Source organism: Procambarus clarkii, chromosome 8 (assembly GCF_040958095.1).
Source record: "Procambarus clarkii isolate CNS0578487 chromosome 8, FALCON_Pclarkii_2.0, whole genome shotgun sequence".
Classification (NCBI taxonomy): Eukaryota; Metazoa; Arthropoda; class Malacostraca; order Decapoda; family Cambaridae; genus Procambarus; species Procambarus clarkii.
This window is the reverse complement of record NC_091157.1, coordinates 50,161,850-50,284,508: the sequence shown is the minus strand read 5'-3', so window position 1 is coordinate 50,284,508 and position 122,659 is coordinate 50,161,850. Positions and strand designations below refer to the sequence as shown.

Sequence of the window (122,659 nt, the reverse complement as noted above, 5' to 3'; positions counted from 1 at the left end):
GTTAAGAGGTGGGACCAAAGAGCGAAAACTCAACCCCCATAAGCACAACTAGGTGAGCACACCAGAAGTGGGAATCGAAAATTACAATTATCGATCAAATTTGATCAACCAGACTATTCTGCTGTCCACGGCGATGGGACGTGAGGAAGGGTTGGTGCCTGGTGATAGCTAATAACTGTAAATCTACCACAGGGGAACATTAGCAGCACAGGAACTATGAGCATTATGTGACTTAAGTACTATAGTATCCCGAGGACAAGTTGCCTCAAGCATATGGCCTCCAACACTGAACAGACATTATCTTACAGTATAGATATGTTTGACTCATCTCTCGTCACCTTTCTAGTGAGCACATTTTGAGAGCCTTGAGATGCTCCCAATAGTTTAGGTGCTTTATCGTGTCTGTGTGCTGTAGAGGTTCTCTGCAGACTGCAGAGTATGCCCTCTTATTTTGGTAATCTTGCCTGCTCTGATAGTGGAAGATTATCCAGCAGTACTCAAGGTCAGACAGCACAAGTGATTTGAGTAATATGAGTATTGTGCTGGGATCCAATTTCGGGTACTGCATGGAAATTATGGGTAATTACAGTACAAACTTGTGTTTGCCAAACTTTGGGAGTGGCACCCCATGTTACAACAATCCCCCTCCCCACAAAAGTTTTACAAATCAAGATTATGGGAAATTACAAAATCTAATTAGTTCCAATACTTACATCTTGCACATAGAAATATAAATTTCTGTAAGGGTGACTCAAGCTGCCCCGCAGGCTCCAGAACCTGCTCTCACGAACGCAATTACTCAAAATGAGTTCCCACCATTCGGTCATTATATTGTAAACTGTTTACAGAAGTTCACTCAGGGAGACCCCATTGTCATATATAATTTTAAATTATCAGTATTAACTTAGAATAAACAGTCACTGTGGCAGGGCAAGATCAGAGCCACTCGCGATTTACAAATCTCTGATGACAGTAAATGACAGTCATTTATTTGCCTAAGCAAACATATGCAGACTATCTACACGAGTACCCAACCACTTTGACTGGACCGTTCAAGTAGTTGGGCACCATTCCTTACCACCGTCCCATCCCAAATCCTTATCTTGACACCTTTCAAGTGCTATATAATCGCAATGGCTTGGCGCTTTCCCTTGATAATTAAAACAAAATCTATCTACATTAGTGTCCCTATTGTATCGGGGCTGGCATGCCAGACACATGGGAAACACCATGATAGTGCTCACTATCATGTGCTTCACAGTTGAAGGTGAACCTTATGTTCACCTTAGGGTAATGAAACAAATAGTAAAGGGTAATTTATGTATTAAATCACAGAAAATTTGTATACACAATTATAATAACGCACTATCTATTAGTATATGTATACAGCTAACCTTTGTAACACGCAATCTATATCCATTTACAAATTACAGTTTTTCAGTTGATCAATTCGTGCAATACATTTTGTAGTGAAAGTTAATTTTACTTGTTGCAGTATTAAAAAAATTTACTTTACACACTACAGTTTTTACCTCAACAGTGAGTAGTGTTGAAGGTTCATCGAAGACCCCGTTGACAGTTTTTCTATCAATGTGTTACTAAAGCAAGTGGAATACTGTACTCCAAATGTATACATTGATCACGTTTAAAACAATGAATTCTGCTAAGTACTCTATTTACTTTGGTTTTATATGAGGCACTATTTTGCAAATGTGTCATACCTAATAGCCAGTGTCCAAGAAATCAATTTTTCTTTAAATGTTAAATTAAAAAAAATACTTATGGAATGATAGTTTTTCATTGAACACACATGATGATTTTGTTTAAAAAAAGTAAAAAATAATTTAGAAACCTGACAACCTTAATATGCCAAGTTTTCTCAATACTAGCACTGTCTAACATTGCTAAAACTAGGCCTAATTTAGAAATTTATGGTCTCCATTAACAAAAATCACGAGCTAGATAAAAAAGGACCCCATAACGTTCTAGACATAGTGCAGTTTTGGCTAATAGGTACAACAGATACGGTATATATATATTATTGTGCATGTGTGTACAGTATATATGTATGTTTTGCTCCATGCACTTATTTTTATCTCTGGTCATGTCATTCATCTAAGTATTGTAGTCTTTCCAGTAGTTTAGCATCAGTCCCAAACATGTACTGTATACAGAAGATCACAGTCTGTATAGATGATCTACCTAAAGGCATACCGAGTTATATGAACATGTTTACAGATGATGTTAAGCTACTAAGAAAAATAAGGGTTCTAGATGACTCAAATTATGTAAACAAAATGAGCACATGCAGCAACACATGGCAAATTAAATTGTGTGGATAAATGCCATGTAATTTAATGCAGGGCAAGTCAGACCAAGCACACTCGGTCTAACAAATCATGTGAAAAGATGCCACAGAACCTGACTTTATATACAGGGTACTACTTAATATGTCCTCATATTAAGTAGTATATAAATAAAATATAAAAGGTACAGAGGCATGCAATGATGTGGGCACAAGAATTGGGTATGCAAGGTGTACCAATAGGAACTGCCTTCAGAAGTCTAAGGAATCATTGAGGACCTTGTATGCCAGATATGTTGGGCTAAACCTGAAATATGCAGTATAAGCATGGAGTCCTTACTAAGTAAAACACTAAGGAAGTTGGAAAAAAAGTCTAGAGGTATGCCTCCAGACTAGTCAGAACTATAAGTTATAAGTTTCAGGAAAGGCTAATTAAATAAAAACTAATGTTAATATAAGACAAGAGCTAGGGAGGACACGAGAGACCACAATTCCACTCTTATAGGAATTGGAGCAGACAAGGACATTATCCTGGGATGGGTGGTACATGAACAAGGAAACACGGCCAGAAACAGAGTACCAAAATGAGCTACAGATGCACTAGAAATTGCTTTTCAGTGTCATTTGTGACCAAATGGAGAGCACATAGAAGTGAAGTGATGGAGGATGCCATACATAGTTCAAATACAAGGTATCATAAGAGTCTAATGGTCAGGAACTTGTACACCAGTTTATTGAAAGTAAAAGTGAGCAGGACTGTAAAGGTAAAGGCTCAACCCTCTCCCTGCACAATTAGGCAAGTACATACACTTGAATGTTCCAGTACCATATTCGTTCATATTTTTGGGGAATACAATATGATTTCTTAGCACTGTTGCTTAAAGGGAGCATGTTTATTACATTTTGCCAATGTTATAAACAAGAAAGTTGCATAATATCTTCACCCATTTAGTACGTTGTATGGAGATATTAAAAAGAATGCTGAAAGAGGAACACAGAAAATATTTAAAAACAGAAATGCTGTATCCACTGAAATTTGTTATACTGTATTCCCTGACATTAAGTTTTGAAAATCTCGAAGATGACAGCTGTATCTCCACGAGTTTGGTAGCCTCTGGGTTGTCTTTCCTTTCATTAGCTTAGGTCACCCAATTGTTTCAGCCAGTATAAGATAAGGATTCTACCAGCCAGTATAAGATAAGGATTCTACCAGCCAGTATAAGATAGCCAGGAGGCTACCAGCCAGTACAAGATAACCAGGAGGCTACCAGCCAGTACAAGATAACCAGGAGGCTAAAGTTTTCAACATTCATGTATCAGCCAGTTAACTAGCCCCCCAGGCATGGCTCCAGGCTTTGCCCCAGGCCAAGCATCCGGGGGGGTAGAAGATATTCATTTGTAACTTTTAACCAATCACCATAAAGTTACTTTCCCCAGTCAATACCATCAGAAACTTTCAAAAGTTGAGCTGTCAGCACAGCATATCAAATTCTGTACTCTTGCCTACTGCATATGTTTTGTTGAAGTTAAATCTGTAATCTGTTCAGAGTCGTCTCATGTGGACCTTAACATCTATAAATGTTACAAACTGGAAGCAGAAGTTTCATAAACACAAATACACCATACTAGTCAAGGTAAATTAAATAGGTAAGGTAAGGTTATTAATCATCTGGAACATGCAAGCGAGCCTGTGCAGCACTGTTGCCTCCATTATTAGAATTAACTGCAATGCCATTAATAGTGACCCTGGTTGGAGAGCTAATAGACAGAATTTCTCTTGAGTTAGCTTCTACTGAAGAACCTCCAGATGTTGATCGATTACGACGTGGTGGTACAGGTGGTGCTCCAATTGGACCAGAAATTGTTATTACTGAATTTCTCTGCTTTGTGGGTGGTGTTGGAGCAGCGTTTTTAGACCACTGTCCTGCTTTCTGTTTCATAAAACCTTTAAGTGCATCACGTGCCCAATAGAAATAAGCAACAAGACCAACAAGTATGAGGAGTATAAGCAAAAAGGACAAAGTAAGTGCCACGATGTGTCCTACGTGGTTGACATGTTCTTCAGCATCTAGAGTAGGCTTTTCTTGATGAGTGTCTACATCTACTTCATTGTAATCATCGTAGTCAGGCACAGTGCTGGGTGTGTTATCAGCGGAACCGTCCTCTTCAGTGATGGTAATATCAGCACAGGAGCGGAATTCTTCCTGTGGGCCGCAGCCTACCATACCTGTTCCATTTTCACACTTGCCCCAGTTGTTGCCAGCTACATAGCGCCATTGTAGTACACACTGAGTGCACGTTACACCTCGAGGAAGACGATATTTGGCATAGAACTTCTTGGCACCAGGTCCTGGGAAGTACCTGGTGAGGAAAATGAAATATTTGTTTCATTGCGACATGTCTGATTTATGCAAGTGGTGTAATTTATATAAATACTGTATCTAATATATTTTATGCCATGTATCTTAAACTTAGGATACTGGCATATCTTTTACATTATTTATTTATTTATTTATACATATACAAGAAGGTACATTGGGATTGTGAGGATACATAGGATAGTAATTACAATCTTGTAAAGCCACTAGTACGCGCAGCGTTTCGGGCAGGGATTATACAATAAGTACTTTAGCTACTAGTTATGTACCCATTGAACTGCCATAATTTTATTACAATTACCTAACCATACCAGTAGCATAAGCAATATATATACTAGCTGAAACCTAACTATCCACCTCTATTCTTCCATATTTTTACATGCAAATTCATGTTATAACAAATTCAATGAAATGGGCTAAATGGTTCATCTTGCAGTGTGGAACAAGACGCCTATTAGTCTTGATGTGAGAAGGTGATTTTTTCCAGCTCAATCTCGTGTTTGATAAGTGCTTGCGATGTGTAACCTCTTTATTCTTGATGTGATTATGTTTGTGTTTAGGTTCATTTGGAATGGCTGCCTTTTCCAGATTTAAGGTATTGTATCATAAAATGCTGATGTATTTGTACTGTGCCATTTATATCGTGCCACAGATGTACTGTGCCATTTATATCGTGCCACAGATGTACTGTGCCATTTATATCGTGCCACAGATGTACTGTGCCATTTCATTGAGCAGGAATCAACAAGATTGGATGACTACAGAGGGTCCTCATGGCTATGCTTGATGGGATGCCTGAAGTAAAATTCTTGGTGGGAATTATTTACCTGAAGGCCATCATCTATATAATAGCCACAATGGGGACAGGAAGCCAGCAGCTTGAAAAGGTTCCCCCCCCCCCATTTTTCCTGACTATTTTTTCAAACTGGATTTTGATCTGTAGTCGTGGCATTTATGGCTTCAGTGGGTAGGCAGTTTCAATGAGACACACAGTTCATCTGCTCGCTCTTTTGTAATTTTGGAATGGATTCCCTCCACATTTATGGCTTTTGAATCCTTAACTTTGTCAATGACCTTCGCGATTGTTTTGGACATTGTGGGGATATTCTTTAATTCATTCTCTTTCCCTGTTTTAAACATTTGTGGGGGTACTGAGATATTGTCCAATTTATCTAGTGGTAATACACTTGCCCGCTTCACGAGCTGCTGCTGCTGTTGTTTCAGATTTAGCTACTCAGGACGAAGTGTCCATGTAGCACGGGCTATGGTGAGCCCGTAAGCTTCACGAGCGATTTGGCCTAGGTTTATATCGTGGCCAGGGAGGATTGACTAGGCGGCAATCCTTGATTGTACACCTCTGCTCACCCTGCAGTGATTGGGCACCTGGTTGTTTATCGATTGGCTGGTTTCCAGGGAAACTAGTGGGTAAGGCTTACCGTGAGCTTTGGGGAAGAAAATGCTCACGCCCTGCTAACAGTCATCTGTTCCTCTACCCGCCAGTGTAAGCAAAATGTAAAGTATTTGTTCGCTGTTACTGCCTTTTTATCTTCAATTAAAACTAGGTTAGTCTCATCTTTTAAGTAGGCAGAAAAAACAACCTTTCTTTTGTGCAAGTTGTGTTTCATAATTCCTTTTGGTTGATCTGATTTCCTAAGTAGCTGAATTTCATGCATTTCTGTAAACAGTATCTCAATCTGTGATGCCTGTGATTTAATATTACTAGAAAGATATAATGACACTTTCTCTTAATAGAGAGAAGCGGAGGTGGGGGGGAAGGGATTTTCTTCCATATAAAGATCCAGTACACACTATTATTCATTGATCTCGGGAAAATTAACAGATTTCCTGTAATTTAAACTATGGCCATAATCCCATAAAACACCTAATATATGTTCTGAACCCCTCTGGGGGGAGGACGAAGGTGGTGGTGGTGGTGGGGGAGGACGAAGGTGGTGGTGGGGGAGAAAGACTAATATTATTGGAGACGTGTTTAACTGAGAACTCACCTCGGTCCAGTACCATCTGACTTCTGGAGGATATATTTGTTGAGACACTCGTCCGTTGCTGGTCTAGCCGGGTTGTTATGAGGGCAGAGATGGAACTCGAAGAAGCCGAAGTGGTTAGCGGTGAGCTCGACGCCCAGCTGGACCGTACTGCTGTGCTTGTACTTCTTCACTATCACCCCGCGCCCGTACTTCCCTCCGCCCTCGTTGTCCCGGGGCTGTCCTCGTCACACGGTCACCAATTATTTAAAATATTTAATGTGAATTATGAAAAATATGTAAGGGCATAATTTGTTATTATATTTAATTACATACAGATGTCAATAACGATTATGGGGCATATTTGTTTAAATTTATAAATATGTTCCTGAGCAGTAACATTTCTGGTTGTAGATTATATATATATATATATATATATATATATATATATATATATATATAAATATATATATATATATATATATATATATATATATATATATATATATATATATATATATATATGAGATACCGATTACGGGCTATTCATGCCCGTGCCACCTCTTGGGTGGCTTAATCTTTATCAATCACTCAATCTATATGAGTGATCAAGTGGGGTTGTAAGTCCACTACGGGCTCACCATAGCCCGTGCTACTTGAAACTTTTGCTTCCGAGTAGCTGAATCTAAAAACAAGAAGATATGAGTGATAATGAGTGCAATCATTCAGAAGACAGATGCGTTACCTGGGGCAGATGCCACGGGTCGCCGCAGGGACCACACTTGCCACCATTGCGCTGCCACTGGGTAGCGTACCCACCACAATATATTTCATGGTCGTTGTAGTTTTGAGGTGTATTGAAACCATACCTGCAACACGAATGCATTGTACACTTAATGTGAAAATATTAATCAAATCTTAAATTTTGTTTACAGATCCTTACAGAATTAGGCCTTATTATTTTCTATATTATTTCCACCCTTCACACAAGTGTGTGTGTGGGGGGGGGGGGGCCTAGTGGAAGATCTGCCAGCAAGGGGCCAGATTCACGAAAGCATTTACGCAAGCACTTACGAACGTGTATATCTTTCCTCAATCTTTGACGGCTTTGGTTACATTTATTAAACAGTTTACAAGCATGAAAACTTGCCAATCAACTGTTGTTATTGTTATAAACAGCCTCCTGGTGCTTCGGAGCTCATTAACTGTTTAATAATTGTAAACAAAGCCGCCAAAGATTGAGAAAAGATGTACAGGTTCGTAAGTGCATGCGTAAGTACTTTCGTGAATCTGGTCGAAGGTGGCGACGCGTAATTCTGGAAGAATATAGTTATAATATGTTGAAGCTGGTCAGTGTATGCGTTATTAGGGCATTATGATTCAAGTAAGATTCAAACAATATAATTCTATAAGGCTAACACTTTCATAATTATATACAGTATGCCAGTTGCTGATAGCAGGCTGGGTGACTGAGAGGCCAGAGGAAGTACCAGGCTGGTGAGTGTCAGGGTAGAGCACCAACCATTACACCCATAAAACATCAATATAGTGTACAATCAAAATATTTAAATCTGAAGTTAACAGTAACACGAGTGAGAGCTGTGACGTCACCCTCACTTCCGGTTAGGGACAAGCATGGCTGCCATGCTGATAGGCAGTGATACATGTCACAAACGTGTTCTGAATCTGTGAAACAGATGATGGTTGTACAAGTTGAGCTTTATGCTGGATTAATATTGCACATAATGCACAAAAAAATCAATTTGAGCCATACGGAGTATTCGAACCTGCACCACGGGCACGACCAAACACATATCTTAAACCACTTTACCACGATATGCTACAAGGAATGAAACCCGGGATTCAACTGAATTCACTAGTGTCTTGAGGCACCTCATACCAAATCAAGGTTTCCTATATGAGCAAGCCTGTGGCAAAAAAATGAGCCTATTGTAATCATACAATCGACTTGAGAATGGTCCAGGACGGACCGAAACGTCGTCGTCCCTTCACCTTCTGGTGTGTGGTCTGGTCAACATCAGTCTAGTGTACATGTGTTGATGCCTAGAGCACAAAGGACGAAACACACACAGTTTTAAATGTAGATATGATAGAGCCCAGTAGGCTCAGGAATCTGTACACCAGTTGATTGACAGTTGAGAGGCGGGACCAAAGAGCCAGAGCTCAACCCCCGCAAGCACAATTAGGTGGGTACACCTAATGCTCTAGCCCGTTCTCATGATTTATCACTAATAATCCAATCTTTAAGCATAACCAAAGTACAAACCCAAGCAACCCACCTTTCCTATCCTCTTACAACCATAACATGAGGCTACCACCACCACACACACCTGGCCATCATCCTCGTGTTGCACCTCCACATTAACTCACCTCCAGGCTGTTGACCTGCCAGGTGGATCGATGAGTCTGCCATGACCTGTGACGCCCACACCCGCCCACGCCAGCACCCCCAGCAGCGTCACGCCCGTCCACACGCCGCCCATCCTCTGCCACACCCCGCCCACTGCTTCAGGGACAGACTATCACACTCAGACACCAGCGGTCAACCTGCAAAAAAAAAAAATACTTCCTTGAATTCAATATTATATATAATATATATATGCAGGCGATGAGTCACAATAACGTGGCTAAAGTATGTTGACCAGACCACACACTAGAAGGTGAAGGGACGACCACGTTTCGGTCCGTCCTGGACCATTCTCAAGTCGATTGTGACTTGAGACAATCAAGTCACAATCGACTTTAGAATGATCCAGGACGGACCGAAACGTGGTCGTCCCTTCACCTTCTAGTGTGTGGTCTGGTCAACTCTCTCCTCCTCTCAGAGAGAGGAGGAGAGAGAAGGAGAAGGAAGGGGGGATGTTTGCCTGCCTGTCTGAGGTTGGAGGCCAAATCCTTGTCAACAGTCATCAAGGCCCTGGCGGGAACTACTCGGCGAGGACAGATTTGTCAGCATTAATTAATTTTGTTGGAGACAAGAAAGGTACCCATTTCCTGCTAGATTAACTGAGGCTGTAGGTGAAAGGCAGCGTGCCCAACCAATTTTGTTCCACACGGGAATCTCTATAAATACTGTCAAACTCCAATATCCAGATGACGCGTCAGATTTGGACCTGGGCAGGTGTGTGTGTGTGTGTGTGTGTGTGTGTGTGTGTGTGTGTGTGTGTGTGTGTGTGTGTGTGTGTCGTAACTGTGTACCAGCCGTCCAAACTGTGGGTACGTCGAGCAAATATCCTGGAATCAGCAGTGAGTATCTTTACTATGTGATACACAGGTGTGTACTGGCGACCAGGTCACACTGGAGGGAGGGAGGGTGTGTCTGTATTTACTATTTGTATCTGCAGTTTATTTTTCCTCTATTATGTCTACTACATATAGTTCTCTCACACACGCACGCGGACACACACACACATACACATACATACATACATACATACATACATACATACACACACACACACACACACACACACACACACACACACACACACACACACACGAAGCAGCCCGTAGCAGCTGTAACTCCCAAGCACCTATTTACTGATAGGTGAACAGGGACACCAGGGTGAAAGAAACTGCGTGTGCGTGTGTAGTGGGGGGGGGGGAGGGTTATCTGGCTGAAGAGGAGTGTGTGAACCTCAGTAATGTTGTGAGAACTGTGTTAACCTCAGAGATCAGTATGTGGTTCCCATCGTGGGGAACACCAAGCTTATCCAGGTCCACTGAGGTCACTATTGACCTTCCCCAGACTGCAACCCACAATAGTCGCCTAACCCCTCAGGTACCTTTGAAATACTAGGTGAACAGAAGCATCAGGTGAAAAGAAATATTATCCAAAAGTTTGAGTTTCTGATGGTGCGGAAGCATAGTGCGGGATGCAGCGAGGGGCAGCATAACGTTGGGTGAAGCTGGAAGATTAGAAGAGAGCGAGGGACATTTTTGGCGAGTAACTGGAACGTGGCCAGCGGGCGGGCAGGCGGGCAGGCAGGCAGGCAGGCAGGCAGGCAGGCAGGCAGGCAGGCAGGCAGGCAGGCAGGCAGGCAGGCAGGCAGGCAGGCAGGCAGGCAGGCAGGCAGGCGGGCAGGCAGGCAGGCAGGCGGGCGGGCAGGCAGCCTCCAGGGAACACTGGATGCAGCAGACTGGAGCAGGTCGAGATCGAGCCTGTTGCTGCTGCTCAACAGCCTAGTGTCTGCTCGTCAGTATAAGATCAAAATATTTGGTCCATATGCTTATCTTAAGATACTAACAAGGTTAGGTAAGGTCGGTGTTTTCTATGAATCTTTTTAAGGGTATCTATTATGTTTAGTATATCACCTATGCACGTAGTTAATAAGTCAATATTGACTTTACGAATTTGCGAGAACGGGTTGGAAAAATATCATGGGAGTGTCATGGAACGTGGGAGTGTACAAAGCACAAGAGCGAGCCAGAAGGTGAGCAGAACCAAGGAAGCAATAATTCAATATTGCAGAAGCAATAAGTTCCCCCCAGTAATGAAGCGGTATACGGCTCCTCGTGACCACCACCCAGATATTAGTAAGCAACGGAGAGTTGGTCACTTTGCCTTGATGTCCAAAGAGCTTGGAGAGGATGAGGGAGGAAGGAGGCTGGGGCGGTGAAATTCTTGGAAGAGGGTCGATGGTGTTGCTGTAGCCACCACCGCAGGAGGGACTCATGGGGGTGACGGGGGTGATCTAGGTGAACCTATTTTAGGTATAGGTTAAGTAATAATTGTAATTACGAAGCAATAAGATGCTTATCTTAACATACTAAGAAGGTTAGGTAAGGTCGGTGTTTTCTATGAAGCTTTTCAAGGTAAACTAAAATATTCACAATAAATTAGTATGTCACATATGCACGTATTTATTAAGTCAATATTGACTGTAAGAAAGTGCGAGAACGGGTTGACCCACCACGGAGCCCAACAAGGGCCGGTATAATCTCTCGGGCGATCCCAGGTGTAACAAGGAGAGTATAAGCAGGCAGCTAGTGAATAATAGCATCCCATGGACCAATAGGTATACCAATGCCCATGTGACCCAAATTCGATTAGGCTTGCTAGCCAGATTGATCGATTGATGCAATCGGTACCTTACCTTGAGGTTACCTTGAGGTGGTTTCGGGGCTTAGCGTCCCCACGTCTCGGTCCTCGACCAGGCCTCTCGCTGAACCTTTCATTTTACCCTTACCCCCTTCACTAAAGAAATGGAGAATATATGGGTCGCCATATCCAACAAACGTTGAGGCAGCTTAGCCATAATGGTGCATTTCGCTTCTGCTCTGCGACAACAGGCAGGAGAGGGAAGCAGACGCCACCTTGGCTCAGACGCCGGAGGGCGGTGCACAAGACCCTCTCATCACGTCACGGTAACACCCAGGAGGAACCTCGAGGAAGTGAGCTGTGAAGGAAAGTTGGAAAGTGGTGCTTGAGGGGCCGAGTGACCACCCTGGAGATAGTGGTGAGAAAAATGGCGAGGCTTTAATTAGACTGGTCGTTAACGTCCCAACGAGGAGAGAAACTGTCAGTTTGCGTGTTACTCGCTTGCGTGATCACATTTCAGGAACAGAACGATGTTCACTTGCGACAGTTAAGCAAGTCCCAGCTGTGTCTGGGTACAAGTGACAGGATGAACAATCCAGGGGGTTTTCTTCCTACTGGGGAGTGTTGAACATTCTGCTATGGCGGTGTGTCCACTCCCAGGATGCCCAATAAACTTACCCCTCGGGGCAAAATTTAAAACTTTTAATTTAAAACGATGCTCGTGGCGTCCATCACGTTGTATAGTTTACCATAAGTAACTGCAAAACTTTGGGAGGTTTTAGCGTACATTACCTTCTCTGGGAGCGAGTGTTCCCACCACCTGTCACTGTGTCAAGAAATACTTCCGTTTCTCAGTTTTACGCCGTTTTTCCGGTCAGAACTGTTCTTATTCTGCTTGTTCCTGGTAGCAACAAGTCTTAAACAAGTGAAACAAGTGTTTGTGGTTCCAAACAGACACATTTGATTTGGTAAAAGACTTCCACCATACAAACAATTGTTTGCTATGATGTAGTACTTAAAACGATTCATTCTGATGGAGGCATACAAATCTATTTCCTTTTTGTCTGGTTCGTTCAGAGTGAATATTTTACCCGAGTTTACTCGAGAGCCACCAACACTAGTTGTCTCGACGAGGACAAGAAGCCAGCGGCTTGTCGAAGGTCCCCCCAAACATTTGCCTTTATGATTTTTTCCACCTGTACTTTAAAACCCAACAGTTTTGGCATTAACGACTTCGGTGGGTAGGCGGTTCCATGGGTTAATAACCCTGTGGGTGAAAAAGCATCTCCTGTTCTCATTTCTAAATTGTGGCTTGTTGAGCTAGAAAGCGTTGCTCCTTGTTTGTGTTACACCTGACCATTTGAAGACATTTTCCGGACCAACATTCTTCAATTTGTTCAGTATTATAAACGTTTCAATGAGATCCACCCTGTCATGCCTGCTTTGTCGTGTTGTTAGCCCTGTGGCCCTCAACTGTTCCTGATACGTGAGTTGACTTAGCTCTGGAATGATTTTTGTTGTCCGGTGTTGCACTTTCTCCAGAGAAGCAATATCCTTTTGAAGATGAGGTCTCCCATGCTTGGATACAGTAACCCAAATGGGGGCGCACCAGAGATTTATACAATATTTTAAAAGAAAATATTGTATAAATTTTCCTTATTTTCTTTGAAATCGAAGGTACGCTTGAATATTCCATCATTTGGTTATTTCATCAAGTCAAATCAAAGGTTTATTCAGGTAAAAGTTTAAAAGTACATACATACAAGTTACAAACATAATGGTGGATTTCTAGAAAAAGCTAGTACATACAATGCCTAGAGCCACTAATAGGCACAGCATTTCGGGCAAGTCTTGCTGGTTCGCCATTACCTCTCGTTCCTGTGGGGCCGCTGGCATGATAGCTTAAATAGTTGCTTTTTGCTGCTTCCAATAGATTACCTTTGCGTGTATCTGATTCCTTGTGAATCTATATTTTTCCCAGTCTTATCTTCTGTGGTTGAAGTCTCTTATGATTAATAGTCAGGAGACGTTCCTACCGACGACACAAAATTATAGTAATCGCTGCCATATTTCTATCACACTCCTGTCTTGTATAGTTTATTGGAGGGTTGTATATCACTTTCCGTTTGAGTGCATCCTCGCACAACACGAGTATTGTTATCTTGAGATCTTGAGGTTATCTTGAGATGATTTCGGGGCTTAAGTGTCCCCGCGGCCCGGTCCTCGACCAGGCCTCCACCCCCAGGAAGCAACCCGTAACAGCTGACTAACTCCCAGGTACCAATTTACTGCTCACGTTATACATTTTATACATACACAAACCATTGTATCGTGGATAGCCACCTACAGCCTCGCCCAAATCTCCTAGACTTGAGTAAGAAAACTTGCCAAGTCATAATGAACCAGACAACCACCACCGCCAGCCTCGCCACACGGGACCACGCCACGAGAGGAGGCGCCCCTGGGCCCGGGGAAACACAAAGGACCGCGAGTAACCGACCCTGTGGAAAGGATGTGGGGGGGGGGGGGGGGGGAGAAAGGGGAGTGAAATACCTAGCCAGGGAGGGTTGGGAACATTGTCCCGATGCTCCAGGACAACAAACCTTCAACTTTCTCCCCCCCCCCCCCCCCCCGTGCCTCCACGCCCGGCCTCCCTGCACACCCACACTCGCTAGTTACCGCAGCTTTAATAGCCATTACTGCTGTTTGTGAACTGAAACGTATTCAATTAGTATATAAGGTGGGGTCCCTCGATTGTTTCAAGCGTGGGTTGGACATGTATATGAGTGGGATTGGGGGGTTATAAATAGGAGCTGCCTCGTATGGGCCAATAGGCCTTCTGCAGTTACCTTTGTTCTTATGTTCTTATGTCTGACAGCTCTCTGTTTAAGCGCCAACCAAAAACTCGTATTCAGCTAGTAAAGTATTTTTTTCGCAAACCAAAGACCCAGTTCTGCCAACAGTACTGTTCCTCCCACCCAATCCTGCCGACACTGTTCAAACTCATAAATAAATCACATTAACGTGAAGTATCAACGATAAAATCACTAGGAGCCCTGAGGAGGATTCGAACCTGAACACTGGGCACTCCAAAGCACATGCCTTACACCACTTCACCACGACATGGTCAAAAGTAATGTAACCTGGGACTCAACTGAATCCTCTACTGTACCTGAGATGTCCTTTGCAGTCCAGGTTGCAGTGTTTTTGCCCATCCTGCCATTTGATAGCACTTATAGGAAGGACGAGGACCATAGTACATATACCGACGTACAATGCAATTAGAAAGTAGAAATCGGTACTATTGAATTTGGACAAACAGGAAAACGATTGACTAAGATGCAAAAACTAAACTAACCTTCCTAGGCCTAATATAAGCTATCTGAGGCCTAATATAGTACATATATGTGCTATACTAGACCTAGGAATATTTAAGTTTGTTAGCTTCATTTTTCGGCCTTGTAAAGTGAATAGTATAAAATTATACTAATTTCTTAGGACGTCAATGTTTGTACTATTGTGCACATAGTTAAGAGAGTACTATCTCAACAGGAGGATGGGTTGTGTTGTGTATGTCGTGGTGAAGCAGCATACAGGCGTGTGCTTGGCAATGTCCAGTGTGCAGGTTCGAATCCTCCCTCATGGCTCCTACTGATTTTCTCACTGATACTTAATGTTACTGTGATTTCTTTGTGCACTGTGAGTGTGTGTGGTGTGTGTGTGGTGGTGGGGGGGGGAGAGTGGTCCGGTAAACATTGGAGAGAAGTAGGTCACTCTGTGGTCGGCCGCCGGCTGTGTGCTCCGTCTTGGTCACTACTGGCGTCTTCCCCGCCGTCTTGGTCACTACTGGCGTCTTCCCCGCCGTCTTGGTCACTACTGGCGTCTTCCCCGCCGTCTTGGTCACTACTGGCGTCTTCCCCCGCCGTCTTGGTCACTACTGGCGTCTTCCCCGCCGTCTTGGTCACTACTGGCGTCTTCCCCCGCCGTCTTGGTCACTACTGGCGTCTTCCCCGCCGTCTTGGTCACTACTGGCGTCTTCCCCGCCGTCTTGGTCACTACTGGCGTCTTCCCCCGCCGTCTTGGTCACTACTGGCGTCTTCCCCCGCCGTCTTGGTCACTACTGGCGTCTTCCCCCGCCGTCTTGGTCACTACTGGCGTCTTCCCCGCCGTCTTGGTCACTACTGGCGTCTTCCCCGCCGTCTTTGTCACCACTGGCGTCTTCCCCGCCGTCTTGGTCACCACTGGCGTCTTCTCCGCCGTCTTGGTCACTACTGGCGTCTTCCCCCGCCGTCTTGGTCACTACTGGCGTCTTCCCCCGCCGTCTTGGTCACTACTGGCGTCTTCCCCCGCCGTCTTGGTCACTACTGGCGTCTTCTCCGCCGTCTTGGTCACTACTGGCGTCTTCCCCCGCCGTCTTGGTCACTACTGGCGTCTTCCCCCGCCGTCTTGGTCACTACTGGCGTCTTCCCCCGCCGTCTTGGCCACTACTGGCGTCTTCCCCCGCCGTCTTGGCCACTACTGGCGTCTTCCCCGCCGTCTTGGCCACTACTGGCGTCTTCCCCGCCGTCTTGGTCACTACTGGCGTCTTCCCCGCCGTCTTGGTCACTACTGGCGTCTTCCCCGCCGTCTTGGTCACTACTGGCGTCTTCCCCGCCGTCTTGGTCACTACTGGCGTCTTCCCCGCCGTCTTGGTCACTACTGGCGTCTTCCCCGCCGTCTTGGTCACTACTGGCGTCTTCCCCGCCGTCTTGGTCACTACTGGCGTCTTCCCCGCCGTCTTGGTCACTACTGGCGTCTTCCCCGCCGTCTTGGTCACTACTGGCGTCTTCCCCGCCGTCTTTGTCACTACTGGCGTCTTCCCCGCCGTCTTGGTCACTACTGGCGTCTTCCCCGCCGTCTTGGTCACTACTGGCGTCTTCCCCCGCCGTCTTGGTCACTACTGGCGTCTTCCCCCGCCGTCTTGGTCACTACTGGCGTCTTCCCCCGCCGTCTTGGTCACTACTGGCGTCTTCCCCCGCCGTCTTGGTCACTACTGGCGTCTTCCCCGCCGTCTTGGTCACTACTGGCGTCTTCCCCGCCGTCTTACCTGGCACAGGAGCGGGGGTGTAACTGTGGAAGGTACGAACGCGACAAACTCAGTACCAGGGGAGGGCGTGTTCCAGTGTGGGGTAGCTGCCCGTGAATGGTGTTCAGCGAGGCGCGTTGACAGGAGAATTGTCCATTACTCCACGTTGACTAGGCCAGGTGGAGCGTGTCACGCAGCTCCGCCTCACGCCTGTGGAAGCCTCCAGTCAGCCCCCCACGCCTGTGGAAGCCTCCAGTCAGCTCACAGGCCAGCGGAAGCCTCCAGTCAGCCCCCCACGCCTGTGGAAGCCTCCAGTCAGCCCCCCACGCCTGTGGAAGCCTCCAGTCAGCTCACACGCCTGTGGAAGCCTCCAGTCAGCCCCCATGAAGAACAATGTTATTTATATTTGTTTTAAGGTGCATCTCTTACGAACCCATCCTGCCTGCCCTTGTGTGGCAGTGCACAATAGAAAGTTGGATTTACATATTCGTACATTGAAACGTGTATACTGTCTAATGTAGTTGATTGTAACCATAATAATATATATTATTCATAATATAATTATATATATATAATATATAATATATTATATAATATATTATATAATATATATATATATATATATATATATATATATATATATATATATATATATATATATATATATATAAATGCCCTTCAAATGCCCTCTTGGGGATTGTAAGCCTCAAAAAACTCAGTATATAGGCAAGACAACAACATCTCTTTCCAGGCGTTTAACGATGCATAAGCAACAGGGCTCCATTAAGGAACATATAGCCTCTTCCCACAACCAAACCATCACCAGAGAAATCTTAGCAAACAACACAGAAATCATCGATAGATACAGTTATAGCAGGCGGCTCGACGTCTGCGAGGCACTACACATCAAGAAGTCAACAGCCAATTAATGCACAACTATATTCTACCCACTTCAAGACTCCGCTCCAATATAGAAGCATCAAGAAATATGGGCCAATAAAAATAGGCTTTCTGCAGTTACCTACTTTTAATACCTGTTTGTATTTCATTGTTTCGTGTTCTGTCTTGTGTTAAAAGTTTATTTTCACCTCATCCAAAACTATTATAACATGTCACTTCACCCAAATGTAGGTATAAAAACTCGAAAGATGTTTAAGCTCTATTCAGTTAAAGTTGTGTGTGTTTGTGTAAACTAAAGTCTTTGAAAATGTAATAAGTTTTATGAAACGCGCTCAAGAGTCGCGTCAGACTAGAAATAAAAATGAATTTTGGAGAATTGATCTTTGAATTGCCATCAACAGTGAAAAGAAACGTAAGAAAGATCGAGAAAATTTGTGTTAGAATTATTAATCTTACTTTTTGTGTCATATCTAATAATTATTATATATATTATATATATATATATATATATATATATATATATATATATATATATATATATATATATATATATATATATATATATATATTCAGCCTACAGTTTAGACCTATTGTCTAGTGTATGACGCTCTGTGACAGTGAATACCAGCATTATCCTCACTTTAATAAGACCTAATTGAATTCCTCAGATTAGGCAAAATTGTAATTATTTTTTGTCAATAAAGATGTTAGCAATAAATAATCCAGTCAGCCCATGACCAGTCATGTGTCTTGACGCCACAGACGATCAATGAGAAGAATGTGTGTTAGCGAGCACTGAAGAGAAGTTTCTGGGCCATCCTTTACATACTCTGTGTCACGAAGAGATGGCATATGGAGGCTTGAAATACACATCACAGTCAAATGTCCAACCAATCCTTGGTCAGTCGGAAACTGATTTAGGCAAGTGCAATAATTAGGCAGTCTTTGACTTGTACCAACCCTGTGATCCTTTTTTGTAGGTGAGCTGTATATATTTCTGCTATGAATCAATGGACCACAAACGGGCCAACACCCCCCCTAACACCACAGATGGTCCAACACCGGCCCTACACCACAAACGGGCCAACACCCCCCCTAACACCACAGATGGGCCAACACCGGCCCTACACCACAAACGGGCCAACACCCCCCCTAACACCACAGATGGGCCAACACCGGCCCTACACCACAAACGGGCCAACACTCCCCCTAACACCACAGATGGGCCAACACCGGCCCTACACCACAAACGGGCCAACACCCCCCCTAACACCACAGATGGTCCAACACCTGCCCACTTAACTATCTCCAGACCTAAAACACTGTAAATTACAAAACCATTATCTTATCCACAAGATCATCAACTTCATTTGTTCACATATTTATCTCAACTAAAAGTATATTGCTCCATAATTAAAGTACCGTTTACTCATAAAACCTAAACTTGAATTACTTCACGTGGCAGCGTGAACTAACGGATCAGATATGTAACATCACCTCGCTTCCCGCTTCGAATCCCACACCAACATCCTTATCCCATAAACCTTTCTCATTCACCTTGAACAAAAATAAGGTGTAGGGTGATATAAGCAGCCATGCGGACATCGTTTATCACCTGTCTGGAGCACACACCCACGCCCAGCAACCCTGACGTGAGCATGTGTGTGTGTGTGCACGGGTAACTGAGCAGTCTGTCCTCCTAAAGTTACCCACCGGCAAGAAACTGTCGTATTAAAGTGCTATTATCCAAACCTTCCTAGAGACAGAACGGGACAGAATGTCAATTTCGCGAGCCGCATTTTCTAGTCGACAATTTTTTGGCCTTGTGTAGAGTGTACGTCAAAATGCGACATTTTAGTAGGAGGACTGGTTGCACTGTGCGCGCTCCAGTACTCGTGGCGGGCGGGTAACTGATAGGCAGGAAAGCTTCCGCGACCGCAGTCAGCCGCTCTCAACCTTCTTTGTTCATTTCTGCTCCATTGAGTCACCGCGGTCCTGCCCTCGCGCACACACCTTACACAGCCAGTCCTCGTGATGCTCCCAAAAACATTTTTTGTGCAGGGAAGAACGTTTTTAACAATTATACACAGGATATCTTGCACAATTCACTAACGTGACGAATCAATGAGAAAATCTGTATCAATCAGAAAATCAGCTTGTGTGAAATCAAAAAACGTCCACCAGACTGTGCGACACAGTGGTTGCCAGGATCAGGTTGGGTTACCGTTACCTGTGGTAGGTGGCTACAGGTGACGGATCTCCCAATCCTGAGCACTCCAGGTGCAAACTCTGATCAGCAACTGGGTCATGATCTAACACACTACATCACTGAATGCCAAGTTAGTAGAGCATTCAGACCAACCGACATGAGATACCTGGAGCTTCGTAATCATTTTATTAACTCTCGCGTTCTTGGGGATGTCCAAAGTTCGCCAGTGCAGGCTACTGGTCGATCACCCGGCCCTGTATGACTAACCATCCTGCGAGATGGAGATTTAGTTAGCTCCTGACACACACTGTAATCCATCATATAGGCTAGTCTAGGCTAGCTGCATAAATGCAGATGTACTTAAATATTCAAATAAAAAACAGAATTTTGATATAGACATTCAAAAAGCATAAATGGCAAAACCGTTTAGGATCGACCCGAGTACCGCCAGATACTCCATCTAGTAAGAATATATCTACGAGGTTGATACCAGGCAAATGTGTGTACAATAATCACACACTAGAAGATTAATTAATCATACGCTCACAGTTCCTGCGACGGCGCTTCAACCAATCGTATTGGCGTTTGCCTTTCCATTAGAGACTTTCGGCCCCTTGGAGAGGGGAGACCTGCTGCTTGGGTAACAGCTTCTCCGTATCAACCTACCCTGGTTTTGCGCCCTGGAGAGGCCACTCCAGACCAACAACCAGAGCGCAACTTCATAGTCTCCTGAAACTGATGGATGCCTACTAGAAGAGCTAATGCCGTGGCGCTACTGGCAAGCAGCTTCTCAGGAGAGTCATTACAACCACTCAACTTTGGCGCCAAGTTTGTCTATCGATAGTGTGGCACAGTGAGACGAGGCGGATATACTGCTAGGAGAGTTGCGAGTTGTAGGAGAGTTACATGAGAGTTAACTCTCATGTAACAACATGAGAGTTAGTCTCATGTTTGTTGTTTAAGATTCGCTACCTGGAACAAAATGTTCCAAGTAGCACGGGCTATGGTGAGCCCGTCACTTAAGTCTCAGTATTGCCGATGAATTAACAGCAGCGTTACTTGGTATTGATCAATTGAGGGACAGGCTGCGTGATATCACCAAGCCGCAAGGTGACATAACTCTGAGGCAGGTGACCAAGTCTGCAACTGACCACGCCTCCTGCTGAAGGTGACAGGTGTCACTCAGGGCCTCAGAGTGATGACAGAGGCGCTGATACTCTGGTGATCGCTCTACACAAGGCCATCATGCAGCACAAGACGGTGACGGAAGTCCCAAGTCACGACTGCTTCAGAAAATGTTGATTCCTTCACATTCCTTAAATATATCCATACGTTTACTGAAGTGCTGGAACTGACAGTCGTCATTAATACTTATAAATCAAAATCAAATTGTCACTTAAATCTTAACTTACAATATTAGTTAATGTTAAAGCAACTTGGTAGAACCGATAACGAAACCAGTGAGGTCAAGGGTTCCTATATTGTTATATTATATATAAAATGATAAACCTGAATAGTACACAGACCTCACTTTAAATACTTGAACATTCCTAACGCCGTTTGTTGGGACTCGAACCTCTGCCCGCGTGATGCAAAGTGCTGTACCACTGTCCCACCACCACTCTACAAAAGCACGGGAGTCTTTATGAACTCATTCAACCGCCATGTCAGAGTGCATTCGGGTTATGTGGGCAACTGCTTCATCTAGACCACGTTTAGGCCATGGAACACCCGCAGGGTGTGTGGGTGTTCTGGGTGTATGTGTGGGTGTTCTGGGTGTATGTTCTGGGTGTATGTGTGGGTGTTCTGGGTGTATGTGTGGGTGTTCTGGGTGTATGTGTGGGTGTTCTGGGTGTATGTGTGGGTGTTCTGGGTGTATGTGTGGGTGTTCTGGGTGTATGTGTGGGTGTTCTGGGTGTATGTTCAGGGTGTGTGTGCAGCAAGACAGGAAAGGGACGCTGACCTTCGCCACCCCTCCCTGCTTGACCGCACCCCGTGGAGGCCCGCCCACACCCAGTGGAGGCCCGCCCACACCCAGTGGAGGCCCGCCCACACCCAGTGGAGGCCCGCCCACCCCTACACCCATCACTGCCGTTTTCTGTGAACGCCGCAACATCCACTGTAGCCTCGGCCTCTGAAATGGTTTTATTGCAACTCGTCCTCTTAAAAATAACGTCGCTTTTCGCTCGTATGCGCGCTATGGTCAAATTTGAAATGAAATCGGCTCAGAAAAGTGAGGTAGTCTCGTTTCTGTTTGAGTCCTCTGGCTTACTCTGAAAGGGTAGAAGAGGAAACATTCAATTAACGTTTTTTCATGACTTTTGAAACTTTAGGAGAATTTCCTGCCTTCCTAACCTACCAGGACCCTTAACTTACTGTTTTTGGGAAAAAAATTCACAAATTTTAATTTTTTTCATTTTCAAATTACGTCCATTGTCGGCCATACTGGCAAACGGCTAAATTCGAAAATGTTGGGTTTAACGACCAGTTGATATGACCTATGAGAAGTTATTCAGCCTACACACCTAAGTTGTGGAGGTGATTTACAAGAAACAATTGTTCTCTGTAAAATTGTACTAGACAAAGAAGTTATAACAAGTTTTTATTATTGTGATTTTTCACACTAACTGGGATATGCATCTACAAGAAGCAGTCGATTCTCTACTGAGCAGACGAGGAGTCACAATAACCTGGCTGAAATATGTTGACCAAACCACACATTAGAAAGTGAAGGGACGACGACGTTTCGGTACGTCCTGGACCATTCTCAAGTCGATTGTGTGAATTCTCAACTCTGTTAAGTGTCTCGCTCAAAATACAGGTTTGTGCAGCGCAAGAGGGTTAATAAAGTCCAGAAAGATACCAGGATAACTCATATCGTTTCTTGTTGACCAGACCACACACTAGAAGGTGAAGGGACGACGACGTTTCGGTCCGTCCTGGACCATTCTCAAGTCGATAGGTAACTCATATCGTTCTTATCTCTCAGTCTAAAAATATTAACAATGTGTGGGGTCTCTTGGCCGTGTGTGTGTGTGTGTTGCAGTGTGCGCCTTAAGGACCAACACGCGATGAGACCAAGGTAGAATGGGACAGGAAATTATTAGAAGAAAGCACTTGGTATCACGATCACTTGGGGGGGGGATAAATGCGGACAGGATATGAGCTGGGATACGAGGGCGGGGGTGAACGAACTCGGCTCAACCACTTTTTTACCGTGTTAACCAGCGTTTTCTAGTGTCCCCCATGTACAGGGTTAGAGACCCGCTGGACAACATGTAGTGTAGTGAGTTATTGAGCACAATTACACGGGATGATTGTGGTGACTGCACAATGCTGCGTGCACACACATACGCACGCACACGGAACCTGCAAGGAGCGAGGTCGCTGGTGGCTGAGTGGACAACACGCTGGATACTTAGTCCTGTACTCACCTATTTGTACTCACTTATTTGTGCTTGTGGGAGTTGAGCTTTGGCTCTTTGGTCCCGCCTCTCAAAAGTCAATCAACTGGTGTACAGGTTTCTGAGCCTACTGGGCTCTGTCATATCTACATTTGAAACTGTGTATGGAGTCAGCCTCTACCACATCACTGCCAAATGCATTCCATTTACTAACTACTCTGACACTGAAAAAGTTCTTTCTAATGTCCCTGTGGCTCATTTGGGTACTCAGTTTCCACCTGTGTCCCCTTGTGCGTGTACCACCCGTGTTAAATAATCCATCCTTGTCTACCCTGAATTAACAGGGTAGACAAGGATGGAGACAAGGTGACAGGTTTGGCGAGATATTAACTCCTAGATCATTCTCTCTGTCCGTTTCGCGACGGACGTCATCTCCTATTCGGTATCCTGTATCTGGCTTCCTATTTCCTCTCCCTGTGGTCCGGGTTCGAATCCCGGCGCAGGCGGAAACAGATGAGCAGAGTTTTTTTCACCCTGATACCCCTGTTACCTAGCAGAAATAGGTACCTGGGCGTTAGACAGCTGTTACGGGCTGTTTCCTGCGTGCGTGCGTGCGTAATATCCCCAGTTTGCTAACTGTAGGTAGTAACTAAGTGATTGTAACCTATCCACCGCTGCCCACTGGATGGGGGGCGGTGTGCAGGACAAACATATCAATTGTGCTCTCCACATATGTCAGTTGCTTAATTTAGAACCTGTACTTGAGGTCGATCTCGAACCCATTGTTGATGTGATGACATATTGAATTTTGTAACTAGCTCATCAAGACTGTAACTTGCTTAGCTAAATGAATTGTGGGGTTCAGTCCCTGAGCCCATTATGTGCCTCTGTAACCCTTTCCACTACCGCCCACAAGATGGGTATGGGGTGCATAATAAATGAACTAAACTAAAACTAACTGAGAGGCGGGCCGAAAGAGCAGAGCTCAACCTCCAAAAGCACAACTAGGTGAATACGGAATCAGAAAGGGCCGAGGTGGTATCACTTGCAGCTACGAAACTAGCGACCCCGTCGCTGTAGGGGACAATAAATGAACCGAGAGCAGCAAGATAAGTCGCTCTACTACTTTCTCACGTTAATCTAGGCTTTCTGGACGTGTTGGGAAGACTTGGATTATTTATAGTTAGTCCCAGGTTACTTAGGATATAAGAAGTCAGTGTAAAGTAAGCAGTACTTACCAGTCGGCAGCGACACTCCTTGCGCGGCTCTTCCAATTGTTGCATATTAATATACAGAAAATTAACGATGCCTTAAGAATCAACTTGAGAACTGTGTGAATTATGAGCCCTTACCATACCCAAGAATTATTTGTTGTTTTGTTTCACCTCCAGAGGGCGAGTGTATTGGGCAGCGTGGCTCATCCTGTGAGTGAACACACTGTGTTGAGTATCTTGAGTTATCTTGAGGTTATCTTCAGATGATTTCGGGGCTTTTTAGTGTCCCCGCGACCCGGTCCTCGACCAGGCCTCCACCCCCAGGAAGCAGCCCGTGACAGCTGACTAACACCCAGGTACCTATTTTACTGCTAGGTAACAGGGGCATAGGGTGAAAGAAACTCTGCCCATTGTTTCTCGCCAGCGCCTGGGATCGAACCCAGGACCACAGGATCACAAATCCAGCGTGCTGTCCGCTCGGCCCCCATAGTACAACACTGTACGGTGATATATTACGGTACACATACACCATTGTACCACTGTTGTACAGTGTAAATTATGAAAAACAGTGGGGATTATGTAGAAGGGTTGGAACTATCAGCAGAAAGCACCAAGCCATTATGACTATATAGCACACCAATAACAGATTTGAAATTAAATTCCTATGGATACCATCACATGTTGGCATCTCAAGGCATGACACTGTTGATATGCTTGCTAAGACAGCCTGCAGAAAACCAGTGGTAGAAATTGATATGGGTGTTTCATTAGCAGTGACAAAGAGAATACTTAAACAAATATCTAATGAAAATCTCACCGACCTAACAAATTCACAAAGACCTGAAAGTTGTAGCATTAAATATTATGATAGATATCGTGAGGAGACATTCACATATGGGACTAATAGAACAAGAACCCGGCAATGTGATGTTATAGTGGCCAGAATACGCCTGGGATATAGACGTATCTGGCAGCTTTCTCAAAACCCAAATGTCGAGTACACAATGTGTCAACTTTGTGAAAGAGAAAACATGCACTCTCTTGAACATTATATTGTAGAATGTCCCATATTGACTGACTTTCGCCCTCCTGGGCTGAGGTATGCTGAACTGTGTAATTACTATATGAGTACTGGAACACTTTATGATATATTGGACTTGTACCCAATAATGACCATGTAATGTATCAATTATACAATGTATGTGATGTAACAATATAACTTGAGCTTGTAAAAGCATCTTAATCACCTTTAATGGTTAAGTGCTCAATAACACACTAGTTTCTATATCAGCTCTTACCTTGCCAGAGTAGGAGAGACATAAATGTATGTAGAACATTTATGTATGTGTATAAAGGATATGTGGAAGCTGGTCAGAATTGTATTTCACCTTTGTAAATGAACAAAAGTATTGTCCATGTCAAAAATGCACCTTCGTATTGCACATTAATGACACTATGTAAAAGACACATCGAACACTTTATGTAGGGCAGACGTAACTCTGTATCTGTGTATTTATGTCTGTAGGTTAGATTAGCATTTTTAAAAACACTACAATCACTTTCTGTGGTTGATTGTTCAATAAATCACTGAATTATATGTTTAACAGATCTCTCACCCTGTCCATGGAGGACAGAAGAAAATGTAAATATGCTAGTTAGCATTGTAAATGTCTGGGCACGTCTGTGGTAGAAAAACAACCACCCTAGCAGCAGGCCAGGGGCAGGTGGAGCTGAGTGGACCCCCCGTCCCACCACCAGAGTACCAGACCCAGCAGCAGGCCTGGAGGTGGGGCAGCATGACCCAGCTAGTGGACACACTGACCCACTAACACTGAGGGACTCGTCATGCAGGTCTTCACCGGACTCCACCTCATCCTCCCCCAGTTGCTTCCTGTTCTCAGTCTGGGAAGTCTTCCGGCAACCTTGCAGTCTCCGTGGTGTAGTGGTAAGACACTCGCCTGGCGTTCCGCGAGCGCTATGTCATGGGTTCGTATCCTGGCCGGGGAGGATTTACTGGGCGCAATTCCTTAACTGTAGCCTCTGTTTAACGCAACAGTAAAATGTGTACTTGGATGAAAAAACGATTCTTCGCGGCAGGGGATCGTATTCCAGGGACCTGCCCGAAACGCTACCCGTACTAGTGGCTCTACAAGAATGTATCAACTCTTGTATATATCTCAAACCTCACTACCTGCAGCCACCACCGATTGATAAAGATTAAGCCACCCAAGAGGTGGCACGGACATGAATAGCCCGTAAGTGGTAAGCCACCACTGACACCCTCCACCTTAATGTATGTAGGTGGGTAACCCACCTCCTCATTCCCCACCTCCAACACAATACATGAGCGAGCATTTAACGATTCATCAAAAATTATTCTTGTCATGAAACTGGATCTATTAAATGTCAATTTATAGGGTCTTTTAGTATAGTTGACTGCGTTCTCGGCTTGAAATCGGGGGTGTCAGGTTCAATTTCCGTGCGGGACAAATGGTTGGGTATGTTTCTTTTCACCTAATGCCTATGTTCACCTAGTAGTAAATAGGTACTCCAGATAATTGCATTCGGGTTGCCTCGCGCGCGCACACACACACGCGCACGCGCACACGCACACGCACGCACACGCACACGCACACGCACGCGCACGCACACGCACGCACACACACGCACACACACGCACACACACGCACACACACGCACACACACGCACGCACACGCACGCACACGCACGCACACGCACGCACACGCACGCACACGCACGCACACGCACGCACACACACGCACGCACGCACGCACACACACACACACACACACACACACACACACACACACACACACACTGTGCGTATGCGGTTGGTTGTTAGAGTTTAACCCAACCAAATGTAATGTAATGAAGATAGGTGTAGGGAGCAGGAGGCCAGATACAAGGTATCATCTGGGAGAGGAAATTCTTCAGGAGTCAGAGAAGGAAAAAGACTTGGGGGTTGATATCACGCCAGACCTGTCTCCTGCAGCACATATCAAGCGGATAACATCAGCGGCATATGCCAGGCTGGCCAACATACGAACGGCATTCAGAAACTTGTGTAAAGAATCATTCAGAACTTTGTATACCACATATGTCAGGCCAATCCTGGAGTATGCAGCCCCAGCATGGAGTCCATATCTAGTCAAGGATAAGACTAAACTGGAAAAGGTTCAAAGGTTTGCCACCAGACTAGTACCCGAGCTGAGGGGTATGAGCTACGAGGAGAGACTACGGGAATTAAACCTCACTTCGCTGGAAGACAGAAGAGTTAGGGGGAACATGATCACCACATTCAAGATTCTGAAGGGGATTGATAGGGTAGATAAAGACAGTCTATTTAACACAAGGGGAACACGCACAAGGGGACACAGGTGGAAACTGAGTGCCCAAATGAGCCACAGAGATATTAGAAAGAACTTTTTTAGTGTCAGAGTGGTTGACAAATGGAATGCATTAGGGGGTGATGTGGTGGAGGCTGACTCCATACACAGTTTCAAGTGTAGATATGACAGAGCCCGATAGGCTCAGGAATCTGTACACCTGTTGATTGACGGTTGAGAGGCGGGACCAAAGAGCCAGAGCTCAACCCACGCAAACACAACTAGGTGAGTACAACTAGGTGAGTACAGAGACTTCCTGTTCCGGCAAAACGATTGCTCAGTGCTCAACACACAGCCCGGGGTCACTGGTTGCCGAGTGCTCAACACACAGCCCGGGGTCACTGGTTGCCGAGTGCTCAACCCACAGCCCGGGGTCACTGGTTGCCGAGTGCTCAACACACAGCCCGGGGTCACTGGTTGCCGAGTGCTCAACACACAGCCCGGGGTCACTGGTTGCCGAGTGCTCAACCCACAGCCCGGGGTCACTGGTTGCCGAGTGCTCAACACACAGCCCGGGGTCACTGGTTGCCGAGAGCTCAACACACAGCCCGGGGTCACGGGTTGCCGAGTGCTCAACCCACAGCCCGGGGTCACTGGTTGCCGAGTGCTCAACCCACAGCCCGGGGTCACTGGTTGCCGAGAGCTCAACCCACAGCCCGGGGTCACTGGTTGCCGAGAGCTCAACCCATAGCCCGGGGTCACTGGTTGCCGAGTGCTCAACACACAGCCCGGGGTCACTGGTTGCCGAGTGCTCAACACACAGCCCGGGGTCACTGGTTGCCGAGTGCTCAACCCACAGCCCGGGGTCACTGGTTGCCGAGTGCTCAACACACAGCCCGGGGTCACTGGTTGCCGAGAGCTCAACACACAGCCCGGGGTCACTGGTTGCCGAGAGCTCAACACACAGCCCGGGGTCACGGGTTGCCGAGAGCTCAACACACAGCCCGGGGTCACGGGTTGCCGAGTGCTCAACACACAGCCCGGGGTCACTGGTTGCCGAGTGCTCAACCCACAGCCCGGGGTCACTGGTTGCCGAGTGCTCAACACACAGCCCGGGGTCACTGGTTGCCGAGTGCTCAACACACAGCCCGGGGTCACTGGTTGCCGAGAGCTCAACCCACAGCCCGGGGTCACTGGTTGCCGAGTGCTCAACACACAGCCCGGGGTCACTGGTTGCCGAGTGCTCAACCCACAGCCCGGGGTCACGGGTTGCCGAGAGCTCAACACACAGCCCGGGGTCACGGGTTGCCGAGAGCTCAACACACGGCCCGGGGGTCACGGGTTGCCGAGAGCTCAACACACAGCCCGGGGGTCACGGGTTGCCGAGTGCTCAACACACGGCCCGGGGGTCACAGGTTGCCGAGAGCTCAACACACAGCCCGGGGGTCACGGGTTGCCGAGAGCTCAACACACGGCCCGGGGGTCACGGGTTGCCGAGAGCTCAACACACGGCCCGGGGGTCACGGGTTGCCGAGTGCTCAACACACAGCCCGGGGTCACGGGTTGCCGAGTGCTCAACCCACAGCCCGGGGTCACTGGTTGCCGAGTGCTCAACACACAGCCCGGGGTCACTGGTTGCCGAGTGCTCAACACACAGCCCGGGGTCACGGGTTGCCGAGTGCTCAACCCACAGCCCGGGGTCACGGGTTGCCGAGTGCTCAACCCACAGCCCGGGGTCACGGGTTGCCGAGTGCTCAACCCACAGCCCGGGGTCACTGGTTGCCGAGTGCTCAACACACAGCCCGGGGTCACTGGTTGCCGAGTGCTCAACCCACAGCCCGGGGGTCACTGGTTGCCGAGTGCTCAACACACGGCCCGGGGGTCACGGGTTGTGGGTTAATGAGCGCCTTAACCCACCACCTTGTGTCCGAGACAATGTTAACCTTACAAGAGCCACATTGCTGCATCATTCTTACACCAGTGTGAAACACACAATTAAATTTCTTTTATAATTTCTTTTCTTTATTTTTCTTTCTTTCACCCCATACCCATCCCGTGGGGGGTGGTGGAAAGGGTTACAGAGGCACATATTAGGTTCAGGAACTGAATTCCAGAGTTCGTTTAGCTAAGCAAATACTCTTTTTTTTCAACAAATTTCCAACAGCAAATTTTGGATACTTGGCTAAGATTCCAGGCAGCACATCATTACGAATGATGTACCAACACATTTCTTGGACACCATTGATGGTGTTATCTCTAAATTCCGCGATATTTTCACATTCCATTATATAATGACGCAAAGTATGCGAATAGTTCTGCTGACAGAGTTGACATTTAGTCAAATCTACATCAGCAGATGTTACAAACTCCCAGAGGTACTTGTAGCCGAGCCTAAGCCTAGCAGTGGTGACATCTAGAAGTCAACTAACGTCTTTGGATGACCCATAGACGTGCAGTTCTTCCTGCATAATAGAATGATGATAGATGGAGTAACTGGTGTAAATTTCACTTTGCCTCAAGTCTACGAGATTTTGTTGCTGTTCCCGGAAAAGAAGCGATAACATGGAGAGGCGAGAGTTCACGTGAAGAGATAATTACCGGAGCCTGTCAAGTGCCTGTAGTGGAAGACGTCCCAGGGCCCCCCCCCCCGAAGACGTCCCAGGCCCCCCCCCCCGAAGACGTCCCAGGGCCCCCCCCCCCCCACGAAGACGTCCCATGCCCCCCCCCCGAAGACGTCCCAGGGCCCCCCCGAAGACGTCCCAGGGCCCCCCCCGAAGACGTCCCAGGCTCCCCCCCCCCGAAGACGTCCCCGGCCTCCCCACCCAGAACACCCCCTCTTCCCTCCCATTGTCATACGCACAGTAAAATATAATAAAGGCAACGCCCGCGCGCACCCACGCTCGCGCGCACGCACGCACGCACACACACACACACACACACACACACACACACACACACACACACACACACACACACACACACACACACACACAGGGGAGACGTGCTTACCACCTTCAAAATTCTCAGAGGAAATGAGAAGGTAGATAAAGACAAATAATTTAGCACTGTTGGTACACAAACAATGGGACTCTGGTAGAAACTTGAGTTCCCATGAGCCACAGAGACATTAGAAGGACTTTTTTCAGTGTCAGAGTAGTTAACAAATGGAATGCATTAGGCAGTGATGTGGTGGAGCCAGACTCCATACACAGTTTCTAATGTAGATTTGATAGAGCCCAATAGGCCCCAGAATCTGTACACCGGTTGATGGATGGTCAAGAGGCGGGACGAAAAAGCCAAAGCTCAACCTATGCAAGCCCACAACTAGGCAAGTACACACAGGACCTCGCGGCCGAGCGGACAGAACTCGGGAGTTGTAGTCAAAAGGATCCGGATTCCATTTCCAGCCGAGGCAGAAACAAATGGGCAGTTTCCTTCACCTGATGCCTCTTTACCTAGCAGTAAAAAGGTACCTGCGTCCTGTGAACTCTGGGTACTGGACGAAATATTCACAGCAGGACACCGCTCCAGTGCCAAGTAAGTCCACTTACTATGGTGTGTCCAGTAAGTACGGGCACACCATAGCCCGTGCTACTTGCCCCGCTCCTGTGGCAGGTAAGTTACGGGCTCACTATAGCCCGTGCTGCTTGGAACTTGTTCAGAGTAGCTGAATCTATAACAACAACCACCCTTCCTGAACTCTTGCCTAGTCTCGTGAACACCCAAAGGTCCTCTACACACCTCAGGCAGAGCGGAAGCCTCCCTGCCCCGAGGACACACCTCGGGACCAAAGAGCCAGAGCTGGAGCCAGCCATGAGTCTCCCCGCCTGAAAATCAACCCGGAAATAAATCTATCAATATCCCTGTGATCCCGGGGTCCACAGACTGGGGACTGTGGACCAGAAATCAACAGTCTGGTATTTCATTTGGCAAGCAGTAACCAACTCTTTACCGGTCTTATTAGGGTAGGTAACCCTGCGAGATTACTTCACATGTGGGAAGTGCGCTCCAGTTTATCACAGTGTGGAATTACTTGACTCAGTTTCGGACTGATCTGGTTATTAGGAGTGGCAGTTCGTAGACATTTTACCTTGTAATGTTCAAGGCCTTGTTAGCTTATTTCCTCTGATATCATACTTTCATGAGGTGACTATAGCCCCGAATATGATGACATCGAGACAATTTATAGTCAGCTCATGAACGAGAGTTATCCCAAGTGGCCCCTTTACAAGGCCCTGTGGTTATCTGGAGAGGGTTCCGGTGTTCTCATCAACATGGGGGCCAGGCTTGACTTGTGACGACTTGGTCCAACAGGCTGTTGTTTGGAGCAGTTCGCAGCCCCACATATCTTCTACAACCCGATTGGTCTGGCACTTCTTGCAGAAACTTATCTCATTGCTTCTTAAAGAAGTCCATCTTTGTTCCTGAAATATTTCTTATGTTTGTATTGCGCAGCCATGGAGCTCTGATGTTCACATAGATTGTGATCTCTCTGATCGCAATCTCTGACTGTGCATATGGCAACTCTATTACTCACTAGTTCTATGCTGCATTTCCTCCCGTACCTTTCGCGCCATAAAGCCTTGTGTCAACAAGTCTGGCTGGTGTGGCCATGGGTTCCCCTCCTGGCTGTGTCTCCTGAGCCAGCGTTGATTATTGCTGCCGGAGGCGGCTAGTTTATTGTGCACCCCCATACTCATCCTGTGAGCGGTAGCGCAAAAAGGATTACAGAGAGCACAAAAGGTCTTTATCAGCCCTCAACGGAGATAATTACATTAACAGTTTCATCTATCCTTCACGCTACACGCAGCCATGGTCCAGGAGTGTGTCAGAGCCCCCCAGGTACCATGGACGGAGTGGGTCTACCTGCTACAAGAACCAGGCCATTATCAACACAGTATATCCAGCACCTGTATGGGCTGACCCCTAACAAGGCCCACACATGCAAAAATAATCTTACTAACAAAAATACCCCACAGTTTCCCGCCCAACGTCGCCGCCGCCCTGACCGGCGCGCGCATCCACACAAGAAGCCTCACTCACCCGTTCACTTAAACTGGAACCCCGAACTTCCAATGGTCACTCTTCCCGTGCAGTCTCTGCAAGAAAAACAAATTTATATTAGTGAATGCTAAACTTAAATAATATATTAATCCAACAAAAAGACAATTGGTGAAAGTTAGGAGGGTCATTGTTCGCCAGGGTCACAGTGCTAAACATGCTAGGGTGTGCCTGGCACACGATGCCACGGGGCCACTCACTTCCCACTGTACATGGACATGCATTAATTCAGGTGGTTGGAACCTGCAGGGGAAGGCCCCTGTCTCCCCTTGAGTGTGGTGGGGAAGGCCATGGTGGTTCTGGTGCAGTTCTTGTTTTTTATGTTTGGGTCGTCTGTTAGGTTTTCTTTAAATTTTGTTCGTAATTTTCGGTTCGTTGTAGAACGAGACTTTGGGTGGCGGGCAGGCGTTGCTTTAAGCATAATGAAGCACTCTAGGTACAGTGTCTTTATTCATAATGAAGAACTTCATTATGAATGAAGTACTTACACATTTCTAGAACACCATCGTAGAATTGCAATTTTTTCGCATTCAATTACATAGCGACGAAAAAAGTATGTGAATAATTCTGTTGACAGTTTACATTTAAAGTCTACGTCAGCAGGTGGTACAAACTGCCAGAGGTACTTGTAGCGGAGTCTAAGCCCAGTAGTGATGACATCTACAAGTCTGCGGACCTTATTGGATGACTCAGAGACGTGCGGTTCTTCCTGCGTAATAGAATGATGATGGATACAAAATTTGAGGTCTTCCCTACAGCTTTATTGAAAATGATTGGTATGGAACTATTTACTGCAGCATGTCCACTACTATGACGGCTGAGTGAACAGCGCTCAGGATTCGTAGTCCTAAGGTTCCGGGTTCGATCCCCGGCGGAGCGAGAAAGAAATGGGCAGAGTTTTTCACCCTGATGCCCCTGTTCACCTAGCAGTAAATAGGTTCCTGGTAGTTAGACAGCTGCTACTGGCTGCTTCCTGGGGGATATGTAACAAAAAGGAGGCCTGATCGAGGACCGGGCCGCGGGGACGCTAAGCCTTGAAATCATCTCAAGATAACCTCTTTACAGCTTTCTAAGCATCAGCTTTTGTCCTCGGTGCCTTGATATCTTTTTCATGGTTCTCTCACCATCCTACCACAGCTTGTTCAGGTCAGCATCAAGTGACCACACAGCTCTACCATGTCAGGAACAACCACCATATACATGGTTGGACATGTATATGAGTGGGATTGGGTGGTTATAAATAGGAGTTGCCTCGTATGGGGCCAATAGGCCTTCTGCGGTTGCCTTTGTTCTTATGTTCTTATGTAATCGTCTCTATAGTTATCTCCTGACTATCTCACCGAGCAGGGGAGTCACCCGTCCAGCAAGACTAGAGCTGCCCATGTAATAATCTAGCCAATAACTGGATGCTGGATGGTACAGTACGGATTATACTGGTATACTCGAGTGATGTAGTGGCATAGCAAGATATACAAGTGGTGGATGACCTGGTGGTGGTGGTGGTGCATGGCCATGGGAGATGGCCACTGACGCTCAATTATTATGCTCAGTGCACAAACTTACAGACCCTTTCCTTCCCTAAAGTAGCACAGTGGACAGTGTTGTAACGAGGCAGGGTACGGGCGTGGGCAAGGGCGGCCCTCATCAGTATGATGACAGTGACCATGGCGCCACGGCCGCGTCACGCACCAACTCTCACCAAACTATCAACTTCGCTATCCATATCCTTTTCCAGAATTCGAACTCCCTGTCCTTCGTCCTCCCCACGCCTTTTCCAGGCTCTTTGGACATTAAACGTGAACGTGTGTATGTGTATTTTGGTTTAGTTCAGTTGTCTCCGTGATATAGTGGAAGCGATCAAGTGGACGGGTCCACCTGGGTTGTATAGTCGGCGTGTTACAGTGTTACAGCACCGTAACACCACAGCACCGTAACACTGTGATGGTGTTCACGTGTCGGGTTGGTGACCGCGAGCACCTGGTGCAGGGGCGGGGTCCTCGCGCCCACCCGTATCTCCCTCTACGTCCCCCACGCCCCCCCTTACCTTGAGATGGTTCAGAGGCTTAGCGTCCCCGCGGCCCGGTCGTTGACCAGGCCTCCTGGTTGCCGGACTGGTCAACCAGGCTGTTGGACGCGGCTGCTCGCAGCCTGACGTATGAGTCACAGCCTGGTTGATCAGGTATCCTTTGGAGGTGTTTATCACGTTATTTCTTGAACACTGAGTTATGCTCCTTATGTGTAGTGGAAACATGCTTAATAGTCTCGGGGCTCTGATGCTGATAGAGTTCTCTCTCAGAGTATCTTCTTGAGGTTATCTTGAGATGATTTCGGGGCTTTAGTGTCCCCGCGGCCCGGTCCTCGACCAGGCCTCCACCCCCAGGAAGCAGCCCGTGACAGCTGACTAACACCCAGGTACCTATTTTACTGCTAGGTAACAGGGGCATAGGGTGAAAGAAACTCTGCCCATTGTTTCTCGCCGGCGCCTGGGATCGAACCCAGGACCACAGAATCACAAGTCCCGCGTGCTGTCCGCTCGGCTCCCCTCTGCACCTGTTGCACCTCTGCTCTTCAACGAGGGTAATCTGCACCTCTGCTCTTCAACGAGGGTAATCTGCACATCCTGCCATGCCTTCTGGTCTCATGTGATGTTATTTCTGTGTGCCGGTTTGGGACCAGCCCCTCTACTATTTTCCACGTGTAAATTATTATGTATCTCTCCCGCCTGCGCTCAAGAGAATACAGATTTGGGCATTTTAGTCGGTCCCAGTAGTTTAGCTGTTTAACTGAGTAGAACACTCCCAACCCCTTGCTCCATTAAGTTCATTGTTACGGGAGCCGGTGGTTGAGCGGACAGAACACTATACACGTAATTCTGTGGTCCCGGGTTCGATCTCGGGCGCTGGCGAGAAACACTGGGCAGAGTTTCTTTCACCCTGATGCCCCTGTTACCTAGCAGTAAATAGGTACCTGGGAGTTAATCAGCTGTCACGGGCTGCTTCCTGGGGGTGAAGGCCTGGTCGAGAACCGGGCCTCGGGGACACTAAAGCCCCGAAACCATCAAGATACCCAACACCCTCACCAGCCGGCCCCTCCCCACCACCACCACCACCCGCCATCACCAAGTCTACACACGTAGACTAGGCTAAATAAATGAATGGATAATGTTATAAATCAAACATGAGATCATGGTGTGCGGAACTGTACGTGGGTGAAGGGAGAGAATACCACACCGGTCGACTACCATCCTTCCCGGTAACTGCCGGTATTGTCCAGTCCAACCCTACTTACCTAATTGTGCTTGCGGGGGTTGAGCTCTGGCTCTTTGGTCCCGCCTCTCAACCGTCAATCAACAAGTAATAACCAACTCCCAGGTACCTATTTATTGCTAGGTAACAGGAGCATCAGAGTGAAAGAAACTGCCCATTGTTTCTCACTGGCGCCGTGAATCAAACGCGGGCCACAGAATTAAGAGTCCCGCATGCTGTCCACTCAGCTACCAGACACACGACACACAGCGACTCTAGCCGTGTACTGGTGTGAGTGATCACCCCTCACTAAGGTCACTCACCTAGGGCCAGATTCACGAAGCAGTTACGCAAGCAGTTACGAACCTGGGGCCAGCAGTTACGCATGCACTTACGAATCTGTAAATCTTTTCTCAATCTTTGGCGGCTTTCTTTACAATTATTAGACAATGAGCTCCGAAGCACCAGGAGGCTGTTTATAACAATAACAACAGCTGATTGGCAAGTTTTCACGCTTGTAAACTGTTTAATAAATGTAACCAAAACCGTCAAAGATTGAGGAAAGATGTACACGTTCGTAAGTACTTGTGTAACTGCTTCGTGAATCTGGCCTCTAGTTATGGCCTCCTGGTTATCTTGAGGTTATCTTGAGATGCTTTCGGGGCTTAGCGTCCCCTCGGCCCAGTTCTCGACCAGGCCTCCTTTTTGTTACACATCCCCAGGAAGCAGCCCGTAGCAGCTATCTAACTCCCAGGTACCTATTTACTGCTAGGTGAACAGGAGCATCAGGGTGAAAGAAACTGCCCATTTGTTTCCGCCTCCGCCGGGGATCGAACCCTGAACCTTTGGACAACGAACCCCGAGCGCTGTCCACTCAGCCATCAGGCCCCTTCCCACCCCCCTCAACGTTAAAATTAATATATATCACAGCGACCCATAGATACCAGAATAATATGGCATATTCATTATGTAATACCAATATATAGACAATGTTGAGAATGGGACTAGGACCCACATTTGGAGCCAGGACCCATCTTAGCTGGTCATGCTAATTTCAACACTCTTAAAATTTAAATCCACGTTCTTAGATCGGCTGTGAACGGCTGTAAACGGTTGCCGTTGACAGCCAACTATGAATAACCGATATAAAAATATTCACTAACCTACATACCCTTTCGATGGACACATCAAAGTAATTTGCTAATAAATATGCAGAAGTTACAACTTTAACTGTGCTAGTTGGGTGCTCAAGATGCGCCTCGAGTAACGAGAGAGTTGCGGCCCGCATGTTGATGTGTGGCGGCCCGCATGTTGATGTGTGGCGGGCCGCATGTTGATGTGTGGCGGGCCGCATGTTGATGTGTGGCGGCCCGCATGTTGATGTGTGGCGGCCCGCATGTTGATGTGTGGCGGCCCGCATGTTGATGTGTGGCGGCCCGCATGTTGATGTGTGGCGGCCCGCATGTTGATGTGTGGCGGCCCGCATGTTGATGTGTGGCGGCCCGCATGTTGATGTGTGGCGGCCCGCATGTTGATGTGTGGCGGCCCGCATGTTGATGTGTGGCGGCCCGCGTGGGTCACTCAACCTGGCCAAGTTACACTTTGGTGAGAAGCTGGAAGTAGGCCACAAACACCTGACGTTATCATGCCTCCCGCCTCAGCGGCAGACGTTCTGCTGCCTCCCGCCTCAGCGGCAGACGTTCTGCTGCCTCCCGCCTCAGCGGCAGACGTTCTGCTGCCTCCCGCCTCAGCGGCAGACGTTCTGCTGCCTCCCGCCTCAGCGGCAGACGTTCTGCTGCCTCCCGCCTCAGCGGCAGACGTTCTGCTGCCTCCCGCCTCAGCGGCAGACGTTCTGCTGCCTCCCGCCTCAGCGGCAGACGTTCTGCTGCCTCCCGCCTCAGCGGCAGACGTTCTGCTGCCTCCCGCCTCAGCGGCAGACGTTCTGCTGCCTCCCGCCTCAGCGGCAGACGTTCTGCTGCCTCCCGCCTCAGCGGCAGACGTTCTGCTGCCTCCCGCCTGAGCTAATTCCTCGACCCGCACATTTACATGGTACTCGTTCCAGCTATTCGCCGAGGTGTGGGAATTTATTACAAGTTAAGCCCTGGGGCTTATCAAGGGGGTGGAGCCATCACCCCGGTCCGCTACACCTGGGGTGCCGCCACACACTCCCACACGGGGTAGCGATGCTCCAGGTGACCCCCAGAAAATGTGATTCCACAGAGCAAGTTTAAACACCGATTCATACATAGAACTCCACGCTGGCTCTGAAGGCGGCGGTGTGACCGCTAAATCTATCGCGATATGTTTATTAACACAATTTAACGCCATGACGGGAGGGGGGGGGGGGGGTGGAGGAGAGAGCCGCCAGCAGCAGACTCCGTGAGTGTGAAGTCCTACCTCACAGGGTCACGCCTGCACCATCCACACCACTTCCTCCACCTAACTGGGATTTGATAAAAGGAATAGTGCACACGTAGATAAGGGCTCACCATAGCCCGTGCTACTTGCCCCGCTCCTGTGCCAGGTAAGTTACGGGCTCGCCATAGCCCGTGCTGCTTGGAACTTGTTCAGAGTAGCTGAATCTATAACAACAACGACGTAGATAGCTAGTGGTGAAAGCCGCGATGGAGGAGGCACACACAGCACTGCTCCCGTGGCAGGTAAGTCCACTACGGGCTCACCATAGCCCGTGCTGCTTGGAACTTGTTCAGAGTAGCTGAATCTATAACAACAACACTGTGGAAGCCGTGTTGAAGGGAAACCCCAGTTGACTGGTCAGACTTGGGAGCCTCACCAGTCATCTGAGACTTCCGTCTAGCACCCAGCTTCCGCCACCACAAGTTAATTATCAACACCCTGTTGATACTCGGCCCAAGACGCGGGTAAGGACTCGTCTTAACCAAGGACAGCAATTATCAAAGATTTACGTGTTTCCCTCCGAAACCTGTACATCTTATGATCATAGGTAGGCGCTGCCTCGTATAGGCCAATAGGTCTTCTGTAGTTACCTTTATTCTATCTTTCCCCGATCACGTCGCCTTGGTCGGTATTTATCATTTTATGAGCTTGAGATCATCTTACGGGCTCACCATAGCCCGTGCTACATAGACACTTCGTTCTGAGCAGCTAAATCTATAAACAACAACAATTGAGATCATCCAGCACAGCACCGCTCCTGTGCCAGGTAAGTCCACTACGGGCTCACCATAGGCCGTGCTACTTGGAACTTATTCCGAGTAGCTGAATCTATAACAACAACAACAACTTGAGATCATCACATTTTAAGGTTATTATGGTCATACAAAACCCCTCGTAACGCTTCAGAGATCATAAACTGTTTAATATATGCAGACTAAGCATCCATGATCACGGAAAGATGCAGAGGTTTCGCAAGTGGACACGGAAATGCTCGACTAGTCCATGCCCCCCGAGGCTACCAGCTTGGCATCTGTACAAGGAAGGAACGCATTACTGCAGCGTTATTGCACAAGACGCACCAGCATTATTGTCCGTCACCACCGTGTTGGGTAACGCACCAAGACGCACCAGCACGGTTGTCCGTCACCACCGTGCTGGGTGACGCACCAAGACGCACCAGCACGGTTGTCCGTCACCACCGTGCTGGGTGACGCACCAAGACGCACCAGCACGGTTGTCCGTCACCACCGTGCTGGGTGACGCACCACGACGCACCAGCCCGTGAAGATAACTCACTATGGTATCACATAACCTCACGTCTGTAACTTTCTCTTCCCTCTATTTACCGTTCCTGCAACTTTCTCTTGGTACACACTTCCTCTTCCTGTAGCTCTCTCCTGTCCCAACTTCCTGTAGCTCTCTCCTGTCCCAACTTCCTGTAGCTCTCTCCTGTCCCAACTTCCTGTAGCTCTCTCCTGTCCCAACTTCCTGTAGCTCTCTACTGTCCCAACTTCCTGTAGCTCTCTACTGTCCCAACTTCCTGTAGCTCTCTACTGTCCCAACTTCCTGTAGCTCTCTACTGTCCCAACTTCCTGTAGCTCTCTACTGTCCCAACTTCCTGTAGCTCTCTACTGTCCCAACTTCCTGTAGCTCTCTACTGTCCCAACTTCCTGTAGCTCTCTACTGTCCCAACTTCCTGTAGCTCTCTACTGTCCCAACTGACTGTAGCTCTCTACTGTCCCAACTGACTGTAGCTCTCTACTGTCCCAACTGACTGTAGCTCTCTACTGTCCCAACTGACTGTAGCTCTCTCCTGTCTCAACTTCCTGTTAAGCTGTTGAGTGCTCCTGTCTAAGCTGTTTCATCACCCCCCCCCCCCCCCCGGCCCATTGCTTAATCTGTCAATTACCTGTTTGTGTTGGTTTACACAAAGGTAAACATGAAGCTACCCAAAAGACCGTTTCATTCGACAGTACCAACTGTCTACTTACGATGACTAGAAGAAACTTCCCGTTATTAATAAATGCAGTTAGCTTCTGTCTACCCATTACTGAAACGCGAGATGAAATTAGCAAATAATTACCTGTAGCCCAGACACACACTGACAATAACACGGATACTTAACTAATCAACTAACACCATCAAGGAAATCATTTTATAAACGTGTTCTCGTGCTGATATTTGCCGCGAGAACGGACATCATTCAATGTAAGAAATCTTTGAACTGTAACATTTGTGTGGTGCCGTTGGGACTGGACAAGCCTCTGTTCTTGCCAGCCCTTGACGCTGGTCAGTTCACACTTATTAAAGAATACCGATTGTAACCCGCTTACCTTGGGACACCTCAGACAGTGCTCTAGGCCTATACTGAGACACTTTACCCTAAAACATGTACTCACCTATTTGTGCTTGCTGGATCGAGCATTGACTCTTGGATCCCGCCTTTCCAGCTATCGGTTGTTTACAGCAATGACTCCTGTCCCATTTCCCTATCATACCTAATTTTAAAAGTATGAATAGTATTTGCTTCCACAACCTGTTCCCCATGTGCATTCCATTTTTCCACTACTCTCACACTAAAAGAAAACTTCCTAACATCTCTGTGACTCATCTGAGTTTCCAGTTTCCACCCATGTCCCCTCGTTCTGTTATTGTTACGTGTGAACATTTCATCTATTTCCACTTTGTCAATTCCCCTGAGTATTTTATATGTCCCTATCATATCTCCTCTCTCCCTTTTCTCTAGTGTCGTAAGGTTCAGTTCCTTCAGACGCTCTTCATATCCCATCCCTCGTAACTCTGGGACAAGCCTCGTCGCAAACCTCTGAACCTTCTCCAGTTTCTTTATGTGTTTCTTCAGGTGGGGGCTCCATGATGGCGCGGCATACTCTAAGACGGGTCTCACGTAGGCAGTGTAAAGCGCCCTAAAAGCCTCCTCATTTAGATTTCTGAATGAAGTTCTAATTTTCGCCAGTGTAGAGTACGCTGCTGTCGTTATCCTATTTATGTGCCTCAGGAGTTAGATTAGTTGTCACATCCACCTCATCCACATCAGCCATGTATGTGTGTGTGTGTGTGTGTGTGTGTGTGTGTGTGTGTGTGTGTGTGTGTGTGTGTGTGTGTGTGTGTGTGTGTGTGTGTGTGTGTGTGTGTGTGTGTGTGTGTGTTTTACTATTTGTGCCTGCAGAATCGAGCTATTAGCTCTTGGATCCCGCCTTTCTAAGCAGTGTATTTTTCTGTCTACTGTATAAATTCCTAACACACACACGCATCCCTAGGAAGCAGCCCGTAGCAGCTGTCTAACTCCCAGGTACCTATTTACTGCTAGGTGAACAGGTACATCAGGGTGAAAGAAACGTTGCCCATCCACCGGGTATCGAACCCGGACCCTTAGGACTGCGACCTCCGAGCACCATATCCACTCAGCCTCGAGGCCCTTAAAACACACACACACACACTAACTAGTATTATTAAATGAAGACACTATAAACTAATATTAAGTCAAAGAAGAGAGGCCGTAAAATAAGGGAGCGAGCCCAAGCTGGGACCCCAGACGAGATCCTCACCCACCAAGACGTCTTTGAATGTAAGTTAAACCATCGTGTCTTGCCGGCCCCCCCCCCTACCTCAGCTGACACTGTAGCAGTCTCTCAAGGACCGCTAGTGTGAAGGGCAGCACTAATGAGGACCAGCCCAGTGTGTAGTCAAGCCACCGACTACCAAGGACAAACTAATCTCAGGTGTGTGAAAGTCCCACACACCTGCCACACGAGTGTCCCCCCCCCACACACCTGACATACAAGGCACGGTGTTATACTGTTCACCACACCGGAAGAACACACTGTTCACACACTACAGTATTGTTCACACCGGCGGTGTTCATGATTCATGCCCCAGCCTCCACGCCGCACACTCCTTTACATACTGATGCTGACCCACTCGTTCTCAGCCCTCCCGCGCCCTTAGCATATGCTGCACCGGCACAAGCTTATGCTGAGTGTCACGTGGTGGTGCACAAGCTTATGCTGAGTGTCACGTGGTGGTGCACAAGCTTATGCCGAGTGTCACGTGGTGGTGCACAAGCTTATGCCGAGTGTCACGTGGTGGTGCACAAGCTTATGCCGAGTGTCACGTGGTGGTGCACAAGCTTATGCTGAGTGTCACGTGGTGGTGCACAAGCTTATGCTGAGTGTCACGTGGTGGTGCACAAGCTTATGCTGAGTCAATTGGTGACCTAAGGCCAAAAATCACCGTATTACAAAATGGTAGCGGCTTACGAAATTAGCATACTGTCCCGTTTTCTGGTTTGGGTCCCGTGGTAGGTTAGGATAAGGGCACATTAGTACGGCAGTTTCCTGACGTTGGGGATCCTCGCGAGAATGAGGTGACCCACGAGGTGCAAGTTGGTGCTGAATTCCCCATGGGTGCACAACCGTCCATGGTTGACTCCGCGAGCAGTCGTCGTAGGCTGGCGGAGTGATCGTCCAGGGAACACCAAACTGTCGTATCCACGTGTTATTGTTTACAAATCTCCTTCAAAAGGGTGACGCTGAGTAATGAGACTCATGTTCCTCAATTATCACTTATCGTTCATCATTTACAACAACTTGTTCCTAAATAATATTTAAACGCTTCTCATTACATCTGCGAGGTTATTCTAATAAATTTATATTATGAGAAGGCTGTCACCCACTCCAGCGCCCTTCACTCACCCGAACAAAAAACTTTCATCCGTGTGTGTATAGTGAGGCTCTGGAGTATAATGAACCTGGATGGGGTTGGTGTAGGCACTCACTCATGGCTGTAATGATATGTCGTGCCCAAGTTCCCTGTAATCACACACGTTACGGAGCTTTATCCTCCACGCAACACACTGGTGGATCGACCGGGCCGCAGAACGCGATTAGTATGAACGCCCCGTTCCCTCATACCTGTCGACGGTAGGGGATAGGCTTCCATACCTGTGGACGGTAGTGGATAGGCTCCCATACCTGTGGACGGTAGTGGATAGGCTTCCATACCTGTGGACGGTAGTGGATAGGCTCCCATACCTGTGGACGGTAGTGGATAGGCTCCCATACCTGTGGACGGTAGTGGATAGGCTTCCATACCTGTGGACAGTAGTGGATAGGCTCCCATACCTGTGGACGGTAGTGGATAGGCTTCCATACCTGTGGACGGTAGTGGATAGGCTTCCATACCTGTGGACGGTAGTGGATAGGCTTCCATACCTGTGGACGGCAGTGGATAGGCTCCCATACCTATGGACGGCAGTAGATAGGCTCCCATACCTGTGGACAGTAGTGGATAGGCTCCCATACCTGTGGACGGCAGTGGATAGGCTCCCATACCTGTGGACGGCAGTGGATAGGCTCCCATACCTGTGGACGGCAGTGGATAGGCTCCCATACCTGTGGACGGCAGTGGATAGGCTCCCATACCTGTGGACGGCAGTGGATAGGCTCCCATACCTGTGGACGGCAGTGGATAGGCTCCCATACCTGTGGACGGCAGTGGATAGGCTCCCATACCTGTGGACGGCAGTTGATAGGTAACCGACGCGAAGCTTGTAACCAACCGGTTCTGGCCAGTGGGCGGGAGGAGTGCTTAAAGCTGTTTATGTCCCGCGCCCGGTTGACAGTTGGACAGAACTGGTTACACTTGGTAAGGTCACCACTTGCTGTACTTTATGTCCAAGCCTTCTTTTTCTTTAAGGCTCTAGCTTGCCCAATAAGTGTTACTCATTTGAGTCTTAAGTGGTGGTTGAGTACTTATGACTGCACTGAGTTAGATAATGTTCCAGTGGTTTATTTGCTTTTTCTCAACGTTGTTGACATTTCATCTCTTCTAGAACCTGTAAGCCTATTTCCCATGCACATGGGTTACCTTGAGAGATTACCTTGAGATGATTTCGGAGCTTAGCGTCTCCTCGGCCCGGTCGTCGACCAGGCCTCCTCCAACTAGGCGTCGACCAGGTCTGGGTGCACAAGCCTGATGTAGTGTAAGTCCACTTCTGTTCTTCCTTTGTTTCCTTTCACCAAAATAAATGGCACATAATTACTTGAATCCTCGTACATCGAGGATTCAAGATATTGTTGAATCAAGATACTTAAATCCAAAGATGTTGATGTATCAACTGTTGGGTTATGGTCGCTCTACTACTACTGAATTGCTCTAATTATTTTCTTAGTCTGTGCTATGTAAATATCTACATTTTTTCCCTTAGTTGCAAGTTTTGTAGCTTCATCTGCAATATCATACCTTGGTATATTAATTTAATTAGGCACCCAGTTGATATGTATTCGACTCCGGACTGATGAGATACATACATACATGTATATTCTATTATTAAATATGACCGAAAAAGTAAGATTAATAAGTCTAACGCGAATTTTCTCAATATTTCTTATGTTTCTTTTCACTGTTGATGGTAATTGAAAAATCAATTCTCCAAAATTCATTTTTATTTCTAGTCTGACGCAACACTTGAACGCGTTTCGTAATAACTTATTACATTTTCAAAGACTTTTAGTTTACACACACACAACTATAACCTGCAAACACTAAACAGAGTTCTTACTATGCTATGATTTAAACGGCTATGATTTAAACAGACATGTATATTCATATATGCATACATTCCTGACAGGTTCCGAGAAGTCTGACCTGCCATCTACAAGCTGGCGCCCCCTAGACACCATATGCACAGTGAACATAACACTCACTAGGAACATGCGAGTAGCAGCAATAATACAAAACTCCAAGAGTCAACCACTGACCAAAGAGGATTACAAATTATGGAAGCTATACTTGAGAGGGAAAAGATACCCACTTTAAATATCCAGAATAAAGACTTCGCTACCCCGCCGGCACTCAAATGAACAACCCAACGGGTTTTCTTCCTATTGGGGAGTGTTGTACATGCTGCTATGGCGGTGTGTCCATTCACAGGATGAGTGGCGCTGCCCAATAAACTCGCCCCTCGGGGCAAAATTTAAAACTCAGACCCTGATCTCGTCAAGCAACACCGGAAAACATCTCTACCTAGTTCTCCTGTCCACCGAGAGGACCAGAGTACCCTGGCGAAGCAGGACTCGACAAACCAGGCCAAGACACAGGATAAAGTCCAGGGGCCAGATTCATGAAGCAGTTACACAAGTACTTACGAAAGTGTACCTCTTTCCTCAATCTTTGGCGGCTTTGGTTACATTTATTAAACAGTTTACAAGCATGAAAACTTGCCAATCAACTGTTGTTACTGTTATAAACAGCCTCCTGGTGCTTCGGAGCTAATTAACTGTTTAATAATTGTAAAGAAAGCCGCCAAAGATTAAGAAAAGATGTACAGGTTCGTAAGTGTTTGCGTAACTTCTTCGTGAATCTAGCCCCAGGAGACAGCTGAACAAATACTCATATATACACGCACGCATTACATAAGTTTTTCAATTGCAGATCAAACTAAAATAATATATAAAGAGAAAAAAGCAAGATTCACGCTTTTACCGACTGTGAAAAGTGGAATCATTGCACACACAAAAAACTCATATGTAAAATATGCAGTTTCACCAAAACCTGACAGGAGGCAGTTAGGAGTGTTACAGACAGTTTCCAAACTGTGGGATGTTGACACTAACAAGTGACACAGACACAGTGTCTGACAAGGACCAGTGTGTGTCACTTCACGCACTATTGACACCGCCATCTGACACAATACTGTCGTGAATGTGCTTGATTGCCTTTTCCGCATCATGTTCATCGAGACATGAAAAATTTCGCATATTGTTAAAACTTATATTTTCGTGTAATGAAAATAAAGAGTTTTAAATGTAATTTCGATTTAATTTATCCTACAGTATTATATCCGATTTTATATAACTTTTGAAACCAAAGGAGAAAGGTTCAAAACTGCACTGATCTGCTCAATGAAGCTTAAATACTTGTAATTTTTTAAAGAATGTGTCATTACAAGACTAAAAATAAGAATCGCCGTTGAGGGCTGGATGGTGCAACCTTCCAGAAGGTCCTGGAAGGTTTTTTATTATTATTATTATTATTATTTTGTACCACAGACGTGGCCACACATTTATAATGCTAACCAGCATATACAGTATACATTTTCTTCTGACCTCCATGGACAGGGTTAGAAGGTGTCTCCCACACACACACACACCTGCTCGCTCACTACAACCACAACTCAAACTTTGTGCTAGAAATAACAACTTGATATTATCACTCAGTCTAACCTTTAAACTGTAGGTAATGGATAAATTCCAAATTGAATATGTCTGTCAAGTTCTAGACACGCGTGTGTAAAATTTAAAAATAAATGCACGTAGAGCTTTTTCTTGACAAATGATGTGTTGGGTGACCTCGCTGCGGTACGTAGATGATAAAGATTAAGGAACCCAAGAGGTGGCACGGGCATGAATAGCCCTTAATGTGGTACGTAATTAGCAAAAGTTCATAGAGTGAAGCATGCATCAGCAGGCAACTGGCTCGATAACTTGCCCCTCGGTAAAGACTAAATGAAGCCCAATTGTTTCTAACCAACGTGGTGGTCAGGAGCCCTTGAAGCCTTCCCTCTCCCTTCGCTAGACAAGGACAGATAAAAAGTTTCAAAACAGTTAGACCGTTGTGAGTAATGAGATGTTTAGTGACAAACAACTCATTACTGACTCATCATATATTCCTTTCTGTCCCACCCTGTCACGAGCGTCGGAATTTAATCACTCGTTCTCTCAATTTGTCACTCCGTTAAAAATGCAACTGTTTTACCTAGCCAGACACACACACCCAACCAACCCACCTAACTTATCAAGGCCCAGGCACAGAAAACGTTACTATTACGGTGCTTTGATTCTTACAAAGTGGTCGTATTTTGAACGGATTGGTTCATTCCGGTAAAATATGACCCCATTTGCTAAGACGAGTTATTTAACGTTGTTAAACTTTTTTTAGCAATAAACTTTTGGATCGTTTGCCTGAAATTACCTTAGGTCCACTATATTTAGTGGCCTCGACGGGACAGGGAGCCAGCGGCTTGTTAAGGATCTCTCCCACCTCCTTCCCCAGTTTTCCTGTGGATTTTTTCCAACCGAATTGTTAACTGCATTAATGTTTTTGCATTTATTATAACCCTATGGGTGAAAAAGCCTCTCCTGTTTCCTGTTCTGTAATGTGGCTTGTCGAGCTTGAAGCTGTTGCCCCTTGTAGGTGTTATTTGTGACCTTGTAAGGAAGTGGTTATCTTCTTGAGGTTATCTTGAGTTGATTTCGGGGCTTTAGTGTCCCCGCGGCCCGGTCCTTGACCAGGCCTCCACCCCCAGGAAGCAGCCCGTGACAGCTGACTAACTCCCAGGTACCTATTTACTGCTAGGTAACAGGGGCATTCAGGGTGAAAGAAACTTTGCCCATTTGTTTCTGCCTCGTGCGGGAATCGAACCCGCGCCACAGAATTACGAGTCCTGCGCGCTATCCACCAGGCTACGAGGCCCTATGTGGATGTGGTACGAGGCGGGTGTGGATTATTATCCTCCAACTTGTTCAATTGAACATTCAACAGATCTGGTTGAGAACAGTCTTGTCATGTCTGGTTTGCTGTGTTGTTGTTGCTGAGGCCTTCAACCTTGGGCAGCAGTCTGAGGTACTGGTGAGGGAAGTACTTGTGTAAAGGAGGAAATGTACATGTTTATCTCTCAGAATGTTTGGTAATATGTTTATTGCTTGTGATGTGTGTCTATGTATGTATTAACACGATGTACTGAACGGGGTGAGAATAGCTTGAGCTACCTCATTCCTTTGTGTGTATTTTACCTCAATAAACTTATTTCAATTTCAGTGAGGGAAGTGACGCAGACTGGGAAGTGTTTATGGCATCCTAGAGCAAAGACATTATACCAGCCTATTGTAGGCCTACCACAGGCAGTGTCTCCTTAGCTAGCGCCAAATTCGTCAGCAAATAAAGACGCCAGCCTGTACCTGAGGACATGTGGGCGGTCAACTTGTCTCTCTCCTCTGCTGTCTACTGTCAACAACTACTGCAGAGTTAACAGTTGATAGCCGGAAGCCACTTTCAGAATTCCTGATTACCAGCCGTACTTGCCTTCAAGCTGTGGGTGTGATCCCAACATCTCTCACAGAACATCATACTCAGAGTCCACTCAACAGCTCGCTGCTCCGCCCTATCCCTCTACAGTAGAGGGCCTTGCGGCTCAAACGTCGCCTGTCTGCAGTAAACTGCTTTGTGGCTGATAAATAGTATGTGACAGACACTTGGTGACCCCTGGCAACACCCGGGAGGAGGCGGGCACCGAACCCTCACGCCAGTGCTGTCAGTCCTGTCCGTTACCTTGCCCCAGGAGCCCAGACCAAAATTGGAAAATGGCGAGCAGTTGGGTTAAGCTCCAGCACTATCAAACTAAATATACTTCTCTATCCACAATCTATTCATCTGTCACAAGATCCCTTCCCCCCGTCCACCACACGGGTAGTCAATCTTCTCTGTATTGACCTGACCTGACCCCGCTCAGAGCACCAACTGCAACACTGACCTTTCAACTCTTGTGTAGTGGAAACAGAAGAGTTGTAGTCGAACTAAATCCCATTCGGGCATAACACGTCAACGTCTTCCAGTGACCTCTGGTGGAGCAAGAGCTCAACGCCCCCCCCCCCATCACCCGGGGGGCATGCCAGGGGCTCTTGACCTAACTCTTGCCAGCCCCCGGCTCCCCTTCGCCATAAACCCCCAAGATCTAACCAAAAAACGAAATATCTCTCAAGTTCCATGCACCAATCGACGTGTCCATTTAGGCTGTTGCAGAAAAATGCCGTAATGCAGTACAGAGACCCAACAGGCAAAATTGCAACAAGTTTTCCGCGTCCTCCCAGGCCATGCAGGAGTCTTGTGTCGACACAGCGTCGACGGTCATTCGTGTGGTCCTACCAGAACCTGTATGGTCCTATAATGAACTCATTTTATGTTTGTAGACACGATGATCCTGATCCCCATCATGAGAGTTGTGGACACAATCGCAGGTCGGCGTTCAATTCCCGAGAGTCCAAGTGGTTGGGCATTATTCCTTCCCCCCGTCCCATCCCAAATCCTTATCCTGACCCCTTCCCAGTGCTATATAGTCGTAATGGCCGTCTTCGTAATCCCTGTCTTTTGTAACTACGTAGTAGTTATTTAATAAACTATGTTTATAATTTGTGTTCCAGTGAGCTTCTCTACTTACACACGGAACACTACCTAGATGACACTCAACACCCGGCTCTAAAGTGCATCGCTGCCTAATTAAAAAAACAACAAAAACTGGTGGAACCTGTAAAAATATTGTCCATGATTCATCGGCATGACTTTTGATGGTGTTAATGATCACTATACTGCTTCTGGCACAAAAACTAACATTCAAATTTATTTAGATAATATACATCTTTCTCCCAAACATTTTAGTTCGCAATATTGCTATCCTACTTGAATTATAATTCGCTAAATAATGTTTGAGAAATTTGACAAGTTTCCTAATGTTAAAAATTTTGAGCTTTCTGTGACAATTGTTTTTAATATCTTTCTAAAGCGGCAGAACAATAGAGTTGCAAGAAATAGACGGAAACAATTTTAATTCGATATATATACTGGCGATACCTGTCAACGCTCTCAAGCTTAGGAACGACAGAGGAGTCTGAGAATAACAGCAAGGAAACACTTTAGGTTAGTGGTGCCTCAGGTGTTGAAGCTCTTGTCTCTCTCTCTCCGTCTGTCTGTCTTTCTCACACACACACACACACACACACACACACACACACACACACACACACACACACACACCACTCCATACACAGTTTCAAATGTAGATATGATAGAATCCAGTAGACTCAGGAACCTGTACACCAGTTGATTGACGGTTGAGAGGCGGGACCAAAGAGCCAAAGCTCAACCCCCGCAAGCACAAATAGGCGAGTACAAATAGGTGAGTACGTACACACACCGGTGAAGAACATGAAGGTGGTGTAAGCGTTATAGTGTCCGCCTCACCACAAGATGAACCGTTATAACGGCCCCCGGATGGCTGGCCTCCCATATTTTGAAACTAATGGCTGGTGGCCCCCGTCACACGCTGAGTTTGTCTAGGTCACAGTGAGTCAACATGTCCCTCCCCCGGTTACAGCGAGTCCCCTAACGGGGGGGAAAGTTAAACTGTAAGCGCTCAAAGACTCCTTTAGAAAAGGTGGAGAGCCTCTTTAACATAGTATGACTGAGAACGACGTCATTCACGGCGACATAAACGACTTCTGTGAACTCATCACAGAAGAAACAGGAGTACAGGGAAACCCGTGACAGGGTGACAGGCGACGGTGGGGTAGGGAGGGAGTCCGGCCATGAGGAGTGAAGAGCGGAAGGCGGTGGACAGTCCCGGGCAAGTGACGTCACGCCATCTCGCCTCACCGATACAATTCAAATTCAAAATTCAAATTTTTATTCAGGTAAAAGTACATTCGTAGAAGATGAGTTACAAACAAAGCTGGATTTATAGAGAGAGCTAGTACATGTACTAGCTCTCTCTCTATAAATACTAGCTTTAGGTATTGTATGTATACAATACCTAAAGCCACTCATACGAAGAGCGTTTCGGGCAAACTTGTTTATTAAGTACCAACTTTAACAACCACAACCCACCACCACCAACCACAACCCACCACCACCAACCACAACCCACCACCACCAACCACAACCCACCACCACCAACCACAACCCACCACCACCAACCACAACCCACCACCACCAACCACAACCCACCACCACCAACCACAACCCACCACCACCAACCACAACCCACCACCACCAACCACAACCCACCACCACCAACCCTCCACCTAGATTAAAGGTATTTTCCTTAAAGATGAAGAATACAATATGCCATATAAATCACTTAGGCTTCTAAAACGACTCAAAATGATGAATGAGAGTGTCAAGGTTGTCAAGGGGACAAATACTACCACATATTAGCCAATAAAGCATGTTAACACGACAAATTTACTTTATTAAACATAAAACCTAACAAAGCCACAAGATGAAAGTAATAAGTAATAACAAATGACTGAACGATTCATTACGTTCAAAAGGTGAGGCCTAAGAGTAAACATAGAATACATACTTAGCTAGGTCAGCGCTAGTCCGCACGCACGCACACACACGCACGCGCACACGCGCGCGCACACGCGCGCGCACACGTACACGCACACGCGCGCGCACACACACACACACACGCGCGCGCACACACACACACACACACACGCGCGCGCACACACACACACACACACACACGCGCGCGCACACACACACACACACACACACACACACACACACACACACACACACACAGGTGTAGCTGGTAAGGTGCTCCAGTGGATAAGGGAGGATCTAAGCAATAGGAAGCAGAGAGTTACTGTGAGGGGTGAGACCTCCGATTGGCGTGAAGTCACCAGTGGAGTCCCACAGGGCTCTGTACTCGGTCCTATCTTGTTTCTGATATATGTAAATGATCTCCCGGAGGGTATCGATTCATTTCTCTCAATGTTTGCGGACGATGCTAAAATTATGAGAAGGATTAAAACAGAAGAGGACTGTTTGAGGCTTCAAGAAGACCTAGACAAGCTGAAGGAATGGTCGAACAAATGGTTGTTAGAGTTTAACCCAACCAAATGTAATGTAATGAAGATAGGTGTAGGGAGCAGGAGGCCAGATACAAGGTATCATCTGGGAGAGGAAATTCTTCAGGAGTCAGAGAAGGAAAAAGACTTGGGGGTTGATATCACGCCAGACCTGTCTCCTGCAGCACATATCAAGCGGATAACATCAGCGGCATATGCCAGGCTGGCCAACATACGAACGGCATTCAGAAACTTGTGTAAAGAATCATTCAGAACTTTGTATACCACATATGTCAGGCCAATCCTGGAGTATGCAGCCCCAGCATGGAGTCCATATCTAGTCAAGGATAAGACTAAACTGGAAAAGGTTCAAAGGTTTGCCACCAGACTAGTACCAGAGCTGAGAGGTATGAGCTTCGAGGAGAGACTACGGGAATTAAACCTCACTTCGCTGGAAGACAGAAGAGTTAGGGGGGACATGATCACCACATTCAAGATTCTGAAGGGAATTGATAGGGTAGATAAAGACAGGCTATTTAACACAAGGGGAACACGCACAAGGGGACACAGGTGGAAACTGAGTGCCCAAATGAGCCACAGAGATATTAGAAAGAACTTTTTTAGTGTCAGAGTGGTTGACAAATGGAATACATTAAGAAGTGATGTGGTGGAGGCTGACTCCATACACAGTTTCAAGTGTAGATATGATAGAGCCCAATAGGCTCAGGAATCTGTACACCAGTTGATTGACGGTTGAGAGGCGGGACCAAAGAGCCAGAGTTCAACCCCCGCAAACACGACTTGGTGAGCGTGTGTACACACACACACACACACACACACACACACACACACACACACACACACACACACACGCGCGCGCGCGCATCCCCTGTAAAATACTGGAAAGAATAATTAGGCTGCGACTGGTTGCACACCTGGAGAACATTAGGTTTGTGAACAAACATCAACATGGGTTCTGGACAGGGAAATCGTGCCTAACAAACCTTCTGGAATTCTATGATAAAATAACGAGGATAAGACAGGACAGAGATGGTTGGGCAGACTGCATATTTCTGGACTGCCAAAAAGCCTTTGATACAGTACCGCACATGAGACTGCTGTTCAAGCTCGAGAGGCAGGCGGGGGTGGGGGGAAAGGTCCTAGAATGGATAAGGAACTACCTAACAGGAAGGAGCCAAAGAGTTACGGTAAGGGGCGAGAAGTCGGACTGGCGAACAGTAACAAGTGGAGTACCACAAGGATCGGTGCTGGGACCAATTCTATTTCTTGTATATGTTAACGACATGTTTACAGGCGTAGAGTCCTACATGTCGATGTTTGCGGATGATGCAAAGTTGATGAGAAGAGTTGTGACAGATGAGGATTGCAGGATCCTCCAAGAGGACCTGAACAGATTGCAGAGATGGTCAGAGAAATGGCTACTAGAATTCAACACGAGCAAATGTAAAGTTATGGAAATGGGACTAGGAGATAGGAGACCAAAGGGACAGTACACAATGAAGGGGAACAGCCTACCTGTAACGACGCGTGAAAGAGACCTGGGGGTGGACGTAACACCTAATCTATCTCCTGAGGCACATATTAATAGGATAACGACAGCAGCGTACTCTACACTGGCAAAAGTTAGAACATCATTCAGAAACCTAAGTAAGGAGGCATTTAGGGCGCTTTACACTGCCTACGTAAGGCCAGTCTTAGAGTATGCCGCCTCATCATGGAGTCCCCATCTGAAGAAGCATATAATGAAACTGGAAAAGGTTCAGAGGTTTGCAACGAGACTCGTCCCAGAGCTACGAGGGATGGGGTATGAAGAGCGCCTGAGGGAACTGTGCCTTACGACACTAGAAAGAAGAAGGGAGAGGGGGGACATGATAGGAACGTATAAGATACTCAGAGGAATTGACAGAGTGGACATAGACGAAATGTTCACACGGAATAGTAACAGAACGAGAGGACATGGATGGAAGCTTGAAACTCAGATGAGTCACAGAGATGTTAGGAAGTTTTCTTTTAGCGTGAGAGTAGTGGGGAAATGGAATGCACTTCAGGAACAGGTTGTGGAAGCAAATACTATTCATAATTTTAAAACCAGGTATGATAGGGAAATGGGACAGGGGTCATTGCTGTAAGCAACCGATGCTCGAAAGGCGGGATCCAAGAGTCAATGCTCGATCCTGCAGACACAACTAGGTGAGTACACACACACACACACACACACACAGTTTCCGAGCGTCACACAACAGAGTACTGGGAAGACGGGACACCAAGAACGTACCCGTCATCCTGTAACTACACTTATGTAATTACCCCCCTCCCCCCCTCCTTAGAGGGCAGTGGCCAGATTCACGAAGCAGTTACGCAAGTACTTACAAACGTGTACATCTTTCCTCAATCTTTGACGGCTTTGGTTACATTTATTACATAGTTTACAAGCATGAAACCTTGCCAATCAACTGTTGTTATTGTTATAAACAGCCTCCTGGTGCTTCGGAGCTCTTTAAATGTTAATAATTTTAAACAAAGACGCCAAAGATTGAGAAAAGATGTACAGGTTCGTAAGTGCATGCGTAACTGCTTCCTGAATCTGGCCCCAGGTTCGTAAGTGCTTGCGTAACTGCTTCCTGAATCTGGCCCCAGATCGTATTCTCGAGTTAACACGAAGCATTCTCTCTGCTTTGCCTGGAGCAGAGATAAAGCTGCTAAGTAACCCCTCTAAAGTTAAGAAAACAGTAACTCGTATACATGTGATGCTAATAGTAATAACAATATAGACAGTAATAAGAGTTAAATCAATAAATAGGTGATAACAACAACAGGTGAGGAACTGGCCCGGGAGGAGCAGTTAGTTTCTCCCGCCTGGGTCACTGGGTTGTGTGTGTGTACCTCACTCTACTGTGTCGTCGCTGGCGAGCATTATTATCGTTGTTGTGCTGCCCTCAACTGCTGCTTTAACCCGGTAACCTTAATGCCACAAGCATATATGTATGTGTATGTATGTGTATGTATATATATATATATATATATATATATATATATATATATATATATATATATATATATATATATATATATATATATATATATATATATATATATATATATATATATTAAATATGACCGAAAAAGTAAGATTAATAATTCTAACACGAATTTTCTTTATTTCTTATGTTTCTTTTCACTGTCGATGGTAATGGAAAAATCAATTCTCCAAAATTCATTTTTATTTCTAGTCTGACTCGACGCTTGAACGCGTTTCGTAATAAGGTATTACATTTTCAAAGACTTTAGTTTGCACACACACACACACACACACACACACACACACACACACACACACACACACACAAACTTGTAACCGGAAAACACAGGTGTTGTGTTAGTTTTGTACCCCCTGTACCCCCTATTAGACTATTTTACAGGAACTTCTTTTCCACAGCTCATAAAACGGAGGAAAGGGTCCTGAAAGATATTGTTGATAGGAACGTTATTCCTACAGACAAAAATCAGAAGATACAATTGACCATTTACTATAAAACCCCAAAAAATGGTCAACCTACTCATGAGAAACTCTCCAGACAAATAGCAGAATGCCTTAAGAGAGACCAACGTCGTCTATACCTTCAAATGTCCACTTGGGGACAGTAAGCCCCAATGAACTCAGTATATAGGCAAGACAACAACATCTCTTTCCAGGCGATTAACAATGCATAAGCAACAGGGCTCCATTAAGGAACATATAATCTCTTCCCACAACCAGACCATCACCAGAGAAGTCTTAACAAACAACACTGAAATCATCAATAGATACAGCGATAGCAGGCGGCTCGACATCTGCGAGGCACTACACATCAAAAAGTCAACACCAGCAATCAACAGCCAATTAATGCACAACTATATTCTACCCACTTCAAGACTCTGCACCAATATAGAAGCATCAAGAGGAAGTATAGGCCAATAGGCCCTTTGCAGTTACTTCCATTCTTCCCTTTCACTTATCCAATTTATACCCATTGAACCGTGTTCTGTCTTGTGTTGGTCAAAAGTTTGTTCACCTCATCCAAAACTGTTTCAACATATCACCTCACCCAAATGTGAGTATACAAGACAAGATGTTTAGAGTTAGAATTAGTAAAACTCTGTTTAAGTGTTTTCATGTTACAAGTTGTGTGTGTGTAAACTAAAGTCTTTGAAAATGTAATACGTTATTACGAAACGCGTTCAAGCGTCTCGTCAGACTAGAAATAAAAATGAATTTTGGTTTATTTATTTTTCAATTACCATCGACAGTAAAAAGAAACATAAGAAATAAAGAAAATTCGTGTTAGAATTATTAAATCTTACTCTTTCGGTCATATTTATCAACATATGTTTACAAGAAAGACTGCTACCAAAATATACTAATATATATAATATATATAAATATAAATATATATAAATATATATAATATATATAAATATATATAATATATATAAATATATATAATATATATAAATATATATAAATATATATAATATATATAAATATATATAACTGAAAACTCACACCCCAGAAGTGACTCGAACCCATACTCCCAGAAGCAACGCAACTGGTATGTACAAGACGCCTTAATCCACTTGACCATCACGACCGGACATAATGAGGTGATAGCCGAGGCTATTTGAACCACCCCACCGCCGGCACTCGGATAGTAATCTTGGGCATAGCATTTTACCAAATCACCTCATTCTGAATGAGGTGATTTGGTAACATAATGAGGTGATAGCCGAGGCTATTTGAACCACCCCACCGCCGGCACTCGGATAGTAATCTTGGGCATAGCATTTTACCAAATCACCTCATTCTGAATGAGGTGATTTGGTAAAATGCTATGCCCAAGATTACTATCCGAGTGCCGGCGGTGGGGTGGTTCAAATAGCCTCGGCTATCACCTCATTATGTCCGGTCGTGATGGTCAAGTGGATTAAGGCGTCTTGTACATACCAGTTGCGTTGCTTCTGGGAGTATGGGTTCGAGTCACTTCTGGGGTGTGAGTTTTCAGTTGCATATTGTCCTGGGGACCATTCAGGCTTGTTCGCATAAATATATATAATATATATAAATATATATAATATATATAAATATATATATATATATATATATTGTATATATATATATATATATATATATATATATATATATATATATATATATATATATATATATATAAATAAATGAGAGAGAGAGAGAGATGGATTTAAACCAGAGGTAGTATTGCAACCACTACAGTACCAGGTGGGTGCAACATGCCATGCTGCAGGAGGGAAGATTACACCAGAGAACACACAGCAGGTACAGCTCCTCCGTCACTGCTTCAAGGTGAAGAAGTATTACTAATCCTCCAGCGTGAGGCAACTGTCGCAAAACACTCTTGGTGAGTGGCATCAGACTCTGCAGCTTGTTATGAAAATAGTAAAACCATATAAAAGCACGCCCTTGAAACCAAGACCGTTTAGAAAACTTTATGAAATGGTTGCAGACTCTTGGAGCTACACCCTGCAGTGTGAGACCCGTCCTCGACTCAAGTCCATTACATCCAGGGGTCGACCCCACAGACGCATTCATACATTTTTACATGCTGTTCATTCAAAACGGGAATTTTCTCAAATATAAATATTATAATATATATTAGCATATTGTGAATATATAAGCATAGGTTAAAGTTAGGTGTTTAGGGTCTGTTGGCGATTATTTGTATTACGTGGGTGAAGCATTTATAGCGTTGTGGTTCGAACAAAATTCGTCAGTGAAGCACTTGTTCCGGAAGTGTTCGAAGGAAATCAGTTGTGAGTCTTGTGGAAACCGTTTTTCATTCATAAACAGGGGGTTTGGCGGGAGCATGGAATCACTTTTGGGTCTTTGTTTGGAGGACGGGCTGGCAGTGCGCTGGGTTCTCACAAGGCAGTTTAGAATCATGCGCTTGTACTGCGGAGAGCGCTGGTCGTCTTATTTCAGCCCGTCCTCCAAACAAAGATCCAAAAGTGATTCCATGTACCCGCCAAACCCCCTGTTTATGAATGAAAAACGGTTTACACACGACTCAACTGCTGACGTTCGAACATATCCGGAACAAGTGCTTCACTGACGAATTTTGTTCGAACCACAACGCTATAAATGCTTCACCCACGTACTACAAATACAAATAATCGCCAACAGAACCTAAACACCTGACCTAACCTATCCTATGCCTATTTATACACAATATGCCAATATATTATAATATTAATTTATACTCGAGAAAATTCCCGTTTTGAATGAACAGCATATTAAAATTTATGAATGCGTCTGTGGGGTCGACCGCTGGATGTAATGGACTTGAGTCGAGGACGGGTTGCTTATTTTTGTCACCACACCTTTGTAACTTTTCCCAGGATAAGTCATGGATGATGAAGTTAGCATATCCAGCAGACATCTTCCATCACCGGAATGTGCTAAACATAGCATGTAGGGGAGTCTACATTTTGAATGTGTAGGACAATGTACGAGCCTTCTCGCAACATTTTTCCCCGTGGGAAACATTTCAGTGACTCTAGAAGTCACTGAAATGTTCCCACTTTATAACTTTACGTCTAGTCCAGGGCAGACAGCATCAAATCCCGTATTATTTCTCCCATGTTGTTTTAAATTTGGCTACTCTAAAATGTCCTTGTAGCACGGGCTATAGTGAGCCCGTCTGTTTCCCCATCTGATGCATCTATAAGGCTACTTCTGTAACTAGTTCCCCTGACCTTGACAAGTTCCACCTGAACTGGATTACATGTCCTGATCACAAGTCTCAAGATCAACACGCTGAAATGTCAAATGACGGGGGTTGGAAAATCAAGTTCTCTGCCCGTCCAGCCAGCGTTCTGGACCCACGCAAGATAGCCTACCTCTGGCTCAGAAGGTTCTAAAATACCTTTTGCCATGTCCTACAGTCTACAGTACTTGTACGAGGCAGAACTTGCAACACCCAGATTACTGTAAACCAAGCACGGAGCACACGTACAGGGAGACCGTCAAGCACGGAGCACACGTACAGGGGGACCGTCAAGCACGGAGCACACGTACAGGGGGACCGTCAAGCACGGAGCACACGTACAGGGGGACCGTCAAGCACGGAGCACACGTACAGGGGGACCGTCAAGCACGGAGCACACGTACAGGGGGACCGTCAAGCACGGAGCACACGTACAGGGGGACCGTCAAGCACGGAGCACACCTACAGGGGGACCGTCAAGCACGGAGCACACCTACAGGGGGACCGTCAAGCACGGAGCACACCTACAGGGGGACCGTCAAGCACGGAGCACACGTACAGGGGGACCGTCAAGCACGGAGCACACGTACAGGGGGACCGTCAAGCACGGAGCACACGTACAGGAGGACCGTCAAGCACGGAGCACACGTACAGGGGGACCGTCAAGCACGGAGCACACCTACAGGGGGACCGTCAAGCACGGAGCACACCTACAGGGGGACCGTCAAGCACGGAGCACACCTACAGGGGGACCGTCAAGCACGGAGCACACCTACAGGGGGACCGTCAAGCACGGAGCACACCTACAGGGGGACCGTCAAGCACGGAGCACACCTACAGGGGGACCGTCAAGCACGGAGCACACCTACAGGGGGACCGTCAAGCACGGAGCACACCTACAGGGGGACCGTCAAGCACGGAGCACACCTACAGGGGGACCGTCAAGCACGGAGCACACCTACAGGGGGACCGTCAAGCACGGAGCACACCTACAGGGGGACCGTCAAGCACGGAGCACACCTACAGGGGGACCGTCAAGCACGGAGCACACCTACAGGGGGACCGTCAAGCACGGAGCACACCTACAGGGGGACCGTCAAGCACGGAGCACACCTACAGGGGGACCGTCAAGCACGGAGCACACCTACAGGGGGACCGTCAAGCACGGAGCACACCTACAGGGGGACCGTCAAGCACGGAGCACACCTACAGGGGGACCGTCAAGCACGGAGCACACGTACAGGGGGACCGTCAAGCACGGAGCACACGTACAGGGGGACCGTCAAGCACGGAGCACACGTACAGGGGGACCGTCAAGCACGGAGCACACGTACAGGGGGGGGGGGCAACCCTATACAAAATATACATTGCTTTGAATTTGAAACAATAAATAACACTGAAAAGAATGGCCTTATTAACAATTACTTCATGTAACATTATTACATTTAATATTACATGTACAATGTGGATAACACATTATTTTTAGTTTGGGGTCCATCACGTTTGAGAGGCCGTGATATAATTTTTTTATGAGCGCCTTCTTGAGGTTATGATGATTTCGAGGCTTAGCGTCCCCGAGCAGGTCCTCGACCAGGCCTCCATTTTGTTACACATCCCCAGGAAGCAGCCCGTAGCAGCTGCTTAACTCCCAGGTACCTATTTACTACTAGGTGAACAGGCGCATCAAGGGTGAAAGACACTGTCCATTTGTTTCCGCCGCCACCGGGGATCGAACCCCCCGTGTGTCTCAGGACTACGAATCAGAAGCGCTATCCACTCAGCTGTCAAGCCCCCCCTGCATTAAACCATAATACAAAATACTATATACCAGCAACGTGTATCCTGAATGAATAAACGTGTATAATACTGTAGCAGGTGTCTTAAGAACCATCAGTGTAGTGTGGGTTGCCCACAAATCCGTTAACTTACAAATTACGCCCATTTTTTGTTTATTTTTTTTTTTTTGGCGACTGTTCGCCTCAAATGTCAAGTGCCCACAACGGCATTTCCTCCGAGAAATTCATTTCCAGCTAATATGTCCTTTTGTATCTCGTCTTCTAAGTCGTCTATGTAACTAAAACGTTGAAATATTACAAATAAAGAACATTGCAAATATAGAATATTGTCTTAGGTCTCGGAGGGTCGGCGAGAGACAATCCTGGGTTGCTGAGATTATTTCTCTCTCATTGTGTGAGCCCAACCTCTTGGGTTGGACGGTAGAGCGACGGTCTCGCTTCGTGCAGGTCGGTGTTCAATCTCCGACCGCCCGAGAGAGTGAGAGAGTTTTTAGTGAAAAGTGCCAAGCCATTACGACTATATAGCACTACCCCGCCCGAGTGGTTGGGCACCATTCCTTCCCTCACTGTCCCATCCCAAATCTTTATCCTGACCCCTTCCCAGTGCATTATAGTCGTAATGGCTTGCCGCTTCTTCCTCATAGTTCCTTTCCCTTCTCATGGCTTAACACACACACACACACACACACATTGGAAGGAAATGCCTCTGTACCTGAAACATTTGCGGAAAGACTGAAAAAGAGCTCAGAAGCAATGGATACAGTGAGGGAGGTAGCGATGCAAGCTGCTACCTCACAGGAAGCAGCAAGGTGCACCACTCAGCTGCTGGAGAGAAAAACATCAGTGGTAGTTGTAGGCATCAAAGAACAGGAAGGATCCAACAGGCAAGAATGGAATAGCAAGGATAGAGAGGCAGTACGTGGGCTACTGAAGGGGTTACAGATGGAAGGGGCTGAACAAAACATTGAGAAGGTTTTCAGGTTGGGCTGGTACAACAAGGGCAGAAATCGACTTGTAAAGGTGGTGTTTACAAACGAAACCACGAAGGAGGATATTCTCGAAAGGAAGAGTCGTCTGCAGCATGTGGAGGGATACAAAAAAAGTATTCCTGCAGAGGGACAGGATGAAGGAGAGAGCCAGGGCAGCAGAGGCAAGGAGGAAGCGCAGGGAGAAAGGAGCAAACTAGGAAATCACAGCCCCCAACACAACAGTCCCAGAGACAAGAGGGGAACCCAAGACCAGCATCTCAGCAACACCAGAGGGGAGGGCAACACCACCTCCCCCCTCTGCATAGAAACCCTCCCTTTCCCTCACCCTACCTACCCCCACCCAACCCTCCCTCCCCCCACCCAACCCACCCTCCCCCCCCACCCCATTCTGGCCCTGTCACCCCTTCCCCATTCCCATCATGTCCCCCCTCCCACCTTTCCCCCCCCGTCTCCCCTCCCCCTTCATCCCATACCCTCCCTATCCCTCCTTCCCCCCCTCACCCCGTATCCTCCATGTCCCCCCTATCTCCTTAACCCCACACCCTACCTGTCCCCCCTTCCCTTAAACCCCCACCCCCCTCCCCACCCCAAAATCCTCTGAGACCCTGCAAACCACCTCACAGATCTCACCCACGGAACAGCTTCCCACACCAGCAGAATGCTCGCCAAGAAAGGGACATGAAAATGAACAGAAGAAAGTGAGCTTCAAGGCGATGTACACTAACATAGATGGGATTACAAATAAAACAAGTGAACTCGGAGAATGGGCACTAGAAGAAAACCCAGACATAATAGCACTCACAGAAACAAAGCTAACGAAAACTATAACAAACGCAGTGTTTCCACAGGGCTACTATGTAGTGAGGAAAGAGAGAGAAGGGAGAGGAGGAGGTGGTGTAGCTTTGCTACTAAGAGAAGGTTGGAGTTTTGAAGAGATGGTAATTCAGAACTGTGAAGGTTTCAGTGACTACATATCAGTCACCATAGCAACTGGAGGACAGAAAATTATAGTAGTAGTCATATATAACCCCCCACCGAATGACAGAAGACCCAGACAGGAATATGATAAACAACTTGGCCACCATCAATATAATAGAGAGAGCAGCTTCTGTGGCTAGCAGGAACGGATCCAGACTACTAATCATGGGAAACTTCAACCATGGGAAGATAGATTGGGGGAACAGACCCACATGGAGGCCCAGACACATTGAGAGCTAAGCTGCTGGATGTGGCAACAAGAAACTTTCTAAGTCAACACGTCAAGGAACCGACATGAATGAGAGGAGGGGATGAACCAGCCTTGCTTGATCTGATATTTACCCTCAATGAGTCGGATATAAGGGAAGTTAAGTTAGAAGCCTCCTTGGGAATGAGTGATCATAGTGTATTGAGCTTTGAGTACCTGGTTGAGCTAGGAATTATCATCCCCAAAAAAGAACTGGGAAACAAAGGACTGGTGTACCGAAAGAGAAACTATGAGGAGATGAATAAATTCCTATGGGATATACATTGGGACACAGAACTCTGAACCAGGTCCGTACAAGACGATGGACTATGTCACCCAAAAATGTCAGGAGGCTGTAAGCAGGTTTGTCCCAGCCCAACAGGAAAAAACAGAAGCAAAGGAAGAATCCGTGGTTTAATAGGGAATGTATGAAAGCAAAGGAGCTGAACAAAAGGGCATGGAGGAACTTCCATAATAACAGAACACCAGACAGTAGAGAGAGATACCAGAGAACCAGGAACGAGTATGTTAGTGTGAGAAGAGAAGCTGAGAAAAAGTATGAAAATGATATAGCTAATAAAGCCAAGACCGAACCAAAGCTACTACACAGTCACATCAGGAGGAAGACAACAGTGAAGGAACAGGTGATGAAACTTAGGGTGGGCGAGGACAGCTAGGTACACAGAGAATGACAAAGAGGTGTGTGAAGAACTCAACAAAAGGTTCCAGGAGGTCTTTACAATAGAACAGGGAGAAGTCACGGCGCTAGGAGAGGTGGCAGCAAACCAGGTGACCTTGGAAAGGTTCGAAATTACAAGAGATGAGGTCAAGAAGCACCTATTGGAGCTGGATGTGAGAAAAGCTGTTGGGCCGGACGGAATCTCACCATGGGTATTGAAAGAGTGTGCAGGGGCACTTTACTTGCCACTCTCCATAGTGTATAGTAGGTCACTGGAAACGGGAGATCTACCAGAAATATGGAAGACTGCTAATGTAGTACCAATATACAAAAAGGGTGACAGACAAGAGGCACTGAACTACAGGCCAGTGTCCTTAACTTGTATACCATGCAAGGTGATGGAGAAGATTGTGAGAAAAAACCTAGTAACACATCTGGAGAGAAGAGACTTCGTGACAACCCATCAACATGGGTTCAGGGAGGGTAAATCTTGCCTTACAGGCTTGATAGAATTCTACGATCAGGTGACAAAGATTAAGCAAGAAAGAGAAGGATGGGCGGACTGCATTTTTTTGGACTGTCGGAAAGCCTTTGACAGTACTCCATAAAAGGTTGATGCATAAGCTAGAGAAACAGGCAGGAGTAACTGGTAGGGCGCTCCAGTGGATAAGGGAGTACCTAAGCAATAGGAAGCAGAGTTACAGTGAGGGGTACGTGAGACCTCAGAATGGCGTGAAGTCACCAGTGGAGTCCCACAGGGCTCTGTACTTGGACCTATCCTGTTTCAGATATACGTAAATGATCTCCCAGAGGGTATAGACTCATTCCTCTCAATGTTTGCTGACGACGCCAAAATTATGAGAAGGATTAAGACAGAGGAGGACAGCTTGAGGCTTCAAGAAGACCTGGACAAGCTGCAGGAATGGTCGAACAAATGGCTGTTAGAGTTTAATCCAAGCAAATGTAATGTAATGAAGATAGGGGTAGGAAGCAGGAGACCAGATACAAGGTATCATTTGGGAGATGAACTACTTCAAGAGTCAGAGGGAGAGAAAGACCTGGGGGTTGATTTCACGCCAGACCTGTCCCCTGAAGCTCATATCAAGAGGATAACATCAGCAGCATATGCCAGGTTGGCTAACATAAGAACGGCCTTTAGAAACTTGTGTAAGGAATCTTTCAGAACATTATATACCACATATGTCAGACCAATCCTGGAGTATGCGGCTCCAGCATGGAGTCCATATCTAGTCAAGTATAAGACTAAACTGGAAAAGGTTCAAAGGTTTGCCACCAGACTAGTACCCGAGCTGAGAGGTATGAGCTACGAGGAGAGACTACGGGAATTAAACCTCACTTCGTTGGAAGACAGAAGAGTTAGGGGGGACATGATCACCACATTCAAGTTTCTCAAGGGAATCGACAGGGTTGATAAAGACAGGCTATTTAACACAAGGGGCACACGCACTAGGGGACACAGGTGGAAACTGAGTGCCCAAATGAGCCACAGAGATATTAGAAAGGACCTTTTTAGTGTCAGAGTGGTTGACAAATGGAATGCATTAGGAAGTAATGTGGTGGAGGCTGACTCCATACACAGTTTCAAGTGTAGATATGATAGGGCCCAATAGGCTCAGGAACCTGTACACCTGTTGATTGACGGTTGAGAGGCGGGACCAAAGAGCCAGAACTCAACCCCCGCAAACACAACTAAGCGAGTACAATTTTAGATTTAGGGAAAGACCTGGATAAATAATAGTTCGGTAACAATTGTTGACTCGTGGAATCAATTTCAGTGAAACATAATAGAAGTAGGATCCCTTGATTGTTTCAAGCGTAGGTTAGACATATATATATGAATGAGATTTGGTGGATATATAGGAGCTGCCTCGTATGGGCCAATAGACCTTCTGCAGTTACCTTCATTCTTATGTTCTTATGATATACCTTGATTCTTGAGGTTATCTTGAGATGATTTCGGGTCTTTAGTGTCCCCGCGGCCCGGTTCTCGACCAGGCCTCCACCCCTAGGAAGCAGCCCGTGACAGCTGACTAACACCCAGGTACCTATTTTACTGCTAGGTAACAGGGGCATAGGGTGAAAGAAACTATGCCCATTGTTTCTCGCCGGCGCCCGGGATCGAACCTAAGACCACAGGATCACAAATCCAGTGTGCTGTCCGCTGGGCCGACCGACTCCCCTCTCTGACCGTAAGATATAAGATATATCTTTTGGTCAGAGAGGGTCGACTAGGCACCGTCTCCAGCCCTCATGTGCTCTCAAAAGTATCAGAGTACCTGGTTGTAAATCATTAGTGGGTTGTGTTTTAGCGACCAAGTTGAGTACAAGGCTTCAGGTGGGCTGTGGCAGGAGGAACTCCCAGCTGGCAGACAAGAGTTACGCTCCTTTATCCTCAGTTAAGAAAACAAAAATATTCTTACCTGACAAGACAGTTCCGCTCCAGCCTTCTTTCAAACCAAAATTCTCAATATTATCTTATGAGAATGCCTGGAAATCATTTCATATGCGTGTTATAAGTCTGTTTACAATCACTAGTCACGATAGTACGATACACGCGTCGAAAGTCATAAAACAAAAATAGTTATGTCAGAAAGTTGAAGAGCAACTACAGCGAAGGTCTCCACCCCGCCGCGTCCAGCAGGTAACTAACGGTGTGAATGACTGAATGATCCGGTCGGCCCGGTCGTCTCCCTCGCTGACTGCCGTCCCTTGTTTTAGTGTTTACAATTCTACATAATTCTACATAATAATCAGAGTAACAGAAGAACGCACATACACACACACGCACAATTCGTTCTTAATTATTCTTGATCTTGCACATTCCTCACCACATTTGGAAATACAATATATTTATATTAATCCTCAAAGCTGGACCGCTCAACCGTGACGTCAGAGGCCATGTGCGCTTCGTGTTTTTGTAGAGTCAATACCCTAAGCCTATATGATACCGTCGATGTTTACATGAATTTATTTGAAGGGCCACTATCTATTGGCCTCGAAGCCGGCGGCTTGCCAAAGGACCTGATGATTTATTTTGTCGAGTTGGATTTTGAAATTAAAGGCGTTTTGGGATTTACGGCTTTGACAGGTAGGCTGTTCCATGGGTTTATAAACTGAATATGCCTCTCCTGTTTTTTGTCCTGCATTGTTATACATTGTGGGACATTGTATAACCTTACCTACATTGCTATAGAGTGCAATATATAAGTGTTACACTTTATGGGAAGAGAAAAGTTAATATACAATTTCCATTTGTCCTGTGATTTTAAGACGTGTTAGTATATTACTATTCTATATCATATTATAACTTGCAGTTACTAATATAATACAAAGTATTATACTTTGATTTGAATTGATGCCCCTATGAACTAGTGGTATATTGTTAATTGATGCCCCTATGAACTAGTGGTATATTGTTAATTGATGTACAATGTTGATTTTTGTTGTCCCGCGTTCAAATTCTCTTTAGTTGCTCTACTTGGTGACAAGATTAGAATAGGTTTACCCTTGTGTTCCCCTTTCATAAAACCTTTACTTACACAATAATTATCCAGTATTTTTTATTTGTTTTTATAATTTTTGTTATAACTTTAAGTCATTGAATTTATTCAGCACATTTCTGATCATTTAATCTTTAGATATCATTTACTATGATGGTTCGTAATGTTCATTCTTTCATAATTTTCAGTTCTTTATTTCAATTCTCACATTATAGAAATGCACTATTGTTTAATCCACATCCCCCCCCCTCTCCCAACCACTTGGGGTGGACGGTAGAGGGATGGTCTGGCTTCATGCAGGTCGGCGTTCAATCCCCGTTGTTGTTGTTTTAGATTCAGCTAATCGGAACAAAAGTTCCAAAAGAGCACAGGCTATGGTGAGCCCGTTGTGGATTTACCTGGCACGGGGGCGGGGCTGTAACTGTGTATATGTGGTTCAATCCCCCGACCGTCCAAGTGGTTGGGCACTAATCCTCCCCCTCCCCCCCCCCCGTCCCATCCCAAATCCATATTCTGATCCCTTCCCAGTGCTATATAGTCGTAATGGCTTGGCGCTTTCCCCCCCCCCTGATAATTCCCTCCCTCTCTCCCTTCCCCCTACACATTAAGCAATGGCTTATTACACACATAGCAACACTCATTTCTTATCTAATGTAGGACTTCACATCCTTCTTCAGAAAAAAGGATGCTGCAGTTCTCTCCAGCCACACGTCAAACGAGAATGGTGAGCCATCCAGTGGAAATCCCACAGATCATGAGCACCGAGATAATTATGTCCGTCAAGGATATATTTTGAGATAATTTCGGGGCTTAGCGTCCCCGCGGCCCGGTCCTCGACCAGGCCTCCTTTTTGTTTCACATCCCCAGGAAACAGCCCGTAGCAGCTGTCTAACTCCCAGGTACCTATTTATTGCTAGGTGAATAGGTACATCAGATTGAAAGAAACTCTGCCCATTTGTTTCCTCCTCCGCCAGGGATCGAACCCGGAACCTTAGGACTACGAATCCAGAGTGCTGTCAGGCCCCCTGGGGACATCTGATGCACATCCTGCAGGACACCATTCAATTGGTAGCCGCACTTCAGAGATAGGATCTCCTCAGCCCCAACGAAGACCCATGTCTCCTAATGAACAAATCCGTGACGAGGGTTCGAACCTACGTCCGAGAGCATCCCAGACGCTGCCTTAATCGACTGAGATACCTATGTCTCCTAAGCTCACCTTTGCTTGCTTGCTAGTTTGGCCCAATAGTAGCTGCCAGCCTACAAGAAAACCCTTAAAGCCTTATAGGAATGAACAGAGTCACTGTATAAAGACAGTTGATGTTGGAAGTGAACAAATCCACAAGGGCCGTGACGAAGATTTGAACCTACATCCGAGAGCATCCCAGACGCTGCCTTAATCGACTGAGCTACGACATGGTGAAAAAAAAAAAAAAAAAAGAGTTGAAACCAGAAGTTCTACTGAACTTGGTGAATCCTCGTCACGGCCCTTGTGGATTTGTTCATTTGATGCATCACGCTATTGTGATTTCTGTGTGGGATGTTGGAAGTGTTTAGCTCATTATCCTCTTATGACTGCACGAAGGGAAGAAGTTTCCTTGTGGCACTTTTGCCATCTAAGCATATTTTCCTTCCCAAGGAAGGGAAACATTAGGAGAAAACGCTAACAATTACGACTATATAGCATTGGAAGGAGTCAGGATAAGGATTTGGGATGGGACGGAAGGAAGGAATGGTGCCAAACCACTTTAAAGGTCGGAGACTGAACGGCGACCTGCATAAAGTGAGACCATCGCTCTACCGTCCAGCCTAAGCATAGGGAATATTCAACTATTTTATTGTTTTAAAATGTTTTATAGACTCCTTGGGAAGGAGTCGCTAAACCATTTTTCAATCATAAAGTACTTCTAAATCCTAATTAACTGATGTTGATGTAATCATTTTTAAATTAGGGTAAGTTGTCCTCTTACGAGCCCCCAAAGTGTTTTTCAGGAGGGACAATAGGTCTTAACAAATCAATGTTTCAGTTGTATTAAAATGTATCATCCGTACTCTGCTGTCTTGAAAAATTCCAGAAAATTACTGCATATATATTTTTTTTTGTCTTTTTTGGAGCACAATGTGGACATAGCTTATTAGGGGACCATTCAGAGATCATCTCGCTTAACTATCATAGTTAGATAACTCTAGATCTAACTCTAGCTAACTCAAGATCATAATTGCTCTGCTTGTGAGAATTTTCCCTATGCTTTGTAAATTACCTGCCAGAAAAGCATGACGTTATATTTGTTTTCTTTATACAGTAACAGACTAACAATGTTTGCACATTTCCATATTATATTTTTATTACCTTGACAAATTAATGAGGAATGTCGAGAAATATATAAGGAATGTTAAAATGTTAATAAAAATGTATATATTCAGCAGTCATGCAAATTCTATTATCAAATCACATTTAATTTTGCATCCATACTCTAGCAAATTCATTTGCAAAAATTTTGACACCAAAATTATACATTTAGTAATAAGTCAAAATCTAATTGAGAAAACATCAAGAGACTATAATTATTTTAGGTGTCACTGAGCAGGACCCCGAGATGCCTGGACCATTTAGTCAGGAATGAGTTGAAGGATTGGAACATTAGTGTGTAAATAATCAATAATTGTATACTATCTTTTAAATAATGCTGGGACTGCCTATGATTGGTATAGAAACCTAAAGAAACTTACCTCACCTTGTGATTGCATAAACAGTGCATTCACAAGTTCTATACACGAATATTTTTTGGAGGGCTTAAACAATTTAGACACAAACATATGTTCTCTTCATTACAAAGCTGATAACTTGTTAGAGGATGCAGCCATTCTACAGAGGGTACCTCTGACAGTGCCCTATAAAATTTGTTCAACTATCTATGCCCAATACCACAATTTTCTAGTTGTCTGGGGAGGAGGGACGGAGTCGAGATGATAAAATATTTTGCCCCCCCTTCCCCTGGTCAATGGTTCTGATATTCATTTCTCCTGTACTATTACAAACTACTTTTTTTCTCATGTGGCTAGAGCTGTCGACACAGCAAATATTGGTATAATCACAACAGTTTCAAGTAATATAAATTATTAGTTTACTTTTAGGTTTTATAAGGCTAGCCCGTACTCCATAATTTTCTTGGATACACAGACATTTAAGTCAGTATAACTCCAAGAGACATCTTGTCTCGGGAAAGAGAATGGCCCTCCAGCTAGGCTGCAATAAACCTCTCATTTATGTTACTGTGTACAGAAACACTTGGCAGGACTGATGCAGGTCAAGATTTTAGTTTCACCCATTACCTTAGGCCAGAGAGCAGATTCGGAAGTCACCATCAACTGCCATTTGGATCACTGAAGCATTCAAGCCTCCCCCCCCCCCACTTGCCAAGGCAAGGCACCAGCTATGATGGGAGGCCAGGAAATAAGAGATCAACTGGGGTACTTAATAGTTCAGAATCAATCAAGGTTATAAAACATACTTTAATCGAAAAGATGTTTATTCAAGTCAGGGGAAAAAACTAAGTATCATTCATAATACATACTCGTGTGGAAGACTCGTGAAGATACACTTACTTTTTGCATTTCCGAACACTTTGGTACACTCCTAGGCAACCAAAATATATATATGCTCAAAATAAAGGATATTGGAATGTTTGGGACAGCTATGTTAAGCTCTTATTATGTAATGAAAATAAAAGTTTTGTCTTTTAAGTTCATCACAAGAGAAGAAAAATTCGGTTGTGTATGCTGCATATGAACAAATTCTGCTTAACTAGGAACACTCATCATGAAAGATCACATTAAGAGATAATACACCAATGATGCTCACTATTCAACCAATTTATTAATAACAAAGAAAACAAAATTACAGGTAACTTTCAACAGAGATGAATCAAAATATCATTAATGATATGGAAAGGATGTTAAAATTAACCACCATATTACCATACACTAATTACATAACGAGTCGGAATAAACATCAACGAGGTATGAAATCTTTCAGGTAGCATGTGATGCAGTGTTCTAGGCATTACTGGCCGTACCTTATTAATGAACGCTTGCAAAGGATTGCCTGACTTGCTGCACTTCTCTCTCCAAGTATCTCAAATACAAGATGGAATAAAAATTTTACCTGTAACTTACTGGCAAATTGTGGTAAAATTAATTGGTCTAAAGTCTTTCTCTTACTTAAATAATTTTATAATTGGATTGTCTGACTGAATTTATCTGAGTGCCAAATACCGTTTCAATAGAAGGTGAAGGGATGATGACGTTTCAGTCTGTCCTGGACCATTCTCAAGTCGATTGCGAGAATGGCTTGGACACATAATCGACTTGAGAATGGTCCAGGACAGACCGAAACGCCGTCGTCCCTTCACCTTCTAGTGTGTGGTCTGGTCATCATACTTCAGCCACGTTATTGTGACTCATCGCCTGCACAGTTTCAATAGCTTACTGAAAAAACAATGCTACTGAAACCACTTACTGTATATTTAACTGTATATTAACGGGAAAAACAATATTCCTAAACTTTCTCTAGATTTCTCAACTTTGTAATACTGTCCATGATACTGTCCCACTGCTCAGTGGCCATACTATCCAAGAGTAACATTAATGTTGAATTAACATTACTCTTGGATATGGTGCCCGCTATGTTAATGTTTGTTCATTCAGGAAGACGTGCTTTAAAATTTGTACGTATATACTTGGTATTTGGCCAAATATACCTGTAGATACAAGGTATACTCATTATGCAAACTATCTATTTGCTAATAATATTTAACAAAAGCCATAACCACTTTTTCTATAAAAAATGCAACATTTAAAATGCTTTGGCTGGTAAATCAAAAGCCAATCTGAGAATTTATACAGATTAACCAAAGTGTATTTTTTAATCTCCGAGAGCTACCTTAGAAGCCACTTTCATATACAGCACAAGACACTTCCTCCATCTTAAAGATATGCAATGAAATAAATTGTAAAGCATTAGGAACACTGAAAGTTAATATTATTCAAATTAAGAAGGATATTTTGAAGAGGTAAATCTTTATGTATATATATATATATCTGCAACCAGTTGAAAATTTACATCTGCTGCCCACAGGAAAATGATGATGTACAATGATGAATTCAGTGACAGTTTTCAGAGACATCTTAGGCAAGTGATACTCTCTGATGTCTTATCTCGGCAACAAAGACGACTCAAGATATGGGAGATTATTTACAATTTATACCGTTATCATTACTAGTTTATAAATGGGAAATATGGTGAAATTGGGCTTATGTAGAATGTACCAATTGCCAAATTTGCCTCCGAAAAAAAGAGACCTAAAGAAGAAAATGATCTATGTGCAAAGCGACTAGGAGCCTTATCAATTATGCTTCTATCATAATATTTAAATGCAATGACAGAAAACAAATGATGATGACTGGAAAGATTTGTGACAGATAATCAAGAGGAACACTGGTCAAATTCTGTACTAAGAGTCCTAGCACAAAGGACAGAGATGGGATAAAATACAAAACGAAAATAAGAAAATAGATGCAATGGACACCACATAACGAAAATACAGCTTACCTGATCTTAAATGTTATAATATCCACGTATGGTTAAAAAGAGCACATAATACTTTCAATAATTTAGAGCAATACATAAAAAGATGCTCAAAAGTGTCATAATTCACCAAAAAAATGTAACCGAGTATGCGTAATACAAACATTCAAGTCTGATATTGTAACACTAAACACTCAGAAATGCTCAGAAATGTGGTAATTACTGTGGCTTTTGAGCAAGTGGTGTGAAATTTGTTACAGGGCAAGAGTCAATTGCTTCAGATATATAATAGTCAAACCACTAGGTAGAATTGTTGGCCAAACATTTTTGAGAGTTCTTTTAAAAGATTTGACATTTATAAGGCATTGGAAATGTTTGGGCAAGATGATATATATATGTGGCTGCCCCTTCATAGATGGAGGAGATGGGGGGATGGATGGGACCCAGAAAAAACAAGGTATCAATAAACATGTAAATGGACTTTTACCTCCCCAGATTATTAAACATTTTAAAGTTCTTGCTAACACAATACTTTATGTTTTGTTTTGGAAGGCATCAAAGTAACTTACTTTATATTACAGAAATGCAAAATGTCATACATCTTACCAAAAGGCTGTAGAATATACAAATATTGAAGTTTCCATGTACACAAATAACAAGGCACCTGTAATGTCAACCATTCCACATCAAATAATATCTACTGGTGGTCTGACATCTAGTTTTGACATAGTGGTATGACAGCTAACCTGCAGTATTATCTTAGCCTTGGAAGCCTCTTTTTAATAATAAATAATTGTTCAAGCTGCATTGAAACAAAAACCAAGTTGCATTATCCCAAAGAATTTATAAAACATCAACCATGCCAAATAAACCCAAATTATTTATTAGTTTTTACAATGAGTTAACTTTAAATAACAGCTGCCATATTCCATAGTCATTACAGATGTACATAACGTTTAATTCTATTAATAACGCTAGCAATTAATATTTCAAGTAACGATAAGATAGCTTACTCAAATGTACACTTAAGTATGACTCGCATTGTCATTCATAGACATGCTCACAGGGAAAGGTGGGATGTACCAAGTTCTCTCCCAATATGTTAGTGGCTGGCCATCTCCACAAGTCACTTCAACATATATACATCAGCACTGCTCACAACACTTGCTTAAGACATCTGCATGTTAAACTGGTTATATTAGAATTACAGCCAGCCCCATTTACTTGCAGTGAATTAATGAGTATAGAGAATGAGGGTCGCCTCGCATAAAAATGGAATAACCCTAAAAATAGATTAAAGTTAAAAAAAAAAATAAAAAAAATAAGCATAGTTTGAGTTAAGGCTCTTATCATTCTTATTCACAACTCAAATGTACATAATATATATACCGGTATATATATGTATTTATATATAAATATAAAAGTACAACTTCAGCAGACAGCACTGTTCCATTCTTTCATATGTTTTAGCAATGAAAGCTGCCAAGAGCCCTACACACACACTGAAACGTGTAAGGACAATATGTTCTCCACCGCCCTTCCTTTGGATGTTACGTAAATACTCTTTATTCCAGGTAATAGGCAATATCAAATTAGAAAAAAACTTTATCCATTTAATTCAAAACTTAACAAACAAAATTTCTTGGTAATACAAAAATATTGCTGATTTATATTACTGGCAATCTTACATAGCTGACACCCCCAGACTTCAATATATGAAGGATTTTCAGCACCAATATTCACAAAAAATTATTTTTCATTACGAGGAACCTGGTATCGAACTGCAGACTACATAATTTGTGCACTAATTACTTTAAGTATACAAGTTTTGTACTCATTGTAGTTAATTTAATATTCACATTTTTGCCAGAAAAACAAACATACAAATAAGTTTAATAAGACATTCAGTATGAATGTTTTATTATTATGAATATTAATATTATCATGAGTGAGTTGTTACTACAGTACTTGAAAATGTTTGTCAGTCACATTGTTTTAAAAATATACATTCACTCAAACTGACAATTTGTTTGGTATAGCACTGGTATTGTACTAATGGTACATTTGGCATTACATTATCTATTAACACAGCACTAAGATAACCTTATGGCTGGCATCCTTGAGTTTCACCAGTTTATGCAGGATACACCAAGTGAGTAAGTAGGCAGTTTTATACCCAAGTCCTTTATCCAGGTCTCCATTGTGCCCTTATTCCACTGAGAAAGTCAGGAGTGCAGTCCTCAGTGTGCCTGGGGAAAAAAGTACTGAAATGAGCATACATAGCACCACAAGTCCACCATCAATAACAGCAACAAGGCCAGAAGCCAGGCTGCTCCATGTGTGGTAGTTAGAATATTTGTCTATCATAAGTTATCAGGGGGAAATTATATTCTCCAGAACATCAAGCTTCAGTTGCCATTACATCAACTTCAAGCATGGATGCTTAAACATTAACCTCCCACGATGAATCATACGTGTTTGAGGGGGCGTCTGCGGGAAGTGGGAGTGGCCATGGGCTGAGCAAAGCCCCCAGTGGGAGGGGTCCCTGAGAGAGACAAATCCTGAAAGAGAAGAGAAGCAATGTTAGTACATGCATGCCAGATGCTGCGTGTTAGCAATGCCGATGCCAAGTTACAGTACCAGGCGTTTATTGGTTACATGCAATAGTTTATTGATGACCAGACCACACACTAAAAGGTGAAAAGACGACGACCTTTCGGTCCGTCCTGGACCATTCTCAAGTCGATTGCTTGCTTAAAACCGACTTGAGAATGGTCCAGGACGGATCGAAACATCGTCGTCCCTTCACCTTCTAGTGTGTGGTCTGGTCAACATGCTTTAGCCACGTTATTGTGACTCATCACCTGCATGCAATAGTTTACTTTTAAAGCAATTTGAATTTGAATTAGTGGGGGGTTAGGTAGTATAACAAGAAAACAGTAGCAAGCCAGTTTTTCACTGAAAATTCATAACTGCTAAGTTTATTTACACAGTAAATCAACTCATACTACAAAGTTGCATTCTAACTTCCCCTGTGAAATTTTAGACGATTCTCAATGTTGAGAACTCTTGGAAAAACTAGTTCGGTTAGACTCTCCAGAGGCCAAGAGAGAAGCGTTTTAAGCAAGCAATTTAAATTTCATCCACAAACAGTACATGTTTATATATTAATATCACTTAATATTTATTATAAATAAAATAATAAATATATTTATTTTATCTACTATATACAGTACTGTAATTTTAACTTCATTTTCCCTTTTGGAATGCCTCATTCCTAACCCCTTGGGCTGTGCCCGTTTATACGAGACAACGCCCTGAAGTGCGAGGACAAAAAAAATTCTATTTTTTTCCTTCTAATATTGTTAAAATGCATTCCCAGATCATGGAAAAAAATCTCTACTTGACCTTGCACTGACCTCAAACTGTGCATTGTTTTCTAGGTTTCATTCTAGGAACCCATAATTATTTTTGTTTAAATTCATTCTTTTTATATTTGCACCTTTTAAATTCATTCTTTTTATAGCGGGGTGAATAAATGTTGACTCATATTCTGAAAATATAATTTTAAGTTAACTATTTGTAAACAGAATTTTCCATATTCACAAATATCATCCTTGCCCATGAAGGTTCTCAAAATTTTGCATGGCGTCACTGCTTCCAACCATAGGTGTCAGTAAATGGATGGTGATACAAACACCTGAAACATGTGTGCCAATGCAAATGATGAGCAATGCAGAGGTTCATCGACTTGAGAATGGTCCAGGATGGACCGAAACGTCATCGTCCCTTCACTTTCTAGTGTGTGGTCTGGTCAACATACTTCAGCCACGTTATTGTGACTCATCGCCTGCAGATGATGAGCCACAATAACGTGGCTGAAAAATGTTGACCAAACCACACACAAGAAATTGAAGACGACGATAACATTTCGATCCGCCCTGGACTATTATCAAGTTATTATTTATATGTGCCAATTTTTTTTACTAATGCCCAGGAAGATAGCCGAGGCTTTCAGGATTTTACCAATATGGCAAATGACTGCCAGCAATCTCTAGTGTAGAATAACAACCACATATAGTATTTAGGATCTTTGAATATTAAAAGGCTGATTAAATCATTCACAAACGACAAGGGCACCACAGGTCAACTGTTTGAGAATGACAACAGTAGTTTAAGGGTTGAGTGCTCCTGATGGAGCAGTGTCTTTGTTAAAAAAAATTCTGCATGCTGGTTTAGTTAATGTAAATGTGAAGCAGTTGAGGCATGCATGTAGTTGTGTGCCCAAAGCAAGTGATAATGTAAAGAAGAAAATATAAAGTAAAAGGATAAAAAAGAAACAGAATCAGAAAGATCCAGCATTGAATGTAATGAAACGCCTCTGTCTGGTAGAGCCCCGGTGGCTCCCTGAAGATATTGTGCCGATATTGCTCCATACTAAGAAATCACATCAGTCATTATATAGGTTAACAAATTCACATGGGCATTGATGAGGATTTGGACCTATGCGCTGGATGTTTCCAGACATGGTCTAGTCAACTGTACCACGACACGGCATAGTGAAATCACTAAGGGGAGAAATCAATGTGTAGGGAATGATCTATCATGGTATAGGGAAAATATGCCTGTATCAGTTGTTATGATCTCAGCCTGCAGGAGAAACGAGTCTCCCCCTTGAGAGTTATTCAGCAAGCCTGACCTAACCGGAAGGTCTAGGAAGTATAGAGGCGATAACACAGATGTAAAATAGTTTGTTGGATTCAAATAACAATTTAAGATTATGGGCAGTAAATAAGGAAACAGATAAATGACTGGTTAGGAGATGTGGATATTTTGCTGGAGGCGTGAGGCTCGCTTCTGGAGGGCTTTGACTTCACTTGAGGCCAGACATCGCAGGGGGAAAGCCGCGCTCCGTTGAGCTCCCGTCAGAAGGGAACCCCTAGTGATATATCTCGAAGAGAAGAGAAGTGTGCAGACGTGCCAGCTGTGGAATCGAGCCGAGAACATTGTGGTCTCAAGTCCTGGGCGACGAGGAGTGTTTATTAAACCGCCCAGAGACATTATCGTGGGCCGTGGCAGCGCCCTGACCAGGCTTCGTCAGAGGGAGGAGCGCCCTCGACCAGATAATCTGTGGTAAGCACGATATACGCCAGTTCATAGTGATTGCTTGTAGTTGGTCGTGTGTGCGCCCAGCGACAGTAGCAATGTTTATTGATAAGTTAGACATGTTTTGGTGAGGCAGAAAGCCTGAAATAAGAGTGGAGAGGGAGGAACACGGAGCGACATCTGTCTCCTCTGAGCGCTGGCAGGCAACTGAGGGAGCCCGGCTCCTGACGGCGGAGGACCCTCCCAGTGTGATGCCCGCCAGGCAAGGTGGAGCATGGACCTGCCCAACGGGGAAGTCCACTCTCACAGTATGTAGAGGACAGATAGAGGTTTAAGGCAAACATTGTGTGATTATTTTTGTTTATGTGTTAAAGGGGAAACATTTTCATTGGAGTGTCGATGGGTTGCAGGTTTGTCTTTGGGGAAGAAGTTGCTGAGAACTTCGAAGCCAGCACAGATGAAGTAATTGATGAGACTCTAGTGGAGGAGAAGCAGTGAAGAGGAGTGTCACGTGCTTCTGTAGAGGTGGTGAAGCACCATAGTTGCTCGAGGGAACTTCATGGTGTAGCAGCCAAGAGAGCTGTGGAGGAACCTAGCAGAAGTGGTGAAGCATCGTAGTTGCTCAAGGAAACTTCATGGTAGCAGCCTGGAGGAGCTGCAGAGGATCCTGGTAGTTAAGCCCAGAAGAACCTGAAGAGATCAGGGTAGTGAACTTCCAGAGGTGGAAGGGAAGTTCTGGTGGATTACTTGTAGGGAAGTGATAGTGTTTGTTTGTCACTAGCGTGCAAGACGCAATGAGAGGCGAGTGATTGTTTGCATTCTTATGTCAAGGAGTGTTTTATATTGAAGTTTAGAGTTACAGTCGTAGGCTGGATTACCTACAAATGTATGTGTTCTAGAACTGATAGGGTGATCGATTGATCATTGTTGTGTATCAAGGAACATTTATACTGATATATGTTAGTGCATTCACCTGCTGATTTTCCTTGTACACGTTTATAGATATATATATATATTCTCTTGCTGATAGTGCAACAGTGTATGTAGACTTGATCTACTTGAGGAGGTTGATAGTATCAGGTGGTGAATCAGAAGATAGGATACCACTTGGTAAACTGATAATAGAGTTCTGATGGTGTTGGAGAGCAACCTGGTTGTAATAGTATAGAGTATAGGATTCATTATTATTATATGTGTGTATGTATTGTGTATGTGCTTTGTCCAGTAAATTTATTCCAATTTGCTGGTGTTTGCCCTTGTCCTAGTGAGGCTTCCCAGGAAATAGTAAAGAAAGAGAAAGTACCAAGAACCACTGCTGTGGACAGGGTAGAAGGTAATACTAATAAGTCAAAAGGGGATTGAGGAGATCATATCACCTAAGGAGAGAGTGGGGAGTCACAACGGCTCGAGTGGGTGTGTGCACGTGACAACGAGGCTAAGTATTGGAGCCGCATCCCCTAAACGTGTGACGTTGAGCCCCTCTCCAAGAGCCAGAAGCGCCCAGGGTGATCTCCTGGTAAAGTATAAACACTCCACCGAGTTGTGGGTTGGGTTGTCTGTAGAGAAGGATCACAACGACAACACGACACCAACCAACACAACTATAATACAGTACTGTATAAGGAAATATCCCTTTCCCTAGCATGGTATAGGAAAATCACTAAGCAATTACTAAGGGACACCTCCAGAAACATACCGACTCATTCTTTGCCAGAGAGGATGAACATGGCTGCAAATGAACAAAATGCATACACAGGCCAAAGAAACATAACCCCTTGCTACGGAGAAGAGCCGAAGGGAAAACTGCAAGCCGAAGCGGGGAGCAAAACCTCAACACCCATCAAAACACCAGGATGGCTCACGAGCAGCATGAGCAGGCCAGAAGTGAAGAACTCTGGCGATAACTTGCAAAACAAAACCGATGACGTATCGATGTCAAAAGCATCTTCTTATCTTGAGATGATTTCAGGGCCTAGCGTCCCCGCAGCCGGTCCTCAACCAGGCCTTCCTTTTTTTCCAGGCACTCCCAGGTACCTATTTACTGCTAGGTGAACAGGAGCATCAGGGTGAAAGAAACTCTGCCCATTTTGTTTCCGCTTCCACCGGGGATCGAACTCGGAATCGTAGGACTACGAACCCGGAGCGCTGTCCACCCAATTGTCAGGGCCCCTGGCAAGGCAAGTCAAGCAAGAGTAGAGCTGTCAATGGTGAACAATAAGAGGTGACAGCATTAGGCACAAGTTGCTGATAGCCACATAGGCGGGAAGAGGCTGGTTCCATGCTGACGCAAAGAAGTCCTCTTCGAGGCAACCAAGCATTTCGCAGAATCAATGGAAGGACACGTTGTTAACGGTCCACTTTGTGGAAGGCAAGGTAAGGTAATTATCAAAGGAAGGCACCAACCACTTTGTGGAAATTGGACAAAAATAAGATAAATCATTCCAGAGAAAATTGGGCATCCCCCTCCCCCACACATGAACTGCATGCAGAACCAAACCCCAAAAATTCAGAAGCAGAGTTACCCAAAGCATCCAGCCCCACAGGGCAATACACCAAAGCAGTCTCCCCATGGTTCAGGACATGAAATACCAGGTAGCAGTTGGAGTAGAGTTGGAGCACAGAGCCCAATGCTACACAGCTGCAAACACACACACGATAATGTGTGCCTAAAGGAACGGACCCGACCACCGATCCAGGAAGGCCTTCTATTACTCCCATACGAGTATAAAAACTGACTGCAGAAGTAGAGTATAATAGTTTCAACTCAAAGAACTAAAAATTAGGGAATGTCCAGACCAGTCAATTGCCTGGGTTCTTAATACATTACCACCACCATCCAGAAAAATACATTTGTATGTTAAAATCATCAATATTATTTTCTATGTACAGTACTAATTACAGCACTTACAGCAAGATTATTAACACTTGTTGCTCCTCTCATAGATGAATGTTGTGGCAGTGTACCAAAAGGACTCATTACTGTGGAGACTGCTCTTTTTAATTTGCTAGGCGACTTATTGAAGCTGAAAGCTCTGCTTACTTTCCTTCCTGTCCGTGTTGCGAATCTGAAACATAATATGTGATTAATGTTTATGCAATATGCATCATAATGAAACTATTAATAAGTTGAACCTTAAATAAATACAGTATACTTTATATTTATAAACACATTTTCACAAACACAACACACAGGCAGCCAGTTGAAATTACCTAGTATACAAACTCTAGCTTGTACTTGTATTGTTATTAATCTAAATGTTTTCTCTTAGTTAAAATAGCAGTTTGTTTTATTGTTGTTAACTTTCATGTATCACTTGATAGTGTTTCTAAGTATGTTTAATTTTTTTTAGAATTAGTATGTTAAATTTTGTATTAGGCGAGTATGTTGCTAGAATTAGAATTAGTAGGTTGAATTTTGCATTAGGTGAGTACTGATGAGCTATGGGTTTGCTGCTGTTCTTTTAGCAGCAAAGTTACTTCTTGCTGTTACTTCCCTCCTGAGATATGAACTGTACTGCTTCATATCGTAAGATATAAACTTACCACTGCTTCCTTGCATTTCTGTGTTAGCACACTGTTGGTGTTATGGCACATCATACAAGTTATAAATGATGACTGAATCAACACATATAACAATATGATGTTACACTTGCAGACAGAGTTGCAACAAGTGATGGCATGGATACATTGCGTGCACAGCATGCAGGTACATTGAGAGTAACATGTAAATGCAATGAGTTCATTAGAACTATATTCAACACAAACATTAATTACCTGAGAGCTTTACTTAGTGCGTTGGTAAGGCTAACATCGCTAGTCTCGATATCAAGATGGTGTGGATCCATAGACACCAGGAAATTTTCCTGAAATGAATTAGTAATAAAGAAACCATTATTTATGCAAAGCTCTGCATCATTATCATAACATTTTCAACTTCATGATCAAAAGGAAGACACTACCCAAGAATAGATGAAAAATACAGAACTGTTTGAAGCAAGGATTACAGAAAAACTGTTATTGTTTTATTTAGGTAGAACTGCTTAAGTTCAACTTAAATAAAAAATAAGACCTAATAAAGGGTTATGTGGTAGCAGTAATAGTATGTAAAAGTAATCCAATAATTCACACAGTCCAATTAAGCACATCATAATGACCAAACTTACCACAGGAATGGACTAGATGAAGTCCTTGAGGAAAATTCATTAGTTTTAAATATAAATACAGTAAGAAATAAATGAGAAAGCAAGTCTTTGCTTTGAACTACTTTTGGCTGAAAAAATTGTACACAAACACACACACACACACAAAAAGACAAATACACTAGTCCAGGTACTTACCACGTCATTTCTACAAGCGATATTTGCAACTGTTCGACATAACGTCTTAAGAAAACTTGACTTGGGAGTATCCTCTTGTAATAGGGTAAACGTGAAGAGACGCTCCTTTAGTTCCTGATTACTTCGGATAACTAAGGCAAATACATTATGACAATCTGTTGGAATAAAAGTAAATAATAACATTTACCCCTTTTCACCGATTAATGGAGCTCTCTAACACATCTTAAATTCTCGCCTCAAAATATTGCATCAGTTCACAGAACAAAATAAAAACAAGTGAAGACACTAACACACCAAACACTACTGGGAAGTCAGAAAAGCCTTGTCCCCACAACAGCAACTATTAGAGCACCCAAAAGCCAGGGGCCAGATTCACGAAGCAGTTACGCAAGCACTTACGAACCAGTATGTCTTTTCTCAATCTTTGGCAGCTTTGTTTACAATTATTAAACAGTTAATAAGCTCCAAAGCATCAGGAGGCTGTTTATAACAATAACAACAGTTGATTGGGAAGTTTTCATGCTTATAAACTGTTAAATAAATGTAACCAAAGCCCTCAAAGATTGAGGAAAGATGTACACATTCGTTAGTACTGGCTTCGTGAATCTGGCCCCAGATGTCCATTCGCTACAACAGGGGATGCAGGAATGACTAACAAAGTATACTTTATCCCTCAACTCTACCCAAAATTTAACAGGTCCCCCTGCGGACTAGGGACATGTTACCCATTTCTATTGGTTGGAAAGATGAAGCTGAAGAATATAATAGGGAACATGCTTTCCCAAGTAGATCCAGAAAATCAGGAAAGGAGAAAAGGGCAAGGGAAAGGAAGCGAAAAGTGTCTTCCCCCGTTACAGCTAAACGAGGCTTTTAGGGAAACACAAATGACAGAGACAGACAACCAAAAGAACTATGTATATAATTGAACCCCCTCCCTAAAACCTGTAACACACAGAAGACTCAGGGAAGACTAATAAGCCACAAGGAGAGTAGTTGAAAATATTTGTTTAGAGCTAACCCTTATGACACTCCCATGCAACCACACCAACAATGAAGCCCAATCGGGCGAGGTGTAACTACTGCGATGACCTCAAGGGTAACATGTAAAGTGTATACAGATGGAGACTGATATTCCAGGGACAGAGATACTGACCCTTCAATACTCACTTAGCCATACCAAAAACTGCCTAGCAGATTCAGTGGATTCTCACTTGCCTCTATTTCCCATAAAAAAAAGTGAGGAATAGAGCCCCCCCTCCCCCAAGATCTGCAGCTCCCAGGTAGACTTTTAATATGAAGAAAAATGGGAGTTAATGGATTGTCATGCACAGAAAATATGTAGGTGGCATGAAGTCAAGGGTTATCAAAGCATTCAGTACCCGCAACCCAGTCCTCTGTACATCAAGGTCGTGCCTACAAGGCTAATCCATTACGGTGTTACTAATGTGTATGAAATGTATATAAAAATCAATTAAAAGTAGAGCCCAGAAGGAGAGGGGGTCAAAATCATAAATGATCCTCAATCTTGGATACTCAATACCGTAATAAATGGTATATATCACACTGCTAACCTTCAGTTTCTCGGATGTCAACAATTCTCTTGATGTGTGCCAAGTTCATCATTTCAAGATGCTTGTAGGTTTTGATGGTTTTAAAGGAATGCAGGTTGGCTCTACTAGGACTTTTAATGCTGTTGTATTTACTTTTCTTCTTACATATCTGAAAATACAATTTGATTACTTAAAATTATTAAACAGTAAATTTTCACATCAGATGCAAGGGAAATATGCAGCAGGAAAAATTGGCTTACTTATCAGTAAATAGCTAACTCTAATTTACACCTCATTTTACTATCTAACTGATCTAATTTACTATCTAATTTACTACTTTTATTTACTAAAAGGGCCTTATTTTGTAGAAAAAAAGACCCAGCATAGGCAAAGCTGACCATTAAATAGTGACTGTACAGGATTACAGATCAATTTTGTTGCTGCCTAGGATAAGAATTGCTTTATCAGTATGTATTAAACAGAACTTTTCAAATGTCTTCACAAGATCATGGAAGATGCTAGGCAGGCTCTGAAGAAAAGTCAAGAATGTCTATGAGAGGCACAGTCATGTGACACAAAAATCACATTTTGGGATCATAGGAGATTAAGATTTCATAATTACTCATTCAGTAATTATGGGGGCCCGACAGTTGAGTAGACAGCTCTTCGGATTCGTAGTCCTGAGGTTCCGGGTTTGATTCCCGGTGGAGGTGAAAACAAATGGGCAGAGTTTTTCACCCTGATGCCTCTGTTATCTAGCAGTAAATAGGTACCTGGGAGTTAGATAGCTGCTATGGGCTGCTTCCCGAGGGTGTGTAACAAAAAGGAGGCCTGGTTAAGGACCGGGCCACAGGGACACTAAGCCTCGAAATCATCTCACAATAACTTTAAGATAACCTTCACCTGCAATTGCCATCCACCACCATGTGGAAGCCTCCAGACTCAAGGCATCAAGAAAAACCTCATATTAGTCCCCATCCAGACGCTGTGTGGTAAATACAAAATCATTATAGCACGGAAGATGCCACACAAGCAACCACTAGTTCCATATGGCCAAGTGACGGTCACCTGGGTAAAGCCAAATGTGCTGAATCAGTAATCAAACGAGTTTGGGGTCCATCTACATATTAGTCAAATGGACGAAGCAGGAAGAGGCATTGCTAACATGTTGGACACCCTGCAAATTGAACCACTGAGAAGACATACCATACAATGCCAGATAAGTGGCAACTGAAAAGACTACTTGAGGAGGGAAAATGCAGTGAAACCCCCATATATCTTCCTGGGGCAAGCCAAGAATGACTTGACATGTTTCAGTGTAGCTTGAAAGCACCTTCTCTCAGGAAAGCAAGGTGCAACAAGCTAAAATTAATGCCACCTGCTCCCAAATAAGGAAAAGCACCTGCAGCAAAGCCAGATTCAGATCAACTGAATCCCCAAAATAAAACTCTGAATGTCAGCAGTGAACAGCCTCTGCAAACCAATGAGGAATGTGCAGAGATGCCTGGTCATTGTCCAAAATTGTGAGAGTACTCGAGTACAATCTGCTGCATGAGTCTCCACATGCTTTGTTAATTGGTCCTTTCAGAGAAATATAGCAAATATTGTGAACCATTTGTTATCACTCAATTATATACTGGCAGCCATACACTTAGAGCATAACCACAAAAATTGACTGCAGTAGAGTATATGCCAACCATGACAAAAATTAACAAATAGGATTGATTGATTGTTTTGAAGATATTGTATCTCCATATGTGTTCCATCTTTTGAACAGTGTGTATACAACTCTTGCAAGCAAATGCTTTAACTAATTTTGTCCCAATGGAGTATACCATTCAATTCTTTAAAGTGGGAATTTATGTTTTTGAATGATTTTTTTAGCTCTCCACAAGCTATTCTTCTCCTGTCCCCACTTTTCCCCTCATTGAGGAAGGGAGAGATGTTTGGACCCACTTCCTGACACCTGATGTGTAAGATGTCTAGTAGTAAATAGGCACATGGAAGTTAGCCTACTGTTGTGGGTTGCATCCTAGCAACATGAAATTATTCACGAGGAAGTAAAGTTACAGACATCATTTCTTATTGTTCTTTTTGTATGTAATTGGAACTAGGAGGCATAAAGATGTCTAGAGAATCATGTTAAGCTGCTATGGAAGCATCTGAAATTCAGATATGAATATCTAAACACATGATATAAATAACTCGATTGTTTGGCAGTGTGACACTTGCTTGTCTGTCATCAGTGACGTTGCAGGGAGACTGCACACACTACCATCTGCATTTTTCCATGCAGCTCTGCTGGCTCATATAGAATACAAAAATTATGAAGTTAAAATATTGCTTATGTTAAAAGAAAATTAAAATAATATTAATATTGCTGTGGGGTCTTCAAGTGATGGCTTAACTTCATGATGCAACATAGAAGCAGAAATTAAGCATTTTCACACAATTATTACCCAAAGTTGCTTAAATTGAGGCACTTTATACCTGTGTATCTATGGTAGTTGTTAACATTCACAATTTTGTAGTCATAAATAATAAAAATGTACAAAAATGATAAAATTATGGAATCGCAGTTAATGCCCAATACAATGAAACCAATGCAAGCTATAATTATATGTTTACAACTAATTATTTTAGTTATTTAAGTCACCCCTCACTCACCTCCAGGACATCATTGAATAGAAAGAGAGTGAGTGTGTCGCCACGGCCACTACAACAGTCGCTCAGCTCGGTCACATCCACTTTACTCATATACATACGATGAGACGCTACCAGGTTTGGCTGCAAAGAGAATGCAAGTGTATATTCTCTTATATACAAGCACATGCCTTAAAGACCTATTTACATCTTCACTTAATGTCTGAATTAAAATTTTTACAACAACATAAGTTTCATCTTTATCTGCTGCAGTTACTGTACATGCAAAAAAATCTCCAGTAAAAGAAATTATCAATACTGCAGAGTCCCAAGTAGTCTTCTGACCTTTTTAATTTTATTTGAACCATAGTTTAAATGGACCTCTGAACTTACTGGGCACATTTCTATGTCGTTGTGTATTTCAAAGAGTTTCAATTTAGCTTCAGTCTTCCGCTTATCATCATTGATGAAGGTCATCACAGATTTGATCTTGTCTAGAGCTTGCTCTAAAGCCGCATGGTCTGCAGTGCTTTTCTCAGTGTGCTTCAAAATATCTGCCAAACAAAAGAAGATGCAAATTATAATTTACCTTTGGTACATTCAAATTAATGGATACAAACACAAACAGGATTGTGCGATGAGCACATGAGGGCACAATGAGAGTAATGAGTAGATGGCAGAAAAGTGTTTTCAAGGAGTGCAATGAGATTGTGGGGTATGATGGCTTCAAGTAGTTTAATGGGGTATGACGTTACAATGACTTACCAAGAGCATACCTGGAGAGGGGTTTTGGGAGTTTTACTACTTCCCTAGCCTGGCCAGGAGCTAGGCTAGACTTGCTCCTTACTTTAAGGAGTATAACGAACACAGGCCGGTGTAGCGAACACAGGCCGGTGTAGCGAACACAGGCCGGTGTAGCGAACACAGGCCGGTGTAGCGAACACAGGCCGGTGTAGCGAACACAGGCCGGTGTAACGAACACAGGCCGGTGTAACGAACACAGGCCGGTGTAACGAACACAGGCCGGTGTAACGAACACAGGCCGGTGTAACGAACACAGGCCGGTGTAACGAACACAGGCCGGTGTAACGAACACAGGCCGGTGTAACGAACACAGGCCGGTGTAACGAACACAGGCCGGTGTAACGAACACAGGCCGGTGTAACGAACACAGGCCGGTGTAACGAACACAGGCCGGTGTAACGAACACAGGCCGGTGTAACGAACACAGGCCGGTGTAACGAACACAGGCCGGTGTAACGAACACAGGCCGGTGTAACGAACACAGGCCAGTGTAACGAACACAGGCCGGTGTAACGAACACAGGCCGGTGTAACGAACACAGGCCGGTGTAACGAACACAGGCCGGTGTAACAAGCACAGACCAGTGTAACGAACAGACGTACATGAAACATACACCATTTGCCGATAAAGACATAAAAAGGTCAAGCATCACCTCAACACACGTAACCAAACCTGTCACAAAATATTGCTAAAAGTACACAATCACATTAATAATGACTTGTCATTGTTCACCTAAATACTGTACAATAACATGAATATTTAAGCTTACCATTAATAAGTAAACTCATAGAAGGTAATCTCTGAACTGGTCGGATCATAAGTTCTTGTAAGCTCTGTCGACCGCACTCTGGCTTGTTTTGGGCAATTTTGAGAAATGCATGAAATCTTGGTCGTTCCGTTGAAATTTTCTGCAACATCTCTTTCATATTTTCAAAGAAGTTAATGAAAGGTGGATAAGCTTTCTCTAAGTCTGTGGACTGAAATAAAGAACACAAAATAAGAAATCAGTTTATCATGTTGTATTTACATCAGACACCTCATTATTATTATTATTATTAATTTTATACACGATCATAAATTTAGAACCTACTTGAAATGCTACTATAAGAGTATTCCACAATTTTCACAGAGTCCCCCTTTAACATCAGGCTAGCTCTACCACATCATACCTTGTTTACCTGATGCCATGAGAGATCGTTTTGATAAAACACATTTAGCAAAATGTACAATTTTCCATGTACAAATTATATCTAACATGTTTTCAGCATTACAGATTCTTAGTTATCCTTTAATCATAAAATTAATAATGAAGCAAATATTAATCTATTAAAAACATAGTGAGTATCAAGACAATTTTCCTTAATTAGGTTAACAGGAATATGAAAGGTTCAACAGGAAGTGCAGTCATGAGATTAAACAGCAGCATGCTTTATGGGATTGAGACCAGTGAAGGAAAACAACAATGAACAGATGGCAAAATATGAAACCCAACTTCAGCATTCCGTGCTGAATCAGTCACAAACGTTTGCTTTCCCGTTTCTTTTTCCTGAAGAAGTTGGTTAAACATCAGATCTATTTGAACCAAACACAGTAGAAAACAAAAGTTTTCTTCAGACATGGCCAATAAGATCACAGTCATTTAATCACTGTTGATACCTACACAGTTCAGTACAGATATCAACAGCAATGTTAGTGGGTTTTCTCCAGATAATCCCACAATCCACCTGAATGTTGCTTCTCTATAATGTATATACAAAAAGCATGTCTCCCTCTTTCTTTGCCACAGTTAATGCTTTATTTAGTTCAGCTTTAGCCTTGACAAGAACACAGCCCATCAAGAAGTCAAATATCTTTAATGCAGGTGGTGAGTCACAATAACATGGCTAAAGTATGTTGACCAGACCACACACTAGAAGGTGAAGGGACGACGACGTTTTGGTCCGTCCTAGACCATTTTCAAGTCGATTGAGAACGACGACGAAGGGATGACGACGAAACGTCGTCGTCCCTTCACCTTCTAGTGTGTGGTCTGGTCAACAAATATCTCTAATATTTGAGTCTTCCTAACCCACACCAAGCCATGAATTACATAATCTAAATTTTGGAGATTCCACTGCATAAATCTTTATGGACACTGAACAAATGTCTTTCAAATTTTGGCCTTTGATTGCAAATTATGCTTCATATACAGGAGTTTATGTATTTTATGTGCAAAACTTACATATTTAAGTATAATTTCTCCAATGCTTGCATCATCAGTCCAATTGTGAGCAAGGTGTAGAAGATCATTACGCATTCTTGTGTGAACCTCGTGAATTGGTGGCAAGTTACCAAATATATATCTGAGTTCCTGCGCATCTAACATGGGTCCCCCAGGCTGTAAGGTGTTCTCAAGTGGAACCTTAATGACCTGCAATCAAAATAAATTAAAAAGACAAGTGGCAAAATGAATCCTAACATAAACCCCACCGTTATAAGGGCTTACGAGTTGTCGTGAGGCTGGATAAACATTTACTGTATGCAATACTGTATTACAAAGCTAGGAGTGTTTTCATGGCTTATGGAGACAGTGACAAAAATGCATATAATCAAGAGCAAGTATGAATTTGGCATTCCACATCTGAACTTACCTTTTCTACTGCATCTAGAATACTAACATAATTGCATTCGGTTTTAACTAACTCATGGAATACACGCTGTCTTGCAGAAAGCTGCCGAAGATCAACAGGTGGAGGACTAAGTGGAGTCTGGTCAACACTGCAGGGAATAATACTTGTAAACAAACATTTATAAAAACATCAATATACATATAACTGAAAAAACTTTTAAAATTCAATAAATTTCTAAAAATTAATCGTATATATATATTTTTTTCAGGTCTAATTATAAATACTGTAGTAAGAGGAGTGAAAAAATATAAATCTTAAACTTATTTAAAATTCCAAATGTTTAAGTAGGTGTCGAGTTCCTTCATTATTTTTGTTCTTGTGCATATAACTTATTTTGTATATAGCTTAGGTTTACGTTTTGATTTTTGTATAATTTGATACTGTATATTGTATTGTTTTTAGTTGTGATGTAGTCTTTTTTCAGCACTGATGATGGAGTAAAGACTTCAAAACATCTGGAATTTGAAATCAATTTAAGAAGATATACAGCATATCTTTTTCCTCATCTTACTATTTTTATTGATTTAAAGGTGGCGACATATAAGAAGTTCTTCCACAAAAATGACAAAACGTGCAGAGCAGGAAGTGAACCAAGTGGTGACAACACATATGTGCACCCTTACATACATCCGTATCCTCTTACAGTTTAGCTTCAATCCCGTCTCCTTTGTCCTCTTCCATCACCAGAGCATTCCACTTACGGAGTAGAACTTGAGAAGCCATTGCCTTTCAACTCCTTTAGCTTGTCAAGGTCTTCCTTCAGTATTCTACAGTCCTCAGTTTTAACTCATTCGCTTGGCATCATCTTGTAGGTCATTCACATTAATTAAGAAGAGCAACAGGCCCAAGGGCCAAACCTTAAGGGACCCTATTTGCAACATCTCTCCACTCTTAAAAATGTCCTCTCTGACTGTGACCCAGTTTCTTGCTTGTCAAGTACTCCCATGTGCAGATCAAAAGGTTTTTCCACTTATCCCAGAACCTGCCTTTGGTGAGGATCCTATCAAATATATTTTGGCAGCCAACAAAAATGTCATCTACTGAACCCTCTCTCCTGCAATATATAGATGACCTCGATTTAGAACTATCAATTGTGCCAGATGTGGCTTTTCATCTCAATAACCATGCATACACCATGCCCAGTGCAGTTCGTTGTTGCTTTCGACCTCGTTCTGACAGTTCCTGCGATGGCAGTGGAACCAATTTTAGTTGCACTTGCCTTTCCATGGGAGACTTTTGGCACTGTTATATACCTGCTGCATAGGTAACGACTTCTCCTCCGTATCAACCTACCTTGGCTTTGCACCCTGGAGAGGCCACTCCAGATTGACAACCAAAGTGCAACTCCATAGTCTCCCGAGACTGATGGATGCCTACTACTACTGTACCCACCCCCCCAGTAGCCATGGTGATAGTCTGGCCAAACTGTTCTTGCGTCTAATTCCATCAAAATTGGAATTATTTTGTCCTCTTCAGTAACCAAAACTACTACTATCCAGCTCTCATTTCCTACACTGGGCTTCCATTCCAATTTCATTTGAAAAAAAAAAAAAAAAAAAAAAAAAAAAAAAAAAAAAAAAAAAAAAAAACTTCCTGGAACCCCTTGCCAAGTGTCTCATACCTTCTTACCATTTTTTTGTTAGAATGCTCCCCTTCTCTATTGTTTGATCATTGTTTAATTGTTACTCTGTCATTCTTACTTGCCATTCTATAATTGTTACTCTGCATCTCTCCCGACACTGTTGTTCTCATTTTTTTTTTATCTTAGTGCCTCAATGTTGACGTCTGTTTTATAGATTTGACGTTCTTTAGTTACCTGCATGGTGTATTGAACAACAGATTAACCTTGTTTTTCTTATCACCTTTTTTCATGAGGAGGATGAACTCCTCTGTGGCTTCTGTATATTTCTGGCATACAAATGTCATCTTATTTGACATCTTCCCTTTTACTTAATTTTCCCACTGGACTTCCTGTGGGCAGGTCCTTGTTTGCCTACAGTTATCCCATTTACAGTCTTGTGTCTTTCTCAAACCATTTCCAAATTCAATTCAACTATATAATCATTTATACTGAAGTAGTCGTTGGCTTCAAAGTGTCCCCCATTTTCTCTTCTCGGTGGTCTGCCTTATTTTTTAGTAAAAACTAGATCTAGAATGGTTAGTGGGCTACTTTCTCTCTCTCTTGTTGCCTTCATGATACCTTTTCCAATCTATTTCCCTGTGGTTGATATCAACCCTTATAAATAAAGGGTCTTCAGGAAATTAGGTATAGCTCTTTGGGTTCTGCCTCCTAGCTATTAATAGCTGGTGCATTTCAAATTCATGAAGTTGTTTTTGTCATATTTCATCTTGAAACTGTGGATGAAGGTAGGCAGCTTGAACTACTATTTTTTTTTTGTGCGTTACACTTGTTGACTAGCTTCACAGTGTACAAATGTTTTCTTACTTCACTCTGGCTCATTTGCATTTCCAGCTTACAACCATGTTCTCCTGTCTTTATTTCCCAACAATTTGAAAACAATGTCTATTCCTCTCAATATTTTGTATGTAATGATCGTATCCTCTGTTACTTGAGTTGCTCGTTTAGGTCCCTTAATTTGTCTGTGTAACTTTAATCTCTTCAGACACTATGACCGCTACACATCCTTCGACATCCCGTGGTGGAATGACCAGAATCCAAGATACTGCACTCTCAAGGGTTTGGGGTAACATTCGCAAATATATAATTTGTCCACCAACAGGGAAAGTGTTGACAGACCTAACCAGACTCCTACCTTGCTCTACATTAAAAACTCTCATACCCAGCCCATGACAAGTTGGCAAACATGTTTTTGTTTTTTGATTGGTTAAACTTTGTATGTAAATAGTGCATCAAGTGTAATGACATGTGACTTTCTGTGTGGTCCCTCAGTAGCTCCCAATGCTCCAGGCTCTGATACCATCAAGCCTCCAAAAACATGGTAGGAACCTGTGACTTGTCCTACGAAAAGCCAGGATAAGAATTTCGTTCACTCAGAGGCAAGAGAAGATATGAGAGAGAAGCCCCAAACCAAGGAAACTCCAGAAATGTATAGACAATATAAAACCACTGCTCTTAATAAGATAATGGAAATATAGCAACAAGTTAGAAGCAAGCAAAAAGCAGTGCTTCAGGGAGGTAATGGCTTTGCCAATAAGAAATGCAGCATTGACACTTAAAGTGAGGTTATCGTAATACAGTATGTTGATTCACAGGGTAATGCGGCCATCATCACATGTTGATTTTACATATTATTGTCTGGTTTTTACATCAGTGCTAAGAAGACTATAATAGCTCTATATGGATGTACAGATTTACTAAAGAGGATTTTACCTCAACCCATGAAAAAAAATCATCATTTCATGATTGCTGACAATGCAAATACGATTATTATAGTATAAAATTTCATTATAATTTTGCGAGTTGTATATCGATTACATTCATATAGTTTTCACAACTATCTATGGTTGCAATGAAGTATACCAGGTCAATTAATCATTATCATGTGATACATGCACCAGGGGCCTGTCATCATCTATAGGTGGGCAGACTGGGGTTCCTAAGTTTGAGTCTGTACAATGCCAATGCCAATTAGGTTTTGCAAAGTACCAATTTTCAATTAATGTAAATATTGGACATAGCCAATTGCAATTCGTTACACAAGTAAAGCCCTTTCCACCACACCGCCTACACTCCTTCCATCAGCAGGCTCTCCTCTCCCCACCTAAGGCAAAAATGGTCCCGTTCCAACCCTGTGCGATTGTGTGGGTTACCTCGAGATGGTTTCGGGGCTTAGCATCCCCGCGTCCCGGTCCTCGCCCAGGCCTCCTAATCTCCATCCTCAGGTTACCGAGGATGAACTGTGAAGCTTGACCTCTCATAATGTCATCTTCCCATTGATTTGGAACATATTAATAAAGAACTGCAGAAGACCTATTAGCCCGAACAAGGCAACTATTTACACCCAAGCAGGATGTCATATAATGTCTTTCACAAATGCAAGAAACTCCAAAAAAGCAAAACGCAAAAATCAATTAGAGCATTTTTTCCCTTTTGGGAATGTTGTGAAGGACTAAGCTCAAGAGTAGAACACACAGCAAAGCACAGAACAGACCAATAAGCATATAGTTGCCAACTAGCCAAATAATGAACTTAAGGTTTTATTTTTATAAACCAAGCTACAAAATGAACACTCAACAACATTTATGCAACAAAACACTTCAACCACAAAAGGGCCTATGGCAAACTACACACGAAGTGTGTAGTTCTACACACATCCATAACACACAACAGTATCAAATGACACAATCAACTCTAAACCCCCCCACACACTTTTCTCTCACACTCACACAATATATATATATGCATTAGGAAGTGATGTGTTAGAGGCTGACTCCATACCCAGCTTCAAGTGCAGATATGATAGAGCCCAGTAGGCTCAGGAACCTGTACATTAGTTGATTGACAGTTGAGAGGCAGGACCAAGGAGCCAGAGCTCAACCCCGCAAGCACAATTAGGTAAATTGGGTAAGTACATATGATTACAGACCAATACCCCCATCAAACTACATCACAACAAAACCACAGCATCATCCATCACCATGATCCAACACAAACCTCAGTGCACCTAATGTGTTACTCACTCCATATCAACAGGCCTTACTTTGCAACTATGTTCCAGGAACTACCTGGAAGTAGGACTAAGGAGATGACATGTATAGGAGGAAACTGAATTTCTTGTCAATAATCCTAATGGGAAAAGGAAAATGCAAGCCAACATCAGCGAAGGGAATTTTGAAGCCACATTAGAGTGAAATAAGATGCATATGTAAAGCATAAGTAATAACAACAAATCAAGGCACACTGTCCTCAGGATGCTAACGCACTTAGCTGTAGGTAGCAGATATAATGTTTCCCGCAGGACCAACATGGTTTGCAGGTACCAGGCATATGAATGAGGATGGTGATGGACCGAGACCTTGGTTGACCTGAGCTGCCACCTGGTGGCAGTTGGGTAATTTAGAGCAATGGTTGTTCACTTCCAACTATCACTTGTTAACTTTCTTATCTTAAGAAGAGAAGTGGCAGCTAGTTTTATATTACCTGTGACCTTCTGGGAGGTTTCTAAGGTTTGGGTTGATCTCTGAGCCCCAGCATCACTCGCCTTTGAGTGAATTAGATATCGGTCCTGGTTCTCAGTAGGGTGCACAGGTATCTGTGCACCCTACCTACCTGCACCAATAAAGCCACGTTTTCAGAGGATTTATGGTACCAATTGCCTCGAGCACTGTGCAGCTACTAAAGGGGACACGACGTAAAATTTGAAAAATACTCTGGAATAATTTCGTATTCATACCAAATGGTGCCATAGGTGTTACTCAAGCCAAAACAAAACTTTTCAAAATTATGATGTTCAAGGCACTTTTACTCTTGATTAACACAGAACTCAAATGAATAACTAAAATGACTATAATTAAGACAACTTTCTGGAAACATTTATGCCATGGTTGCCCCTTTGATCTCCCCACATGAATATGGTACCAAACATAGTTAAATAGATCCTGTAAAAAAATTAAAAGCGAGAGAATTTTTGCATTGCAAATAATTACAACTCGTCATAAATCTATATACCACAATACTTGGCAAATAATGAGACATAGCAGTATCGGCAAGATTAATACATTAAGGTGCTAGGGATTTGTTATACAACATTAGGGGAAAAAAAATAATAGTGTAACCCCTAACTCTCTTCAATTTATAATAAAACACATGCTGATATTACCGAGACGTTTGCAGCAGCTCCCAAATGGACTGCAGGGAGAGAGTGACGAGGGAAACCTCACTTCAAGACAACAAGTCTTGAGTTCTTGTTGTCTTGAGCTAGAGTTTTCTGGATATTAATGGCATCTTTCATCTTGACTCATGTACTTACTTACATGAACTATACATTTACTTTTTCACTTTGAGGATGGTGTCCAATATTCTAAAAACTATCGTGCAAAAAATCTGAAAATTTGTTACCAGTAATATCAATAATATTGTAGTGATATCATGCATATAAGCTGGACTACACCTCACCAAACTAAGCTCCTATCTTTCCTTACCCGTCTAGTTCATTGTAACACCTGCAAAGCAAGAAAATACACATAAATACTGAGCTAATGTCCAAGATTATTTATTACCCAATATGCAAGAAATGTGATAAAAAGCCACACTAGAGAAAGTTATAAACAAGAGGAAACACAAGAAACACTAAGCATTAGCAACACACTTCCACACAATACTTGGCTCAAAACATAAAAACATCAGAAAATATTAGATTCAAAATATTTATTATCAGGCATAGTTCTTCTAGTTATTGCTGGCAATAAGAAAATAAACAAACAATTTAGTAAATTGAACAACATTACTGTACACAAGCTTTATATTCTGCAATTATAATCAGTGAATCAAATGATACAATGACAAAAGCTTGAAATCTACAGCAGTTCACAATTTTAATTAAATCTTAAAATACCACTTTCTCAAGAAATTAAAAGAATTATCTTTAAATTGAGATACTGTAATAAATTGCCAGAATATCTGCAGAAACCAACTTTAGGATTTTTCATGCTGCATAATCAGGGTATGAAGCCCAGGGGCCAGATTCAAGAAGCAGTTACACAAATACTTGCGAACCTGTACACCTTTTCTCAATCTTTGGCGGCTTTGTTTACAATTATTAAACAGTTAATGAGCTCTGAAACACCAGGAGGCTGTTTATAACATCAACAACAGTTGATTGGAAAGTTTTCATGCGTGCAAACTGTTTAATAAATGTAACCAAAGCTATCAAAGATCAAGGAAAGATGTACACGTTCGAAGTACTTGCGTAACTGCTTCGTGAATTTGGCCCCAAGAGTCAAGAGTCATCAAGCATTTACTCATCTACTTACAAACCTCTACATCTTTTCTCAATTGTTGGTGGCTTTGTTTACACTTACTAAACAGTTATGAGCATCGAAACTTCCCAATCAAATATTATCATTATAAACAGCCTCCCAGTGTTTTGGAGTTTATAATCTGTTTAATAAATGTAAACAAACCCACCTAAGATTCATTAAAGATGTACAGGTTCATATGTAGATGAATAAATGTTCGTTGAAACCAGTTGAAACTCATTCCTTAATTATGATAAGAAAGGTTACAAAATACACCCTATATCCCAGTGCAGGATTACCCAGTAATGTCCTCCAAGCATTCCAACCTATTCAGTTTTTCATGCAAACATTCTTTTACATCAAAATCTCTTAAACAATTCTTCCATCCTGTTCTTGATCAGCCTCTTCCTTTCCTTCCCTTTATTCTTTTCTTGCAAACATCCTTCATCAGCGTGTAGACACTAATGTTCTATATACCTATGTCCATATCATGTACATACTCTCTCCTATTTTTCTGACTCTTCTTCTATTCCATACACTCAACTTACATGTCTATGCCTTACTGTGCATCCTAATACTTCACATCGGGTCCACAAAGATTCATTATAAGGACGGCACCTTACTTGTTTCTTTTTGTAATACATACACATGTATGTTCCATACATACGTAGCAATTAGGGATGACTACAGTAGGCCCATTAGCCCAAATTAGTCTGGTCCCATTTAAACCCCACTTCCTCTCTTACCCAAATACACATCAAATCTATTTTTGAAACCTGTTAAACTGTCTCAATAACACTTGCTGGCAATCCATTCCACTCAACCTCAATCTAGTTTTCAAACCGGTCCTTCCATTTCTTTTCACTTCTCTAAAGTCAAAACTTATCACAGCAACCTCAACTAAGCCTCCTAGTAGATTTTGCAGCACTTCAAATTTATATTCTGGCACAGTTATTCTGTGCAAGAATATTCTGGAGCATTATTATCTTTTAATGCTCCAATTAACTACCTTCCTAATAAGAATTTAACTGGATATTGATTTTAAGGCCCAATGCAAAGTTCATCGTTCTACGCGTGTCCATGTGAATCTTGGGCATCAATGAATCCATTTCTCCAGTCATGTATTAATTAAATTTGAAATACTCAATACAGTGTGTTCTAACTTCTCCCTATCCAACTAAACACTAACAGTGCTGCAGAAAATATCACCTTTACCTTATTGGCGCACACACACACACACACAAGGACAAAAACATGATTAAAGAGATCCTTAAAGAGGTAAGGATGGAGGGAGCTGAGCGAAATGTTGAAAAGGTTTTCAGGCTTGGAAAGTACAACAAGGACAGAGACCGAATGATAAAGGTGGTTTTCATGAGCGAAATCGCGAAAGAGGAACTGCTAGCAAGGAAGTGTTGTCTAAAAGGTGTAGAGAAGTTCAAGAAAATATTCCTGCAGAGGGATATGACAAGGGAAGAGAGAATACGGACAGCAGACGCGAGGAAGGAGCGCAGGGAGAGAGAAGGAAATCAGAGTACCACAACCCAGAACCCTACAATCCCAGAGGGAAGTGGAGAACCCTCCTCAAACAGTGCAACAGCCACAGGGATTGGGGCACCACCCCCACATTCTACCCAACAGACACCCAACCTGCCCCATCCCCTGTCAGCCCCCCACTAAGTACCCACCTAGGGCACCCTCCCCCCACCCACCCCCCTCCCCCCACTCACCCCCCTCCCCCCACTCACCCCCCTTCTCCCCCTCACCCCTCTCCCCAGGACCTCCCTTCCCCCCCATCCCCCATGCCCTCCCTTCTCCCACATGCCTTCCCGTCTCTCCCACCCCCATGCCCTCCCTTCTCCCCCTCCCCCCTAAGCCCCCCACTCTCCCCCACCCCACCTAAGTCTTCCCCTCTCCCCCACTCCCCTAAACCCTCCCCTCTTCCTCACCCACCTCAGCCCTCCCTTTTCCCCCATGCCCCCCAAGCCCTCCACCCTTTTCTCTCCCCCCAAGCCCCCCCATCTCCCCTATCCCCCACAGCCTCTCCTCCCCCCATGCTTCCCCAACCCTCCCTCTCTTACCCACCCCCTGTACCCTCCCCCTCTTATCCACCCCCTGTACCCTCCCCCTCTTATCCACCCCCTGTACCCTCCCCCTCTCCCCCACCACCCCAAGCCCTCCCTCCTCCACCAATCCCCCCGTGCCAGGTCCCCCCAGCTCCCACTCACCCCAGATCCCAAAGGTCCCCCCCAGAAAAGAAGCAGAAGAGAGTCAGTTTCAGGGTGATGTACTCGAACATAGATGGGATCACAAGCAAGACAAGTGAACTAAGGGAAAGAGCACAAGAAGTTAACCCAGATGTAATCGGACTCACTGAAACAAAACTCTCTGGAATCATAACGAATGCCGTGTTTCCCCAGGAGTATACAGTAATAAGGAAAGAGAGGGAAGGTAGAGGAGGAGGCGGAGTGGCCCTACTCATGAGAAGGGAATGGAGTTTTAAGGAGATGGCCATCCCGGGCTGTGAGGAGTTCAGAGACTACATAGCAGGCACCATAACAATGGGAGGACCAAGAATAGTAGTAGCAGTAATATACAACCCTCCACCAAATGACAGGAGACCCAGTCAAGAGTATGAAAACAACAACAAGGCAGTTAACACTATAATTGAGAGGGCAGCCTCTGCTGCCTGTAGAAATAGATCCCACCTGCTCATCATGGGCGACTTCAATCACGGAAAGATTGACTGGGAGAACAAGGAACCGCATGGAGGCGAGGATACGTGGAGAGCCAAACTATTGGAGGTAGTGACAAGCAACTTTTTAACCCAGCATGTCGGAGAACCCACAAGGATGAGAGGAAATGACGAACCAGCAAGACTCGACCTAGTCTTCACTCTGAACGACTCCGACATAAGAGAAATCGGTTTTGAGGACCCAGTAGGAATGAGCGACCACAGTGTACTGGTGTTTGAGTACTTGATTGAAGAAGGGTTATTGAACTCGAGGAGGGATACCGAAACCAAAAGGTTAGCATACCGAAAGGGAAACTATGAGGGGATAAGAAAATTCCTAACAGATATAGCATGGGAAACAGAGCTCAGGGGAAAGACGGCCCAAGATATGATGGATTACATCACGCAGAAGTGCAAGGACGCAGCAAACAAGTTTGTCCCAGTCCAAAAGGAAAACAGAGAAATGAAGATGAGAAACCCATGGTTTAATCAAAGATGTAGGCTAGCTAAGCAGCAAAGCAAAAGGGCATGGAGAAACTATAGGAATAACAGGACACTGGAGAGCAGAGAAAGATACCAGAATGCCAGGAATGAATATGTCAGGATGAGAAGAGAGGCTGAAAGACAATACGAAAATGACATCGCAAGCAAGGCAAAGACTCAGCCTAAATTGTTGCATAGCCACATTAGGAGAAAAACAACAGTAAAGGAACAGGTTATGAGATTAAGGATAGGGGCGGAAGGATTCACTACAAATGACAAGGAAGTGTGTGAGGAATTGAATAAGAAATTCCAGGAGGTCTTCACCTTAGAACAAGGAGAAATTCCAGAGGTAAGTGAGGGAATAGCTAACCAGGAACCACTGGAAGAGTTTGAGATTACCAGTGGGGAAGTAAGGAAGTGTTTACTAGAGTTGGACGTGATGAAGGCTATAGGCCCAGATGGAATCTCCCCTTGGGTTCTAAAGGAAGGAGCAAGAGAACTGAGCCTACCACTCTCCATAGTGTATAACAAATCACTGGCAACAGGGGAACTGCCAGATATTTGGAAAGCAGCTAACGTAGTCCCGATATACAAGAAAGGGGATAGACAGGAGGCACTGAACTACAGGCCAGTGTCCCTAACCTGCATACCATGCAAGCTGATGGAGAAGATTGTGCGAAAAAAACTAGTGGAGCATCTGGAGCGAAGGAACTTTGTAACACAGCATCAACATGGGTTCAGGGATGGCAGGTCCTGCCTCACAGGGTTACTTGAATTCTACGACCAGGCAACAAAAATAAGGCAAGAAAGAGAAGGGTGGGCAGACTGCATATTTTTGGATTGTCAGAAAGCCTTTGATACAGTACCACACAAGAGGCTAGTGCGAAAGTTGGAGATGCAGGCTGGAGTGAGAGGGAAGGTACTCCGGTGGATAGAGGAATACCTAAGCAACAGGAGACAACGAGTCTGTGTGAGGGGTGAGGCCTCAGATTGGCGAGACGTCACAAGTGGAGTCCCGCAGGGGTCAGTCCTTGGACCTATACTGTTTCTGGTATATGTAAATGATCTCCCAGAGGGTATAGATTCGTTCCTCTCAATGTTTGCCGACGATGCAAAAATTATGAGGAGGATTGAAACAGAGGATGATAGTAGGAGGCTACAAGATGACCTGGATAGACTGAGTGAATGGTCCAACAAATGGCTGTTGAAGTTCAACCCGAGTAAATGCAAAGTAATGAAACTAGGCAGTGGAAACAGGAGGCCAGGCACAGGATACAGAATAGGAGATGAAGTACTTAATGAAACAGACAGAGAGAAAGATCTAGGAGTTGATATCACACCAAACCTGTCTCCTGAAGCCCACATAAAGAGAATAACGTCTGCGGCATATGCGAGGCTGGCTAACATCAGAACGGCGTTCAGGAACCTGTGTAAGGAATCATTCAGAATCTTGTACACCACATATGTAAGACCAATCCTGGAGTATGCGGCCCCAGCATGGAGCCCGTACCTTGTCAAGCACAAGACGAAGCTGGAAAAAGTCCAAAGGTATGCTACTAGACTAGTCCCAGAACTAAGAGGCATGAGTTATGAGGAAAGGCTGCGGGAAATGCACCTCACGACACTGGAAGACAGAAGAGTAAGGGGGGACATGATCACAACCTACAAAATCCTCAGGGGAATCGACCGGGTAAACAAGGATGAACTATTCAACACTGGTGGGACGTGAACAAGGGGACACAGGTGGAAGCTGAGTACCCAAATGAGCCACAGAGACGTTAGAAAGAACTTTTTCAGTGTCAGAGTAGTTAGTAAATGGAATGCATTAGGAAGTGATGTGGTGGAGGCTGACTCCATACACAGTTTCAAATGTAGATATGATAGAGCCCAATAGGCTCAGGAATCTGTACACCAGTTGATTGACGGTTGAGAGGCGGGACCAAAGAGCCAGAGCTCAACCCCCGCAAGCACAATTAGGTGAGTACAATTAGGTGAGTACACACACACACACACACACACTCATTTATATCTTTTTGCACATTGTTATTGACAACACTCACAGCACCTTCAAAATTATTCAATAAAGAAACCACACAACTATGGTAGTATCACACCAACTTCAACTCCAAAAAAATCACAAGAAATAAAACTTCTAAAGAATTAGAAGCATAGTATATTACTAGAAACTAAGATGTTGGGCAAACCCAGACTTTTCTTCCTCTATCACTGACAATTAAGCGCCTACACACACACACACACACTCATACCCATAGGCTGAACACAATAACAGTTCTGTTGCCTAAAATAAATGGAAAGAAAGAATTTATGGAATATACAGGCTTAGAGAAGTGGAAATATGGGAAGCCCCAGCTATGGTTAGCGATTTATCAATATTGTGAAATCGAATGACTTTAAAATTATTAGTTTTTAAATAAACAAATGAGATAAATAGCTCACTTTATGAGTTATATAAAGAATGAACATATAATAGATACACCGCACTTTAACAATATCCGGACTTTCATATAACGGTCCTGGTAAGTAATGGATCAAATTTACCTACAGGATTTTTACCTTCTGAAATTTACATCAGTTCATCACTTAGAAGTAATTTCCATAAAATCTAAATTGTTCTCATTTTTCTTAATTTTACTTTATTCTTAAAATACAGTATTATTAAAAATATCTCTCATTATGTAAGCTTTTTCACTGCCTTTCCCTCCAATACATAACTAAGCTGATACTGCTGTGTGGTAATAGCTTGAAACATCAGAAAACAGCAAGAACTTCCCAACCCTTGACGATAAAGCCAATTTATTAGAAAAAATAAACGGGGCTGGGTATGGCATTGATACCGATGCTGTTTACGATAAAAAAAAAAAAAAATTCCAATTTCTCGTTCTTTATTCCAAGCACGAGAACAGTATTTTGATGATGCTGGTTATCAATGGTTATGAAACATACAATGTAGCCCGAGGGTGGCTGCTGGTTGCAGTCTGTAGCCGAGACAATAGTATTAACCACGAGATCTGAGAACTTCAACACCAGTTCAGTGTGACTGCAGGAGTTTAACACACATTAATACTCATGGTAGAGTGCTACAATTGCACTTTGCTGCCATCATTTATCAAGGCCTGTCTCTGCTACAAAATATTTCAAGTAATCGAATAAATTTTTCCATGAATAATTATTATTCATGTACACATTAACCATTATTTATATACTTTTATGCATGAGTATGCTGAAATGTGATATACTGTATATCATTTGTTATGAGAAAAATCCAGAAATTTGATGATAAATAGCCAAAATAGGGAAATTATTCAGAAATCCAGATAGTTCGAAAAATCAAATCGGGTCCGGAATTATATCATCCAAACTGTCGAGGGTGCAGTGTAATGAACCATATGTTCAGTACCGTATTTTGAAAATGTTAACCAAGAAAATCCATAGCCATAAATTTATGCAATACAACTTACTATTTAAGCATGTATGAAACCCAAGGCATAATCAATAATTTGAATCGTTATAACATTAAATCGTGGAGGACCTGACCTGCTTAGGAGTCTATTGGGTGTCGAGACTGTGTCGTCAAGGAGAGAGCCCTCCGCAGATAAATATGCCAAATCACCAACTGATGATCTTCGCTTGCTGAAAATAAAATAAAATCTACATGAACCACCCATTACCCTTTGTCTTAATTTTTATAGAATTTTTATAGCCATTATAATGTTAGACACAGTTTGTGCACTTGGCCAACAATTATTTTATTTATATTTTAAAAGCATGCCAAGAAAACCATTTTTTAAAGCACACTATATTCATTCCAAACTAATTTATATTAATCTAACAATGAAAACATTAAACAATAATTGCTTTTATCACAGCCAGCCAAGAGGAGTATCCCCCAAGCTGTCATATCTCAGGATATGAAAGTGGTGGTTTAATTAATACAGGGAACATGAGTACACAAGTATGCACCTTTTGTGCATACTTTTGTATTTCTAAACCCCTCTACATTCAAGTACTGTGCTATATTTCATTATATTCCATTTGCTAACCGTCCATACAGGGTATGACTACTTATTTCCTAAAATGTCTGACTATTGTGTTTCCAGTTTCCACCAATAGTCTTGTCCTATTTTCTCTCAGTTTAAAGAGGCTTAAAGAGGTCAATCTTCTTTATTCCCCTCTGTATCTTTTATACATTGATGATATTACACAATGCTCCTCTTTTCTCCGGGGCTGTGAGACAATTTCTTTAATTAGCCTGTCCTCATAGCTTAGTACTGTTAGTTCTGGTACTAGTTTTTTGTAAACCAGAATACATCTTCAAAATTTTTTTTGTGTTTAAAGAGATGCGATCCCTTGTCACTTCAGCATACTCTATTAATAGACTCACATAAGCTGTGTACATGATCTTAAAAGCACTGGGTTCAGATTTATAAATGCTGTACCAGCTCATGCTCACCTGCTTCCCATATGTTACTGATGGTATCCATTGTTTCAATTATATCCATTGCCAATTTTTTATCTTTCTGATTATTTGAGTTGCCTTTTCCTCATGGTGTAAATGCTTCCTGGTTTTGTATCTCCATTTTTTATCTTCATTACATTACACTTTTTGGGGTTGAACTCTTAACAGCCATTTGTTTGTCCAATCCAAGAGTTTGTCAAGGTCTTCCTGTAGCACTACAAGCCCTTCATTTTTCACTCTCCTCATTAACTTTTCATCCTTAGCAAGCACTGATGTGTTTATATACTCAAGTCACTGTGGAAAGTGGTCTATATAGATTAAAACAGCAATGATCCTAGAACAGAACCCTACAAGACTGTTTTCAACTCTTTTATTAATTAAATTTTTAAATTTGTATCCTAGCCTTGAGCTGGGTGGAAGAAATAACACTTTATATAAAGTATGACATTTAATAACTATCACAGAGTAGTGATAACACACTCACCTCCCTATGTTGGTACTTTAATTTAAACCCTTTACTTTAATCATGGAAGGATGTTTCATTTGCAAGATGTCTTCTCAGGTCTCATACGACCTTCTCTAGTTCCTCTGTCTTCCAGTATTTCCTGGGTTATTTTATTCAGTGCCTCCATCTCTACTACCTCCATTTCTCTACCTTTTCTCTTTTCCTCCACCTCTTGCAATGCCTCATGGTCCCTTCTTAATTCTTCTATATTGTTTGTGTTGTGTTATTTGTCCAAATTTTTTAGCCACACCACTAAAGGCATTAAAAAGATCCATAACACCTGAATACTTATTTCCGCCTCTCTTCCTTATTATTAAGCATTTCCTTGGCAGTCATTCACATGCCCTCCTTCCTTACCCACCCCCATCTTTTATATGTCTCAGTTTGCAGCTCATTTTCCACCCATTTCTTTCCTCATCTAACTTTAATTACACACCAGGTTCTCAAGCTAGCTGGGGTGCATTCCTAGTGTGTTGCTGTCTTGGAGAAGCACTTGCCCGAGTTCCCTGTAAAGTATGGGTGGGGGAACCTCTTTTCTGCCAAGGGCCATTTGGATATTTATAACATCATACCTCAAGATAACCTCAAGATAATCATTCGTGGGCCATACAAAATTATCAACTTAAAAATTTGCCTGCTATATTTGGTCAAACATTTCATTAAACTCACCCCCTAATGTGATGGTTGGAACTACACATGCATAGCATATGTGTGTGTGTGGTGTGTGTGTGTGGTGTGTGTGTGGTGTGTGTGTGGGGTGTGGTGTGTGGTGTGGGTGTGTGGTGTGTGTGGGGTGTGGTGTGTGGTGTGGGTGTGTGGTGTGTGTGGGGTGTGGTGTGTGGTGTGGGTGTGTGGGGGGGGGGGGGTGGGTGTGTGTGTGTGGGGTGGGGGGGGTGGGGGGGGGGGGGTGTGTGTGTGTGTGTGTGTGTGTGTGTGTGTGTGTGTGTGTGTGTGTGTGTGTGTGTGTGTGTGTGTGTGTGTGTGTGTGTGTGTGTGTGTGTGTGTGTGTGTGTGTGTGTGTGTGTGTGTGTGTGTGTGTGTGTGTGTGTGTGTGTGTGTGTGTGTGTGTGTGTGTGTGTGTGTGTGTGTGTGTGTGTGTGTGTGTGTGTGTGTGTGTGTGTGTGTGTGTGTGTGTGTGTGTGTGTGTGTGTGTGTGTGTGTGTGTGTGTGTGTGTGTGTGTGTGTGTGTGTGTGTGTGTGTGTGTGTGTGTGTGTGTGTGTGTGTGTGTGTGTGTGTGTGTGTGTGTGTGTGTGTGTGTGTGTGTGTGTGTGTGTGTGTGTGTGTGTGTGTGTGTGTGTGTGTGTGTGTGTGTGTGTGTGTGTGTGTGTGTGTGTGTGTGTGTGTGTGTGTGTGTGTGTGTGTGTGTGTGTGTGTGTGTGTGTGTGTGTGTGTGTGTGTGTGTGTGTGTGTGTGTGTGTGTGTGTGTGTGTGTGTGTGTGTGTGTGTGTGTGTGTGTGTGTGTGTGTGTGCGCGCGCTCATCAAGTATTTATGCATTTCATTTTGAGCAATTTTTTTGCACTTTCTGTTGGTGGTTTGAGTGCTTCCTTTTCACAAACCATGCTATTTTATTGTACAGTATTGTCTCCCCTGCCTTTCTGGGTGCTTTCCCCATGTGATTCGTAATAATCCCCAGCTCTGTGCCTCTGTGAGGGGGCCAGGTTCTAGCTCTGGGTCCCTAGTAGGCTAACAGAGCTCATAAGACTGATGTGACTTGTGTATGGGAACTAACTCGGTCTATATAGCTACAGGAAGTCACCAGGGAGTTCACCCAGAAAATTTATTCAAACGTTTAATAAGTTAGCAAATGCTTTAGTATAAAAATGTAAACTTCTCTCATTCAATTCCTTTAGTACCAGAACAACTTACAAGCATAAATAAACTGTAGAACTCTCATAAATAAATTATTACATTAAAGAACTCGCAAAATGTTCAACGCCAAAAGAAATAACACGGTAAGCAGCTTTATCATGACTAATCATTCACATTCTAGAGAAAAATGCAGACACCAAGAGTAACAATAGATCAACTTACCAGTTCTCTTAATGCAGCACTGAGGCATTAATAATAAAACCAATATTTTACTTGATATGTCTATACGTGGTAAATGCTTACATAGTAAATGCCTTCCATCATGGCTATACATGTTTCTACTTTACAGAAAAACAAGCAATAGTTTTACCCTTTAGTTCTAGCTAAAGTTTATTGCAAGAAATGAGCTTTTCAATAAGAAATGGGAGTGTATTAAATACAGTATTACTGATATTTAACGAGCTTGAAAATATGGCATATGACAAGATGAATCGAGAATCATGGATGGGATTCTGAGAGTTGTTCTACTCCCCAAGCCTGGCCTGGGGTCAGGGTCGACTTGTGAGCTTGGAGTGGCCCACAGGCCCACATATCCAGTACAATCCCGGTTGGTCTGGAACTTCTTGCAGAAAACTGTCCAGTTTTTTTTCTTGAAGACTTCCACTTTTGTTCTGGTAATATTTCTTATACTTGCTAGGAGGATATTGAACAACTGTGGCCCTCTGAAGTTCATACAGTGTTATCTGATTGTGCTTAGAACACAATTCATTCAAGTTGTTAAGGTCCTAAGAACTTGCTAATTTTAAGAGAGCATTCTCTTTAAAATCAATTTTTTTTTCACTATTTCCCTGTCTCCACTCTCTTCTAGGTTTAACATGTTGCATATTTGATTTAAAGAAGGACATGGTTGCTCTTGCCCAAAAGAGCAAGGTACTGAATATCTTCTCCCCTAGTAAATATTAAATCCAGCATTGAAGGAGTCTCCTCTTCTCTATTATTGTCGTGACCTTTGTGTGTGTGTGCGCGTGTGCACACAAGAAGTTCATGTTTACAAGACATTTACCACTGAAATTCTAACGGGCATAACAAGACAAGAAACAAACCGAAAATAAACCCGACACGATCTGTCCTAGACCGAAATAAACAATCCTAGGCCTATTATATGCAATCTTGGACCTAATTTAGTACACATGTACTATAATAGTCTAGGGAGAGTTAGATGTGGTTGTTACCTTCTTTTTCCGACCCTCTACAAAATGAATAGTATCAAGATTTTCCTTGGGTGCAAATTACAAAATATGACTTGTCATCCGAACATGACAGTAACTATAGTTACCATACATTGCAGTTACCTTGCGTTGGTCCTCGGAATCAACGCAAGGCGACTGAAAAGTATAATAACTATAGGTACCTGTATTATCCTTTTTGGATGACAAGTTATCATAAACGCAACTCATTTCCATTCCATTTCTACCTACATGTCCCCGCTTGTGGCAGTGTTCTTTATACTTCTGTTATTGGATATTTCTCGACATTTAATACCATTACCCGAATTTATTATTGCAAATGGCAGTTGGCAATTTTATATACTGTATACACAACAGCATAAATGTTAAAATATTAAGGATTCCTAAAATTAATAAAACATTCAAGCTAATTAGTATGTTGAGAAAGGTTAGAGACTAGGAAGAATGGAATAATTTAAACTGCTCCAAAATATTAAGGGAAGTTATTATGCTAATGTAGATCACAAGAAATATATTCACTGTACATGAAAGAAGGTAGTGATGAAAATTCATTGCTAAAGTAAATTAGGTAGCAGTAATATAGAGAGCACTATACCTTGCAGGTGGAGCAGAGGGCAATGTGGAGGGCGAGTCATCCTGAGCTAAATGCTGCACCGTTTCTCTTAGACGTTTACGCCGACGACTTCTTGAACCTGGAGTACTTGGCGATGAAAACATTTGCCGTGGACTCATCAGAGTGCTTAAATTCTGAAAACAAAAATATGCTCGGGGGTGAACACACAGCTGGAAATGACTTTTCAGAAGAAAATCTATAAAACCAATTATTGCTCACACACCTTACATGTTTGAGTACTCTATCTTCAAAACTAAAAATAACCTGCGACATCAGACCCAGGCATGATATATGATATCATAGTTGGAATAAAAATTGGGATGTAATTGGGGTGTTAAGAAGCTTTTACCATTTGTTCAAAAAGATGAAGTTTCTCATCGGGACAAGCTTCCATTTGTATTGAAGTCCAAAACCACTCGGCTTTTACAACATGTGCTCGTGGTGGACAGTCAGCTGGCTTCTCTGTCATCGTCTGGTCTTCTAACACCTGAAGTCATTGAAATTATTGCAAGGATATACTGTAATTATACACAGTGCACCGTATTAAATTCAGACGTCTCAATATCTCATCCCTCTCAACAACAAACAAAATATGCTCACAATTCTGTAAGCTTTGGATCACCCCTTTATGACATTTTTAAAATATTTGGAAAAAAAAACTTTCTTTGCAAATGAGTTAAAAGTATTTAAAAACCTTGTATGAATATTTAGATTTTTTAATTCCTTAGATAGAAAATTAATTATATTCTGATACTGATATTGGTTTCTGAAATTTAGATAAAGTTACACCTTAATTTTACATTTTATTTTTCTAGCGAGATTCATTTAAAACATTAAATATATATGGCCAAATTAAGAAATACCATCACTGGCCTCAAAATTTAATATTTTTAATAAATGGGTGCCACATGCTCCAAAATTCTTCTAGTTAGTGACTTTTTACATACAATAACAAGAGTTATAATTAGTTAATAATAGAAGGAGAGATTTCAAATCTTGGTAGGTATAAAATATATTGTTCTTTTCAATATGGTGGGGAAACAAAGGGGAAGGGAGCGTGCAGGAAGATGGGGAGGTTATGTGGGTGGGGAGACATTAAGGGGGTGTGAAGGGAGGTGGGGAGACATTGAGGGGGGTGTGAAGGGAGGTGGGGAGACATTAAGGGGGTGTGAAGGGAGGTGGGGAGACATTAAGGGGGTGTGAGTGGGAGACTGTATATGGGTGAACAGGAAGGGGGGGGGGGGGGGGACAATGATGGTGTGTGGAGAGGGGAGACAGTGAGGGTGTGGGGAAGACGGTGAGGGTGTGTGGTGGGACATGGGAAGGGTGTGTGGTGGGACATGGGAAGGGTGTGTGTGGGGCACACAGGAGCAGTTTTTCCATCAAATTCTGGCATATGTACGAGCCGCACGAGTGTCGTCGGGGGGTTGGTCAGCCATGGAGCTTAGTTATAAAGCACCAGGACTGACCAATCTTTACATCCGATTAATGGTGCAGTGGTCACGGTACCGTGTATGTTTAGGGGTGATCCTGGACGTAATGGGTTTGACTGGGTCATTTAGAGTTTTTAGTGATAAATAAATGTGTGTATATTATTTATATTTATTTATTTGTATAGGGTAATAACAAAATACTACGATGATATAGCAGATAGAACACATACCACGTGTGTAGCCTGCGGGTCATCGAGAGATGTGAGTATTCCACCATTCTGCTGCACCAAGTCCTCCATTTGCACCTTCTCTTCCTCAGGAAAACCTTCTAGCACGATACGCAAGTTTTGAAAAACTTTTAATTTGTACTTGCCCTGGAGAGAAAAAATATAGTAAATGAACCTAGTTTTGTCCGTGTTGCTGCGCTCGATACTTTTATTATCTTGATTTACCTGGTGATATATACATACAGTATTGTTTTACATTCAGCACTATCAACCAGAATTCTTAATTTGATTATATCGATTCAAACACTTTTGTAGGTGAATACATAAGTGAAAATTCTTTCAGTGTAAAGTGACAGTTCACCGATTTACTGTAAAAGTGTGCGGCAGAACTGTACACTCCGGCTGTATATATCATTCATGTTATTCCCATACTTTACAAAAATATTTAACACAAAAGTTAAATCTGGTTTAGTTATATTAACATCACTGAACAAGTATATATATATTTTCTCCACACATGTTTGAATCCCAATAACATATAAAATATTGTGAACAAAATAATCATTGTATCAACTACATGAATACTACTTAATATGATCAACAATAAAGTCCTGGTAAGACTAACCATGGCTTCGCTATCGGCTCTGGCTTCTGCTTCATCCCGGTGAGCCCACGCAGCATGGACCCAGTCTTCCCCCATCACGGGAATGTTAAAGGTAACTGCATACTGATACTTTTCACCAGTAGAGGAGTAAGCCAGAAGATGGGTCACGTTCTCCTTGATTTCATTTTTGACACTACCACCCATGTAGTGGACTAACTTCAGTAATCTTGACTGAAATTTAAAATAGAAATGTAATATGAGGATAAAATATAAGTAAAGGTCATGATTGAATAAGGTAATTTAAAATTTCTGAAAACTGCACTTTTTATAAAGTAAAATGAAGTGAAGTGCTCTCGTCTCCTTACCAGACACGAAAAACGTACGAAAATAACATTGTATATACAATACATGGAAAATACTGGAGAGCCCAGATCCCAAATTTGCACAACAACAAATTGTAGTGAAAGATATGGAAGGAAATGCAAAAATAGAACCAGTGAGGAGTAGTGAGAGCACTGTCTGAACATCAGAGATCCACAGCTGTTCAATACCCTCCCAGCAAGCACTAGAAATATTGCCAGAACAAAGGTGGATGATTATAAGAAGCATTTAGACAAGTTCTTGCAAGAAGTGCCGGACCAACTGGGTTGTAGAGAACATGTGGGCCTGCGGGCCACTCCAAACAACAGCCTATTGGACCAAGTTATCAAGTCGATCCTGGTCCCCAGGCTTGGTGGGTAGAAGAATTCTCGGAACCCTCTCCAGGCATTCCTGTTTAAACTCCATTACAGGTATTTTCAGCACATTTGTCTATCAAAATATAAAAGTAACAAAAGATGCAAAAAATTCCATCCAACGATCTTTTAATCAATTATCAAGACATCCGGAAGTACAAATTGGTTCAGATAATTAAGGAAGCACTGTACTTCCTTCTATTTTCATTTGCATAGGAAAAAATAAGCGATAACCAGACACTAAGATGTTCCAAGTTCATTAGACCCTTATAGTATGAATCAAAAGAGAAACCTCATTTCTATATAGACACTAGAACAGAGGCCTTAACCTGAAAGTGGCACTGCCCTGGTAATTCTGAGCTTGCAAAGTGTCTGGCATCAAGATAGTATAACTATGATATTAGAAGGTACTGTATTATATACAGTACACCATTACACACACAGATCACACTAACGTGATGCATCAAATGAACAAATCCACAAGGGCCGTGACGAGGATTCGAACCTGCGAAGGCAGTGTCTGGGACACTCCCGGACGCAGGTTCGAATCCTCGTCACGGCCCTTGTGGATTTGTTCATTTACAGTACACCATTTCTTTTAGTACTACTAGGCAACACTTCTAAAACAGCATACATGGTTCCCTGGATTAAACTTAAATAACTACAAATATACCTTAAATTACTACACTGTATAGAATGCCAAAAGGACTGGTAATACAGAAGCAGTCAAACAGTTTTTAATAGAAAAGCACACTTACCACTTCTGACTTTTTTCTGAATCCAGTGAAAACTATAATGATGTCTTTCATGACATGACAGAAGACAGGACGACGGGTGTAAGTTAACATCCCACTCTCAGAATATTTTAACAGTGCTGGTTTCCCCAGTAATCTGAAAAATACAATATTTATTATATTATTCCATTGAATACGATATGCATCTAGATATGTTTCAAGGTAATTGCATCCATTTCCGAGGCAATGTCCTGGTATCCGAGTAATAACTAGAGCAAGTCGCACCAAACAAGGGAAGCCGAAACGTGCAACTGCTGAAATTTGTGGATGGAAGGCAAATCCAGAGCCCTGATTAAGGACCTATAAATGCACATTAAGGAAAGTGTCGGCAGCATCCAGCTCAAACCGAGATGAAAGAAAATACAGGCAATCAATCTGAAGAAACCCCATCAGGTTTCTAGCAGAGGACTATTAGAGCAACTCGGATAGGACTTTCATCACACTGTATGCTATACCATCATGTCAAGAGATGTAAATGTACATTCCTTTTAGGAAGGTACATTTAATTTTAAAGGTAATTCTGTCATAGTTATCATATAAATTAATACTAAGATTATGTTTAATCAGTTGTAGGTTCTGTATACTAGCAATACTTACATAATGTTTAACCACTGTGATGCGCCGAGTTTATTGTGAAATTCCCCGTGCACACGAAATCAAATGTTCCCCAAAAATTCTTTCTTCATAAAATGTTAAATTCCCTTCCCTGAACATGTCTATGTAAAAATAAATACCAAATTCCACTTACTTTGGCTGTGGGGACATGGACAATGTGCGCTGTGACGTCATCAGGGGCTGGTTGCCCGTGCGGGACACGCCCAGACACGGTCGCGCGGGCCATTCAAGCACCGGGTGTTGCCACAAATTTATTTTCAATTATTTGTTCTATATATTTCCAATGCGGTTTTATGTTTTTTTATCGTATATGATGCATATTTGTGTCCATTACAATATGTATACAGTAGAATGTTCATAATGTTCCATGGAACTGTAATACATGTGTCACCAATGTGTCCATAATAAATGTTTATTGTCGCAATATTACTTGTTAAAAATTCACTAAAATTACAATATACTAACACACTATATTACACACACAGTACTTCAGAAGTGAGTAATAATCAACGAAGTAGTCCATGGTACACAGCAAGACTTCGCTCTCGTTGCACCAGGTACAGTAGGATTTTCGCTTCCTGTTTCTTCATTCTGTGTGCTTGCAAATAACACACTCACGTACACCCTTGGCTTTAGTACCTGTAGGTGGTATGTAACCAAGCCTGTAAAGCATAAGGTAGTCTTGAAAAGATTATAGGAAAAGATCAATTTGTAAGGTAGTCTTGAAAAGATCACTTTGTGAGGTCCCACGCAGGAAGAGATTCAGCCAGCCTCAAAGAGTATCCGTCAGTCAAGAAGAGATTCAACTATTCTTGAAAATATCTATGGAAAACACCACCATGGAAGCCCCTAACACTGCTAATCTATGCTACTTGTATCAGATGCATCATCACTGAACGCAGAAAACGATTCATCTATATAAATTGGAGATAGCATAGGTGGGCAAGGGTGGCACTCAGAGCTATAACTGGATATGCTCACTGTATCCTCCTCATAGGTGCTGTATCACTTGCATCCGACCTTTGTGTTAGGTCCTTATTGCACCTAGCTTCACCAATATTACGACCTTTATGTTCAAGCAATCGGGTTCAAATTTCACCGACAGCGCGCGATCTTTCAACACAGCGTCAGACAGGTGATTGGGAGCCAGAGGCGCGTGCGCCACCCATGGTTGCTCACTCGGTACTAACCCAGCCAGCAGCCCTAGGGCATTTTGGGAATTTTTTCCAAGATGGCTGCCTCTCACTGGAGGTTCTAAGAGTCCATTTCATACATAACCAACCGCGCACACATTTAGAATGGATATGAAAAAATAAGAGTTTTCTCGGATGGCGCAGTTTCCCACCAACCGAGAATACTCGGTTGGCGCAGTTCAGTGGTCAAGGAAAATGCTAGTATTGGCTACAAGTGAGTGATGAACAAGGTAGGGCCATGTTAGGCTGCAAAATCATTAATATTTTGGACTCCATTTTAGCTGAGGATGGTGCAGGATTTATGCCTTGCAGCAATTTTTTCCAGTACAAATTGAACATCCCTCCTATTAATTCTCTAAAACTCTTGGTTGACATTAAGAAATATATTGAGTGAATCAGATGCTTTGTGTTTTGTATAATTCAGCTGAAAAGATTACTGTATTAGTCTTCATGGCTGATGGCTCCTTAAGATTAAGGAGCCATCAGTTAGTATTTTAAAAGTTGTTCAATGTCAACAAATCTTTTTTGACTAGTTGTATATAAATAGGGTTGCAATTGTTCCAAGCTTCAGGGTTGAATTTTTTATTTTTTTGTTTTTACATATTTTCAACCTCTATCTTCAGCCACACGTTTCAAATGAAATCATTTCTATGACACTCTTCTATCACATTAGCATATAATAAAAGGTCCTGAATCAGCGGATTTTCCAAAATATGTTTAGTTTTACTAATACAAATAGTCAAAGTTCCCCCCCCAAAATTATGCAAATATAGCATGTTTATTACCATTATAAAATCAATAAATGAACTTAGGAAAAAAATTTTGAGCCAGATTGTAGAAACAAACTACACATAAGGTGTAAGTTTCAAGTAAATTGAATAAAAAATTTAAGAGTTATAAGAACGTTTATGTTACTTGAAATAAATACGTAAAAAATAAAGTCTAAGGTTTTGCCATCTGTGGCCGAGATTGACATCAACCAATTTCCTGGCACCCTTGGCACCCTTACAGATAGGGTTACATGCAGTCAGGTGTATAAGTTTCATGCAAATCGCCCGACAAACAAATAAAAAAAAATTTATTACTTTTCTTAACTAATTTTTTTTGGATAAAACTAATTAAATATTTTTATTATATGCTATTGTGAGAGCTGAGAGTAGTAGACATGATTTCAGTTGACACTAGTGTTTGATATTAATCTTTGACCATTTTGGAAATTTTTTGACAATTCAATTTTTTTTTCTCCCTTCCTATTTATGCTACAATGCCGAGACTTGGACCAGATGAAACCCTTTTCATATACTGTACATCAAAAAAGTTTGATTGAAATCGAACTAGTTATTATTTATAGCATATTTTTGGCATATTTGAAACTAATGCCCCTTTAAGCCACGTTATTGTGACTCATCGTCTGCAGTACTGTGTTATTCCCCCTCAACACGCTTTTAACACACAACAAATTCACCCTCACATCAAGTGGCAAAGCAGATTAAAATTAATGTGGCAAACTTAATAGATGTCCAAATATTTGAAGAGACCTCCACAGCATGTGCACATTTACATTTTAACAATAATACTTTAATTAATTTTTTTACAAATTCCTTAAAAGTTTATTTGCTAAAAACACACACAGTTTACCCAAACTGTGCAAATAAGTTTATACTGGTAATTTATACACAGAATGGAGCTCTCTCAATACAATCTGCAACTCATAGGTCTATAGAATATAAAATAACAAATTATCCAATAAAATACAGGACAATTTTTTTTTTTACCAAGCACCTAATTATGATATCAAAACAGAATGTACATACCTAGCACCAGCTTTATTTAACTCCTCAAATTCGTCACTCTCAAAATCAGCCAAAATGAAATATGTGCAGTAACTGAAGTCTGATACATATTCTTGTCCTGTTTCTGAAGTTACAATAGGCACATCGAATTTCTGAAAAAGAAAAAGAAGTTTAGATGTTTTATTGTATGAATTCGACCAGTAAGAGCACTTTCCACGACATCCAGGTCAACAGCAACTGCTATGGATGGTACTCTGTGTGTGAGACATTATTGCACCCTAGATAACACTAGTGTCTTTTAAAAATTATCATTGGTTTCGAATTTCTTGTTTGAAAGGTTCTTATTATCCAACCTGTCATATTTCTTGCAATTGTGACAGTTACTGAACTTTATTGTGTCCTTTAAAAGTAAGGTCTTCTGATATGATTACTACCAGGACTTTAGCAAAGCAAGGATGAAATGTTTTCTAGATTTAACATAAAAAAGCTAAATATACACTAGGTTAAACAGTACCTTTGCTGCTTCAAGGGTTTCTGCATCATCTGCCAGGCTGCCAACTAAACAAATACGTGGATCCGCACCCGATTCCACCTCGACCTGGCTTACTGACGTCACATCCACTGAAAGAGTAAAAACACATAAGAACTCGTAAAATTCATTACAATTCAAGACTTTAAATGTGACGACTATAAATTTCTATACCGGTACAGTACAGTACATTACAGTCTTGTCATTTTGTATTTTTCAAGTTACAACCCTAATTTTGTCAGAAAATTTGACTCGGCTTTCATATTTCACATCATCAATAATACACCATATTTACATAACCAAATGTAATGAAACCTAACCTAACCGAACCTTAACCCCTAGGCTGCAGCTATCGTCTATTGACGATCCCTAAGGAACTGCCGTTATCATCATATGGCTACTTAAACAATTATTGTCTGGGTTTTACATGCATGATGCAAATATGGATAGACCTATTTGAATGTACATAATAGGCCTATGTGATTTTAATAGAGTTTACCGTGACCCATTAAAAAATCCTACCACCATTTCATGGTACGAATTTGGTAATCATCATGAATGTTTCTAGGGGGAATGCAGTCATTGTCATATGACAGTTTGAACAATTAGTAGATTTAAACAAAAGTGGATATAAATAAAGAAAAAACAAGTGATAAAACAATTAGTGAAACATACAAGGATAAAAAAAGGAAACGTCAACAAACTCGGGCACCAGGAGTTGACAAGTGCCAGATGCAGCCTTGTAGCCACCTCCATCCAATGAAATGATAAATATCACATTTTCATGCTTTTCTTACATTTTGCATACAAATTAATAATTATATAATGAACATTAATTTTTAGAATTTATTTTTTGGTACATTTGTATGACCATTTCTCCATAACCGCTGTCCAAGGGTTAACTTAACGTAATCTTGCCTTAACCTAACCATGGATAGAGAGTAGATAGCGGCACAAATTATGTAGCCGTTCCCATTTCATTTCCTTGAGCAGATCTCCCAGAAGATGGGTTGCTGTTATAACAGTATTTGTCACATTTTCCAATTTAGGTACTGTATCTTAAGTTGAAATAACCTAGCAAGATGATGTTTGGGGCAGGGTTTGTGAGGTTTTCTAAGCAGTACTGCATTCAATTTTTATTAGTTGGTCTTTAAACTACTGAGGATTTGCACAGAAAATGTTAGTGCCTAATTCGAACAAGCCTAACCTAAGGTAATAAATCCTAACCTAAATATATACAATACTTTATATACAACTTTGATTAGCTAATAGAGCCTCGTCAAAATATCTATGAATGACTTGACCACATCGTCTTTCTTCCCAACACAGTAATAAACTCATGGAACTGCCTACCTGCTGAAGCCATTAATAGAAAGGCAGTATTGTACTCCAGGTCAAAATCAGCTGACAAAGTCCTTAGGAATAACTGGAAGACTTAAGCCACTTGTTCTTGCCGAGGTCAATAGAGATGATGGCACTTAAATATCGGTTACAAACCTGGAAAGGATTTTGAAAGTTCTACTCCCTGAGCCCGGCCTGGGGCCAGGATCAACTTGCGATAACTTGGCACAACAAGCTGTTGCTTGGAGTGGCCCGCAGGCCCACATATCCACTACAACCTGGATGGTCCGGCACTTCTTGCAAGATCTTATCTAAATGCTTCTAATAAAAAAATCTACCTTTGTTCTAACAATGATTCTAATGCTCCCTGGAAGGGTATCGAGTAGCTGTGGACCCCTGATGTTCGGATATTGCTCTCCGATTGTGCCTATGGCACCTCTACTCCTCACTGGTTCTATTCTGCATTTCTTTCCATTATCTTTCACTCCAGTACAGTATGTTATTCTAATGCACAAATCTGGGGCCTGGCCCTCCCAGTATCTTCCACGAACCGCATATATTACTTGAAACCTTTCTCGTCTCCTTTCCACAGAGTATGTTTTGAAAGTTTTGAGACGGTCCCAATAATTTAGATGTAGTATAATTTCTATGAATAAAGTCCCGAGTTGGACTTGGAGAGCAAGAGAACTCTTGAAACTGACTATAGATAAACAACCATTGGTCACCTGGTCAAGGGTGACACAGGTGTGACCAGCCTATCATTGGTCACCTGGTCAAGGGTGACACAGGTGTAACCAGCCTACCATTGGTCACCAGGTCAAGGGTGACACAGGTGTGACCAGCCTACCATTGGTCACCTGGTCAAGGGTGACACAGGTGTGCCCAGCCTACCATTGGTTGGTCACCAGGTCAAGGGTGACACAGGTGTGACCAGCCTACCATTGGTCACCTGGTCAAGGGTGACACAGGTGTAACCAGCCTACCATTGACGGCTTGACCAGGGCCACAGCACATGTACCCGGCCACGTGTGACCCAAGGGGCATAGCTGGCAGGTGTGCCCAGCATGCCCTACGCCTCTTGGCCAAGCCCGCTGCAGCGCCTCCGTCACTAGTACCGGCCTAACCAGGCATTTCCACCTCCTGCCGGGCCAGATGCACCCATCCCCGCGACCCAAAGCTCCCCTGGCCACCACCAGCAGCCCCTACAACCCACCCTACTCACCGTTAAGCATTATAGACCTCTGCGTTACTTCAGCCATCTTCGTGAAAGTGTCTAAGAATACCGAGCAGCGGCAGCCAAGGAGCTCTGCCGCAGTTTACTGGCGTCTTGAAGGTGTTATGAGCCTCCTACACCAGTCCTCCATGGTCAGGCGGCGCCCTGCCTCGCCCCCCGCCTCACTCTCACTCTCTACCACAGATATTCCCGCCGAGAACACCCTATATTCACCGGGTATTTACGGGTTCACAACAACATACCACAAGGTGCCATTTAAACTGTTGCTGGCGTGACGTCACGGGGACACAAACGACGGAATAAGTGAAGAGCGGCCGTGCGCACCCTCCATCAACACCTTCACTACTACACACTTCTACACCATATATCCCCTCCACCTAACCCCCAATATATCCCCATATAAAAAAAAATCCTCAAATATATAAATAACATCCAGTTACACTCCTTTATAATCATAAATTTCATCATTCAATGCATTCCTTCATAATTCCCTCTATATAATTCATTTTTCCTGCTATAATTCCTTGTATCGATAATATTGTGTACAAACTATCTATTGTAAACAATTTTGGAATGATATCTCCTTTGCCGGTGTCTGTATTTGTTAATGTATTAGCTCTGCTAACCTTGAGTGTTGGCACCTTAAATGTTAAGGAGACAATAGGACAGAATTAAGTGCAGGGCACGTAACGTAGGCTAGTCACTTCCTGCCCCAGCCACAACTGTGCCCACTCCCTTCAGTGTCACCTCCAGGGGCATTATAACACCCATACGGTCACCAGGAGCATGATAACACCACACACAGTCAGTCACCAGGAGCATTATAACACCATACACAATCACCAGGAGCATTATAACACTATACACAGTCACCAGGAGCATTATAACACCATACACAGTCACCAGGAGCATGATAACACCACGCACAATCACCAGGAGCATGATAACACCACACACAGTCACCAGGAGCATGATAACACCATACCCAGTCACCAGAAGCATTATAACACCACATAAATCAGGTAATAAAGTCACCAGGAACATTATAACACCACATAAATCGGGTAATAAGGTCACCAGGAACATTATAACACCACACGTTACCTGCAGAAGCACTATAACACCCCACAAGATCACCATGAACATTATAACAGCACTCAAGGTAAACCAGGAGCATTATAAGGCCACACAAGGTAACCACAGATATATTATAACACCACACAAGGTCGCCTGCAGAGGTATCATAACACTACACAATGTCACTAGGAGCATCATAACACCTCAGGCTGCAGCAGCACTATTGCAGGTATACACTACAGTAGCCTCGCCGTATAGTATACACTACAGCAGCCTCGTCATAGGTATACACCCTCGGAGACGGAGAGAGCTACCGGGAATATGGAAAATAACAAATTGAAGTTGCAATATTCGAGAATGGGGACAGGTATGAAGCCAGACCAGTATCTATATAGTTTAGCACTTCGTGCATTTATTGCAAAATGCTGGAAAACGTCGTCAGAAAAAGGATTGTGAATAATAATAATACTCCACAGGAGCCTTGATGATATATCATGTTCTTTGATACATCATGTTAATGTGATTTATCTGTATAATAATAATAATAATAATAATAATAATAATAATAATAATAATAATAATAATAATTTTATTCCTAAAAGTATGCGTACAGGGAACATAAGTAGGCTTACATATCTATAAGAATATTTATTGAAAGTAACAAATGATATATAATATAAAGATGTCATGATGCCAGGCATAGGCATAAACGTGCCATCTATGATGACAGGCATAGACTATTACATTATGGATTCTGTAGTTCAAGCAACAGTCCAGTTACTGGCTATTCATGCCCGCGCCATTTTTGGGTGGCTTAATCTTTATCAATCAATCAATCAACTGTCCAGAAGTAACTTTCAAGATTAATAACCAAGGTGGATGGAGGTAGAGTCCTTTGATTCAAACATGGGTTGGACATGTTTATGAGTGGGATTGGGTGGTTATAAATAGGAGCTGCCTTGTATGGGGCAATAGGCCTTCTGCAGTTGCCTTTAGTATGTTCTTATGTCATCTGTTGAGAATGGAACGGTACACTGCACAAGGCTGTTTACATTTGAAGCAGGAAAGTCGCCGGTCATGTAAATCAACACACAGCAAAAACCTTCACTCGACCGATGACCCTTAAACATGACTTGCACAAATAGTTGTTGTTGTGTGTAGCTGACATCCCTAAGGCCATCTTTAACAAGTACAGTGTAGCTGTCATCTCTAGTGCCGTCTTTAACAAGTACAGTGTAGCTGTCATCTCTAGTGCCGTCTTTAACAAGTACAGTGTAGCTGACATCTCTAGTGCCATCTTTAACAAGTACAGTGTAGCTGTCAACCTGTGGTACCTTTAGCAAGTATACAGCGTAGCTGACATCTCTAGTGCCATCTTAAACAAGTACAGTGTAGCTGACATCTCTAGTGCCGTCTTTAACAAGTACAGTGTAGCTGACATCTCTAGTGCCATCTTTAACAAGTACAGTGTAGCTGACAACCTCTGGTACCTTTAGCAAGTATACAGTGTAGCTGACATCTCTAGTACCATCTTAAACAAGTACAGTGTAGCTGACATCTCTAGTACCATCTTAAACAAGTACAGTGTAGCTGACATCTCTAGTACCATCTTAAACAAGTACAGTGTAGCTGACATCTTTAATACCATCACCACGTGCAGTGTAGCTGACATCTCTGACACCATCAACTAGTACAGTACAGCTGACATCTGTTACTATTATGAGCTAGGTTGTTCATTTTGACTTGATATAGCCTAGGTCCTTTAACATACATGAATTTACACGTGTAAAGTGAATGTTTTAGTTCACCTTTAATTAATGCTTATTTGGATACTGCACGTTAGTAATTCATTTGTAATAGTGCATGCAAATTAAGTTGTAGGCTTATGTAAATTTAGTTTAGGATGAACACAGAATGTACTAAATGTATCTCTAGTACGTAATATATTAATTAGCGTATAAGTTCTAAGGCGTTTTCGAGTTGGGATACTGATATGCAAATATAATTTATGTAATATGAAGAAAGAGTTAGGTAGTAATTAAGTATGTGGGGGGGGGGAAATGCCTTAAACATATATGCTGATATATAATTATATCTAAACCTATATCTAATTGTCGTTATATTGCAGCAATATATTGCAGAGTGATTTATTTGTCTGGGGATAGTCATTAGTGGGTCGGGATCGATCCCCAATGTCCCGTCCTTTACATGAAATGGCAAATCAGCGTATTTAGCTACCAATAATGAAAGGTGTTATGAGGGAATTAGTGGAAATTTGGGATGTTCTGAAGGCTGAGGAGGAACTTAGGCAGATGAAACAGTGTCTGCCCACAAGT

At 43.2% G+C, this 122,659-nt stretch overlaps 3 protein-coding genes and 1 long non-coding RNA gene across 9 annotated transcripts; 2 read left to right on the top strand and 2 right to left on the bottom strand.

Annotated features, from left to right (window-relative positions):
• Positions 1–1,306: 1,306 nt before the first annotated feature.
• On the bottom strand, positions 1,307–66,420 carry LOC123759683 (uncharacterized). Its single transcript, XM_069318300.1, has 6 exons — positions 66,168–66,420; positions 32,911–32,966; positions 9,057–9,233; positions 7,411–7,534; positions 6,690–6,904; positions 1,307–4,666 (listed from the first exon to the last, which is right to left on the bottom strand). Exons 3-6 carry the CDS (start codon positions 9,167–9,169, stop codon positions 3,967–3,969), a joined length of 1,152 nt encoding a protein of 383 aa, XP_069174401.1. The 5' UTR covers positions 9,170–9,233; positions 32,911–32,966; positions 66,168–66,420; the 3' UTR covers positions 1,307–3,966.
• On the top strand, positions 37,702–38,198 carry LOC138361393 (protamine-like). The gene is made up of 2 exons (XM_069320739.1): positions 37,702–37,778; positions 37,835–38,198. The coding sequence occupies exons 1-2, from the start codon at positions 37,702–37,704 to the stop codon at positions 38,196–38,198; spliced, it is 441 nt and encodes a 146-aa protein (XP_069176840.1).
• Positions 44,054–46,421, top strand: LOC138362315 (uncharacterized). Its single transcript, XR_011227568.1, has 2 exons — positions 44,054–44,592; positions 45,241–46,421. It is a non-coding gene; the product is annotated as an uncharacterized lncRNA (long non-coding RNA).
• Positions 66,421–70,759: 4,339 nt separating the features above from the next.
• LOC123759682 (protein ECT2) lies at positions 70,760–119,588 on the bottom strand. Of its 6 annotated transcripts, none has more exons than XM_069318276.1 (21): positions 119,489–119,588; positions 116,657–116,763; positions 116,164–116,294; positions 112,506–112,638; positions 111,035–111,244; positions 110,413–110,556; positions 109,099–109,236; positions 108,732–108,883; positions 103,652–103,747; positions 96,067–96,087; positions 89,905–90,031; positions 89,496–89,684; positions 88,044–88,251; positions 86,864–87,024; positions 86,495–86,614; positions 83,849–83,996; positions 82,278–82,432; positions 81,715–81,803; positions 80,849–81,005; positions 75,309–75,395; positions 70,760–75,083 (listed from the first exon to the last, which is right to left on the bottom strand). In XM_069318276.1, exons 1-21 carry the CDS (start codon positions 119,499–119,501, stop codon positions 75,075–75,077), a joined length of 2,595 nt encoding a protein of 864 aa, XP_069174377.1. In that variant the 5' UTR covers positions 119,502–119,588; the 3' UTR covers positions 70,760–75,074. The 6 variants fall into 6 exon arrangements, with proteins under 6 accessions (XP_069174377.1, XP_069174361.1, XP_069174358.1 ...); XM_069318260.1 differs by having other exon boundaries at positions 75,257–75,395; positions 119,235–119,538; XM_069318257.1 differs by having other exon boundaries at positions 75,290–75,395; positions 119,235–119,538.
• Between the last annotated feature and the right edge of the window lie 3,071 nt (positions 119,589–122,659).

What these genes read in the sequence shown, in the direction of transcription:
- LOC138361393 (XM_069320739.1), top strand. Translation starts at nt 37,702, where the DNA reads ATGTTGATGTGTGGCGGCCCGCATGTTGATGTGTGGCGGCCCGCGTGG. An exon ending in CCTGGCCAAGTTACACTTTG is followed by an intron (nt 37,779 to 37,834) that starts GTGAGAAGCTGG and finishes CTCCCGCCTCAG; the next exon opens with CGGCAGACGTTCTGCTGCCT.
- LOC123759683 (XM_069318300.1), bottom strand. Translation starts at nt 9,169, where the DNA reads ATGGGCGGCGTGTGGACGGGCGTGACGCTGCTGGGGGTGCTGGCGTGG. An exon ending in ACCCGTGGCATCTGCCCCAG is followed by an intron (nt 6,905 to 7,410) that starts GTAACGCATCTG and finishes TGACGAGGACAG; the next exon opens with CCCCGGGACAACGAGGGCGG. An exon ending in TCAGATGGTACTGGACCGAG is followed by an intron (nt 4,667 to 6,689) that starts GTGAGTTCTCAG and finishes TTTCCTCACCAG; the next exon opens with GTACTTCCCAGGACCTGGTG.
- LOC123759682 (XM_045744900.2), bottom strand. Translation starts at nt 119,271, where the DNA reads ATGGCTGAAGTAACGCAGAGGTCTATAATGCTTAACG. An exon ending in CCCAATAGACTCCTAAGCAG is followed by an intron (nt 96,088 to 103,651) that starts GTCAGGTCCTCC and finishes CTTGCTTTGCAG; the next exon opens with GTGTTACAATGAACTAGACG. An exon ending in CAAGTGTTAATAATCTTGCT is followed by an intron (nt 75,396 to 80,848) that starts GTAAGTGCTGTA and finishes CTTCTCTTTCAG; the next exon opens with GATTTGTCTCTCTCAGGGAC.